This window comes from Oncorhynchus masou, chromosome 31 (assembly GCF_036934945.1).
Source record: "Oncorhynchus masou masou isolate Uvic2021 chromosome 31, UVic_Omas_1.1, whole genome shotgun sequence".
Lineage (NCBI taxonomy): Eukaryota > Metazoa > Chordata > Actinopteri > Salmoniformes > Salmonidae > Oncorhynchus > Oncorhynchus masou.
The window spans coordinates 8,146,193-8,269,039 of record NC_088242.1 but is presented as its reverse complement, the minus strand read 5'-3'; the positions used below and the strand labels follow the sequence as shown (position 1 = coordinate 8,269,039).

The following is a 122,847-nucleotide window of genomic DNA, read 5'->3' as shown; positions in this document are numbered from 1 at the left end:
GTTGTATGTTTTTTTTCTTTCATACTGCAGTATTGTTATTTCAGGTTGTAAAGGGAGGAGATGGAATTTGAGAAATGTGTTATGCTACACACAAGTAAACCAGAACTAGAGTAAATAGTTTTGACCAGAGTAAGTAACACAAATGTGCCCATGCTTGATTTCTGTTACACTGTGTTTTAATCCAATAATTTTTCTCCAGTCAAGGTGGTTTGAGTGTGTTGCCCTACTAAAGTACGAAAGTGAAAACGACATGATAAATATGTCTGAGGCTGATCTCCATGCCACTCAATACAGATCTTTAAATACTCACAGGATTGACTGTGTATAGGTGGATGTAGGGTAGCCTAGTGGTTAGAGCGTTGGACTAGTAAACAGAAGGTTGCAAGTTCAAATCCCTGAGCTGACAAGGTATAAATCCCTGAACAGGCAGTTAATCCACTGTTCTTAGGCTGTCATTGAAAATAAGAATTTGTTCTTAATGACTTGCCAGGTAAAATAAATAAAATGTATAGTGAGATCAATTGCCACTGAGCTGACAGTGGGTAGACTCCATAACTCTTGAATTTAGGCTTATAAAATCACACCAGTTTCAGTCTTCAAATGAACATGTTACCCATAAATATTACATTTAGTTGTAGGCTTCTGGTCCGGTATACTTTGAATAATTACTTGTAATATGTTGTATATATATAATATGGTATATAATGGAATATTTATTAAATCAATATCCATTTTGAAATTATTTCTTCCAAGCCAAAAACATTTCCCCATTCTATTCTATTCTATCATTGTTTATCCTACCGTAATATATAAGATGGACAGAGGTATAGCCTATATCCAAAAGCAACTCGGCTATATTTCAGTCCCTTCTGCCAACATCTTGTCAAACCTGATGCGTCACTACAATTTACACCGTCTGTCCTTGCTGGTTGGAATTCGCTCCTCTCAACAGAGTCGTATTTCCCTTTTTAGGGCATGAGAATGTTTACGTAATTTTGGAGAACTCGCATCTCAAGCAAACTCGACTATGTGGAACAGGCGGAGCCTATCGGGAAAGAGTGACATCCGCTTGTGCCAATCGCATTTGAGGTAACATATGTGCCATTTCTCTTATTGGTCAGGTGGCGGACATAGCATTTTGTCGGGTAGGTTGCTCACTCTTCGAGAGCTGCGGTTGGGGATTCTCACATTGATGGTTGCAAGGGGAGTAGTTAGTGTTCCCAGTGAGCGAAACTGTGCTGGGCTAGGAAAGTGTTGGATTAACCTTACATTTTACAGGAGCACAAACAAGAGAGGGAACTTTTGAAACAGCCAAACGGGACCAGACTTTTTTTCCTCTTGGATAGGAGAGCGGACTCAAGTTTTCATCATGCCGGTTTTTCACACAAAGACGATAGAAAGTATCTTAGAGCCGGTGGCTCAGCAGATATCCCATCTGGTGATAATGCACGAAGAAGGTGAGGTGGACGGGAAAGCTATCCCGGATCTCACGGCTCCCGTGGCTGCGGTGCAGGCAGCTGTCAGCAACCTGGTTCGGGTAAGTGAAACGTCCCAACCGAATGTCCCTGACTTCGGGTAGGTTACCTGTCGCACGCCGTCTGTGTAGTGGCTACATTGTGCCAGCCCGCCACGATTCCTTGTCATTTTATCTCAGAAGTTACCGCTGCGGTTACTGTTATTTTCCCTGCTCTATCGGCTGGCAAAATTCTGCTTTTATAACGCGAGCGATGTAAATACAATGTATCAAGTTTTGTTGAAGTTTTCCACTCGGGCCAGGGCAGTGACGCCCTTTTCCCCTTGAAAATATGCCCTACCCCCTGGAGCCGAGGGTTGACTGCCATATCTCGACGTTATAGGCCTACAATATTCTCATGCCGGAGTATTTCAAACTAATATACTTTGTATCTAACTAACAATTGAAACGACACTTATATATTCATCATCAATTCAAGTGTCCTTTAGCAATTCATGATCAGTCCTTTAGCAATTCATGATCACTCTTCCTAGGCCGTCATTGAAAATAAGAATTTGTTCTTAACTGGCTTGCCTAGTAAAATAAAGGTAAAATAAATAAAAATAGCTGTTTTCGTGAATGCCGGTTCTGGACGGTTCTGACTTAGAATATGGACAATTCCAAATACCTAGGTGTCTGGCAAGACTAAACTCTTAAATCTAGAATAAATCCTATTTCTCAACAAAGCATCCTTCACTCATGCTGCCAAACATACCCTTGTAAAACTGACTATCCTACCGATCCTTGACTTCGGCGATGTAATTTATAACATAGGCTCCAACACTCTACTCAGCAAATTGGATGTAGTCTATCACAGTGCCATCCGTTTTGTCACCAAAGCCCCATATACTACCCACCAATGCAACCTGTATGCTCTCGTTGGCTGTCCCTCACTACATATCCGTTGCCAAACCCACGAGCTCCAGGTCATCTATAAGTCTCTGCTAGGTAAAGCCCCGCCTTATCTCAGCTCACTGGGCACTATAGCAGCACCCACCTTGTAGCATGCGCTCCTACAGGTTTATTGCACTGGTCATCTCCAAAGCTAACACTTGCTTTGGCCGCCTGTCCTTCCAGTTCTCTGCTGCCAATGACTGGAACAAATTGCAAAAATCACTGAAGTTGGAGACTCATATCTCCCTCACTAACTTTAAGCATCAGCTGTCAGAGCAGCTTACCGATCATTGCACCTGTACATAGCCCATCTGTAAGTAGCCTACCCAACTATCTCATCCCCATAGTGTTATTTTTTTGTTCCTTTAGACCCCATTATCTCCACTTGCACATTCCTCATCTGCACATCTATCACTACAGTGTTTAATTGCTCAATTGTAATTATTTCGCCACTACGGCCTATGGTATTGCCTTACCTCTCTAATCTTACCTCATTTGCACACACTGTATACGAACTTTTTTCTTTTGTGTTATTGACTGTATGTTTGTTTATTCCATGTGTAACTCTGTTGCTTGTGTCGCACTGCTTTGCTTTATCTTGGCCAGGTCGCAGTTGTAAATGAGAACTTGTTCTCAACTGGCCTACCTGGTTAAATAAAGGTGAAATAAAAAAGTAAAAAATGCCAACATACAATTGTGTGGATCCACATGTTTCCTCCACAAGCTTTTTATTGAGAATTCATGGAAGACATGAGTTGATAAGGACAACCCCATTTTATGACATTGTATTAAGCATGACATCAAATGTTATTTGTCTCATGCGCCGAATACAACAGGTGTAGACCTGGCCGTGAAATGCAGAATACAACAGGTGTAGACCTGGCCGTGAAATGCAGAATACAACAGGTGTAGACCTGGCCGTGAAATGCAGAATACAACAGGTGTAGACCTGGCTGTGAAATGCCGAATACAACAGGTGTAGACCTGGCCGTGAAATGCAGAATACAACAGGTGTAGACCTGGCCGTGAAATGCAGAATACAACAGGTGTAGACCTGGCCGTGAAATGCAGAATACAACAGGTGTAGACCTGGCCGTGAAATGCAGAATACAACAGGTGTAGACCTGGCCGTGAAATGCAGAATACAACAGGTGTAGACCTGGCTGTGAAATGCCGAATACAACAGGTGTAGACCTGGCCGTGAAATGCCGAATACAACAGGTGTAGACCTGGCCGTGAAATGCCGAATACAACAGGTGTAGACCTGGCCGTGAAATGCCGAATACAACAGGTGTAGACCTGGCCGTGAAATGCCGAATACAACAGGTGTAGACCTGGCCGTGAAATGCAGAATACAACAGGTGTAGACCTGGCCGTGAAATGCAGAATACAACAGGTGTAGACCTGGCCGTGAAATGCAGAATACAACAGGTGTAGACCATGAAATGCCGAATACAACAGGTGTAGACCTGGCCGTGAAATGCAGAATACAACAGGTGTAGACCTGGCCGTGAAATGCAGAATACAACAGGTGTAGACCTGGCCGTGAAATGCAGAATACAACAGGTGTAGACCATGAAATGCCGAATACAACAGGTGTAGACCATGAAATGCTTTCTTACAAGCACTTAACCAACAATGAAATTAAAGAAATCCTGATCTGTCGGCTAATGATCATTTATATTTTCTGAATATAGTCCATGTAGCCTATGCAGTTCAATACAATCTTTGTTGTATTGCCTACAGTAAGGGGCGGCAGGTAGCCTAGTGGTTAGAGCGTTGGGCCAGTAACCGAGCTCACAAGGTAAAAATGCCCCTGAACAAGGCAGTTAACCCACTGTTCCTAGGCCATCATTGTACATAAGAATTTGACTTGCCTAGTTAAAAAATAAATAAATAAATCTCTCTGTGTGTGTGTGGTGCTCCTCTACATAAAGGAGATGACTGACAACTGCATGGCAACCTAGACTACAGTCTGACTGTAGGCCTAGAAACGGCATACTCTTTATCATTTAGTATAAATGAAGTCTTCATTATGACCGTTTTTGACTTGAATGAAGTAAACCCCCATCTGGAGCCATCTGAAAGGTGGCCTGGTAAGAGTGGAGTGTAAATCAAAGGTAGTGAAAACCACAGTGGTGCTCCGCAAAACCTCTTCATAAAGGAGATGACTGACTGAACCCCATGGCAACCAGCAACATAGGTCTACAGTCTAGGAATGTACTTGCACTAATCTGCCATTTTTACAGAATCCAAAAGCAATTTCTTCCCTAATATCAATTTTCTGAAGTATTAGTGTTTTCGTCTGTAGTCTTAAACGTGACGTGACCACTCTACACTACCAATGAACAAACTACCATTTGTCATTTCCTTTCTTATTTAATAAGATCATTGCTGAGATTATTATTCCCTAAGTGAATAAGCAAGAAAATGTGTCTTTATCGGTGCCTTTGCAGAACTTGTGGTTTACAAAAAAAGGGAAATGACTAAAATAAATAAAAAAAAACAGACATCTTCCAAACAGCTCAGATAAGAATGATGTTCCAGGCCATGCAGGGACACTGCCACTTCACTATTCAATCCACGGTGTTATAGTAGAGTGCTACACAACCAGAAAAAGCTAGGAGTCCCTGGCAGCTGTCTGGAGGATAGATTTGGACAATTGAACTGGCTTTTCTGATCCTCTCCTCACAGCTAATGTATACTCATTGAAGCAGCATTGTTCTTTACTGGTTGGCCCTGGCCTGGTTAGCTGGACTGCCTGGTTGGCCCTGGCCTGGTTAGCTGGACTGCCTGGTTGGCCCTGGCCTGGTTAGCCGGACTGCCTGGTTGGCCCTGGCCTGGTTAGCCGGACTGCCTGGTTGGCCCTGGCCTGGTTGGCCCTGGCCTGGTTAGCCGGGCTGTCTGGCCTGGTTAGCCGGGCTGTCTGGCCTGGTTAGCCGGGCTGTCTGGCCTGGTTAGCCGGGCTGTCTGGCCTGGTTAGCCGGGCTGTCTGGCCTGGTTAGCCGGGCTGCCTGGCTGTCTGGCCTGGTTAGCCGGGCTGCCTGGCTGTCTGGCCTGGTTAGCCGGGCTGCCTGGCTGTCTGGCCTGGTTAGCCGGACTGCCTGGCTGTCTGGCCTGGTTAGCCGGACAGCCTGGCTGTCTGGCCTGGTTAGCCGGACTGCCTGGCTGTCTGGCCTGGTTAGCCTGGCTGTCTGGCCTGGTTAGCCGGACTGCCTGGCTGTCTGGCCTGGTTAGCCGGGCTAGCTGGCCTGGCTAGCTGGGTGTCCATCTGGTGTAGGCCCATGGGCTAAACAAGCCAGAGTTACTTCTGGAACCATTCCCTTCTTTTACTGTGAGTCATTTATTGTCAATCTTCCACCAAATATATAACATTAGCGAGAAAATATCAGTAGAACAAACAAAAGTATAGTCTAACTTCTCGGCATCTGTTTTCTCGTGACTTTGTTGGTCCTCGTCAGAATCTCCATTTTTAATAATTGCTGAAAACATGTCTGGTTCTGATTGACCTTTACCCTGTGGTACACTGTTCACCTGTCCTCGGTGAGTTGTGATAAAAGGTCTGTTTGCTTGTAGAAAGGCTTCCTGATGAAGTCATTGTTATTATGAAGCGCTGTGAAGGGACCAGATGTTTTACAGTTTTTAAAAGTTACTAAGCAATCAAACAGGAAGTGGCTTTGTTACACAGCAATATGTCCTCGTCTGACGCTCTATAAACTCTGAAATGACACTGGAATGCATGTTTACACAGTTTTATTCAAGTTTATTGGTTGTGTACACAGTTTAGCAGATGTTCTAGCAGGTGCTGAGAAATGCTATGTAACAAGCTATTATTATTGCTATTATTGAATTGGTTTCAGTAGTTCTGACCAACACTTCTGTTTTGGTCAGTCCCATGGTTGGTCAGTCCCTTGGTTGGTCAGCCCCTTGGTTGTAATGTCGGTAGTAAAGCTTGTTTCTGTGGAATTGATGTCATCTAGAGATCATCAGATTCTCTGGTTAGTACGAGCAGGCGGACGAGGAGAGTGATCATATTCACGTTAGCCTTCTCCTTGGGTGGTGAAATCAGAGAAAATCAATTCCCCAGCTGTGCCATCTGAACAGTGATCACATATTTCCAACTGTGGCACGACGATAAAGGCGTAACTCACACTGTAATAATTTCCTGTTTCCCTAGAAACGGTATCAACACTGTTACTGTTATGTTATTGAAATGCTCCGGCATCGAGTTGTGTGAGTGTGTTTGCAGTGCACTTCATGGTAAAAAAAAAGGGCCTCTTGTATCTGAGTTGGAGGCGTATAGATCGTAAAGCCTGTTCTGTCTACTGAATTAGTGCTCTTCTAGAACCATCCAATGAAGCAGACCTGGGTTCAAATACTATTTGATATCTTTCAAATGCTTTCAGTGTTTGCTCTAGCCTGGTTGGAGTGCCAGATGGGAGCGGTTTATAGTTTTGGGACTCTACTCTGTTGGGACATTTTAAGTCAGGCAAGCTCAATAAAGCACAGATAAAATATTTGAAATAGTAGTTGAACCCAGGTCTGCAACCAAACCAAGGGCTGGGTCTCGGCCTCTTTCAGACAGGGTGCTGTAACTCATGTGGCCACTCAATGAAACCAATGACTCTACCTCAGACATTCCCAGGGAGAGGCTGTACCAAAGAAAGTCATTCTCTTTATTGTCTCGGCTACCCACAAAACCACACAATGCACAGACTTGTAGACCCCTGGCTAATGGCTAGGCTACATCTCAGAGTTTACAATTAAATCTACCGTTCACATCCCACCATGCAATCCTTACTAAACTGCAACAACCAGGCAATTATTGGATTAGGCTACTTGAATTCCTCCTTGATTGTTGAATTGTGTTTACAATTATCTGCTGTAGGTTGTTGTCGATCTGCTGGGATCTGCCGGGGAACGTGTTTTCCGCCGTTTGGCTTCCTGGATCGGTCCGAGTGCTGCTGGCGCCTTGCGTCTTTTAATGATCAGTCATCTTGTGAATGTTTAAAAAAAAAAAGGATGGAAATCCCATTATGCCCAGATAACATGGAGATGAAAAGGTCGGTCTTCCTCATGGGCCAAGATTGTTCTCCTCAGCATTAACTCAGCCAGAGGACAGACGTTGGCAGCCATTAGTGTCTTTGGTTTATTCAGCTGACGGACTGTACATCAGACTATATATAATCTCTATGGTGTCAGTTTGATGTATCTGGTTGCTTTCATCTATTCAATGCCAGTCTAATTAGATTGAAAAGGGACCGGCCTTGATGTTTGTGTAGAAGAAATCAGCCTTGATGGCCTGAATCCATCCCTTAGCCCTTGGCTTCCACTATAACATGTCTTATTCAGTCAGGCATGGTTCTGAGATGACTAAAAGAGAGCTTATCAAACGAGGCCTACTGTACTTTATAATTTCCGCACTTCCTTTTTATGGTCTTTAAAATGGGGGGGAAAGCAGGTCAACGGCCGACGTGGGGCCTTAGCATAGACTGGGAAGTGAATATTTGGAGACTGCAATATCATTGAGTCCTGTGTAAAAGGAAGGATGCACTGCTCCTACTTGGCTCTTTTTTTAGGAAAGACACCTAGACTATATTATTACTCAGATCTGCTTCTCTCTTGCCCCTCCATCTTTATTTCAGGCAGACACGTAAGCAGCTAGCAGATCATGTTCTTAGGAGCCAATACTCAAGTCAAGTGATAATGAAAGACATGGAACACAATGGGTCTCGAGTGGCACAGTGGTCTAAGGCACTGCATCTCAGTGCTAGAGGTGTCACTACAGACCATGGTTCGATCCCGGGCTGTATCACAACCGGCCGTGATCGGGAGTCCCGCCAGCGTCATCTGGGTTAGGGGAAGGTTTGGCCGAGGGGCAGGCTGTCATTGTAAAATAAGGTGTTCTTAACTGCCTAGTTAAATAAATGAGGAAAAAACAACCACACAAGGGGAAGTTCATAGTCAACTTGTTTGGTAACGACATTTGACAATATTGTAATTTCACAAGAAACCTCAGTTTAACACATGTATGTAGTCGGAAACAAGTGCCTCCCTTCACTATTTTTGGAGAAAAAAAAAATGAAAATTGCATCAATATCAAGTCTTAACTGGTCTCAATAAATTGTTTTATTTTCTTACTACATCAATTAATTTAAATCTACTTGAGTATTGTGTGATTATTGGGGAATAAATATGTCCAAGTCAAGTGGTTTTAGGCCTTCCAAAATAAACTGAGTCCTGTTATCTGCTTCTCCAGTTTCCTGTCATTTGTCCAAGGAGGGGGAGGCAGGGAGAGGGGGGGAGGCAGGGAGAGGGGGGAGGCAAGGAAAGGAACGGGTGAAAGGTTGGTGGGTGGGGTGCAGTGAGCGAGAAAGGGCAGTTAGCCAAGTCAGGAAGTATAATGGGAGGCTAATGGCTATGGATCTGAATCCTCCACAGCCAGCAGCAGCAGTTCAATGCTCCAGCAGCCGTTAGTACACTGGACGGAGGGACCGAGGGAGGGAAAGGGAGAGACTAACTTAACTAAAAACTCTGCTGGGTGGTGATGAGCACTCCCTCGGTCCTCAGCAGTGATACATCTGATGGCCCTAGACCACAACAGCCAGGAGACTGGAGTGTCGTCAGATGTCAAGAAACCACCCGAATATTTGTGTTCCATCGAGTCACCTCAGTTATGTGGTGTACGTACGTCTCAAATGGCACCCTATTCCCTATATAGTGCACTACTTTTGATCAGGACTCTGGCCAACAGTAGTGTACTATGTAGGGAATAGGGTGCCATTTGGCACATTTAGTTGTGGTGTATGGTGAAGCTCTAAAGCTGTGTCAAAAGATTACACTCAAGACTCTGAGCAAATTCAGGCCATTTCCTTCCATTTTAAGAGACGCTTTGCAACAGAATCTAGAGCGAGAGAGAGAAAGACATATGTGGTGCACATATGTCGTGGTAATCAGTCTTGCATGCCTCGCTAATTCACCTCTTCCTCTCAGGTTTTATTTACATTACATATTTCTCCAGGCCTTTATAGCCTGTCGTCTAGTTAGGCTATAGCCCACAAATACATTTTAGTGGGGTAAAAAATAAATATATATATTTTCGGTTTGGGATTTTTCTTAGCTTTCACACCCCTAATCTATGTATATTCAGCTAGCTAGCTGACCATCACTTATCATTACTCCTCTGATGCCATTTGATACCACATGATCTAGTCCTGTTTACCACCTCTTAACACAACTACACGGTGAGGCTATGTTGGACGGTTTAGCCATAACTGTCTTCTGTGTTTTATGGAGAGGTCTGCAGAGAGGTCTGTGTTCTATGGAGAGGTCTGCAGAGAGGTCTGTGTTCTATGGAGAGGTCTGCAGAGAGGTCTGTGTTCTATGGAGAGGTCTGCAGATTTGGTAAGATCTGACAATACTTTGTGATGGAAAATGTAATGTTTGTGCTTTTCTAAAAAAAACAATTTCTGAAATAATCTTCACTTGCCAGTATCTGCAATTTGGCAGTACACCCAGACCCTTGTTTTGAGAACGAAATATAACTGTTTCAGGGTCTCAGCTTAGAGAGAAGAAGCCTTGTGAGGTATTGGTCTGTCACATGCATAAACCAGTATTGGTATGAATGAATGAAGCAAATGTTAATGATGAATTAATTATGAATGATGAGTAAGCTAAATCATGCAAATATAACTTGTCTGCAATATTTAAGAGAATTAACAGGACTGTCCCTGTAGAGCTCCTGACAGACGTTCACTATGGTGCATCAATGATTCATTTAAGATTGACTTCAAGTGTCCCATGTGTAAAATTTCCACGACAATTTCATCAAAGTCATTGCAATGCTAAATATCTCTTAGCTTCACGCATGCTATGCTGCCTGTGAACACATTTGGATTCTACATACTTTTCTCTTACAGAGTTTTGGGCACATACTTCCATTCCATAACACGTTCAGAGCAGATGGTTGTTAGATGGGAGGACACTTAGGTCTAATAGAATGTAACCATAGAAAGAACTAGCTCCACATCTGAAAGCCAGGCTGTGTCTCTCTGTGTCCCAGTCCTCCAGGCTTTGAGAGTCCCTGGGTGCATGTCAACAATGCCTTGTCTGTTCTGTTGGTCGGGGTCACTTTTATCTAGCTCCTTCACAACGCTGCACTGGTCTGTGCTGTTCTGTTGGCAGCTGGAAATAGGAGTGTCAACTTTTCCACCCCAGACCCTGTCTGGCTGGGGGGCCAGCTTGACATCAGGCTGTGTGGTATGTGACAGCATACTGACACAATGACCGTCTGAGCCAGCGAATAGGTAAACAAGTTGACATTAACAATTACCTAGTCTGAATATACATTTTTTTCAGTGTGCAGACAGAGCCATCTACTTTTGAAATAAATAATTACCTCATTACCTATCCACCTGTGCTCTTCTTGTCCTTTTAGTAAAGTTCTATTTAAAAAATAGACGTGCTTCGGCCTTGCATGCCTGTGTGTTGCCTAATCAGTCAGTTTCTGGTTGGGGTTGGAGATCAGAATACAGCCGCCACGCCCTTCAGCTGGAATGAGTGCAGATACATTCTATTTGTATAGAGTTGTTGAGATCAGGGCTGTTGTTGGTCTACAGAACACATGAAGAGAGGGAGGTGGGAAATTAGGAATAATAAGATTCACTTTATCCTAAGAAGCCATTTTTGCTTTGTGAACCCCCCCCCCCCCCTGTGCCTGAAAGTGAACACCATTCTCAGAGAAAACAACATACTTTTTGTTTCGGTCTTTTCAAAGACTTCTTTTCAGCTACTGTGTATTTCCTAAGTCTGGTGTATTCAGGCAACGATCCCCTTCCTATTCTTTCAGAAGTCTATACTGTGTCCATAGAAGTCATCTTGTCTGAACTTGCCCTCACCCTGAACAGGATATCACTGTAAGGAAATGTCTTAAGAAAACAGTGATTGGATACGAGAGATTAGCAAAATACACTGAGCTCATTTCCTCAACAGGTCCGTCATTACGACAACCATACAGGGCCAGGTAGGGCTGCATGGTATGGGAATTTTTTATAGCAAATATTCATTGCTGGATAAAGTACCCGAATTGTCATACTTGAGTCAAAGTATTTGTACTGATGGTGCAAAAGCCATGACAGGGAGACAGTGGGGTGGTAATGCGTGTGCAAGCAATTACTCTCGACGCCACTTGGGTACATTGCAGCATCAACCGAGAGGCTCTTGCTGCCAAGGGAATGCTTGATAGATGTTTGGATACTACAGAGAAAATGGTTAACTTTGTTAAAGCAAGGCCACTGAACTCTCGTATTTTCTGCACTATGCAATGATATGGGCCGCGACCATGTAATGCTTTTACAACATACAGAAGTGCGCTGGTTATCAAGGGGCAAAGTATTGACACATTTTTTTGAATTGCGAGATGAACTTAAAGTTGTGTTTACTGACCATTTTCACTTGTCTGACCGCCAGCATGAGTTTCTAACACGACTGGCCTGAGTGACGCTTTTGCCCGCCTGAATAATCTGAATCTAGGATTACAGGGACTCTTTGCAACTATATTCAATGTGCGGGGACAAAACTGAGGCTATGATTAAGAAGTTGGAGCTCTTCTCTGTCTGCATTAACAAGGACAACACAGAGGTCTTTACATTTATATTTTTTTGTGTGCAAATTAACTCAAGCTTACAGACAAGGTCAAATGTGATATAGCGAAGCACCTGAAAATGATTTAAGACTGAGACTCTCACCAAAACAACCCAACATTGCAGAGTTATGTGCATCCTTTCAAGCACACCCTTCTCATTAACCTGTGGTCATTTATTCACAATTTTTGATGAACAAATCACATTTTATGTATAAGATTGTTAACCTGTGATGGCTGCAATTACAGGGATTGACATGAAAACTACCAGTGAAAATAGAGGGCGCCAAATTCAAATAGAAATCTCAGAATTACAATTCCTAAAACATACATGTGTTTTATATCATTTCATAGCTATTCTCGTTGTTAATCCCACCAAAGTGTCCGATTTCAAATAGGTTTTTCAGCGAAAGCACTACAAACAATTTATTTTAGGTCTCCACCAAACCACAATAAGCACAGCCATTTTCCAGCAAAATATAGCATTCACAAAAAACAGAAATTAAAGATAATTCAAGGTTAGTGACTAATTTTATCTTCATCAGATGACACTCATAGGACTCCATGTTACACAATACATGCATGTTTTGTTTGATAAAGTTCATATTTATATAAAAAAACCTGAGTTTACATTGGCTATTTAGATTCACTAGTTCCAAAAACATCACGTGATTTTGCATAGCCACATCGTTTCAACAGAAATACTCATCATAAATGTAGTTGATAATACAAGTTATACACATGGAATTATAGATATTCCTCTCCTTAATGCAACCGCTGTCAGATTAAAGAAAAAAAACTTTACGGAACGCAAGTGACAACTATGAGGAAAAAGCGCGATCACAAAATGGCTGCTTGATGGAGATCTGATATATTGACCAGGTGGCGAATCGCATCTCTGCATGTCTGGCAGACATATCAGTGTGGATGACGGATCACCACCTCAAGCTGAACCTCGGCAAGACGGAGCTGCTCTTCCTCCCGGGGAAGGACTGCCCGTTCCATGATCTCGCCATCACGGTTGACAACTCCATTGTGTCCTCCTCCCAGAGCGCTAAGAACCTTGGCGTGATCCTGGACAACACCCTGTCGTTCTCAACCAACATCATGGCGGTGGCCCGTTCCTGTAGGTTCATGCTCTACAACATCCGCAGAGTACGACCCTGCCTCACACAGGAAGCGGCGCAGGTCCTAATCCAGGCACTTGTCATCTCCCGTCTGGATTACTGCAACTCGCTGTTGGCTGGGCTCCCTGCCTGTGCCATTAAACCCCTACAACTCATCCAGAACGCCGCAGCCCGTCTGGTGTTCAACCTTCCCAAGTTCTCTCACGTCACCCCGCTCCTCCGCTCTCTCCACTGGCTTCCAGTTGAAGCTCGCATCCGCTACAAGACCATGGTGCTTGCCTACGGAGCTGCGAGGGGAACGGCACCGCAGTACCTCCAGGCTCTGATCAGGCCCTACACCCAAGCAAGGGCACTGCGTTCATCCACCTCTGGCCTGCTCGCCTCCCTACCATTGAGGAAGTACAGTTCCCGCTCAGCCCAGTCAAAACTGTTCGCTGCTCTGGCCCCCCAATGGTGGAACAAACTCCCTCACGACGCCAGGACAGCGGAGTCAATCACCACCTTCCGGAGACACCTGAAACCCCACCTCTTCAAGGAATACCTAGGATAGGATAAGTAATCCTTCTCACCCCCCCCCTTAATGATTTAGATGCACTATTGTAAAGTGGCTGTTCCACTGGATGTCAGAAGGTGAATTCACCAATTTGTAAGTCGCTCTGGATAAGAGCGTCTGCTAAATGACTTAAATGTAAATGTAATGATATTCTGCTCTCATTCACTCCCACAACAACAAAGACGCCTCATTATAATTTCTATTGATGGTTGACATCTAGTGGAACCCCTAGGCAGTGCAACATTCATATCTCAAAGGGATTTCATTGGGGACTCTGAATACATACAAGCTCAGATTTCTGACTTCCTGTTTTGATTTCAACTCAGGATTTTGCCTGCCAATATGAGTTCTGTTATACTCAGACATCATTCAAACAGTTTTAGAAACGTCAGTGTTTTCTATCCAATACTAATAATAATATGCAAATATTAACAACTATGACTGAGGAGCAGGCCGTTTGATATGGGCACCTTTCATCCAAGCTACTCAATACTGCCCCTGCAGCCATAAGAAGTTAAATAAAGAGCAAAATGATTGATTATTATTTGTGCCCTGGTCCTATAAGAGCTCTTTGTCACTTCCCACGAGCTGGGTTATGACAACTCCCACTCATTCTTAGGTTTAATAAATGTATTGTGTGAGTGACATGCTTACAATGATGGCAAAAAAACATTTGAGAGTGTGCAGACCCTGGTGCTAGAGGGGGTAGCAGCTGGAGTTTGAAGGTTTTGAAGGGGTATGGGACAATAAAGTTTGGGAACCACTGGTCTAAATCATTTGAGACAGGGTGAAATCCAGAGATGGACTATATACACTGAGTATACCAAATATTAAGAACACCTTCCTAATATCATGGACTCTACAAGGTGTCAAAAGTGTTCCACAGGGATGCCGGCCCATGTGGACTCCAATGCTTCCCACAGTTCTGTCAAGTTGGCTGGATGTCCTTTGGCTGGTGGACTATTCTTGATTTATGTGGGAAACTGTTTAGCGTGAGAACCCAGCAGTGTAGCAGTTCTTGACACAAACCTGTGCGTCTGGCACAATCTACCATACCCCGTTCAAAGGCACTTAAATATTTTAGTCTTGCCCATTCACCCTCTGAATGGCACACATACACAATCCATGTCTCAATTGTCCCCCCCAAAAATAATTCTCTAATTGGTGATTTTCAAAAGTGGGGGGGTAGATGTCCAGTTTCCTGTCTTTCTGACCCTTTAGTTGAAGTCCACTCAGTGTGTGTCCTACATCTAAAAAGAACTCTTTCCTGCTCCCCTAACCTTTAGTGGAACGGCTCTCTAACTACCCTGGAACGCTGGACAGGTAATTATGGCTTTTGTTCAGAGCCTTTCAAGGCAGGAATGCCAGGTTGGCACATGTTCGCTCCCACCTCACTCAGAGAGAGCTGGCAGTTGCTCCACTTTTAGCCTGGCGTCAACCTTTTTTGTTTAATTTACAAACGCTCAATAACTCCCACTGGACCAATAAAATGCGGGAGGACCGGTGCTTCTGTAGTACGACAGCTTTCTGGATTGGCTGTGCCATTACAGTTTAGAGTCATCCTTGAGCTGACACCTCGACAGTACTCTCTACATTCCCAATAACTCATAGGGTTAGGAAGTTGTTGTTTTTTTCAACTTCATGCCCTGGCTGTGGCCCAGTCTTTCAGCCTCACTCCACTTATAGTTCTACTTCCACCTCTTGTGTTGAATTTATGAACGGTGTAGGTGGACGCTCTACTCCTACTTTCACACTGGACCAATGAGAAGACAGTAATGAGGTCAGGGGATCTGGTTCGGCCTCTCTCTGACTCCATGACGTCAGCTCTCTGGAATGGAGGACTGTAATGAGCTGGTGGAACAGTTGGTTATCCTTGACCTTTAACCTCCCCACTAATGGCATATTCCTAACAACTAGCTTCAGAAGTTCTTAGTCATAGCCCTCCAATAGGCTGGCTGGCATTAGTGGTGAGGTGGCCTTATGAAAACTCAACTGTAATTATACATTTTTGAAAGTTTTTGACTATCTTAAAAAATATATATTTTGTACTCTTGTTAAAAATACAAAAATGCCTTAAATATAATTGTACATCCTTTTATGTTATACACAGCAGAAGAAACTGATCAAGTTGGAGTCGTGTGCTTGTGTAGTTGTGGGCATGTTCACACTAGTTGAATATAATCATGTGGGTGAAGAGCTGTGAAAAACGGTGTGTGTGCGTGTGTGTGTGCGTGTGTGTGTGCGTGTGTGTGTGCGTGTGTGTGTGTGAGTGAAGAGGTGTGTAACAGGGGTTGGGTCAGAGATCAGTCAGCCAACAAGCTCCATATGAATCAGACATTAACTAGCCTCACTCCCAGTCAGTCTCGGAGCTCAAATGTCTGTCGGCCCGGGGAGAGACTGACACAGACCTGGACGTGTTTCCCTCACTGGGTTTCACATGATGAACATTACCGTTAGGAAAGTCTAGAAGCTGTGTGCTTCAGTGATCTACACCACAGCTGTTGATCGTTTTGTTTTCTCACGGCTTCATGTTGTGAAGGATGTGTCTGATCACTGAGGTCACACTGTGGGATATGAGTCATGGTAGATGTGAGTGTGAGAGATCAGCTCTTTTTACACGTGTGTTTGTGACCTGTGTGTTGAGGCAATAGTTTATATCATCCTTTAAAGGTGAAATAAAATAATTTAAAATTATTAACAATATGTAGCAATACGTGTTCGTTGTTAGTTAAAGAACAAAGGTTAAATACATTTATATTACATATTTCAATGTGCCGGTTTCTCAGACCCAAATGCTCAATGGAGAATCTCCATGAGCTAATTTAAAAGTGATGACTTGGTCTGAGTAGGATACGTTTGTGTCCAGGAACCTGGCCCTACAGGGTGTTCATGTCAGTTAACATGCTCTTCCTGTTTTCCTGTTGTGTTCTAGGTGGGGAAAGACACTGTCCAGACCACAGAAGACCACATCATGAAGAGAGACATGCCTCCAGCTTTCATCAAGTACGTAGATGAAAGATATCTGCCTTCTCCTAAACTCTCAGCCCACAAACTTTATTACCTTATTTACCGTTTAGCAGTCTAACAGTCTTATCCAATTTAGACATTTACAACGATGTTCTCTTTCTCTCCCCCTTGTCTCTCGCTCTCTCTGTTCTGTTCTCTCTTTCTCTCCCCCTTGTCTCTCGCTCTCTCTGTCCTGTTCTCTCTTTCTCTCCCCCTAGTCTCTCGCTCTCTCTGTCCTGTTCTCTCTTTCTCTCCCCCTTGTCTCTCTCGCTCTCTCTGTCCTGTTCTCTCTTTCTCTCCCCCTTGTCTCTCTCGCTCTCTCTGTCCTGTTCTCTCTTTCTCTCCCCCTTGTCTCTCGCTCTCTCTGTCCTGTTCTCTCTTTCTCTCCCCCTAGTCTCTCGCTCTCGCTCTCTCTGTCCTGTTCTCTCTTTCTCTCCCCCTTGTCTCTCTCTCTCTGTCCTGTTCTCTTTCTCTCCCCCTTGTCTCTCTCTCTCTGTCCTGTTCTCTTTCTCTCCCCTTGTGTCTCTCTCTCTCTGTCCTGTTCTCTTTCTCTCCCCCTTGTCTCTCCCTCTCTCTGTCCTGTTCTCTTTCTCTCCCCCGTTCTCTCTTTCTCTCCCCCTTGTCTCGCTCTCTCTGTCCTGTTCTCTCTTTCTCTCCCGTTCTCTCTTTCTCTCCCCCTTGTCTCGTTCTCTCTTTCTCTCCCCCTTGTCTCTCTCTCTGTCCTGTTCTCTCTTTCTCTCCCCCTAGTCTCTCCCTCTAGTCTCTCGCTCTCTCTCTCTCTGTCCTTTCCTCTCTTTCTCTCCCTCTAGTCTCTCGCTCTCTCCCTCTGTCCCGTTCTCTCTTTCTCTCCCCCTTGTCTCTCGCTCTCTCTGTCCTGTTCTCTCTTTCTCTCCCCCTCGTCTCTCGCTCTCTCTGTCCTGTTCTCTTTCTCTCCCCCATCTCTCGCTCTGCCCTGTTCTCTTTCTCTCCCTCTAGTCTCTCGCTCTCTGTCCTGTTCTCTCTTTCTCTCCCTCTAGTCTCTCGCTCTCTCTGTCCTGTTCTCTTTCTCTCCCACTAGTATCTCGCTCTCTCTTTCTCTCCCTCTAGTCTCTCGCTCTCTCTCTCTCTGTCCTGTTCTCTTTCTCTCGCTCTCTCTCTCTCTCTGTCCTGTTCTCTTTCTCTCCCTCTAGTCTCTCGCTCTCTCTGTCCTGTTCTCTCTTTCTCTCCCCCTCGTCTCTCGCTCTCTCTGTCCTGTTCTCTTTCTCTCCCCCATCTCTCGCTCTGCCCTGTTCTCTTTCTCTCCCTCTAGTCTCTCGCTCTCTGTCCTGTTCTCTCTTTCTCTCCCCCTCGTCTCTCGCTCTCTCTGTCCTGTTCTCTCTTTCTCTCCCACTAGTATCTCGCTCTCTCTTTCTCTCCCTCTAGTCTCTCGCTCTCTCTCTGTCCTGTACTCTCTTTCTCTCCCACTAGTATCTCGCTCTCTCTTTCTCTCCCTCTAGTCTCTCGCTCTCTCTCTCTCTCTCTCTCTGTCCTGTTCTCTTTCTCTCGCTCTCTCTCTCTGTCCTGTTCTCTTTCTCTCCCTCTAGTCTCTCGCTCTCTCTGTCCTGTTCTCTCTTTCTCTCCCCCTCGTCTCTCGCTCTCTCTGTCCTGTTCTCTTTCTCTCCCCCATCTCTCGCTCTGCCCTGTTCTCTTTCTCTCCCTCTAGTCTCTCGCTCTCTCTGTCCTGTTCTCTCTTTCTCTCCCCCTCGTCTCTCGCTCTCTGTCCTGTTCTCTCTTTCTCTCCCTCTAGTCTCTCGCTCGCTCTCTCTGTCCTGTTCTCTTTCTCTCACTCTAGTCTCGCTCTCTCTCTCTCTGTCCTGTACTCTCTTTCTCTCCCACTAGTATCTCGCTCTCTTTTTCTCTCCCTCTAGTCTCTCGCTCTCTCTCTCTCTCTCTGTCCTGTTCTCTCTTTCTCTCCCCCTAGTCAATTTCAATTTTAGGACTTTATTGGCATGGGAAACATATGTTAACATTGCCAAAGCAAGGGAAGTAGATTATAAAGTGAAATGAACAATAAAAATGAACAGTAAACATTACACTCACAAAAGTTCCAAAAGAATAGACATTTCAAATGTTATGTATTTATACAGTGGTGTACAACACATTGTTACAATGTGCAGGCGACACCCAACAAGGTCATGTATGTAAAGCAATTGGCAGACGTAGGTCATAGAGGTCACGGAGGCGCCCTGAACGCATTTGGCGCCTTGAAGTCACGTTGTCTTCATCCATCAGATACACATGCTGGAATGTGTCTTCTTTAACTATATATAATTGTGTGTGTGTTTCACTATAATTAGCGCGTGCATAGGTCCTGGACTGGTCCTGTAATATAACGTAACATGACTGTGTCTGACTCCACGCTGCTGGAGGACACGGCTGGCTGCACTAACATGTATATAATGTTATACACGGCATAATACGCGGCATACTACACGGCATTATACGCGGCATTATACGCGGCATTATACGCGGCATACTACACTGCATACTACACGACATACTACACTGCATACTACACTGCATACTACACGACATACTACACTGCATACTACGCGGCATACTACGCGGCATACTACACGGCATTCTACACGGCATACTACACGGCATTCTACACGGCATACTACACGGCATACTACACGGCATACTACACGGCATACTACGCGGCATACTACACGGCATACTACACGGCATACTACACGACATACTACACTGCATACTACACGGCATACTACGCGGCATACTACACGGCATACTACACGGCATAGTACACGGCATACTACACGGCATACTACACGACATCCAGCAGATGCTTTTATCCAAAGTGACTTACAGTTGAATGCATATACTAATATGTGACCCCAGTGCCGCGGCTTTTGTGGAGCGATGGGTAACGATGCTTCGAGGGTGACTGTTGACGATGTGTTCCTGGTTCGAGCCCAGGTAGGGGCGAGTAGAGGGAAGGAAGCTATACTGTTACACTGGCAATACTAAAGTGCCTATAAGAACATCCAATAGTCAAAAGTATATGAAATACAAATGGTATAGAGAGAAATAGTCCTAAAATAACTACAACTTAACTTCTTACCTGGGAATATTGAAGACTCATGTTAAAAGGAACCACCATCACACATGCACACATGCCTGCACTGCACACATGCACACACGCACAGCACACATGCCTGCACAGCACACACGCACACACGCACAGCACACATGCACACACAGCACGTATGAGATTGAACTATGATATCGAGCTTGCCTGTTTCGCTGACTAGTAGGTTTCTTAAATTCACTATCTTCAGGTTTCAGTAGAAGGACACCACTGAGGCCATGTTCATCAAACCTGCTCAGAGATGTTATATTATAGATGTAGTGAGATGATCAGATATCTTGTAGATGTAGTGAAAGATGATCAGATATCTTGTAGATGTAGTGAGAAATGATCAGATATCTTGTAGATATAGTGAGAGATGATCAGATATCTTGTAGATATAGTGAGAGATGATCAGGGATGTTATGTTATAGATGTAGTGAGAGATGGATCAGGGATGTTATATTATAGATATAGTGAGAGGATCAGGGATGTTATATTATAGATATAGTGAGAGGATCAGGGATGTTATATTATAGATATAGTGAGAGGATCAGGGATGTTATATTTTATATATATATATAGTGAGAGAGGATCAGGGATGTTATATTATAGATCTAGTGAGAGAGGATCAGGGATGTTATATTATAGATGTAGTGAGAGAGGATCAGGGATGTTATATTATAGATGTAGTGAGAGAGGATCAGGGATGTTATATTATAGATGTAGTGAGAGAGGATCAGGGATGTTATATTATAGATGTAGTGAGAGACGATCAGGGATGTTATATTATAGATGTAGTGAGAGATGATCAGGGATGTTATATTATAGATATAGTGAGAGATGTTCAGGGATGTTATATTATAGATATAGTGAGAGATGTTCAGGGATGTTATATTATAGATATAGTGAGAGATGATCAGGGATGTTATATTATAGATATAGTGAGAGATGATCAGGGATGTTATATTATAGATATAGTGAGAGAGGATCAGGGATGTTATATTATAGATATAGTGAGAGGATCAGGGATGTTATATTATAGATATAGTGAGTGGATCAGGGATGTTATATTATAGATATAGTGAGAGATGTTCAGACACTTATATCCATGATCATGTTCAACAACAGGAAATGGACTGAAACCAGGCTTGATGCCCAACTGGCTCTTAGCTAACTGATGCTAATGATCAGGTCTCCTAACTCATTTTTTACATTTTATTTAACCTTTTATTTAACTAGGCAAGTCAGTTAAGAACAAATTGTTATTTACAATGACGGCCTACTCCGGGCAAACCCCGGACACTGGGCCAATTGTGCGCTGCCCTACGGGAACTCCCAATCACTGCCGGTTGTAATACAGCCTTAATGAGCTATGTAACGGTATTGTTTTCCATTGTTCCTCTTTCCCTGTCTCAGGGTGGAGACTGCGTGCACCAAGCTGGTGCAGGCGGCGTCCATGTTGAAAGCCGACCCTTACTCCGTCCCTGCTCGAGATTACCTCATCGACGGCTCCCGTGGAATCCTCTCTGGCACCTCTGACCTGCTGCTCACCTTCGACGAGGCTGAGGTACCGTGGAGTGGTAGAGTGGGGTACTGGAGAGTACAGTGGAGTACCGGAGAGTACCGTGGAGTACCGGAGAGTACCGGAGAGTACCGTGGAGTACCGTGGAGTACCGGAGAGTACCGTGGAGTACCGGAGAGTACCGTGGAGTACCGGAGAGTACCGTGGAGTGGTAGAGTGGGGTACTGGAGAGTACCGTGGAGTGGTAGAGTGGGGTACTGGAGAGTACCGTATAGTAGAGTACCGTGGAGTGGTAGAGTGGGGTACTGGAGAGTACCGTATAGTAGAGAACCGTGGAGTGGTAGAGTGGGGTACTGGAGAGTACCGTATAGTAGAGTGGTAGAGTGGGGTACTGGAGAGTACCGTATAGTAGAGAACCGTGGAGTGGTAGAGTGGGGTACTGGAGAGTACCGTATAGTAGAGATCCGTGGAGTGGTAGATTGGGGTACTGGAGAGTACAGTATAGTAGAGTACCGTGGAGTGGTAGAGTGGGGTACTGGAGAGTACCGTATAGTAGAGTACCGTGGAGTGGTAGAGTGGGGTACTGGAGAGTACCGTATAGTAGAGTACCGTAGAGTGGTAGAGTGGGGTACTGGAGAGTACCGTATAGTAGAGAACCGTGGAGTGGTAGAGTGGGGTACTGGAGAGTACCGTATAGTAGAGTACCGTGGAGTGGTAGAGTGGGGTACTGGAGAGTACCGTATAGTAGAGTACCGTAGAGTGGTAGAGTGGGGTACTGGAGAGTACCGTATAGTAGAGTGGGGTACTGGAGAGTACCGTATAGTAGAGTACCGTGGAGTGGTAGAGTGGGGTACTGGAGAGTACCGTATAGTAGAGTACCGTGGAGTGGTAGAGTGGGGTACTGGAGAGTACAGTAGAGTGTATAGTATAGTAGAGTGGTAGTGGGGTACTGGAGAGTACAGTAGAGTCTATAGTAAAGTAGAGTACCGGAGAGTAAAGTGGAGTACCGTAGAGTGGAGTACTGACGAGTACCTTACAGTAGTGTGCAGTAAAGTGGGGTACTGGAGAGTAGCGTGGAGAGTACAGAAGAGTGGAGTACTGTACAGTAGAGTAGGGTACCTGATAGAGTACCGTACAGTAGAGTGGAGTGCCGGAGAGTACCGTACAGTAGAGTGGAGTGCCGGAGAGTACCGTACAGTAGAATGTAGTGCCGGAGAGTACCGTACAGTAGAGTGGAGTGCCGGAGAGTACCGTACAGTAGAGTGGAGTGCCGGAGAGTACCGTACAGTAGAGTGGAGTGCCGGAGAGTACCGTACAGTAGAGTGGAGTACCGGAGAGTACTGTACAGTAGCGAGTAGAGTGGAGTACCGGAGAGTACTGTACAGTAGAGTGGAGTGCCGGAGAGTAATTAACAACATTAATTACACACAGGCATAACCCTCCTCCCTCAAAACAAATGTGTGTTTACAACACAGCACATCTCAGCAGGCTAGAGGTAGTTCCTTAAACCAGGCAGCCATACCATCACCCTGGGCTCAGGGACAGTAAAACAGTGCACGGTTTAGAGACAGGCGGCCGGGCTCAGGGACAGTAAAACGGTGCACAGTGCACGGCCAGGGACTTCGTCCCAAATGGGGACTTTTTTCTCTGAGTGCACTGTATAGGGAATAGGGTGCCAATCGGGATACAACCAGGGAAATTGTTTATGCGGCAGCACTGGGATTGGGAGAGGAGCACAGTAACCACACACACACACACACACACACACACACAGCTGGTCAGGAGCTGACAGAGCAGAAATGTCAATGTTAGTGGCACAGTGTTATTATCAGGCCTCATTAACTAGCATTCTGTACCGATGGTGGGGGTTTCTTCTACCTTTTTATTGATCTCCTCCAGTTGACCTGTATTTTACAAGGGAATACTTGTTATTTCCTCATGGTGTTTATGTAGTAATACATAAATAATGCATAATCACTCCATAATAATCCCTTTCAGAGGTAATTCAGACGTCAAACTGAAAGTGTTTTTAGACTGAACAACACATGTAACATGGATCAGGGGACGATGAATTTAATGAATTTATTTCAACTGACTGATTCCCTTTTTATATGAACTGTAACTCGGCATCATTGAAATGCGTGTCGTATTTTAATATTTTTGTTCTGTATAGATCGAGGCAAAAGGTATCGCACAAAACCGCTAAAACATACAGATATCACTAAGAAGCGAGAGCAATAATAGATTATTGATCCTGTTTTTTCTTTTTTTTTGATCAATTGCAGGTTCGTAAAATCATCCGTGTGTGTAAAGGTATCCTGGAGTACTTGACCGTGGCAGAGGTGGTGGAATCCATGGAGGATCTGATCACGTACACCAAGAACCTGGGACCTGGTCAGGCCCTTTCAACTTCACTTAACACCCTAGTCATTTAGCAGACGCTCTTATCTAGAGCCACACTTCCGTTAGTGCTTTCATCATAAGGTAGACCGGGTGAGACCACCACATATCACAGTCATAACCACGTAGTTACCTTGGCTACTGAGAAGGACTTGAATAATGCAATGCATATAAACTGTGTGGTTCCAGCCCTGGATGCTGATTGGCTGACAGATGCTCTGATTACGTTGGTAACCAGATAGCAATACGGGCAATAAGGCACCTCGGGGGTGTATGGTATAAGGCCAATATACCACAGCTAAGGGCTGTATCCAGGCACTCCGCGTTGCGTCGTACCTAAGAACAGCCCTTAGCCGTGGTCTATTGTCCATATACTACACCCCCTCATGCCTTATTGCTTAAATAACCAATAATTTTTACATTTACCTGACACTTAAAAAAAAAAAATGTTTTATCCGAAGCGATTTACAATGAATGCATCAATGTTTCTATTGGTAGCCCCAGTGCGAAATGCTGTGTTGACGTCATGATTTGATGAAATATTTAATGTTCTCTTCATGGATGGCCTGTTGTCAGGAAGTGGAAATGACTTGAGAGAAACGTCTTATGTAAACTGGTCCTTCGTGTGGTTGTTCCTGTCCAGGGATGACGAAGATGGCCAAGATGATTGACGAGAGACAGCAGGAGCTGACCCATCAAGAACACCGCGTGATGCTCGTCAAGTCTATGAACACTGTCAAGGAGTTGCTACCTATCCTCATCTCAGGTGACGACTTCCTTCTCCTCTTCTCTCTAAAGAGCGTTCATATTTCTATTATTTATGACTGTAGAGGGGTAGATGGACCGGAAAGATTGAGATGGGGCTAGAACCCCTGTTGTCAGAACCCCCGTTACCACTAGTTAGATTCTGATACGGAACCGTTTCTCTAACAGAATAATACTGGATCTTCACAGTTATCTAGACATCCAAGTCTGGAAGAAAAAAATCCCCTTTTTTTGTTTGTTTGTTGCTGGTGATCACTTTTGTTGTGTTCTTACTACAGGTATCAAGATCTTTGTGACGACCAAGACGTCCGGCAGCCAGGGAGTAGAGGAGTCTCTGAAGAACAGGAACTTCACCTTCGAGAAGATGAGCGCTGAGATCAACGAGATCATCAGGGTGCTGCAGCTCACTTCCTGGGACGAAGACGCCTGGGCCAATAAGGTACGGAGCTAGCGAGAACCACTCCCCCTCAGGGTTGTCTTTGGCCGGTGTCGGGAGAGGTTTCCCCTCGATGCTGATCTTGGGTCAGTTTTGCAACATTAGCGGTTAATGTTAGGATTGGGGGGGGATGGTGATCTTTGGATCTGTACCCGGGGCAGCTCGTCTTTGCCCCTCTCTCTCCCACTCACACACCTCGACCCTCGGGAGCTGCTCGTCTCAGACAAGGAGAAGTGTAAATGGTTTGACCAATCAATGCTCATTAGACCACTACTTCTACAGGATCTGTATTGCGAGTCTGCTGAACACCCACGTGGACTCACATGCGCTGTATACCGTGCCTCACATACACATAAACACTCCCAGAATGCTGCGGGAGAAGAGTGCACAACAGCCTGTCATTATTATTACTCTCCTCTGTCCCCCGGCACCCCACTGTCCCCTGTCCCCCGGCACCCCACTCTCTACCCCCCCGGCACCCCACTCTCCTCTGGCACCCCACTGTCCTCTGTCCCCCGGCACCCCACTCTCCTCTGTCCCCCGGCACCCCGTCACCCTATTCCCCCCCCCGGCACTCTCCCTCCCCCACCCCCGTCTCCCCACTCTCTCCCTCCCCCACCCCCGTCTCCCCACCCCCCCCCCCCCCCCCCCCGTCACCCCACTCTCCTCTCTGATGTACTTCTTCTTTACTAGGCTTCTTACTATTTTTCTGTTGCCTCTTATTCTTCTGTTGGTATGTCTGGTTAAACATTTCTATATGTTTTGTTCTTCCTTTCTTTTGACCACCCCCCCCCCCCTCCCTGTAGAAGGTAAGCCAACATCTTTCGACCCCTATCGACCTTGTTGTGTGGTTGTGCATTCAGCAGCAGCATGTCTGGTAGCTCTCAGTCTGTGTTGTTGTTAATGATTATGATGACAGTCTTGTTCCGTGTGTCTTTGTAGTAGATCATTGCTGTAGTGTCTGTAGGAGTGTTACTATATTAGATGCACTAGCTATGTGAGTGAGGGTAATAGAATGGAATTACACATTTGGGGAAAATGTGAAGTAAGTTCTGAAAATGTATTTGTTTTACTTTAACAACAAATGTTTTTCTTTAATATTTAGTTCTTTCAAGTTTGACATAACATACCATAAACAGCTGATTTGAGTGGTGTTCTCCTCTTATAGATGCCGGTAATAGGATGGTGTTCTCCTCTATTATAGATGTTGGTAATTGGATGGTGTTCTCCTCTATTATAGATGTTGGTAATAGAATGGTCTTCTCCTCTATTATAGATGTTGGTAATAGGATGGTGTTCTCCTCTATTATAGATGTTGGTAATAGAATGGTCTTCTCCTCTATTATAGATGTTGGTAATAGGATGGTCTTCTCCTCTATTATAGATGTTATTAATAGGATGGTCTTCTCCTCTATTATAGATGTTGGTAATAGGATGTTGGTAATAGGATGGTGTTCTCCTCTATTATAGATGTTGGTAATAGGATGGTGTTCTCCTCTATTATAGATGTTGGTAATAGGATGGTCTTCTCCTCTATTATAGTTGTTGGTAATAGGATGGTCTTCTCCTCTATTATAGATGTTGGTAATAGGATGTTGGTAATAGGATGGTGTTCTCCTCTATTATAGTTGTTGGTAATAGGATGGTCTTCTCCTCTATTATAGATGTTGGTAATAGGATGTTGGTAATAGGATGGTGTTCTCCTCTATTATAGATGTTGGTAATAGGATGGTGTTCTCCTCTATTATAGATGTTGGTAATAGGATGGTGTTCTCCTCTATTATAGATGTTGGTAATAGGATGGTGTTCTCCTCTATTATAGATGTTGGTAATAGGGTGGTGTTCTCCTCTATTATAGATGTTGGTAATAGGGTGGTGTTCTCCTCTATTATAGATGTTGGTAATAGGATGGTGTTCTCCTCTATTATAGATGTTGGTAATAGGATGGTGTTCTCCTCTATTATAGATGTTGGTAATAGGGTGGTGTTCTCCTCTATTATAGATGTTGGTAATAGGGTGGTGTTCTCCTCTATTATAGATGTTGGTAATAGGATGGTGTTCTCCTCTATTATAGATGTTGGTAATAGGATGGTGTTCTCCTGCGTTATAGATGTTGGTAATAGGATGGTGTTCTCCTCTATTATAGATGTTGGTAATAGGGTGGTGTTCTCCTCTATTATAGATGTTGGTAATAGGGTGGTGTTCTCCTCTATTATAGATGTTGGTAATAGGATGGTGTTCTCCTCTATTATAGATGTTGGTAATAGGATGGTGTTCTCCTCTATTATAGATGTTGGTAATTGGATGGTGTTCTCCTCTATTATAGATGTTGGTAATAGGATGGTCTTCTCCTCTATTATAGATGTTGGTAATAGGATGGTGTTCTCCTCTATTATAGATGTTGGTAATAGGATGGTGTTCTCCTCTATTATAGATGTTGGTAATAGGATGGTGTTCTCCTCTATTATAGATGTTGGTAATAGGATGGTGTTCTCCTCTATTATAGATGTTGGTAATAGGATGGTCTTCTCCTGCACTATAGATGCCGGTAATAGGGTGTTCTATTGATCCAGAGCACTGCTGAGTCATGTGCTATTGATTTGTCTCTCCTCTCTGTCATATTGCTTTCCAGTAAGATGAGGTGGCCAGTTTCCAGAATACAGGTTAAGCCTATTCCTGTACTTAAAAGTTCTTTCAAAGGATATTCTCTATTGAGCATGCTTCTTAGTCCAGGCTTATTCTGGGCTTACCCAGTGTCCGGGAAACTGGTCCCAGGGGCAATGGTAATGAATCATGATCTCTACAGTAGTAGTGTATATATTTCACAATGGATTTTTACCCACGGGACAAAGGCACTCAAATTGTCAAGTGGTCAACGTAAATGACTGATTCTAGTACTGAGATATTGTCAGTGTGTAAAAACAGTGGTTGTTTGCTCACAGATTTAACTAGGTGCCATATACACTCTGATGTCGTCTCACCTTGCGTGATCCTCAAACCTAATAATACCCAACGCAAAAGCTGGATAGATGGAGTTTTCTGTTAGTGTGTGTGTGTGTTAGTTTAGTGTGTGTGTGTCTTCTTGTGTTTTTAAAAGCATTGGTTACTCTTTTCTGTCCTCACCTCTCAAACCACCTGCCCAATTCTCAGCCTGTAAACATTGAATGTGTCCCAAATGGCACCCTATTTCATGTGCAGTGCACTACTTCTGACAGGGTCCTGGTTGAAAATAGTGCACTATATAGGGTAACAGGGTTACATTTGGGACTTCACGCTGCTCTTCACTTCCAGGCTGATGGCAGCAACACACAGGAATTTCCTAAATTTGACTTTGCTCAATCTTCTGTTTTTTAATACTGTGGTAAATCCCACCAATAGGCTGGTTATCATTGTCATCGTTTTCTTTGACTAAAAAACTTTAGAAAGGAGGAATTATCTCAGAGATTTATTATTATTATTATTATTATTATTATTTATTATTAGTATTTATTATTTATTATTTATTTATTATTATTTATTATTATTACATAACATGCAAAGCAGATATTTTTCAGCATGTTGTAACATTTGCATAGGTTTCTAGGGCTGTTTGCTGTTTGCTGCTGCAGAGTTGTCCCTTTGTTGAGTTACACTTATTAGTTCAGTCATGTGGACGTGCAGAATGGAATAGATCTTTTCTCATCCCCTGAAGGACAAAGGCTGTAAACTCACATGACTAGTAGCGGGTAGAAACGTCACTTGTCTCTCTGGATAGATGTCCTCCACGGAGAGAACTCACAAACTGCCTAAAGTCATTCAAAGGCTACAGTGTCCTTGTATAGCCTATCATGCAAACTCCTGGAAAACCTTGTGTCTCTCACTCTGCCACATGTTGTGTGTAACAGCTCTGTCCCAACACTTGGCTGATGAATAGACTCATTGTCAAGCCGTCTCTTTTGTGTTTGTTGTGTTCCCAGCCCCTCCAGATTGAGACACAATGGGACAGTCACAGTAATGGGCTTTTTATGATGTGAAACAACACCCGTATTGACACTGACTTCCAAATGGCACCCTATTCACTATATAGTGCACTACTTCTGACAAGAACCTATATGGCTACTGGTCAAAAGTAGTGCATTATGTAAAGTAGGGAATAGGGTACCATTTGGAACGCACAAACAGGACTGAAGAGTGATTTGATTTTAAAACTGCATGTGCATTTTTACAGGTGTGTGTTACTGACTGCGAGAGGTTAATGAATAACAGCAATGCTGTACTTCTGAGGTACAGATAATATATGGTGTGTGTGTGTGTGTGACAGCTTTTTGCAGAGGTGTTGTGTGTGTGCTGTAATGGTTGTGATCGTGGGGGATGTCATGTCTTTGCCGTCCCTAACGCCATGATCCATGTGTTCATCTGTGTGAACGCTAAGCTCATGTTCATCAGTCATCATCACATTTAATGAATCCCCCAAGCAGGCAAATACTAGCATGACACTGCTCAAACTCCAAACACGTGCTGCGAGATCTGGCTCCTTGACAGACATGTCATTACCTTACTCTGATGACACATATTAAACTACAGAAGGGTTACCTTAAAAAGGAATCCTCATTAGGCAAATCGTTGCCTCAGATTTAGACATAATTATTGGTATAGGACAATCCCTGTATATGCTGTAGTACAAAGTCCAAATGTGCCTAATTTCAGTCTTTTTCAAATATGTTTTTTTTTTCAGGGGAGGTTCTAGACCAAAAGTTCTTAGTTATTCATGCATGTTGTCTCCTCTGACCCTGTTGTTGATCCTAAAGGATACAGAGGCCATGAAGAGAGCTCTGGCGCTCATCGACTCTAAGATGACCCAGGCCAAGAGCTGGCTGAGGGACCCCGACGCCCAACCAGGTAACATGTCCTCCCAATGGCTCCATATACCAGGGTTTATTAGGGCAGTGGTTGCAAACCTCTCCTCAGGGACTGACATTTCACTATTTTTATGTAGCCCCGAACTAGCTCACTCGATTCAAGTAAAGGGCTTGATGATTAGTTGATTAGCTGAGTCAGGTGTGCTAGTTCTGGAGTAGTTTGAATACAGGAAATGGCTGGGGTTCCCTGAGGAGAGGTTTGAAAACCCCTGCATTTGGGGCACCTTAGAAAGAAGAAACAAAACTATGAAAAACAAAACGATGGCGAACGTGTGAATAAAGACGTCAGAATTCAGATGTGACGTCTTTGTTTAAGCACGACCCACCGACTTTTGAAAATACGGCGCGTAATATGGTTCAATGTGCCAATAAATCGTCACAATCTACTTTTTGAAGGTAAAATTGGGATCATATATACTGTGCTAATGACCATATAAAATAATGTCACGGAGTGTAATGTACAACAGGGAGAACCAAGACAAAGGGAATTCATGGTAAGTACGTGTTGGCCGCCATCTGTATTCACCTCTGCTGCTGTTTTTATTGGAGTCAAAGTCATCGCTCTGTGTCTTCAGTCCGTTTTCTTCTGTTTGGTGCCAATTGAACAGGACCCAGTTGTCCTTTTTTCTCTAGGCGTTTGTAACATTTGTCTTGTGTTCTCATTGTGATCAGGGGACGCAGGGGAACAGGCCATCCGTCAGATCCTGGATGAGGCTGGGAAGGTGGGAGAGCTGTGTGCTGGGAAGGAGCGGAGGGATATCCTGGGAACATCCAAAACCCTGGGGCAGATCACTGACCAGGTGTCTGAGATGAGGGCCAGGTACAGTACATGTGCAGTAGTACTATGTGCCCTGACGCTGAAACCAAAGTGGCTTACAGTCATGTGCAGTAGTACTATGTGCCCTGACGCTGAAACCAAAGTGGCTTACAGTCATGTGCAGTAGTACTATGTGCCCTGACGCTGACGCTGAAACCAAAGTGGCTTACAGTCATGTGCAGTAGTACTATGTGCCCTGACGCTGACGCTGAAACCAAAGTGGCTTACAGTCATGTGCAGTAGTACTATGTGCCCTGACGCTGACGCTGAAACCAAAGTGGCTTACAGTACATGTGCAGTAGTACTATGTGCCCTGACGCTGATGCTGAAACCAAAGTGGCTTACAGTCATGTGCAGTAGTACTATGTGCCCTGACGCTGAAACCAAAGTGGCTTACAGTCATGTGCAGTAGTACTATGTGCCCTGACGCTGACGCTGAAACCAAAGTGGCTTACAGTCATGTGCAGTAGTACTATGTGCCCTGACGCTGAAACCAAAGTGGCTTACAGTCATGCGTGCAAACATTTTATTTATGGGTGGACCCGGGAATCGAACACACAATCCTGGCATTGCAAGCGCCATGCTCTACCAACTAAACATGTACAGTATATACAGGCAACTGCCAAAATAATGGAAACGCATGACAAAATGAGGGATACGAAGTATATTGAAAACAGGTGTGGTTCCTGAGTTAATTAAGCACTTAACATCCCATCATGCTTAGGGTCATGTGTAAAAATGCTCGTCGGGCCATTATTTTGGCTACCGTGGCTATTCCCCCATAGGATGACAATGCCCCCATCCACAGGGCACGAGTGGTCACTGAATGGTTTGATGAACATGAAAATTATGTAAACTATATACCATGGCCATCTGTCACCAGACCTCAAAACAACTGTGGAAAGAATTGTCGCGTCTTTAAGACACTTTATTTTGGTGTTTCCTTTATTTTGGCAGCTACATATATATATAGTCCAACGCTATATACATATATATATTTATTTTTTTAAAACTTTTTTTAATTTAACTAGGCAAGTCAGTTTAAGAACAAATTCTTATTTGGGTTAACTGCCTGTTCAGGGGCAGAACGACAGATTTGTACCTTGTCAGCTTGGGGGTTTGAACTTGCAACCTTCCGGTTACTAGTCCAACGCTCTAACCACTAGGCTACCCTGCCGCCCCAGAACATTAGTACAGTGTTACAGTAGTACAGTGAATGATCATCTATAGAATGGTAATGTCATCTATAGAATGGGGAGGAATGCCATCTATAGAATGGGGAGGAATGCCATCTATAGAATGGGGAGGAATGCCATCTATAGAATGGGGAGGAATGCCATCTATAGAATGGGGAGGAATGCCATCTATAGAATGGGGAGGAATGCCATCTATAGAATGGGGAGGAATGCCATCTATAGAATGGGCATCCACATTCAATTCAACGTTCTGACAGTGGCAGGGATTCGTTGGGGAAGAAGCAGGGATTCCAGAAAAACCTTTGAACTTTGGGAAAGTTGTAAGAATTTTACAACTGTCTTATGTTCTGTGTTGTCTTTCTCTCTGTCTATCTCCAGGGGTCAGGGGGCATCTCCTGCAGCCAAGCAGAAGGCCCAGCAGGTCTCCCAGGGCCTGGATGTTCTCGCGGGGAAAGTGGAGAATGCAGGCCGGAAACTGGAGGCCAAGACCAACTCCAAACAGGTCATCGCCAAGAGGATTGACGCTGCTCAGGTAGACTCTCTTGATTGCTAGATTTTTTTGGGGGGTTAAAAATTACATAATGGATAAAGTACAAATCCCAGAGGATAGCACATTGTCATCCATGGTCTTGAGCCTGTTGTGTTATGTTGACCCCTAACCCTGTGCCCCTGCAGAACTGGCTGGCAGACCCTAACGGTGGTCCTGAGGGAGAGGAAAACATTAGAGCCCTCCTGTCTGAGGCCAAGAAGATCGCTGACATGTGTGAAGACCCCAAGGAGAGAGATGACATCCTGAGGGCCATCGGAGAGATGGCTGCTCTCACCGCCAAGCTCTCTGAGCTCCGGAGACAGTAAGTCATCCATTTTATATACCCTAGAAAATACAATTATTTGTCGTGTGCTTTGTAAACAGCAGGTGTAGACTACCAGTGAAATGCTTACTTACTGCTTACTTTTCCAACAATGCAGAGTTACAGGTAAAAAATAAAAATAGAAAAAGTGACACGTGGAATAAATACACTGAATAACAATAACAATAACAAGTGAAAATAACATGGTTATATACAGGAAGTACCAGTACTGAGTCAATATGCAGGGGTACCGGGTAATAACATGGTTATATACAGGGAGTACCAGTACTGAGTCAATATGCAGGGGTACCAGGTAATAACATGGTTATATACAGGAAGTACCAGTACTGAGTCAATATGCAGGGGTACCAGGTAATAACATGGTTATATACAGGAAGTACCAGTACTGAGTCAATATGCAGGGGTACCAGGTAATAACATGGTTATATACAGGAAGTACCAGTACTGAGTCAATATGCAGGGGTACCAGGTAATAACATGGTTATATACAGGAAGTACCAGTACTGAGTCAATATGCAGGGGTACCAGGTAATAACATGGTTATATACAGGGAGTACCAGGTAATAACATGGTTATATGCAGGGGTACCAGGTAATAACATGGTTATATACAGGAAGTACCAGTACTGAGTCAATATGCAGGGATACCAGGTAATATACAGGGAGTACCAGGTAATAACATGGCTATATACAGGGAGTACCAGTACTGAGTCAATGTGCAGGGGTACCAGGTAATAACATGGTTATATACAGGGAGTACCAGTACTGAGTCAATATGCAGGGACACCAGGTAATAACATGGTTATATACAGGGAGTACCAGGTAATAACATGGCTATATACAGGGAGTACCAGTACTGAGTCAATATGCAGGGGTACCAGGTAATAACATGGCTATATACAGGAAGTACCAGGTAATAACATGGCTATATACAGGGAGTACCAGGTAATAACATGGCTATATACAGGGAGTACCAGGTAATAACATGGCTATATACAGGGAGTACCAGGTAATAACTTGGCTATATACAGAGAGTACCAGGTAATAACATGGTTATATACAGGGAGTACCAGGTAATTACATGGTTATATACAGGAAGTACCAGTACTGAGTCAATATGCAGGGGTACCAGGTAATGAGTCAATATGCAGGGGTACCAGGTAATAACATGGTTATATACAGGGAGTACCAGTACTGAGTCAATATGCAGGGGTACCAGGTAATAACATGGTTATATACAGGGAGTACCAGTACTGAGTCAATATGCAGGGGTACCAGGTAATAACATGGTTATATACAGGGAGTACCAGTACTGAGTCAATGTGCAGGGGTACCAGGTAATAACATGACTATATACAGGGAGTACCAGGTAATAACATGGTTATATACAGGGAGTACCAGGTAATAACATGGCTATATACAGGGAGTATCAGGTAATAACATGGTTATATAAAGGGAGTACCAGGTAATAACATGGCTATATACAGGGAGTACCAGGTAATAACATGGCTATATACAGGGAGTACCAGGTAATAACATGGCTATATACAGGGAGTACCAGGTAATAACATGGCTATATACAGCGAGTACCAGGTAATAACATGGCTATATACAGGGAGTACCAGGTAATAACATGGTTATATACAGGAAGTACCATGTAATAACATGGCTATATACAGGGAGTACCAGGTAATAACATGGTTATATACAGGGAGTACCAGTACTGAGTCAATGTGCAGGGGTACCAGGTAATAACATGGCTATATACAGGAAGTACCAGTACTGAGTCAATATGCAGGGGTACCAGGTAATAACATGGCTATATACAGGGAGTACCAGTACTGAGTCAATGTGCAGGGGTACCAGGTAATTGAGGTTGCTACACTACATGACCAAAAGTATGTGGATACCTGTTCGTTCCAAAATCAAGTGCATTAATATGGAGTTTGTCCACCCTTTGCTGCTATAACAGCCTCTACTCTTCTGGGAAGGCTTTCCACTAGATGTAGGAACATTGCTGCTATAACAGCCTCTATTCTTCTAGGAAGGCTTTCCACTAGATGTAGGAACATTGCTGCTATAACAGCCTCTACTCTTCTAGGAAGGCTTTCCACTAGATGTAGGAACATTGCTGCTATAACAACCTCTACTCTTCTAGGAAGGCTTTCCACTAGATGTAGGAACATTGCTGCTATAACAGCCTCTACTCTTCTGGGAAGGCTTTCCACTAGATGTAGGAATATTGCTGCTATAACAGCCTCTACTCTTCTAGGAAGGCTTTCCACTAGATGTAGGAACATTGCTGCTATAACAGCCTCTACTCTTCTAGGAAGGCTTTCCACTAGATGTAGGAACATTGCTGCTATAACAGCCTCTACTCTTCTGGGAAGGCTTTCCACTAGATGTAGGAACATTGCTGCTATAACAGCCTCTACTCTTCTGGGAAGGCTTTCTACTAGATGTAGGAACATTGCTGCTATAACAGCCTCTACTCTTCTGGGAAGGCTTTCCACTAGATGTAGGAATATTGCTGCTATAACAGCCTCTACTCTTCTAGGAAGGCTTTCCACTAGATGTAGGAACATTGCTGCTATAACAGCCTCTACTCTTCTAGGAAGGCTTTCCACTAGATGTAGGAACATTGCTGCTATAACAGCCTCTACTCTTCTGGGAAGGCTTTCCACTAGATGTAGGAACATTGCTGCTATAACAGCCTCTACTCTTCTGGGAAGGCTTTCCACTAGATGTAGGAACATTGCTGCTATAACAGCCTCTACTCTTCTGGGAAGGCTTTCCACTAGATGTAGGAACATTGCTGCTATAACAGCCTCTATTCTTCTAGGAAGGCTTTCCACTAGATGTAGGAACATTGCTGCTGGGACTTGCTTCCATTCAGCCACGAGCATTATTGAGGTCGGGCACTGATGTTGGGCGATTAGGCCTGGCTTGTAGTTGGCTTTCCAATTCATCCCAAATGTGTTAAATGGGGTCAGGGCTCTGTGCAGGCCAGTCAAGTTTTTCCACACCGATCTCGACAAACCATTTCTGTATGGACCCTACTTTATGGACATTTTGTGGGTCCTTCTTCTGACATTGCCTTGTATAGAGGTCCTGGATGGCCGGGAGCTTGGCCCCAGGGATCGGCCGTACTCACCACCCTCACAAAGCATCCAGGGCTTCTTTTTCTGTAAATGTCTTAAAAGAAAATCTTTTGACTATCAATTCTCTGATCATTCAACAGGTGAATAGCCTTAGAAGTCCTTTCAAATTGATAGGCCGCTGATAGGCTTGTGATTAAATGCATAAATTATGGAATGTTTTTCCTGTAATGCAGCCAGTGTCTGAATTAATTTGTCGTTGTACAGAGGAAGTAGAAGCCTTTTAAGAATTTGACAGTTTCCCAGAATGTAATGGGAACCCGGATAAAATCTGAAAGAGCGATTTATATAATAATCAGATTTAGCCTTTCTGATTTATTTTACACAGTGATTCCTCAGTTGCTTAATACAAGCTTGTGAGTCCGGGCCTAAGCCTGTGTTCCTGGCCTTGACCCAAGCATCATCTCTTTTATGAATGACTTCTGATAATTGCTGCGTGTACCAGGCATTAGATCTACCTTCAACCCTCCATTCTATAAAGGGAGCGCGACTATCCACAATAGTATTGAAGACATCTACAAAGAGGCTCAAAGCTGAATCGGGTTCAGCGATAACTAAAATACAATCAAGGTAACTAAAATAAAGATAATGTAAAAAACAAAAACATGATCACTGAAGTTTCTAAAGTTCCTTTTTGTGATGTCATGAGGCTTCGATTTTTGTATTCTCACATCTCTAACACAAACACCTTGGAAATGGTCACTATTGTCTTAGGAGAAGATAACAGTAGAAACATATCTCTCTGGTGTATTCGTTAGAATAAGATCAATCAGAGTTGACTTTGAAGGATCTATAGGGTTGGGCAGTGTAGACTTAGTCACCATCTGGGTTGGGTTTAGATCATTACATCATCATGTCTTTTAGATGGTCTGACTCCTGCATTTCCCAATCATAATTGAGCTTACCCAGGATAATAACTTCTGATTTTTGTAAAAGAAGACCACAAACTAGTTAACTCATCGAGTGCATAAAGGTTAGCCAAGGGAGGAAGGTAGAGACCCTTATAACAGTTATAAATACCCCCCCCCCCCCCCAGACAAAGGCTTAAATATTGTAGCTGCGAAATGGATATCATTTAGGAGACATATATATTAATTAATTAATTTTTAAATAAAAATGTCCACACCACCTCTACGCTCTACCCTGTCTGTCAGCTCTGAACACATTATAATCTTCCATATTATTAGAGTCCAGAATGTCCCCAGAGATCCACGTTTCAGTCAATACCAGAATGTCTGGATTCGTCTGCATTGCCCAGATCTTAATGGAACCCAGTTTAGGAAGAAAGTTCCTCATATTCAGATGCATCAATCCAAGTCCTTTACGATGTTTAAAGTCACATAGAAACTTCAACAAGCTATGTTCAATAGGCGGTTGAAGAACCTGTCTGATGGTTGATATGGATGTAGTTAGTATGGCCATAAGATTGCATAGAACTGCACCATTTGATCTATCCTCTATTAGTAAAAGAGGAAGGAGTAGACACGTGAATTACTTTTCTTGTGGCGGCAGCCAATGTCAATATGAGTGACTCTCACAGTAACCAATGATGGAATGTTATAAACTGACTTACATGGGCTTTGGTTGCTGTTGTGCAACAGCCCAAGCTCTATGTGATATGAAAACCGAGGGGGTATTAAAGTTTATGAAATGTACATTTGAACTAATAGTACTGGTTGAGCAGACCACACTGGACTTCTCTTCTGAGCTAACAATAGCAGATCTAAGAGTGGAGTACAAGCTAATGGGTACAAAGATTACAACTGACAACACTCCCTGGCAGAATAGACAACTGTACGACAACACAGCTTAAGGATTGTACGTATTACCTGAGCGGGGTCTTTGTCTGTGAGTCAATATCTTAATGTGTAATGAAGAATGTTGAAAACACTCCAAAGTTAAATATTGAGTTCCGCAGGGTTGGGTCCTTGGGCCAATATTGTGCTTTCTGTCTGCTATCTGTAGGTCATGCAATTCCTTAGAGCACCTTTTCAGCAGGGACCCCCAAATCTAATGACATCTGTAAAATTAGTACATTTTAGATAAAAAAAAAAAAAAAAATTTTTTTTAAAGAAACTAATAAATACAATTTTATATTTTTGAAAAACGTTTATATATTGGTCCCATACAATAATCTGTACTCCTATTTTTTTATTGTATGATTTTTGTTAATTTTGCATTTTCCCCTAGTGGGGTCGCGACCCCGACTTTAAATGCCACTGCCTTAGAGGTTATCACATTGTTTTCTTGCTGACCAGCACCTACATGCATCATTGTATTTAATTTTGCTTTCCCTAGAATAACTAGCTATGATGCTTTAGAGAGAGACTATGGACTTTTCATTTCCCGTACGTCATTATTGTCTCCCATCACAGGGGTAAAGGTGATACTCCGGAGGCCAGGGCATTGGCGAAGCAGATAGCCACAGCCCTACAGAACCTGCAGTCTAAGACCAGCAAGGCTGTCGCCAACAGCAGGCCTGCCAAGGCTGCTGTCCACCTGGAGGGGAAGATAGAGCAGGCCCAGAGCTGGATGGAGAACCCCACCATGGATGACGGGGGAGTGGGTGAGTCTGAATGTCCTCTTCTCATTCCTTCCTTAACCTTCATCTCTTTCTCTAACTCCCTCCCTCTTGCTTTCTTCCCCTCCATCCCTCTCTCTCCTTCTCCCTCTACAGTGAACATCAGTCCAGACTCTGTGTACATGTCTGCTGTGTTGTTTTTCTCTGTGCGCTACATTCCTATGCTCTCTCCCAACCTCATTATCTCCTTGGCTTGTCGGCTCAGAAGCCTGGATATTCTCTCATCTGTTGTTAACACTTAGACCCTGGGCTGTATTACATAGCCTCCTGGAGAATGTTCAGAGTCAACTTAATCACAACTATATAGAATAACATACAACAATTAAGCAATAAGGCCCGTGGGGGTGTGGTATATGGCCAATATATCACGGCAAAGGGCTGTTGGGCACGACGCAACGAGGTGCCTTATTACTATTATAAACTGGTTACCAAAGTAATTAGAGCAGTAAAAATCCATGTTTTGTCATGCCCGTGGTATACAGTGATATACCATGTATTTCAGCTAGTCAGCATTCAGGGCTCGAACCACCCAGTTTGATATAGTGTCGTAGAGCGATGCGGGGTGTCGTAGAGCGTCGTAGAGCGATGCGGAGTGTCATAGAGCGAGCGATTCGGGGTGTCGTAGAGCGAGCGACGCGGGGTGTCGTAGAGCGAGCGACGCGGAGTGTCGTAGAGCGAGCGACGCGGAGTGAAGGATGTGTGGGTGGTCCTACTACTGACTAACCCTCTGGCCCAAATCGGTAGAGACCCACCTATGATCCAAAGCCTTGTTTTCTGTGTGCTGGTGTGTCTATTCTGTGTATGTTTCTGCGAGTGTCTGACTGTGTCTCTCCCTAGGCCAGGCAGCTATCCGGGGGCTGGTGGCGGAGGGCCGTCGTCTGGCCAACGCTCTGCCAGGTCCCTACAGACAGGAGCTGGTAGGGAAGTGTGAGCAGGTGGAACAGCTGATGGCCCAGCTAGCCGACCTGGCTGCCAGGGGTGATGGGGAGTCCCCGCAGGCGCGTGCCGTGGCTCAACATCTCCAGGAGAGCCTGAAAGTAAGGCTGCTCACATTCACTCTCACCTACAGCCACTTCCAAGTCATTATCCACACTAGTCCAGGCTGTATCACATCCGGCCCGTGATTGGGAGCTCCCTTTGGGCGGCGCACAATTGGCCCAGCGTCGTCCAGGTTTGGCCGGAGTAGGCCGTCATTGTAAATAAGAATTTGTTCTTATTTAAAGAAAGAGATTTTTGATGTACCAATTTATAAAACAACGCAATATTCAAGACTTAATGCTTATCAGCTAAAATTATTATATAGAATTCTTGCCACCAACAAAATGTTGAATATTTGGGGCATAAAATCATCGAAGCTCTGCAGATTTTGTTGTGAGGATACAGAATCAATAGACCATGTATTTAGGTATTGCCCTCAGGTAGCCTGGTTCTGGTCCCAGGTTCAGGAATGGCTGTAAAAGCAGAACATCTAAAATTGACTCTAGAAATAGAACTGTTAGAGCTGGAGAGACCGGGTCAGTCAATGACTAATATACTAATACTCTTAGTAAATGTATTTCTCTTCACAATCTGTGGATTCTATCCGGTTAGATTGAAATTGTACATTAAACATCACAGTATAGTTGAAAGATATGTGTTGCGTAGAAACACGAAGTGGGTGACCAGCAGAGATAGATGGGAGGGTTGAGATGGGAGGGTTGAGATGGGAGGGTTGAGATGGGAGGGTTGAGATGGGAGGGTTGAGATGGGAGGGTTGAGATGGGAGGGTTGAGATGGGAGGGTTGAGATGGGAGGGTTGAGATGGGAGGGTTGAGATGGGAGGGTTGAGATGGGAGGGTTGAGATGGGAGGGTTGAGATGGGAGGGTTGAGATGGGAGGGTTGAGATGGGAGGGTTGAGATGGGAGGGGGGCTGAGGGTTGGGTTGGGATGAACACAAACATATACAGTTGGCATTGGTGTGATGATTTCAGTTCTCCTTGATGTCCTTTTGTTTTAAATGTTGTATTTGTTGCATTGTTTGCTGTTTTCTGTCTTCCTTTTTTCTTTAGTTCATTGTCTTTGTTGTTGGGGGGATGGAATTTTATTTTTTATTCCTGGGGGGGACTGTGGCAGGGGTCTCAAATGGTTGAGGGACAGCTATTGGGGAACTGTGGGGGGGATCTTGGAGGGTTTGGGTTCATGTTTTTTGGCCTGGTGGTAGATCGGTCAACATGAATTTCAGCAGGGCATTGACCCTGGATGATTCTGTATCACTCTGAATGGAAATCTGTTGGATGACTGGTATGATGTAGTTGTTGAATGGGAGTCTGTTGGATGACTGGTATGATGTAGTTGTTGAATGGGAGTCTGTTGGATGACTGGTATGATGTAGTTGTTGAATGGGAGTCTGTTGGATGACTGGTATGATGTAGTTGTTGAATGGGAGTCTGTTGGATGACTGGTATGATGTAGTTGTTGAATGGGAGTCTGTTGGATGACTGGTATGATGTAGTTGTTGGATGGGAGTCTGTTGGATGACTGGTATGATGTAGTTGTTGAATGGGAGTCTGTTGGATGACTGGTATGATGTAGTTGTTGATTGGGAGTCTGTTGGATGACTGGTATGATGTAGTTGTTGAATGGGAGTCTGTTGGACGACTGGTATGATGTAGTTGTTGAATGGCAACCTGTTGGATGACTGGTGTGATGTAGTTGTTGAATGGGAGTCTGTTGGATGACTGGTATGATGTAGTTGTTGAATGGGAGTCTGTTGGATGACTGGTATGATGTAGTTGTTGGATGACTGGTATGATGTAGTTGTTGGATGACTGGTATGATGTAGTTGTTGGATGACTGGTATGATGTAGTTGTTGGATGACTGGTATGATGTAGTTGTTGGATGACTGGTATGATGTAGTTGTTGAATGGGAGTCTGTTGGATGACTGGTATGATGTAGTTGTTGGATGGGAGTCTGTTGGATGACTGGTATGATGTAGTTGTTGAATGGGAGTCTGGTGGATGACTGGTATGATGTAGTTGTTGAATGGGAGTCTGTTGGATGACTGGTATGATGTAGTTGTTGGATGGGAGTCTGTTGGATGACTGGTATGATGTAGTTGTTGGATGGGAGTCTGTTGGACGACTGGTGTGATGTAGTTGTTGAATGGGAGTCTGTTGGATGACTGGTGTGATGTAGTTGTTGAATGGGAGTCTGTTGGATGACTGGTATGATGTAGTTGTTGGATGGGAGTCTGTTGGATGACTGGTATGATGTAGTTGTTGAATGGGAGTCTGTTGGATGACTGGTATGATGTAGTTGTTGAATGGGAGTCTGTTGGATGACTGGTATGATGTAGTTGTTGAATGGGAGTCTGTTGGATGACTGGTATGATGTAGTTGTTGAATGGGAGTCTGTTGGATGACTGGGAGTCTGTTGGATGACTGGTATGATGTAGTTGTTGAATGGGAGTCTGTTGGATGACTGGTATGATGTAGTTGTTGAATGGGAGTCTGTTGGATGACTGGTATGATGTAGTTGTTGGATGGGAGTCTGTTGGATGACTGGTATGATGTAGTTGTTGGATGGGAGTCTGTTGGATGACTGGTATGATGTAGTTGTTGGATGGGAGTCTGTTGGATGACTGGTATGATGTAGTTGTTGAATGGGAGTCTGTTGGATGACTGGTATGATGTAGTTGTTGAATGGGAGTCTGTTGGATGACTGGTATGATGTAGTTGTTGGATGGGAGTCTGTTGGATGACTGGTATGATGTAGTTGTTGAATGGGAGTCTGTTGGATGACTGGTATGATGTAGTTGTTGATTGGGAGTCTGTTGGATGACTGGTATGATGTAGTTGTTGAATGGGAGTCTGTTGGACGACTGGTATGATGTAGTTGTTGAATGGCAACCTGTTGGATGACTGGTGTGATGTAGTTGTTGAATGGGAGTCTGTTGGATGACTGGTGTGATGTAGTTGTTGAATGGGAGTCTGTTGGATGACTGGTATGATGTAGTTGTTGGATGACTGGTATGATGTAGTTGTTGGATGACTGGTATGATGTAGTTGTTGGATGACTGGTATGATGTAGTTGTTGGATGACTGGTATGATGTAGTTGTTGGATGACTGGTATGATGTAGTTGTTGAATGGGAGTCTGTTGGATGACTGGTATGATGTAGTTGTTGGATGGGAGTCTGTTGGATGACTGGTATGATGTAGTTGTTGAATGGGAGTCTGGTGGATGACTGGTATGATGTAGTTGTTGAATGGGAGTCTGTTGGATGACTGGTATGATGTAGTTGTTGGATGGGAGTCTGTTGGATGACTGGTATGATGTAGTTGTTGAATGGGAGTCTGTTGGATGACTGGTATGATGTAGTTGTTGGATGGGAGTCTGTTGGATGACTGGTATGATGTAGTTGTTGAATGGGAGTCTGTTGGATGACTGGTATGATGTAGTTGTTGATTGGGAGTCTGTTGGATGACTGGTATGATGTAGTTGTTGAATGGGAGTCTGTTGGACGACTGGTATGATGTAGTTGTTGAATGGCAACCTGTTGGATGACTGGTGTGATGTAGTTGTTGAATGGGAGTCTGTTGGATGACTGGTATGATGTAGTTGTTGAATGGGAGTCTGTTGGATGACTGGTATGATGTAGTTGTTGGATGACTGGTATGATGTAGTTGTTGGATGACTGGTATGATGTAGTTGTTGGATGACTGGTATGATGTAGTTGTTGGATGACTGGTATGATGTAGTTGTTGGATGACTGGTATGATGTAGTTGTTGGATGACTGGTATGATGTAGTTGTTGGATGACTGGTATGATGTAGTTGTTGGATGACTGGTATGATGTAGTTGTTGGATGACTGGTATGATGTAGTTGTTGGATGACTGGTATGATGTAGTTGTTGGATGGGAGTCTCTTGGATGACTGGTATGATGTAGTTGTTGAATGGGAGTCTGTTGGACGACTGGTATGATGTAGTTGTTGAATGGGAGTCTGTTGGACGACTGGTATGATGTAGTTGTTGAATGGGAGTCTGTTGGATGACTGGTATGATGTAGTTGTTGAATGGGAGTCTGTTGGATGACTGGTATGATGTAGTTGTTGGATGACTGGTATGATGTAGTTGTTGGATGACTGGTATGATGTAGTTGTTGAATGGGAGTCTGTTGGATGACTGGTATGATGTAGTTGTTGAATGGGAGTCTGTTGGATGACTGGTATGATGTAGTTGTTGAATGGGAGTCTGTTGGATGACAGGTATGATGTAGTTGTTGAATGGGAATCTGTTGGATGACTGGTATGATGTAGTTGTTGAATGGGAGTCTGTTGGACGACTGGTATGATGTAGTTGTTGAATGGGAATCTGTTGGACGACTGGTATGATGTAGTTGTTGAATGGGAGTCTGTTGGACGACTGGTATGATGTAGTTGTTGAATGGGAGTCTGTTGGACGACTGGTATGATGTAGTTGTTGAATGGGAGTCTGTTGGACGACTGGTATGATGTAGTTGTTGAATGGGAGTCTGTTGGACGACTGGTATGATGTAGTTGTTGAATGGGAGTCTGTTGGACGACTGGTATGATGTAGTTGTTGAATGGGAGTCTGTTGGACGACTGGTATGATGTAGTTGTTGAATGGGAATCTGTTGGACGACAGGTATGATGTAGTTGTTGAATGGGAGTCTGTTGGACGACTGGTATGATGTAGTTGTTGAATGGGAGTCTGTTGGACGACTGGTATGATGTAGTTGTTGAATGGGAGTCTGTTGGACGACTGGTATGATGTAGTTGTTGAATGGGAGTCTGTTGGACGACTGGTATGATGTAGTTGTTGAATGGGAGTCTGTTGGACGACAGGTATGATGTAGTTGTTGAATGGGAGTCTGTTGGACGACTGGTATGATGTAGTTGTTGAATGGGAGTCTGTTGGACGACTGGTATGATGTAGTTGTTGAATGGGAGTCTGTTGGACGACTGGTATGATGTAGTTGTTGAATGGGAGTCTGTTGGACGACTGGTATGATGTAGTTGTTGAATGGGAGTCTGTTGGACGACTGGTATGATGTAGTTGTTGAATGGGAGTCTGTTGGACGACAGGTATGATGTAGTTGTTGAATGGGAGTCTGTTGGATGACTGGTATGATGTAGTTATTGGATGACTGGTATGATGTAGTTGTTGGATGACTGGTATGATGTAGTTGTTGAATGGGAGTCTGTTGGATGACTGGTATGATGTAGTTGTTGAATGGGAGTCTGTTGGACGACTGGTATGATGTAGTTGTTGGATGACTGGTATGATGTAGTTGTTGGATGACTGGTATGATGTAGTTGTTGGATGACTGGTATGATGTAGTTGTTGAATGGGAGTCTGTTGGACGACTGGTATGATGTAGTTGTTGAATGGGAGTCTGTTGGACGACTGGTATGATGTAGTTGTTGGATGACTGGTATGATGTAGTTGTTGGATGACTGGTATGATGTAGTTGTTGGATGACTGGTATGATGTAGTTGTTGGATGACTGGTATGATGTAGTTGTTGAATGGGAGTCTGTTGGATGACTGGTATGATGTAGTTGTTGAATGGGAATCTGTTGGATGACTGGTATGATGTAGTTGTTGAATGTGAGTCTGTTGGATGACTGGTATGTTGTAGTTGAGTGGCTTCACTGCAAGTATATCTTATGTTTCGAATATTAGATAAATAAGAACACATTTTTTTAAATTGTTTTTTTTATTAACTGACTTGCCTAGTTAAATAAACATTCTAATAGTCAACCAGACTCTGTCTGGAGCTCACTCTGACACAGGCATGGTGAAATGCTCCTCCTGCTGGCTGGAGCTCACTCTGACACAGGCATGGTGAAATGCTCCCCCTGCTGGCTGGAGCTCACTCTGACACAGGCATGGTGAAATGCTCCCCCTGCTGGCTGGATACAACAGCTTCAGTCTAATGCTCTCAAATCACTATAACTATGATCCCTTAAAGTAGCCCAATACAATGTGTTTAAAAGTTATTCATGAAGAGAGAAAGAGACTTTAAAATCAATGGTTCAACAATAGCTTGTAGAACTGCACCAGTTTTTCATTGATTTGAGGTGCAACATAAACCACTTGTTAAAAGAGACCATGAGAGTTTATCATTAACAGGTAATATTTCTAAAGCTGGTATTTAGCTAACGAATGTGTGTGTGTGTGTGTGTGTGTGGTCTTCTCAGAACCTCAAAGGAACGATGCAGGAAGCGATGACACAGGAGGTGTCAGACATCTTCAGCGACACGACCACTCCCATCAAACTGCTGGCTGTGGCCGCCACTGCCCCACCCAACGCCCCCAACAGGGACCAGGTGGGTGATATCTCCCCCTCGGTCTGTCTATCTCTCTGTCTGTCTCCCTGCCTCCATCATGGCTCATTCGTTACCTTCTACCTATGAGCAGAGAGGTGTGTGTATAGACCTATATATTACATCATAGAATGGATTATATTCTGGGACATAAGGTGTCTCTAGATAAGTCTCTGGCTTTGACTATCCTCATTTATTTGGCAGATTCATATCATCATACACTAAGCAAAACAATGACATGGATTACTCATTGATTAGTTTCCAATCATTTATGTGGTACTTGTCAATCAATAATATTTAGACTACATTTCCTGAGAGAAATGTTACTATAAGTAATCATGTAAGATAATAAAAATAAACATTTTGGACCATCTACATAATTGGTCTATATTATATTAATGGTATTTTGGCCATTTATCTACTTCTCCAGAGTCAGAGGATCTTGTGGATACCATATTTATGTCTCCGTCTCCAGTATGAATGAAGTTAAGAGGTAGTTTCGTCAGCCAAGCTAAAAAGCGTTAGCGCAATGACTGGTAGTCTATGGGTATCTGCTAGCAATGCTACTCTGGTGAAGTAGATCATCCCGAAGTATCCCTTTTTAAGTTTGTATCATTCGGTGATATGTACCTGTTTATATTAGGTGTTTGATGAGAGGGCGGCCAACTTTGAAAACCACGCCAACAAGCTGGCTGCCACGGCAGAAAAGGCCGCCGCTGTAGGAACCGCTAACAAGAGCACTGTGGAGGGGATCCAAGCTGCTGTCAAATCTACAAGGGACATTACACCACAGGTGAGTGAGGGCGTGTGAGTGGGTATCCCAACGGGTCAATTGGTCAGGAGGATGATGGAACCATGTCCCCAACTGATGGGAACGTTCTGTTCCAGGTGGTCTCTGCTGCCCGTATCATGCTGAGAAACCCAGGCAACCAGGCTGCGTTGGAGCACTTTGAGACCATGAACAACCAGTGGATTGACAACGTGGAGAAAATGACAGGTAGTGTCAGACCATCTATCATTTTATTATTTATCACGATAAAGTGGGCATTGTGTGAACATGTAAATGTGTTCACTTCCTTATTAGCACTAAGAATGATGTCTCCTCTGTCTCTAGGTTTGGTGGACGAGGCTATAGACACCAAGTCTCTGTTGGATGCCTCTGAGGAGGCCATTAAGAAAGACCTGGAGAAGTGTCGCGCTGCCATGGCTAACCACCAGCCCCAGATGTTAGTGGTCGGGGCCACCAGCATCGCCCGTCGGGCCAACCGGATCCTCCTGGTAGCCAAACGCGAGGTAGAGATATGATTTATTTACATATACAATCAATCACATGTATTTTTATAGAGCCCTTTTTACATCGACAGTTGTCACAAAGAGCTTTACAGAGACCCAGTCTGAAACCACAGAGCTTTACAGATACCCAGTCTGAAACCACAGAGCTTTACAGATACCCAGTCTAAAACCACAGAGCTCTACAGATACCCAGTCTGAAACCACAGAGCTCTACAGAGACCCAGTCTGAAACCACAGAGCTCTACAGATACCCAGTCTGAAACCACACAGAGCTTTACAGATGCCCAGTCTGAAACCACAAAGAGCTCTACAGATACCCAGTCTGAAACCACACAGATCTTTACAGATACCCAGTCTGAAACCACAGAGCTTTACAGATACCCAGTCTGAAACCACAGATCTTTACAGATGCCCAGTCTGAAACCACAGATCTTTACAGATGCCCAGTCTGAAACCACAGATCTTTACAGGACCCAGTCTGAAACCACAGATCTTTACAGATACCCAGTCTGAAACCACAGATCTTTACAGATACCCTAGTCTGAAACCACAGATCTTTACAGATGCCCAGTCTGAAACCACAGATCTTTACAGATACCCAGTCTGAAACCACAGAGCTTTACAGATGCCCAGTCTGAAACCACAGATCTTTACAGGACCCAGTCTGAAACCACAGATCTTTACAGATACCCAGTCTGAAACCACAGATCTTTACAGATACCCTAGTCTGAAACCACAGATCTTTACAGATGCCCAGTCTGAAACCACAGATCTTTACAGATACCCAGTCTGAAACCACACAGAGCTTTACAGATGCCCAGTCTGAAACCACAGATCTTTACAGATGCCCAGTCTGAAACCACAGATCTTTACAGATGCCCAGTCTGAAACCACAGATCTTTACAGATACCCAGTCTGAAACCACAGATCTTTACAGATGCCCAGTCTGAAACCACAGATCTTTACAGATACCCAGTCTGAAACCACAGATCTTTACAGGACCCAGTCTGAAACCACAGAGCTTTACAGATGCCCAGTCTGAAACCACACAGAGCTTTACAGATGCCCAGTCTGAAACCACAGATCTTTACAGATGCCCAGTCTGAAACCACAGAGCTTTACAGATACCCAGTCTGAAACCACAGAGCTTTACAGATGCCCAGTCTGAAACCACAGAGCTTTACAGATGCCCAGCCTGAAACCACAAAGAGCTTTACAGATGCCCAGCCTGAAACCACAAAGAGCTTTACAGATACCCAGCCTGAAGCCACAAAGAGCAAGGAATGCAGTGTCAAAAGCATACACACACACACACACACACACGTGCCATGATGGTGCCTTTTTAGCAGTTTACAATACTGACACCTGAATGACAAAGAACAGGTCCATGATTTAAAAAGAGAAACGTTAATATAAGTGTCTCCGTAGGTGGAGAACTCTGAGGATCCTAGATTCAGGGAGATAGTGAAGGCTGCGTCTGATGAGCTGAGTCGGACCATATCTCCCATGGTGATGAACGCCAAGGCTGTGGCCGGGAACATCACCGATCCAAGTACGTTTCCCTACATTTAGGATATGTTTGATCGTTATACTGTATACTCTGCTGTATTAGCTATCCGTCTATAACTATCTAGCATGAGGTAATACAAAATATGAAGCCTCGTTCTGTCAATTTTTCGGGATTCTTTGATAGTCCAAAGTTAAGGTTCAGTCAGTGGTGTTATGGTTTAGGGGTCTGTGAATGTTTTACTGCTGCTACACCAGCAGCTTTTGGGTCCTTAGATCGTTAAGCCTTGTAAAATAGGAGACTAGACAATCTGATTCTTCCTCTGTGGTGTCCAGGTCTGCAGAAGGGCTTCCTGGATTCAGGCCATAGGATCCTGGGGGCCGTTGCCAAGGTGAGAGATGCCTTCCAGCCACAGGAGCCAGACTTCCCCCCACCACCACCTGATCTGGACCAGCTGCACGTAAGTCAATCAATCAAAATAATGTAGAAAACTTGTTTCAGCAGTTGTCACGAAAAGCTTTACAGTCCTAGACTGTCAACACCAGGGTTTTGTTCAGTGTGGTAACAATGTGCTTTCAGAACGTTCTGATATATATTTAGTATTTATTTTTTTTAGAACAGAAATGATCTGCCATAGAGAATTAACATTTCTGTCTGCAACATGCCAGGTCAGCGACGAGCCCGCCCCACCAAAACCACCTCTCCCCGAGGGTGAGGTTCCTCCCCCCAGACCCCCTCCCCCAGAGGAGAAGGACGAGGACTTCCCAGAGCAAGAGGTGGGAGAGATGGTGAGCGAGCCCATGATGATGGCCGCCAGACAGCTCCACGAGGAGGCCCGCAAGTGGTCCAGCAAGGTGAGATACAAGCACTTACACGTTAAGGTTATTGCCAATACAGAACATTGGAATTTCTCTGCTATCAGAAAGCAACAGTAGAGTCACTCAGAGTTGCCATTATTCAGTGCCATCAAGGAAATGTGAACTGTACCATACTGTGTTGTAACATACTGTGTTGTAACATACTGTGTTGTCTCTTTCAGGGTAACGACATCATCGGTGCAGCCAAGAGAATGGCCCTGCTCATGGCTGAGATGTCCCGTCTGGTGCGCGGTGCCGGTGGAAACAAGCGTGCCCTCATTCAGTGTGCCAAAGACATCGCAAAAGCCTCAGACGAGGTCACAAAGTTGGCCAAGGAGGTGGCCAAGCAGTGCACAGACAAACGCATCCGGACCAACCTGCTCCAGGTCAGTGGACTAGCGTATCCCCGGTCATGTCTTCTTAAAATACATACAACTATGATGTCTCTGATGCAATGTTTTATCTGGTCCGGTCTTCTGCCAAATTCCTCCTTGTTTCCTCAATTCCTGCCAAAGCTCATTGGACTGATTTCGTCAGGGTTTTCTTGTGCAGCAGCGTCTGCTCTGGCATGTTCAGAGACACAAAGGACAACGTTATATTCATGTAGGACTAAAGCTAGAATTTCAAATTTCCTGCATGTCCTTGTGATTTGAATCGGTGTCGATTGTTTGAATCGGTGTCGATTGTTTGAATCGGTGTCGATTGTTTGAATCGGTGTCGATTGTTTGAATCGGTGTCGATTGTTTGAATCGGTGTCGATTGTTTGAATCGGTGTCGTCTGTCGATCGTTTGAATCGGCATTGTTTGAATCGATTGTTTGAATCGGTGTCGATTGTTTGAATCGGTGTCGATTGTTTGAATCGGTGTCGATTGTTTGAATCGTGTCGATTGTTTGAATCGGGGTCGATTGTTTGAATCGGGGTCGATTGTTTGAATCGGGGTCGATTGTTTGAATCGGGGTCGATTGTTTGAATCGGGGTCGATTGTTTGAATCGGGGTCGACTGTTTGAATCGGGGTCGATTGTTTGAATCGGGGTCGATCGTTTGAATTAAATGGATCTTGTTGAGACCTGTGTAAACTGCACTTTAAATCAACTTGAACTTGGAGGACCTTCTCTGTGTTCCAGGTGTGTGAGCGCATCCCTACCATCAGCACACAGCTGAAGATCCTCTCCACAGTCAAGGCCACCATGTTGGGTCGTACCAACATCAGCGAGGAGGAGTCCGAGCAGGTCAGTACACTGGACATCACTGGATAACACTCATCAACCGAAGTTACCTTTTTTGTTTTGTAATTCCATCGTAATGAGGTTGAGTGGTTTCTGTCATTAAAAAAGTGGAATAAGGAACAGTCCCTATTCCACTTGTTTAGTAACGAGGGAAAAAACCAAACTTGAAAAGCAATTTGCTAGAGTCGTAATTAACAGTAATGTTACTAGTGCAGTACAGTTTTACACCAGAACAGCTTCATGATCAATTTGACCATCTTTCTTCCCCCAGGCCACAGAGATGTTGGTTCACAATGCCCAGAACCTGATGCAATCTGTGAAGGAGACGGTTAGAGAGGCCGAGGCTGCCTCCATCAAGATCCGGACGGATGCCGGTTTCACCCTGCACTGGATCCGAAAGACCCCCTGGTACCAGTAAGAAGAGACGGGCCCTACTGTTTGTTAATTTTTTGCGTTTTTTGCGTTCCGCAAATGCCACTCTATTCCCTATGTAGTGCACTACTTCTGACCAGGGTCCGTACGTCTCTGGCTAAAGGTGGCGCAGTATACTGTGTGAGGAATGTGGTGCCATTGGGGACACAGTTATTCTGTTCCTCTGCCCAAAGCCCAGCCTGGTCAGAAGAAGAAAACAACAGCCAGACTCTCTGAGCAGTAGATTTGATGAACGAATACATACTAATTTTCAAGCTACAATGAATGAAAAGGGCCACTTTTAAAAAGCCCAGCCTGGTGAAAACCTTGAGTTAATACTGAAAACACTATCAGTCGATGTCAATCCCATATGTGTCTATAAACAGTGACAGTTTTGTTCAAATATAAAGTAGGGGACTATCCAATGCAACTATAACATGGTTCAGAATGATTCTTACTTGCAAATTTTCTTTCTAATTATATGTAAAAAAAAAATATATATATAAAAAAAATATATATATAAAAGAAAAAAAATAAATAATGTGTTTTTAAGATCTTATGAGAAATTCTAGGTATATATTTTTTGGATTCGAGGTTTCTTTTCGTATAGAGTAAGGTTAAAGGTGTACTAGTCTCAGTTAAACATACAATGGTGAGAAATATGGGCCTTGAAGTTAAAATTAGAATATTAAGATTTTTTTCCTTGGAAGGCCTTTTTTTTTATATATATATATATCTTTATACTGGTTCTTAATTTCACTATCTGCCACGTGTAGTCGTTCACCTTCGCTAGGACAAAGCACATCTGCTCCAACTCAATGGGAGTGAGTTCAAGAATATCATAATAATCTGTTCTACACAAATATAATAGACTATTCAGTGGTATTACACTATGTTATAGAAACAAACAAAAAAGAAACACTGTTCCTTGTTCTACATTTTTATTAAGTGGTGTGATGGTTTTTGGTAGCTATTTTTTTATTTTTTTTGTCAGTACTGCCAAAGAGTTTATTCTAGCCTGGTCCCAGATCTGTTTGTGGTCTTTGCATCTACTTCATTGTGCCATGACAATCGGAGTCGGTGTGATAGCACTAAACAGCCTGGCACTCATGCTAGGTTTGTTCCACCATTAACCTTTTCTGTCTTGGGGTTTTATTATATCTGCAATATTGAAAAACATAATGATTAGCTCTTCAGACACATTGGGTAGAGAATGTCTTATTCACTTCGAACTTTCACAAATATCTGTTAAGATACTGGCATTCAGCTCTACGTTTCTGGCTTGATTGTTTTTGCTCACATTGTTGCATTGAGATTACATGTAGGCCTTAGGTCTGGTGCTCTCTACTTTGTACTTCTCAGTGAAACTATTGCAAGCCAGTCTCCATGTTTTAGCCTGACTAAAGGCCAGCTATAGTGTAATGTTTTAACTGTGTCTTGACCTAATGTGGTGAAGGATTAATGAATGATGCATCAAATGCTTTGAAGATAGAGTCTAGAGTGATAGTCTGGGGGAGATAAAGAGACTGGGTCTGGAGGATGAACAGGGAACATATTTAAGTCAAGTACTGGACAAAAATTCAAGTGTTTTTTTTTTGGGGGGGGGGGGGGGGGCTCTAGGACAAGGCTTAATCCGGGAGACCACCAATGTGTTTAAGTTTAATACATCACATGAAACTGGTGATGAGATATCAACCTTCTCTTCCTCTCATATCTTCAAGCTACACTAAACATTACACAGCTGGTACAAACGGTTGAAGTTTTGAAATGTTTTCTTTTGTGTCTAAATAATCCCAGAGCAGTTTGAATGTGTACGATTATTGAGACCCTACAAAACCATCTGATGTGCCCTGTAATAAAAAGACTGATTGCAATAAATGTTTGTTTTTTTTAATTTACAGAAAATTATGTTTTGCGTTTACTACAAAGTAGATACTATTCAGCCTTTTGTTCAGAAACATTTTTGTGATATAAGATGGGTACAGCCTCAAGGGAAGGATCAAGTTTCATTCAGTTTCTAAGATTTAAAAAAAAGTTATTGTATTTATTTGACCTTTTATGAAACTAGGAAAGTCAGTTAAGAACTAATACTTACTTGACGGCCTACCCCGGCCAAACCCTCCCCAAACCCGTGCGACGCTGGACCAATTGTGCGCGGCCCTATGGGGACTCCTGATCTCCACCTGTTGTGATACAACCCGGGTTCGAACCAGGGTCTGTAGTGGCGCCTCTAGCCTTAGACCGCTGCGCCACTCGGGAGCCTTCAAATTATACAAGAATCAAGTCCTGCTTCTTGGTATTGTTCACATTATTTTGTAATAAAGCATTTAATAAGACTCAAAACTGCAAATCCTCTAACACACCAGTGAGCTGTTTATAACACAGTACTTGTTATAACCCAGTAGTGACCTGTTTATATCACAGTTGGTCAGCATCCTATTCGGTCAGCATCCTATTCGGCCAGCATCCTATTCGGCCAGCATCCTATTCGGCCAGCATCCTATTCGGTCAGCATCCTATTCGGTCAGCATCCTATTCAGTCAACAGCATCCTATTCAGTCAGCATCCTCCTATTCAGTCAACAGCATCCTCCTATTCGTCAACAGCATCCTATTCGGCCAGCATCCTATTCGGTCAGCATCCTATTCAGTCAACTAGCCTTCATTGTCAACATCCTATTCAGTCAACTAGCCTTCATTGTCAACATCCTATTCAGTCAACTAGCCTTCATTGTCAACATCCTATTCAGTCAACTAGCCTTCATTGTCAGCATCCTATTCAGTCAACTAGCCTTCATTGTCAACATCCTATTCAGTCAACTAGCCTTCATTGTCAGCATCCTATTCAGTCAACTAGCCTTCATTGTCAGCATCCTATTCAGTCAACTAGCCTTCATTGTCAGCGTCCTTTTCAGTCAACTAGCCTTCATTGTCAACATCCTATTCAGTCAACTAGCCTTCATTGTCAGCATCCTTTTCAGTCAACTAGCCTTCATTGTCAGCATCCTATTCAGTCAACTAGCCTTCATTGTCAGCATCCTATTCAGTCAACTAGCCTTCATTGTCAACATCCTATTCAGTCAACTAGCCTTCATTGTCAGCATCCTTTTCAGTCAACTAGCCTTCATTGTCAGCATCCTATTCAGTCAACTAGCCTTCATTGTCAGCATCCTTTTCAGTCAACATCCTATTCAGTCAACATCCTATTCAGTCAACTAGACTTCATTCATACCTCTTTATTCAGCTCCAAAAGCAGCGTGGCAGAATGAGCACTAATCTCCAAACAGCTGACTGTTGGCGCCTCCCGTACGGCACCCTATTCCCTCAACGGGCCCGTATGGATGTCTAGGGCCCGTATGGATGTCTAGGGCCCGTATGGATGTCTAGGGGCCCGTATGGCTGTCTAGGGGCCCGTGGATGTGTCTAGGGGCCCGTATGGATGTCTAGGGTCTAGGGGCCCGTATGGATGTCTAGGGCGTATGGATGTCTAGGGGCCCGTATGGATGTCTAGGGCCCGTATGGATGTCTAGGGCCCGTATGGCCTAGGGCCCGTATGGATGTCTAGGGGCCCGGGGCCCGTATGGATGGATGTCTAGGGCCCGTATGGATGTCTAGGGCCCGTATGGATGTCTAGGGCCCGTATGGATGTCTAGGGGCCCGTATGGATGTCTAGGGCCCGTATGGATGTCTAGGGCCCGTATGGATGTCTAGGGCCCGTATGGATGTCTAGGGGCCCGTATGGATGTCTAGGGGCCCGTATGGATGTCTAGGGGCCCGTATGGATGTCTAGGGGCCCGTATGGATGTCTATGGATGTCTAGGGTATGGATGTCTAGGGGCCGTATGGATGTCTAGGGGCCCGTATGCATGTCTAGGGGCCCGTATGGATGTCTAGGGGCCCGTATGGATGTCTAGGGGCCCGTATGGATGTCTAGGGCCCGGTATGGCTGTCTAGGGGCCCGTATGGATGTCTAGGGGCCCGTATGGATGTCTAGGGGCCCGTATGGATGTCTAGGGGCCCGTATGGATGTCTAGGGCCCGTATGGATGTCTAGGGCCCGTATGGATGTCTAATGTGGTGCAGGTGAGAGTCATGGATTAGTTTCAGTCAGTCGTCCTGATGAGCCCTGCTGACAACAGCAGCATGGTTAAAAACCTGTCAAATAAAGTTGTTTATTTCGCTGAGCGACGACGTTATTGGTCACTTTCTGGATTTCTTCGCCGTCTCCAGTTTGTTCTATCCCACAGGATTGTATTTTCAGTAGGATAGTAAAATACACCAGACGTAACTTGTAATATTGGTAGTAACAATTCTCGATGTCACTGATCATTGGTTTTAAAAATACTTACTACTTACTACTTGAAGTACTACTTACAGTGCCTTGAGAAAGTATTTGGCCCCCTTGAACTTTGCGACCTTTTGCCACATTTCAGGCTTCAAACATAAAGATATAAAACTGTATTTTTTTGTGAAGAATCAACAACAAGTGGGACACAATCATGAAGTGGAACGACATTTATTGGATATTTCAAATTTTTTAACTGAAAAATTGGGCGTGCAAAATTATTCAGTCCCTTTACTTTCAGTGCAGCAAACTCTCTCCAGAAGTTCAGTGAGGATCTCTGAATGATCCAATGTTGACCTAAATGACTAATGATGATAAATACAATCCACCTGTGTGTAATCAAGTCTCCGTATAAATGCACATGCACTGTGATAGTCTCAGAGGTCCATTAAAAGCGCAGAGAGCATCATGAAGAACAAGGAACACACCAGGCAGGTCCGAAATACTGTTGTGAAGAAGTTTAAAGCCGGATTTGGATACAAAAAGATTTCCCAAGCTTTAAACATCCCAAGGAGCATTGTGCAAGCGATAAAATTGAAATGGAAGGAGTATCAGACCACTCCAAATCTACCAAGACCTGGCCGTCCCTCTAAACTTTCAGCTCATACAAGGAGAAGACTGATCAGAGATGCAGCCAAGAGGCCCATGATCACTCTGGATGAACTGCAGAGATCTACAGCTGAGGTGGGAGACTCTGTCCATAGGACAACAATCAGTCGTATATTGCACAAATCTGGCCTTTATGGAAGAGTGGCAAGAAGAAAGCCATTTCTTAAAGATATCCATAAAAAGTGTTGTTTAAAGTTTGCCACAAGCCACCTGGGAGACACACCAAACATGTGGAAGAAGGTGCTCTGGTCAGATGAAACCAAAATTGAACTTTTTGGCAACAATGCAAAACGTTATGTTTGGCGTAAAAGCAACACAGCTCATCAACCACAACACACCATCCCCACTGTCAAACATGGTGGTGGCAGCGTCATGGCTTGGGCCTGATTTTCTTCATCAGGGACAGGGAAGATGGTTAAAATTGATGGGAAGATGGATGGACCATTCTGGAAGAAAACCTGATGGAGTCTGCAAAAGACCTGAGACTGGGATGGAGATTTGTCTTCCAACAAGACAATGATCCAAAACATAAAGCAAAATCTACAATGGAATGGTTCAAAAATAAACATATCCAGGTGTTAGAATGGCCAAGTCAAAGTCCAGACCTGAATCCAATCGAGAATCTGTGGAAAGAACTGAAAACTGCTGTTCACAAATGCTCTCCATCCAACCTCACTGAGCTCGAGCTGTTTTGCAAGGTGGAATGGGAAAAAATGTCAGTCTCTCGATGTGTAAAACTGATAGAGACATACCCCAAGCGACTTACAGCTGTAATCGCAGCAAAAGGTGGCGCTACAAAGTATTAACTTAAGGGGGCTGAATAATTTTGCACGCCCAATTTCTCAGTTTTTGATTTGTTAAAAAAGGTCAGAATACTTCCGCAAGGCACTGTAAGACATTTTTTTTTTTGGGGGGGGGGGGTCTGTACTTTATTATTTTATATATTTTTGCAACTTTTACTCCACAACATTACTGCTTTTTAAATGTATTTTATGTATTTATTTGTATTTTTTGAACATTTTACTCCCATACATTTTCCCTGATACTCAAAAGTACATTTTACGTGTTATCATCCCTACTGCCTCTGCACTGATGGACTCACTGAACAGAAATATTGGTTTTGGAAATGATGTCTGAGTGTTGGAGTGTGCCCCTGCCTATCCATAAATAAATACATTGTGCCATTTGGCTTCATAAAAGGAATGTGATGCGTACAGCATTTACTTTGAACTTTTACTCAAGTATGACAATAGAGTACTTTTTTTGTTTGTATTTAAGTATGTTTAAAACTAAGTACTTTTACTCAAGTAGTATTTTACTGGGTGACTTTCACTTGAATCATGTTTTGATTTTAAGGCATCTTTTACTCAAGTATGACAATTCAGTAGATTCACCCACCACTGATCGTGATAGTCTACACTTTTCAAGGGGGAGAGTTTGTTCTGCGAGCCGACAACACTCGGCACAGTGCCCTTCACTCCCATTTGCCACATTAAGGAGTGGAAAGTAGCTTGATGGCTGTCACCCAGGCCTGATATTGGGTACACTAAAGCACATTTTAATGTAATCATTTTCACCAAACGTACGGCATTCACGTCCGTAAAAAAAAAAAATTAATTACGGATTCTGAACACAAGTCAAAAGAGCTCATCAGGACGACAGACGAAACCGAATCTGTTCTCCACTTGACTCTCGCTGCATGACAAACCTTTTTTCATAAACCTGTCTATTTCTACAATTTCTCTTCTTAAAATCTGCTTTTTTTCATATCAGAGGAGGCTGGTGTGATGAGCTATAGGAGGATGGGCTCATTGTAATGGGATAATATGTTTGTTTGATACCGCTCCATTTCTTCCTATAGCTCCTCTCACCAGCCACCTCTGCTTTTTTGAACCACACTGCTAACCTTTTTTTTTAGATAAAGATTATTTATGGGCTGAGCGTAATTGAAATATCTAAACATTCTTTTAACTCCAAAGCAATGGCATGTGGCGCAGAAACCACCATTGCATTTTTCTATGATCAAGACTCCTGCTGGTAACTCTAGACTGGTTAGGACAGAAAGCACTAACTCCAGCTGGTAACTCTAGACTGGTTAGGACAGAAACCACTAACTCCAGCTGGTAACTCTAGACTGGTTAGGACAGAAACCACTAACTCCAGCTGGTAACTCTAGACTGGTTAGGACAGAAACCACTAACTCAGCTGGTAACTCTAGACTGGTTAGGACATAAACCACTAACTCCAGCTGGTAACTCTAGACTGGTTAGGACAGAAACCACTAACTCCAGCTGGTAACTCTAGACTGGTTAGGACAGAAACCACTAACTCCAGCTGGTAACTCTAGACTGGTTAGGACAGAAACCACTAACTCCAGCTGGTAACTCTAGACTGGTTAGGACAGAAACCACTAACTCCAGCTGGTAACTCTAGACTGGTTAGGACAGAAACCACTAACTCCAGCTGGTAACTCTAGACTGGTTAGGACATAAACCACTAACTCCAGCTGGTAACTCTAGACTGGTTAGGACAGAAACCACTAACTCCAGCTGGTAACTCTAGACTGGTTAGGACAGAAACCACTAACTCCAGCTGGTAACTCTAGACTGGTTAGGACAGCTCATGAGGTGAACTAAATATCTGTCGACTCGTGACTTAAGAGACTTCGTGCATAGCTTTTATTTTTAACCATAAGTGTAGGAGTAAGATGTCTCTATACTCAGCACCTAGGATCAATTTTCAACAGCGAGATGCTTTGTGGAGACACCCTGATGCCGTTCAGTCAGAATAATGCTTACCCATCCAAACATGATCCGTCTGCATTGACCTCTTTCAATGCTGGTGCTGTTTAATCGTTGACAGAATATAAACGTTGCAACCAAAAATCCCTGACTGCCTTGTCCTCTTGTCCAGGACAATCCTAATGTCGTACATAGTTATTTCCTTTGACTGTACAAACCAATGATCCAAGATGGCGTAGCAGTAAGACGTGTCGTGTCCCTTGTCCCGTGTATATTTAGTCTTTTTTCGTTTTTACATATTTTTTCTTCGCATATCTTTTAAAACATTTCGCTAAACCTCAGCTTCCAAATACTCTCCTTCAATCCGCCTCACCCAATGTAGCTATTGTTCTTTTTTCCTAAAGTATTTAGTATTTATATTTACTTCGGAACCGGAACCCCTCAACTGAAGCTAGCCAGCTAACTACCAGCTATGCTAGCGGTCTTCAGCTAACCGGTCATCAGCTAACCTTTAGCACGAAAAGCTCACGCGACTCTAACCAGAGCATAACGGACCTATTATTATTATTATTTATTTTTTTACCCCCGGATTCCCGCCGCAAACGGAACATCTGGATCTTCACAACTAGTTATTTAGCTAAACCGCAACCCCGGACGATTACTGCTGGCTAGCGCTTCCACCCACTTAGCCTGAAGCTAGCCCCGCCAGAGCACCTGTGCTACCTCCGTAGGATACTCCTGGGCTACAATACCTACCACCGTAGCATACTCCTGGGCTACAATTACCCGGACCCACGACCGGTCTATCGATGTCACCGCATGAAGAGGAATAAACAGACTCACCCCATCGCGACGTCCCCCAAAGGCTAACTCTCTAGCCCTTGCTATCCCCTGGCTTGCTATTTCGGCCAGCTAACTGCTACCTTGTTTAGCCCCGGCCTACTAACTGTTAGCTTGTTAGCACAGGCCTGCTAACCCGTCTGAATCGCCTCGTCCCAAACACTCACTGGACCCATATTTACTCTTTATCTCTTTCTGATTTTTAATTTGTTTATACCTTCCGGTAACCTGCCTCACCCAATGTGATACGGAATCGCTATTATTGTTAATTTTTAGAACACATTCAAGAACCTCCAGAAGCTAACTAGCTACAAGCTATTTAGTCATTGTTAGTTTTTTTAACCTGGATAACACTCACTAATTCAGCTTCCCTGCCCCCTGGACACTGATCACCTGGCTACATAGCTGATGCACGCTGGACTGTCCATTAATCACTGTACCTCATTCTGCTTGTTTATGTTTTATCTGTCGGCCCCGTTGCCTAGTCAACGCCATTTTACCTGCTGTTGTTGTGCTAGCTGATTAGCTGTTGTTGTCTCACCTACTGTTTAAGCTAGCTTTCCCAATTCAACACCTGTGATTACTGTATGCCTCGCTGTATGTCTCTCTCAAATGTCAATATGCCTTGTATACTGTTGTTCAGGTTAGTTATCATTGTTTTAGTTCACAATGGAGCGCCTAGTTCCACTCTTCATACCCCTGATACCTCCTTTGTCCCACCTCCCACACATGCGGTGACCTCACCCATTACAACTAGCATGTCCAGAGATACAACCTCTCTCATCATCACCCAGTGCCTGGGCTTACCTCCGCTGTACCCGCACCCCACCATACCCCTGTCTGCGCATTATGCCCTGAATATATTCTACCATGCCCAGAAACCTGCTCCTCTTATTCTCTGTCCCCAATGCTCTAGGCGACCAGTTTTGATAGCCTTTAGCCGCACCCTCATACTACTCCTTCTCTGTTCCGGGGTTGATGTGGAGGTAAACCCAGGCCCTGCATGTCCCCAGGCACCCTCATTTGTTGACTTCTGTGATCGAAAAAGTCTTGGTTTCATGCATGTCAACATCAGAAGCCTCCTCCCTAAGTTTGTTTTACTCACCGCTTTAGCACACTCTGCTAACCCTGATGTCCTTGCCGTGTCTGAGTCCTGGCTCAGGAAGGCCACCAAAAATTCAGAGATTTCCATACCCAACTATAACATCTCCCGTCAAGATAGAACTGCCAAAGGGGGAGGAGTTGCAGTCTACTGCAGAGATAGCCTGCAAAGTAATGTCATACTTTCCAGGTCCATACCCAAACAGTTCGAACTACTAATTCTGAAAATTACTCTCTCCAGAAATAAGTCGCTCACTGTTGCCGCCTGCTACCGACCCCCCTCAGCTCCCAGCTGTGCCCTGGACACCATCTGTGAATTGATTGCCCCCCATCTAGCTTCAGAGTTTGTTCTGTTAGGTGACCTAAACTGGGATATGCTTAACACCCCGGCAGTCCTACAATCTAAGCTAGATGCCCTCAATCTCACACAAATCATCAAGGAACCCACCAGGTACAACCCTAACTCTATAAGCAAGGGCACCCTCATAGACGTCATCCTGACCAACTGGCCCTCCAAATACACCTCCGCTGTCTTCAATCAGGATCTCAGCGACCACTGCCTCATTGCCTGTATCCGCTACGGAGCCGCAGTCAAACGACCACCCCTCATCACTGTCAAACGCTCCCTAAAACACTTATGTGAGCAGGCCTTTCTAATCGACCTGGCCCGGGTACCCTGGAAGGACATTGACCTCATCCCGTCAGTTGAGGATGCCTGGTCATTCTTTAAGAGTAACTTCCTCACCATTTTAGATAAGCATGCTCCGTTCAAAAAATGCAGAACTAAGAACAGATATAGCCCTTGGTTCACTCCAGACCTGACTGCCCTCGACCAGCACAAAAACATCCTGTGGTGGACTGCAATAGCATCGAACAGTCCCCGCGATATGCAACTGTTCAGGGAAGTCCGGAACCAATACATGCAGTCAGTCAGGAAAGCTAAGGCCAGCTTCTTCAGGCAGAAGTTTGCATCCTGTAGCTCCAACTCCAAAAAGTTCTGGGACACTGTGAAGTCCATGGAGAACAAGAGCACCTCCTCCCAGCTGCCCACTGCACTGAGGCTAGGGAACACGGTCACTACCGACAAATCCATGATTATTGAAAACTTCAACAATCATTTCTCAACGGCTGGCCATGCCTTCTGCCTGGCTACTCCAACCTCGACCAACAGCTCCGGCCCCCCCGCAGCTCCTCGCCCAAGCCTCTCCAGGTTCTCCTTTACCCAAATCCAGATAGCAGATGTTCTGAAAGAGCTGCAAAACCTGGATCCGTATAAATCAGCTGGGCTTGACAATCTGGACCCTCTATTTCTGAAACTATCCGCCGCCATTGTCGCAACCCCTATTACCAGCCTGTTCAACCTCTCTTTCATATCGTCTGAGATCCCCAAGGATTGGAAAGCTGCCGCAGTCATCCCCCTCTTCAAAGGGGGAGACACCCTGGACCCAAACTGTTACAGACCTATATCCATTCTGCCTTGCCTATCTAAGGTCTTCGAAAGCCAAGTCAACAAACAGGTCACTGACCATCTCGAATCCCACCGTACCTTCTCCGCTATGCAATCTGGTTTCCGAGCTGGTCACAGGTGCACCTCAGCCACACTCAAGGTACTAAACGACATCATAACCGCCATCGATAAAAGACAGTACTGTGCAGCCGTCTTCATCGACATTGCCAAGGCTTTCGACTCTGTCAATCACCATATTCTTATCGGCAGACTCAGTAGCCTCGGTTTTTCGGATGACTGCCTTGCCTGGTTCACCACTTACTTTGCAGACAGAGTTCAGTGTGTCAAATCGGAGGGCATGCTGTCCGGTCCTCTGGCAGTCTCTATGGGGGTGCCACAGGGTTCAATTCTCGGGCCGACTCTTTACTCTGTATATATCAATGATGTTGCTCTTGCTGCGGGCGATTCCCTGATCCACCTCTACGCAGACGACACCATTCTATATACTTTCGGCCCGTCCTTGGACACTGTGCTATCTAACCTCCAAACGAGCTTCAATGCCATACAACACTCCTTCCGTGGCCTCCAACTGCTCTTAAATGCTAGTAAAACCAAATGCATGCTTTTCAACCGATCACTGCCTGCACCCGCTTGCCCGACTAGCATCACCACACTGGACGGTTCCGACCTTGAATATGTGGACACCTATAAGTACCTAGGTGTCTGGCTAGACTGCAAACTCTCCTTCCAGACCCATATCAAACATCTCCAATCGAAAATCAAATCAAGAGTCGGCTTTCTATTCCGTAACAAAGCCTCCTTCACTTACGCTGCCAAGCTTACCCTAGTAAAACTGACTATCCTACCGATCCTCGACTTTGGCGATGTCATCTACAAAATTGCTTCCAACACTCTTCTCAGCAAACTGGATGCAGTTTATCACAGTGCCATCCGTTTTGTCACTAAAGCACCTTATACTACCCACCACTGCGACTTGTATGCTCTAGTCGGCTGGCCCTCGCTACATATTCGTCGCAAGACCCACTGGCTCCAGGTCGTCTACAAGGCCATGCTAGGTAAAGCTCCGCCTTATCTCAGTTCACTGGTCACGATGGCAACACCCATCCGTAGCACGCGCTCCAGCAGGTGTATCTCACTGATCATCCCTAAAGCCAACAGCTATCTGAGCAGCTAACCGATCGCTACAGCTGTACATAATCTATTGGTAAATAGCCCACCCATTTTCACCTACCTCATCCCCACAGGTTTTATGTATTTACTTTTCTGCTCTTTTGCACACCAATATCTCTACCTGTACATGATCATTTATCAATCCAGTGTTAATCTGCAATATTGTAATTATTCGCCTACCTCCTCATGCCTTTTGCACACATTGTATATAGACTCCCCTTTTTTTCTACTGTGTTATTGACTTGTTAATTGTTTACTCCATGTGTAACTCTGTGTTGTCTGTTCACACTGCTATGCTTTATCTTGGCCAGGTCGCAGTTGTAAATGAGAACTAAAATGAGAAAATAAAAAAAAGTTGGAGAGGTGGTTGAGAGGGGGATGAGGTGGTTGAGAAGGGGAAGAGGTGGTTGAGAGGAGGAAGAGGTGGTTGAGAGGAGGAAGAGGTGGTTGAGAGGAGGAGGAGGTGGTTGAGAGGGGAAAGAGGTGGTTGAGAGGAGGAAGAGGTGGTTGAGAGGAGGAAGAGGTGGTTGAGAGGAGGAGGAGGTGGTTGAGAGGAGGAGGAGTGGTTGAAAGGAGGAAGAGGTGGTTGAAAGGAGGAAGAGGTGGTTGAAGGGAGGAAGAGGTGGTTGAGAGGAGGAAGAGGTGGTTGAGAGGAGGAGGAGGTGGTTGAGAGGAGGAAGATGTGGTTGAGAGGAGGAAGAGGTGGTTGAGCGGGGAAAGAGGTGGTTGAGAAGAGGAGTAGGTGGTTGAGAGGGGGAGGAGGTGGTTGAGAGGAGGAAGATGTGGTTGAGAGGGGGGTTGAGAGGAGGAAGAGGTGGTTGAGAGGGGGCAGAGGTGGTTGAGAGGAAGAAGATGTGGTTGAGAGGGGGAGAGGTGGTTGAGAGGGGGAGGAGGTGGTTGAGAGGGGGAAGAGGTGGTTGAGAGGAGGAGGAGGTGGTTGAGAGGAGGAGGAGGTGGTTGAGAGGAGGAGGAGGTGGTTGAGAGGAGGAATAGGTGGTTGAGAGGAGGAGGAGGTGGTTGAGAGGAGGAGAGGTGGTTGAGAGGAGGAAGAGGTGGTTGAGAGGGGAAAGAGGTGGTTGAGAAGAGGAGTAGGTGGTTGAGAGGGGGAGGAGGTGGTTGAGAGGAGGAAGATGTGGTTGAGAGGGGGGTTGAGAGGAGGAAGAGGTGGTTGAGAGGGGGCAGAGGTGGTTGAGAGGAAGAAGATGTGGTTGAGAGGGGGAGGAGGTGGTTGAGAGGGGGGGTGGTTGAGAGGGGGAGGAGGTGGTTGAGAGGGCGAGGAGGTGGTTGAGAGGGGGAAGATGTGGTTGAGAGGGGGCAGAGGTGGTTGAGAGGAGGAGGAGGTGGTTGAGAGGGGGAGAGGTGGTTGAGAGGAGGAAGAGGTGGTTGAGAGGAGGAGGAGGTGGTGGTGTTTGAGGGGAGGAGGAGGTGGTGGGGGTGGTTTATAGGAGGAGGAGGAGGAGGTGGGGGTGGTTGAGAGGAGGAGGAGGTGGGGGTGGTTGAGAGGAGGAGGAGGTGGGGGTGGTTGAGAGGAGGAGGAGGAGGAGGTGGGGGTGGTTGAGAGGAGGAGGAGGAGGAGGTGGGGTTGGTTTAGAGGAGGAGGAGGAGGTGGGGGTGGTTGAGAGGAGGAGGAGGTGGTGGTGGTTGAGAGGAGGAGGAGGTGGGGGTGGTTGAGAGGAGGAGGTGGTTGTTGAGAGGAGGAGGAGGTGGTTTATAGGAGGAGGTGGGGGTGGTTGAGAGGAGGAGGAGGAGGTGGTGGTGGTTGAGAGGAGGAGGAGGTGGTTGAGGGGCTCACATATGATATTCTGTGGTTTCAGTAGGTTCCCTGTCATCTTAACATTGTCATATTTTTAAGGTGGTAATTGTGAAGTCAGAATCTACTTAAAAAATGAGGCAATGTAGTTTCATCTTGGATTTACTTTATGGAATAATTATAATTATTGTAATTATTATTAAATAATTGTATTTGATAGAATTAAGAGAACAGTGTTAGGCTAGTAGCCTATTCATGCACTTGTTTTAATTTCCTTTGAGTTGAAACAAATGTCTTAATGTCGTTTCATGTAAATAGAATCTGATCAATATATTGGGGGGATTCTGTTATCTGTACAACAGTGCCCCCATGTGGCTTGAAATGGAACCTCATGGTCACATGACACTGTATCGGACAGTGCACGATAAACAGAATATTTACGCTTCCCTCTCTCTCCTGCAGGTGGCAAGAGCAGCGTTTTCTTTACCAGGATTCAACGTAACAACGTTAGAAACTCAAATCTGCAAAAGATTACAATACGAGAAAACGGCATCTCCTTTTCATAGTTATGATAAATATACTTTTTAAAGTGCCATTCATTTGTATTATTATGACTAAGGCATAGGGAGTGTATTGTTGTCTAGGAAATATTCTCAGGCATATATTAAACCATATGTCATATAAACATCAAATGACACTTTTATTAGTCTGTTCGAGATAACATAATGGAACTATGTAATCTGGCCTCTACACAGAGTAATTCAACAGCCTCTTGTTAAATATTGTCATATTGAACCTGAAATGAGGCAATTAAATGACCCTGTTAGATGACTGAATGAAGTCCTTTTCTTCAATAAGATCCCCAGATAAATATTCAACAGCTTCCTGTGTGAACTTCACATACAACCTGTTCACCATTAGTTTATCATGACACCTGCGTCTGTCCAATCCAACAACAACTTCACATACAACCTGTTCACCATTAGTTTATCATGACACCTGCGTCTGTCCAATCCAACAATAACTTCACATACAACCTGTTCACCATTAGTTTATCATGACACCTGCGTCTGTCCAATCCAACAATAATGAATAGTTTAGTTTCTCATCTTGACGCTGATGATAATGACTCCTTTCAGAGCTTGTTTTTGCTCACAGCAATTAAGTTCAATCAGCGCTCCGCTCATCCCTCGTTCGGGTTTTCTTTTTGTCCTCTGTGCTAAATGCAGATTCGCTGCGTCACAATGGAAACCAGAACCAGAGTTGCCTGCTCAGGGGCCTGAAGACGTGGATGTTGATTAAGGCAGCCCCCCCCCACACCTCTCTGATTCAGAGAGGGTTGTGTTAAATGCGAAAGACATTTCATTTGAATGCATTCAGTTGTACAACTGACTAAGTATCCCCCTTTCCCTTTCCTCACCCGGGACCAGAGTAGCCTGCACACTCTCTCTCTCTCTCTCTCTATCCCTCTCTATCCCTCTCTCTCTCTCCCTCTCTCCCTCTCTATCCCTCTCTCTCTCTCTCTCTCTCTCTCTCTCTCTCTCTCTCTCCTCTCTCTCTCTCTCTCTCTCTCTCTCTCTCTCTCTCTCTCTATCCCTCTCTCCCTCTCTATCCCTCTCTCTCTCTCTATCCCTCTCTCTCTCTCTCCCTCTCTCTCTCTCTCCCTCCCTCTCTATCCCTCTCTCTCTCTCTCTCTCTCTCTCTCTCTCTATCCCTCTCTCTCCCTCTCTATCCCTCTCTCTCTCTCTCCCTCCCTCTCTCTCTCCCTCTCTATCCCTCCCCCTCTTTCTCTCTCTCTATCCCTCTCTATCCCTCCCTCTCCCTCTCTCTCCTCTCTTTCTATCTCTCTCCCTCTCTATCCCTCTCTATCCCTCTCCTCTCTATCCCTCTCTCCCCCCTCTCTCTCTATCTCTCTTTCTCTCTATCCCTCTATCTCTATCTCTCTCTCTCTCTATCCCTCTATCCCTCCCCTATCTCTCTCTCCCCTCTCTCTCTATCTCTCTCTCTCTCTCTCCCTCTATCTCTCTCTTCTCTATCCTCTCTCTCTCTATCCCTCTCTCTCTCTCTCCCTCTCTCTCTCCTCCCCCTCTCTCTCTCTCTATCCCTCTCTCTCTCTCTCTCTCTCTCTCTCTCTCTATCCCTCTCTCTCTCTCTCTCCCTCTCTCTCTCCCCCCCCTCTCTCTTTCTCACTCTATCCCTCCCTCCCTCCCTCCGTCCCTCAGTCTCAATTCCTCCCCTTTCTATCCCCCTCCTTCCATCTCTGTTGCTCTACCCCGCTTCCTTGTCTCTTTTTCTGACAAAAGCAGGGTTGTGAGTGTTGGAAGCTCCCAATGGATCCACCTGGTGTGTCAGGCAGGGAAGAGAGCAAACGACTGTGTGTGTGTGTGTCTGCGTGTTGCATGTCTGTGTGTGCCAGGTTCCATGTGCTATCCATCCTGACACTTCACTGACTGCACTCGTGTACACACACTACAACCCCTCTACACACACTACAACCCCCTCTACACACACTACAACCCCCTCTACACACACTACAACCACCTCTACACACACTACAACCCCTCTACACACACTACAACCCCCTCTACACACTACAACCCCCTCTACACACACTACAACCCCTCTACACACACTACAACCCCTCTACACACACTACAACCCCCTCTACACACACTACAACCCCCTCTACACACACTACAACCCCTCTACACACACACTACAACCCCTCTACACACACTACAACCCCTCTACACACACTACAACCCCTCTACACACACTACAACCCCTCTACACACACTACAACCCCCTCTACACACACACTACAACCCCTCTACACACACTACAACCCCCCTCTACACACACACTACAACCCCTCTACACACACTACAACCCCCTCTACACACACACTACAACCCCTCTACACACACTACAACCCCCTCTACACACACACTACAACCCCTCTACACACACTACAACCCCCTCTACACACACACTACAACCCCTCTACACACACTACAACCCCCTCTACACACACACTACAACCCCCCTCTACACACGCTACAACCCCCCTCTACACACACTACAACCCCCTCTACACACACACTACAACCCCTCTACACACGCTACAACCCCCTCTACACACACACTACAACCCCTCTACACACGCTACAACCCCCTCTACACACACTACAACCCCCCTACAACCCCCACCTCTACACACACTACAACCCCCTCTACACACACACTACAACCCCTCTACACACACACTACAACCCCTCTACACAACACTACAACCCCCTCTACACACACACTACAACCACCTCTACACACACACTACAACCCCTCTACACACACTACAACCACCTCTACACACACACTACAACCCTCTCTACAACCCCACCTCTACACACACACACTACAACCCCCTCTACACACACACTACAACCCCTCTACACACACTACAACCCCTCTACACACACTACAACCCCCTCTACACACACACTACAACCCCTCTACACACACTACAACCCCCTCTACACACACACACTACAACCCCTCTACACACACACTACAACCCCCTCTACACACACACTACAACCACCTCTACACACACACTACAACCCTCTCTACACACACTACAACCACCTCTACACACACACTACAACCCCTCTACACACACTACAACCCCCTCTACACACCCCTCTACACTACACCCCCTCTACACACACTACAACCCCCTCTACACACACACTACAACCCCCTCTACACACACACTACAACCCCTCTACACACACACTACAACCACCTCTACACACACACACTACAACCCCCTCTACACACACACTACAACCCCTCTACACACACACTACAACCCCTCACACACACACACTACCCCCCTCTACACAACACTACAACCCCCTCTACACACACTACAACCCCCTCTACACACCCCCCCTCTACACACACTACAACCCCTCTACACACACTACAACCCCTCTACACACACACACTACAACCCCCTCTACACACACTACAACCCCCTACACACACTACACACACTACAACCCCCTCTACACACACACTACAACCCCCTCTACACACACACTACAACCCCCTCTACACACACAACCCCTACAACCCCCTACACAAACTACAACCCCATCACACACACTACAACCCCTCTACACACACACTACAACCCCTCTACACACACACTACAACCCCCTCTACACACACTACAACCCCTCTACACACACACTACAACCCCCTCTACACACACACAACCACCTACACACACACACTACAACCCCTCTACACACACACTACAACCCCCTCTACACACACACTACAACCCCCCTACACACACACTACAACCCCCCTCTACACACACTACAACCCCCTCTACACACACTACAACCCCCTCTACACACACACTACAACCCCCTCTACACACACTACAACCCCTCTACACACACTACAACCCCTCTACACACACACTACAACCCCTCTACACACACTACAACCCCCTCTACACACACACTACAACCCCTCTACACACACACTACAACCCCCTCTACACACACACTACAACCACCTCTACACACACACTACAACCCGCTCTACACACACTACAACCCCTCTACACACACACTACAACCCCTCTACACACACACTACAACCCTCTCTACACACACTACAACCACCTCTACACACACTACAACCCCCTCTACACACACACTACAACCACCTCTACACACACACTACAACCCTCTCTACACACACTACAACCACCTCTACACACACACTACAACCCCCTCTACACACACTACAACCCCCTCTACACACACTACAACCCCTTCCACACACTACAACCCCCTCTTTTGTGTTACAATGGTACACACACACACTACAACCCCCAGTCTACACACACATACAACCACCTTACACACACACTACAACCCTGCTCTACACACACTACAGGGACCCCCTCACACACACTACAACCCCCTGTACACACACAAGATACAACCCCTCTACATCAGGTACAACCCCCTGGACACACACACTACAACCCTAGTTTACACACACTACAAGGTTCAGGTGAAGATGGACCCCCTCTACACACAGGGGGAAGATGGACACACTCACTGTCCAACCCCCTCACACACAGACTGGACAGGGACCCTGCTGTCCTAGCATCAGAGTAAGATGGACAGGGACTCTGCTGTCCTAGCTTCACAAGATGGACAACCCCTCTGCACACACTACAACCCCCTCAGGGGACACATGGACAACCCCCTGTACACACACTTCAACCCCCCTCTACACACACACTACAACCCCCCTAGCTTCACAAGACACTACAACCCCTGTTCTACACACAGACTACAACCCCCTCTACACACACAAGCTACAACACTTCTGTGTGACACTCTACAACCCCCTCTACACACACTACAACCCCCTCTCACACACACTACAACCCCTCTACACACAACTACAACCCCCTCTACACAGGCTACAACCCCCTTCTTTGCACACTACAACCCCTCTACACACCACTGGAGTTGTCACAACCTGAACCCCTCTACACACTACAACCCCTCTACACACACTACAACCCCATCACACACTACAACCCCCTCTGCACACACACTACAACCCCCTCTCACACTGCGCTGTCTTGTCGAGACTACAACCCCTCTACACACACAGATGTGTTTTACAACACTACAACCCCTTGACCCCAACCCCCCTCCACACACACTTATCAGACCCCGTCTACACACACTATGATGGAGCCCCTTGGTGTGTAGACAGAAGAGGAACCAGCTCTAGACACTGAGCCCTGGGGGACCCCAGTCTACACACACACTACAACCCCGAGAAGGTGGACACATCATGTTTCACTACAACCACACATAGATAAGAGGATTGAGAACAGAGGAACTAGTCAACCCCCTCTGCACACACTACAACCCCCTCTACACAGAAGAGCAGTCTGTGACAACCCCTCTACAAGCCTGACTGGTTTGGGTCACACACTACAACCCCTCTACACACACACTACAACCCCTTGGTCACACACACTACAACCCCTTACACAAACTGTTCTGGAAACAAACTACAACCCCCTCTACACACACTACAACCCCTGGTTTGGGTCTACACACACACAGACACAACCCCCTCTACACAAACACTACAAACCCCTCTACACACACACTACAACCCCCTTACACACACACTACAACCCCCTCTCACACACACTACAACCCCCACTACACACACACTCAACCCCTCTATGAGGCAAGTGGGGAACTGGGAACCCCTCTCCACAATGGTCTGCAACCCCCTGGACACACACTACAACCCCTCTACACACAACTCAACCCCCTTGATCTGTAACACACTACAACCACCTCTACACACACTACAACCCCTCTACACCAATCAGCTGAATGCATGAGGGTGGATGTCCCTCTACAACATTCTTTTCAAACTGGTTGACAAGTCGTTACACAGGAAACCCCTTGCTTGGACACAAGATTACAACCCCTCTACACACACAACAACCCCTCTACACACACACTACAACCCCCTTACACACACACTACAACCTCCTCTACACACACTACAACCCCCATTTCTACACACTGCTACAACCCCTGTTCTGTACACACAACAACCCCTCTCACACACACGCTACAACCCCTACACACACTACAACCCCCCTCTACACACTACAACCCCCTCTACACACACTACAACCACCTCTACACACACACACTACAACCCCCTCTACACACACAGGCAACCCCTCTACACAATATGATAGAGGAGAGCTACAACCCCCCTACACATCTGGTACTACCACCCCTTAGACAAAAGAACCCCCTCTGCAACAAAGACAACCCCCTCTACACACACTACAACCCCCTTACACAACTACAACCCCTCTAAACACATCACTACAACCCCTGCCTTGTGAGTACAACCCCCTCTGGGACACACTACAACCCCTCTGACACACACTACAACCCCCTCTACATCACACTACAACCCCGTCTACACACACACTCAACCCCTCTGACACACACACACTACAACCCCCTTGTACACACACATACAACCCCTCCACAAACTACAACCCCATCTACACACACTACAACCCCCTCTACACACACACTACAACCCCTCTAACAACACTACAACCCCACCTCTACACACACTACAACCCCCTCTACACACACACTACAACCCCCCTCTACACACACACTACAACCACCTCTACACACACACACTACAACCCCTGACACACACACTACAACCCCCTCTACACACACACTACAACCCCCCTTAACACACAAAACCCCTCTACACAAACTACAACCCCCTGGGTCACACACTACAACCCCCCTCTACACACACTACAACCCCTCTACACACACACTACAACCCCCTCTACACACACTGTGTCCACCTCTACACACACACTACAACCCCTTTGTGTGTGTGTGTACAACCACCTCTACACACACACTACAACCCCCCTCTGTGTCACACTACAAACACCTCTACACACACACTACAACCCCCCTCTACACACACACTACAACCACCTCTACACACACACACTACAACCCGCTCTACACACACTACAACCCCCTCTACACACACACTACAACCACCTCTACACACACACTACAACCCTCTCTACACACACTACAACCCCCTCTACACACACACTACAACCACCTCTACACACACACTACAACCACCTCTACACACACACTACAACCCTCTCTACACACACTACAACCACCTCTACACACACACTACAACCCCCCTCTACACACACCAACCCCTCTAACCACAACAACCCCTGTCTACACACACTACAACCCCCCCCCCCCCCCCCGGACACACTACAACCCCCTCTACACACACACTACAACCCCAACAACACACTAAATCACCTCTACACACACACTACAACCCTGGCTCTACACACACTACAACCCCCTCTCACACACACTACAACCCCCTCTACACACACACTACAACCCCTCTTTTGGCACACGCTACAACCCCTCTACACACACCCTACAACCCCTCTACACACACTACAACCCCCATCTACACACACATTACAACCCCCTTACACACACACTACAACCACCTCTACACACACACACTACAACCCCCTCTACACACACTACAACCCCTCTACACACACACTACAACCCCCCTGTACACACACACTACCACCCCTGTACACAAACTACAACCCCCTCTGCACACACTACAACCCTCTACACACACTACAACCCCTGTACACACACTACAACCCCTCTACACACACACTACAACCCCCTAGTACACACACTACAACCCCCTGTACACACACACTACAACCCCCCTGTACACACACTACAACCCCTCTACACACACTACAACCCCCTCTACACACACACTACAACCCCCCTAGTACACACACACACTACAACCCCTCTATAGTAGTGCTGTACACACACTACAACCCCTCTACACAAACTACAACCCCCTGTACACACACTACAACCCCCTGTACACACACTACAACCCCTCTACACACACTACAACCCCCTCTACACACACTACAACCCCCTCTACACACACACTGTACAACCCCCTCTACACACACACTACAACCCCTCTACACACACACTACAACCCCCTACACACACACTACAACCCCTCTACACACACACTACAACCCCCTCTACACACACACTACAACCCCCTCTACACACACTACAACCCCCTCTACACACACTACAACCCCCTCTACACACACACTACAACCACCTCTACACACACACACTACAACCCCCTCTACACACACACTACAACCCCCTCTACACACACACACTACCACCCCCTCTACACAAACTACAACCCCTCTGCACACACTACAACCCCCCTCTACACACACTACAACCCCCCTCTACACACACTACAACCCCTCTACACACACACTACAACCCCCCCTCTACACACACTACAACCCCCTCTACACACACTACAACCCCCTCTACACACACACTACAACCCCTCTACACAAACTACAACCCCCTGTACACACACTACAACCCCTCTGCACACACTACAACCCCTCTACACACACACTACAACCCCCTCTACACACACTACAACCCCCTCTACACAAACAATACAAACCCCTCTACACACACACTACAACCCCCTCTACACACACACTACAACCCCCTCTACACACACACTACAACCCCCTCTACACACACACTACAACCCCCTAGTACACACACACTACAACCCCCTACACACAAACTACAACCCCTCTACACAAACTACAACCCCCTCTGCACACACTACAACCCCTCTACACACACTACAACCCCCTCTACACACACTACAACCCCTCTACACACACACTACAACCCCCTGTACACACACTACAACCCCCCTACACACACTACAACCCCTCTACACACACACTACAACCCCCTCTACTCACACACACTACAACCCGCTCTACACACACACTACAACCCCTCTACACACACACTACAACCCCTCTACACAAACTACAACCCCCTCTACACACACTACAACCCCCCTCTACACACACTACAACCCCTCTACACACACACTACAACCCCTCTACACACACACTACAACCCCCTCTACACACACTACAACCTCCTCTACACACACACTACAACCCCCTCTACACACACACTACAACCCCTCTACACACACACTACAACCACCTCTACACACACACTACAACCCCCCTCTACACACACACTACAACCCCCTCTACACACACACTACAACCCCTCTACACACAAACTACAACCCCCTCTACACAAACTACAACCCCCTCTGCACACACTACAACCCCCTCTACACACACACTACAACCCCCTCTACACACACTACAACCCCCTCTACACACACACTACAACCCCCTCTACACACATTACAACCCCTCTACACACACTACAACCCCCTCTACACACACACTACAACCCCCTCTACACACACACACTACAACTGTGGAGCTCTACACACACACTACAACCCCTCTACACAAACTACAACCCCCCTACACACACTACAACCCCCTCTACACACACTACAACCCCCTCTACACACACACTACAACCCCTCTGTATGGACACTACAACCCCTCTACACACACTACAACCCCCTCTACACACACACTACAACCCCTCTACACACACACTACAACCCCCTCTACACACACTACAACCCCTCTACACACACACTACAACCCCTCTACACACACACTACAACCCCCTCTACACACACTACAACCCCCTGTACACACACTACAACCCCCTCTACACACACACTACAACCCCTCTACACACACACTACAACCCCTGCTACACACACACTACAACCCCCTACACACACTACAACCCCCTCTACACACACTACAACCCCCTCTACACACACACTACAACCCCCCTGCTACACACACTACAACCCCTCTACACACACACTACAACCCCCTCTACACACACTACAACCCCTCTACACACACATACAACCCCCTACACACACTACAACCCCCTCTACACACGTGTACACACACTACAACCCCTGCTACACACACACTACAACCCCTACACACACACTACAACCCCTCTACACACACTACAACCCCCCTGATACACACACACTACAACCCCTCTATGGGGGGGTGTACACACACACTGTATGGACAACCCCTCTACACACACTACAACCCCCCTCTACACACACTACAACCCCCTAGTACACACACACTACAACCCCCTCTACACACACACTACAACCCCATCTACACACACTACAACCCCCTCTACACACACACTACAACCCCCTCTACACACACACTACAACCCCCTCTACACACACACTACAACCCCCTCTACACACACTACAACCCCCTCTACACACACACTACAACTCCCTCTACACACGTGTACACACACTGACTCCACGTCTTATCATCAGGTGAATGATAATCACAAGAAGTAATCAACGTTTTTAATTGGATAGATTTGTTAACTAGTTTTTCATTAACAGGAAGTGGAAGTGTAAACTCTAACATTCTATTACCTAGAAAGGTAATTCCAAACATGTTTTTGTGTTTTTTTTGTGTTAAATGGTGAAGTCAAGAAAGCTTACCAGCAGCCAGTGTCAAAGATAAGATAGTTTCAGATGATGGACAGGGACTCTGCTGTTCTAGGTTCAGGGGGAAGATGGACAGGGACTCTGCTGTTCTAGGTTCAGGGGGAAGATGGACAGGGACTCTGCTGTCCGAGCATCAGGGGGAAGATGGACAGGGACTCTGCTGTCCTAGCATCAGGTGGAAGATGGACAGGGACTCTGCTGTCCTAGTTTCAGGGGGGAAGATGGACAGGGAATCTGCTGTTCTAGGATCAGGGTGAAGATGGACAGGGACTCTGCTGTCCTAGCTTCAGAGGGAAGATGGACAGGGACTCTGCTGTCCTAGCTGTATGGGGGGGAGTGTAGTATGGACAGGGACTCTGCTGTCCTAGCTGTCGGGGGGGGGGGTGATGGACAGGGACTCTGCTGTCCTAGCTTCAGAGGGAAGATGGACAGGGACTCTGCTGTCCTAGCTTCGGGGGGAAGATGGACAGGGACTCTGCTGTACTAGCTTCAGAGGGAAGATGGACAGGGACTCTGCTGTACTAGCTTCAGAGGGAAGATAGACAGGGACTCTGCTGTCCTAGCTTCAGGGGGAAGACGGACAGGGACTCTGCTGTTCTAGCTTCAGGGGGAAGACGGACAGGGACTCTGCTGTTTTAGCTTCAGGGGGAAGCTGCTACACTTCCTGTGTGAGGTACTCTACGGCTGTTGTAGAGCATGAACCTGCAGGAGCGAGTCACTGCTATGATGATAGCAGAGAACGACAGGATGTTGTCCCAGGGTCATGCCAAGGTTCTTTGCACTCTGGGAGGGAGACACCGTGGAGTTGTCAAACCTGATGGAGAGGTCTTGGCAGGCCTTCTCCGGGAGGAAGAGCTGCGCTGTCTTGTCGAGATTGAGCTTGAGGTGGTGGGCTGACGTCCAAGCTGAGATGCCAGGCACACAGAGATGTGTTTTAGAAGGGGGGGGAGTAATTGAGTGTCATCCATATAGCAGTTATCGGAGAGATCGTGTGAGGATATGATGGAGCCAGGGGGACTTGGTGTGTAGAGAGAAGAGGAGAGAGCTTAGAACTGAGCCCTGGGGGACGCCAGTATTGAGACAGATACCCAGTCCCGAGAAGGTGGAGAGGACGATCTGATGTTTCACTGTGTCGAAGGCAGTGGATAGATAAGAGGATTGAGAACAGAGGAGAGAGAGTCAACGTTGGTAGTGCGGAGAGCCTCCGTTACACAGAAGAGCAGTCTGTGAGTGACCTGTCTTGAAGCCTGACTGGTTTGGGTCATGAAGATTGTTCTGAGAGCGATAGTGAAAGAGTTGGTCAGAGACAAACTTTTTGAAGTGTTCTGGAAAGAAAAGAAAGGACACTGGTCTGAAGTTGTTGATGTTGGAGGAGAGCTGGTTTCTTGAGGAGGAGAGCGACTCTGGCCATTTCGAAGTCAAAGGTCAGGGATGAGGCAAGTGGGGAATGGGAGAAGGTCTCCAGCAATGGTCTGCAGGAGAGGATGGAGTCGAGCGGCAAGTTGTTGGGGCGGACAAACCTCACAGGGTTTGATCTGTAAAGCGAGGGGAGGAATAGGTGGAGGCGTAGGGTAGTTCTGTGGGACCAATCAGCTGAATGCATGAGGGGTGGATGTCGTCAACATTCTTTTCAAACTGGTTGATGAAGTCGTTAGTGAGGAGGAAAAGAGTTTGCGTTGGAGGACGAAGATTGAAATGTAGTGATAGAAAGTGGCCCTCGCAGCGAAAGGTAGAGAGGAGGGAGTTAAATAATGGGTCCTCCGGAAATGTAGTTTTCCTCCATTTCTGCTCAGCTGCCCGCAACTTCTGTTCTGTATGATCGCAACGAGTCACTCAGGCACGGGGCAGGAGGGGATGGGAGGAAAGGGGACAGTGTGAGTCATAGAATGCGGAAAGGGAGGAGAGTAAGGTCAATGAGGCAGTCGGGAGAAGGATTTAACTAAAGAGGTAATATGATAGAGGAGAGCGCGACAGAGCATTACCATCTGGTAGTGGTTTGGGTTAGAGGAAAGAGACATGGGAAACAAAGACATGGAGGGGGGGTTGCAGTGAGATTTATAGGCAAACAGCCTCTAGTAAAGAGATCAAATGTAATGCCTGCCTTGTGAGTGGGAAGGGATTGGGAAATGAAGAGTGAGCAGCTGGATTAGCAGTGTTCTCTGGGATGATCCATGTCTCCGTCAGGGCCAAAACGTCAGTGGACTGAAGGGCAGCCGAGGCTGAGATGAACTCGGATCAGCAGTTCCAAACCAGAGGCCAGGATTCCCACGTGTTGTTGAGATGTTGATGCCTAGAGTGCGCAAAGCTGTAATCAAGGCAAAAGGTGGCACCTTTGAAGAATCTCAAATATAAAAGCTGGAGTTGAAGTCAAAGTTTACATACATTAGCCAAATACATTTGAACTCATTTTTTCACAATTCCTGACATGTAATCCTAGTAAAAAGTCCCTGTCGTAGGACAGTTAGGATCACCACTTTGTTTAAAAATGTGAAACGTCAGAATCAGAATAATAGCAGGGGTGTAATTATTTATTTCAGCTTTTATTTCTTTCATCACATTCCCAGTGGGTCAGAAGTTCACATACACTCAATTAGTATTTGGTAGCATTGCCTTTAAAATGTTTAACTTGGGTCAAACGTTTCGGGTAGCCTACCACAAGCTTCCCACAAAAAGTTGGGTGAATTTTGGCCCATTCCTCCTGACAAAGCTGGTGTAACTGAGTCAGGTTTGTAGGCCTCCTTGCTCGGAAATGCATTTTCAGTTCTGCCCACAAATGTTCTATAGGATTGAGGTCAGGGCTTTATGATGGCCACTCAAATACCTTGACTTTGTTGTCCTTAAGCCATTTTGCCACAACTTTGCAAGTATGCTTGGTCATTGTCCATTTGGAAGACCCATTTGCGTAACCAAGCTTTAACTTCCTGACTGATGTCTTGAGATGTTGCTTCAATATAGCCTCATAATTTTCCTGCCTCATGATGCCATCTATTTTGTGAAGTCCACCAGTCCCTCCTGCAGCAAAGCACCCCCACAACATGATGTGATGGTGATCTTGGGGGGGGGTGTAGCAAGCCACCCCCTTTTTCCCCTACCTTCAGACATTTGGAAATTGCTTCCAAGGATGAACCAGACTGATTTATTTTGATTTTCCCATGATGTCAAGCAAAGAGGCACTGAGTTTGAAGGTAGGCCTTGTAATACATCCATAGGTACACCTCCAGTGATGCCTATCAGAAGCTGCTAAAGCCATGACATAATTTTCTGGACGTTTCCAAGTTGTTTAAAGGCACAGTCAACTTATTGAATGGGTGAATGTCTGCCCCACTGGAATTGTGAAACAGTGAAATATTCTGTCTGTATACAATTGTTGGAAAAGTGACTTGCACAAAGTAGATGTCCTAACAAACTTGCCAAAACTATAGCTTGTTAATTAACGAGACATTTGTGGAGTGGTTGAAAAATGAGTTTTAATGACTCCAACCTAAGTGTATGTAAACTTCAGACTTCATCTGTCTGTTGATTTGTCTAACACCTTTTTGGGGGGGTAAAACATCATTCCATGTGTATTTCATAGTTTTGATGGAGAAACTAGTAAAAATAAAGAAAAACATTTGAATGAGTAGGTGTGTTGGAACCGGATATGTGTGTGTGTGTGTGTGTGTGTCTGTGTGTGTGTCTGTGTGTGTGTCTGTATGTGTGTGTATGTGTGTCTGTGTGTGTGTGTCTGTGTGGAGTGTGTGTGTGTGTGTGTATGTGTGTCTGTGTGCTGTGTGTGTGTGTGTGTGTGTCTGTGTGTGTGTCTGTGTGTGTGTCTGTGTGTGTGTCTGTGTCTGTGTGCTGTGTGTGTGTGTGTGTGTAGTGTGTGTGTGTGTGTGTAGTATGTAGTGCTGTGTGTGTGTGTGTAGTATGTGTGTGTATGGAGTGTGTGTAGTGTAGTAGTGTGTATGGAGTGTGTGTGTGTGTGCTGTATGGAGTGTGTCTGTGTGTGTGTGTGTGTGTGTGTGTGTGTGTGTAGTGTGTCTGTGTCTGTGTCTGTGTCTGTGTCTGTGTCTGTGTCTGTCTGTGTGTGTGTGTAGTGTGTAGTGTGTGTGTGTGTGCAAAATAGTAGTGCTGCATGGAGGGGAATAGAAGTGATACAGAAAATTACATTGATGGGAGCTACAATCAATCTGCAATATTTAGGCTGAGATATAGTAGTGCTGTATGGGGGGGATATTGACCCTGTATGCCAGCAGGTGGTGTAGAACAACAGTGCCACTGAAATCATGAGAGGTGTAATAACAAACCTGTATTTTATATGTGTGCGTTCTGGTGTGTAATTAGTGTGGGTGTCTCAATGGCACCTGTATAGCATGCTGCTTCCTCACAGCTATAGTAGTGCTTTTTGGGCCTCTATGGTTGTAGTGCTAAATAGCACCCTAATTCCCTTTAGTATACTGCACTACTTTTGCCCATTACACTCTATGGGGATTAGTGGGCCATTTAGTGCTGCATGGGGGTGCAAGAGATATCATATGTTGTGGGTGTAGTAAGTCTCCCTGCCCAGTTAGAGGGGTGTAGTATAGTGGTGGGGGGGTGTGGTATAGTAGTGCTGTATGGAGGGGGGTGTAGTATAGTAGTGATGTATGGAGGGGGTGTAGTATAGTAGTGCTGTATGGAGGGGGTGTAGTATAGTAGTGATGTATGGAGGGGGGTGTAGTATAGTAGTGCTGTATGGAGGGGAGTGTAGTATAGTAGTGGTGTATGGAGGGGTGTAGTATAGTAGTGCTGTATGGAGGGGTGTAGTATAGTAGTGTAGTGTATGGAGGGGGTGTAGTATAGTAGTGCTGTATGGTGGGGTGTATTATAGTAGTGCTGTATGGAGGGGGTGTAGTATAGTAGTGCTGTATGGAGGGGGGTGTAGTATAGTAGTGCTGTATGGGGGGGTGTAGTATAGTAGTGCAGTATGGGGGGGGTGTAGTATAGTAGTGCTGTATGGGGGGTGTAGTATAGTAGTGCTGTGGAGGGGGTGTATGTAGTGCTGTATGGGGGTGTAGTATAGTAGTGCTGTATGGGGGGGGGTGTAGTATAGTAGTGCTGTATGGAGGGGGTGTAGTATAGTAGTGCTGTATGGAGGGGGGTGTAGTATAGTAGTGCTGTATGGAGGGGGGTGTAGTATAGTAGTGCTGTATGGAGGGGGGGGGTGTAGTATAGTAGTGATGTATGGAGGGGGTGTAGTATAGTAGTGTAGTGCTGTATGGAGGGGGTGTAGTATAGTAGTGCTGTATGGGGGTGTAGTATGGTAGTGCTGTATGGAGGGGGGTGTAGTATAGTAGTGCTGCATGGAGGGGGGTGTAGTATAGTAGTGATGTATGGGGGGGTGTAGTATAGTAGTGCTGTATGGAGGGGGTGTAGTATAGTAGTGCTTTATGGAGGGGTGTAGTATAGTAGTGATGTATGGAGGGGGGTGTAGTATAGTAGTGCTGTATGGAGGGGGGGTGTAGTATAGTAGTGATGTATGGAGGGGGGTGTAGTATAGTAGTGCTGTATGGAGGGGGGTGTAGTATAGTAGTGCTGTATGGAGGGGGGTGTAGTATAGTAGTGCTGTATGGAGGGGGTGTAGTATAGTAGTGCTGTATGGAGGGGGGTGTAGTATAGTAGTGCTGTATGGGGGTGTAGTATAGTAGTGCTGTATGGAGGGGGTGTAGTATAGTAGTGCTGTATGGAGGGGGTGTGTAGTATAGTAGTGCTGTATGGAGGGGGTGTAGTATAGTAGTGCTGTATGGGGGTGTAGTATAGTAGTGCTGTATGGAGGGGGTGTAGTATAGTAGTGCTGCATGGAGGGGGTGTAGTATAGTAGTGCTGTATGGGGAGGGGTGTAGTATAGTAGTGCTGTATGGGGGGGGTGTAGTATAGTAGTGCTGTATGGAGGGGGTGTAATATAGTAGTGCTGTATGGGGGGGTGTATAGTAGTAGTGCTGTATGGAGGGGGTGTAGTATTGTAGTGCTGTATGGAGGGGGTGTAGTATTGTAGTGCTGTATGGGGGGTGTAGTATAGTAGTGCTGTATGGGGGGGGGTAGTATAGTAGTGTAGTGTATAGTAGTGCTGTATGGAGGGGGGTGTAGTATAGTAGTGCTGCATGGGGGGTGTAGTATAGTAGTGCTGTATGGGGGGTGTAGTATAGTAGTGCTGTATGGGGGGGGGTGATGTAGTATAGTAGTGCTGTATGGAGGGGGGTGTAGTATAGTAGTGCTGTATGGAGGGGGTGTAGTATTGTAGTGCTGTATGGGGGTGTAGTATGTAGTGCTGTATGGAGGGGGTGTAGTATAGTAGTGCTGCATGGAGGGGGTGTAGTATAGTAGTGATGTATGGGGGGTGTAGTATAGTAGTGCTGTATGGAGGGGGGGTGTAGTATAGTAGTGCTGTATGGAGGGGGGGTGTAGTATAGTAGTGCTGTATGGAGGGGGGGTGTAGTATAGTAGTGATGTATGGAGGGGGGTGTAGTATAGTAGTGCTGTATGGAGGGGTGTGTAGTATAGTAGTGCTGTATGGTGGGGTGTATTATAGTAGTGCTGTATGGAGGGGGTGTAGTATAGTAGTGCTGTATGGAGGGGGTGTGTATAGTAGTGCTGTATGGGGGGGGTGTAGTGCTGTATGGGGGGTGTAGTATAGTAGTGCAGTATGGGGGGGGGTGTAGTATAGTAGTGCTGTATGGGGGGTGTAGTATAGTAGTGCTGTATGGAGGGGGTGTAGTATAGTAGTGCTGTATGGGGGGTGTAGTATAGTAGTGCTGTATGGAGGGGGGTGTAGTATAGTAGTGCAGTATGTAGGGGGGTGTAGTATAGTAGTGCTGTATGGAGGGGGGTGTAGTATAGTAGTGCAGTATGTAGGGGGGTGTAGTATAGTAGTGCAGTATGTAGGGGGGGGGGGTAAAACTCTCCCTGTGTGTTTAAAGTGTACTCTGCTGGTGTTAAACTCTCCCTGTGTGTTTATAGTGTACTCTACTGGTGTTAAACTCTCCCTGTGTGTTTATAGTGTACTCTGCTGGTGTAAAGACTCTCCCTGTGTGTTTAAAGTGTACTCTGCTGGTGTTAAACTCTCCCTGTGTGTTTATAGTGTACTCTGCTGGTGTAAAGACTCTCCCTGTGTGTTTAAAGTGTACTCTGCTGGTGTTAAACTCTCCCTGTGTGTTTATAGTGTACTCTGCTGGTGTAAAGACTCTCCCTGTGTGTTTTAAGTCTACTCTGCTGGTGTTAGACTCTCCCTGTGTGTTTTAAGTGTACTCTGCCAGCCCCAGCAGGGGAGCTGTATTAAACACACAGCATTATGAAGCCCCTCCACCAGGACGCCGTCAGCAACCTCCACGATGACGGAAGGAGGAGAGGTCCCAAAGGCTTTGCATTCAGGCTGCTTCAAATCTCATTCCTCCCTGGAGACCACTTCACATGTTTTACCCACACTCGTGTGTATATACATATATATATGTGTGTGTGTGTTTTATACATATATATATATATATATATATATATATATATATATATATATATATATATATATATATATATATATATATATATATATATATATATATATAAACAGTTTGAAATATCCAATAAATGTCGTTCCACTTCATGATTGTGTCCCACTTGTTGATTCTTCACAAAAAAATACAGTTTTATACCTTTATGTTTGAAGCCTGAAATGTGGCAAAAGGTCGCAAAGTTCATGGGGGCCGAATACTTTCGCAAGGCACTGTATATACACGCACACATAAATACATACCATACACACACATTCATCCCACACACACACACACATATGGTCCCCACCCCCCACACACACACCCAGTCTCGTCACACACACCCTCTCCACCCAGTGACAACAACACTCCTCTCCCCCTCTCCAGAATGCAGTCTAAACCGGTGTCGGGTAGCGTCGGTGACGGCGTGAACTCATCCCCCATGACCAAATGTTCTCAGTAATCCTCAAGAGCTGCTTAATTAAGAACAAGACCAGTCGTATTACAGCTTGCTGACGGGCCCGCTGCCTCGATTGGCCTGAATATTATTAGAACTCTGCCTGCTGTGAATATTTGTTGTTCATACATTTTAATGCAATTATTCAGCCATTATTACCATGTAATTACTTAGTGCGTTAATTAGCATCCTAGCCTATTGCGGTTGTGTACAAGGCTTATGTTTGGAGGCTGGCTGGCTGGTTGGCTGGCTGGTTGGCTGGCTGGTTGGCTGGCTGGTTGGCTGGCTGGTTGGCTGGTTGGCTGGCTGGTTGGCTGGTTGGCTGGTTGGCTGGCTGGTTGGCTGGTTGGCTGGCTGGTTGGCTCGTTGGTTGGCTGGCTGGTTGGCTGGCTGGTTGGCTGGTTGGCTGGTTGGTTGGCTGGCTGGCTGGCTGGCTGGCTGGCTGACTGGTTGGCTGGCTGGCTGGCTGGCTGGTTGGCTGGCTGGCTGGCTGGTTGGCTGGTTGGTTGGCTGGCTGGCTGGCTGGCTGGCTGGCTGGCTGGCTGGTTGGCTGGCTGGCTGGCTGGCTCCGTCTGTACTCTGTCAGACATGAATCATTCATATTCAGTAGGAATGAATGGAGGGATCGAGAAACCTGGGCTCAGGGCTCTGTCCCAAATGAAAGCCTGCTCACTAAGGGCCTGCCATGCCAAATAATGTCCTCCGCCCCAAAAAAGTGTCCCCCTCTGCGTCACAATGGCATTCCAGAAACGGTTTGCGTCTGTTGCTATAACAACGGTGTGATGACCTAATGATTAGAACTTTGGAGATCGTTACAGCCTAAATGGCAGTCTTTTCATCATCACTATTTAAACTAGGCTGATTTCCACAACACTTTTGCTGTTTAAACAAGTTTTGTTTTAGCTAATAAAATGAAAACACAAATTCCAAGTACTTTTGGGGACCTTGTTAACGTTACAATATGAAATCCATGTCTTAAACGTCACTAGGTTTCAGAAATGGAAAAGAAAACGTGTAAATCTACTTGCAACGGACGCTTTGGTTCATTACGTAATCTGGTCCGAATTTTGCAAATTCTGGTCCAATGTTAAAAGGAATAGAGCACTATTTGGCATGACAGGCCCTGGTCCAATGTTAAATGGAATAGAGCACTATTTGGCATGACAGGCCCTGGTCCAATGTTAAAAGGAATAGAGCACTATTTGGCATGACAGGCCCTGGTCCAATGTTGAAAGGAATAGAGCACTATTTGGCATGACAGGCCCTGGTCCAATGTTAAAAGGATTAGAGCACTATTTGGGACAAAACCCTGATAAACATTCACCCCCTCGTTGCAAAACAAGGTGTACTTTAAATCATACATCATTATACGATTGGTACGTTAAACAACAACTAGTGTTCTATCCTGATGCCCTAGTGTTCTATCCTGATGCCCTAGTGTTCTATCCTGATGCCCTAGTGTTCTATCCTGATGCCCTAGTGTTCTATCCTGATGCCCTAGTGTTCTATCCGGTTTATTAGATTATATTCACTGTGATGCTTTCGCAGTGGTTACAACAGACAGAACATACAATCACTACACTACAGGCATTGAATAAAAAGCACATATTTTTCTGAGAGGGTGAAGGGGAGGGAGGTGAAGGGGAGGGAGGTGAAGGGAGGGAGGGAGGTGAATGGGAGGGAGGGAGGTGAAGGGGAGGGAGGGAGGTGAAGGGGAGGGAGGGAGGTGAAGGGGAGGGAGGGAGGTGAAGGTGAGGGAGGGAGGGAGGTGAAGGGGAGGGAGGGAGGTGAAGGGGAGGAAGGGAGGTGAAGGGGAGGGAGGGAGGTGAAGGTGAGGGAGGGAGGGAGGTGAAGGGGAGGGAGGGAGGTGAAGGTGAGGGAGGGAGGGAGGTGAAGGGGAGGGAGGGAGGTGAGGGGGAGGAAGGGAGGGAGGTGAAGGGGAGGAAGGGAGGTGAAGGGGATGGAGGTGAAAGGGAGGAAGGAAGGTGAAGAGGAGGGAGGTGAAGGGGAGGGAGGGAGGTGAAGGGGAGGGAGGAAGGTGAAGGGGAGGGAGCGGGGAGGGAGGGAGGTGAAGGGGAGGAGGGAGGTGAAGAGGAGGGAGGTGAAGGGGAGGGAGGGAGGTGAAGGGGAGGGAGGAAGGTGAAGGGGAGGGAGGAAGGTGAAGGGGAGGGAGCGGGGAGGGGAGGAGGTGAAGGGGAAGGGGAGGGAGGGAGGTGAAGGGGAGCGAGGTGGAGGGGGAGGGGAGGGAGATGGAGGGGAGGAAGGGAAGGGAGGGAGGTGAAGGGGAGGGTGGAAGTGAGGTGAAGGGGAGGGATGTGGGAGGAAGGTGGAGGGAGGTGAAGGGGTGGGGAGGGAGGAAGGTGAAGGGGAGGGAAGGGGAGGGAGGGATGTGAAGGGGAGGGAGGAAGGGAGGTGAAGGAGGGAGGTGAAGGGGAGGGAGGGATGTGAAGGGGAGGGAGGAAGGGAGGTGAAGGGGGGGAGGATAATTATTGATTTGAAATAAGAAAGGACTCAACCTTGCGCAGCAGTGAAGACAGCATGGATAGCTACCAGACTAGTTAATGATGCTCTCTGGCTGTTAGGACAAGGCCTCACCCTGAGACCAGACTATCGATTTGAAACAGATAAACTGAGTAACCCTTTGTGAAAGCTTTGTCAAATCATTTAATTGTGGGGAAAAACAACAATATTCCACATCACCCTTTCCTCCTCCCTTCACCCTCTCCTTTCCTCCTCCCATCACCCTCTCCTTTCCTCCCTTCACCCTCTCCTTTCCTCCTCCCATGACCCTCTCCTTTCCTCCCTTCACCCTCTCCTTTCCTCCTCCCATCACCCTCTCCATTCCTCCTCCCATCACCCTCTCCATTCCTCCTCCCATCACCCTCTCCTTTCCTCCTCCCATCACCCTGTCCTTTCCTCCTCCCATCACCCTCTCATTTCCTCCCTTCACCCTCTCCTTTCCTCCCATCACCCTCTCCATTCCTCCTCCCATCACCCTCTCCGTTCCTCCAACCCATCACCCTCTCCTTTCCTCCTCCCATCACCCTGTCCTTTCCTCCTCCCATCACCCTCTTATTTCCTCCCTTCACCCTCTCCTTTCCTCCCTTCACCCTCTCATTTCCTCCTCTCATCACCCTCTCCTTTCCTCCTCCCATCACCCTCTCCTTTCCTCCCATCACCCTCTCATTTTCTCCTCCCATCACCCTCTCCTTTCCTCCTCTCATCACCCTCTCCTTTTCTCCTCCCATCACCCTCTCCTTTCCTCCTCTCATCACCCTCTCCTTTCCTCCTCCCATCACCATCTCCTTTTCTCCTCCCATCACCCTCTCCTTTCCTCCTCCCATCACCCTCTCCTTTCCTCCTCCCATCACCCTCTCCTTTCCTCCTCCCATCACCCTCTCCTTTCCTCCTCCCATCACCCTGTCCTTTCCTCCTCCCATCACCCTCTCATTTCCTCCCTTCACCCTCTCCTTTCCTCCCATCACCCTCTCCTTTCCTCCTCCCATCACCCTCTCATTTCCTCCTCCCATCACCCTCTCATTTCCTCCTCCCGTCACCCTCTCATTTCCTCCTCCCATCACCCTCTCCTTTCCTCCTCCCATCACCCTCTCCTTGGATGTGTCCCAAATGGCATCCTATTCCCTACATAGTGCATTACTTTTGACCAGGGGCCGTCTGTTGTTCACTATACACTGCCTTTAAACAAAACTCTGGACTTCAAAGCCAGTCCCACTGAATTATTTCATTGTTCCCCTCTAAACTGGGACTGATTTAGACCTGGGACACCAGGTAGGTGATCCCCCTCTAAACTGGGACTGATTTAGACCTGGGACACCAGGTGGGTGATTCCCCTCTAAACTGGGACTGATTTAGACCTGGGACACCAGGTAGGTGATTCCCCTCTAAACTGGGACTGATTTAGACCTGGGACACCAGGTAGGTGATTCCCCTCTAAACTGGGACTGATTTAGACCTGGGACACCAGATAAGGTGATTCCCCTCTAAACTGGGACCGATTTAGACCTGGGACACCAGGTAGGTGATCCCCCTCTAAACTGGGACTGATTTAGACCTGGGACACCAGGTAGGTGATCCCCCTCTAAACTGGGACTGATTTAGACCTGGGACACCAGGTAGGTGATTCCCCTCTAAACTGGGACTGATTTAGACCTGGGACACCAGGTAGGTGATTCCCCTCTAAACTGGGACTTATTTAGACCTGGGACACCAGGTAGGTGATTCCCCTCTAAACTGGGTCTGATTTAGACCTGGGACACCAGGTAGGTGATCCCCCTCTAAACTGGGACTGATTTAGACCTGGGACACCAGGTAGGTGATTCCCCTCTAAACTGGGACTGATTTAGACCTGGGACACCAGGTAGGTGATCCCCCTCTAAACTGGGACTGATTTAGACCTGGGACACCAGGTAGGTGATCCCCCTCTAAACTGGGACTGATTTAGACCTGGGACACCAGCTAAGGTGATTCCCCTCTAAACTGGGACTGATTTAGACCTGGGACACCAGGTAGGTGATCCCCCTCTAAACTGGGTCTGATTTAGACCTGGGACACCAGGTAGGTGATCCCCCTCTAAACTGGGACTGATTTAGACCTGGGACACCAGGTGGGTGATTCCCCTCTAAACTGGGACTGATTTAGACCTGGGACACCAGATAAGGTGATTCCCCTCTAAACTGGGACTGATTTAGACCTGGGACACCAGATAAGGTGATTCCCCTCTAAACTGGGACTGATTTAGACCTGGGACACCAGATAAGGTGATTCCCCTCTAAACTGGGACTGATTTAGACCTGGGACACCAGGTAGGTGATCCCCCTCTAAACTGGGACTGATTTAGACCTGGGACACCAGGTAGGTGATTCCCCTCTAAACTGGGACTGATTTAGACCTGGGACACCAGATAAGGTGATTCCCCTCTAAACTGGGACTGGTTTAGACCTGGGACACCAGGTAGGTGATTCCCCTCTAAACTGGGACTGATTTAGACCTGGGACACCAGATAAGGTGATTCCCCTCTAAACTGGGACTGATTTAGACCTGGGACACCAGATAAGGTGATTCCCCTCTAAACTGGGACTGATTTAGACCTGGGATATATATATATATATAACCTCGCTCTCCCTGTCCCCTGTATGACCTACGATGTCACTCTCCCATGTATGACCTATGACCTCGCTCTCCCCTGTATGACCTATGACCTCACTCTCTGTGCATCAGCCCTGCCACCTAAGTACTACTAATAATATATATTGTATTTGTACAGCGCTTTTAATTTAAAAACAGAAATCCAAACGTTTTACATTGTGAGCAACCATTAAAAAAGAGGCTTTAAACATAAAGCAGGAATGAGAAAGATAGCTAGTGGCCCTGGTACTATACCGGATACACAGAATTCAAAGAAGAAAGCTGTCTGCAGACTACCAATACAACAAACACTGGCTCAGAGAGGAATCTAATCATTCTAGAACCAGTCTCTGCTCTCTACTTCAGATGCCTAGCTGTTGAAACTGGGATTATCCAAGTCTTTTAACAGTATTTGTCCCCCGTGTGTGTGTTGTGTTACTAGATGGAGCTGCTTGGCCCTCTTCAGATGTGCCTATCCCTGTAGTTGGAGCTGAGATAATTACCTGATCCTTTACAGTGTCCCCTACTCCCTGAGAGAGGAGGGGAGAGGAGAGAGGAGGGGAGAGAAGTGTCCCCTACTTCCTGAGAGAGGAGGGGAGAGGAGGGGAGAGAAGAGGAGGAGAGCGAGAGGGAGAGAGGGAGGATTAGCAATTTGCCATTTCTCCTCCACTGATTGGCGACGGACCATTTGATCATGTTGTCCTTCCTGTCCCAGTGACCTTGTGATTTGTAAGCTGTTTAAACGCAAATGAGGCAATTAAATAAACTGGGGTGGCTCGCTAGGCCAGAAGGAGAGGGGAGTGGGTGGCTCGCTAGGCCAGAAGGAGAGGGGTGTGGGTGGCTCGCTAGGCCAGAAGGAGAGGGGTGTGGGTGGCTCGCTAGGACAGAAGGAGAAGGGAGTGGTTGGCTCGCTAGGCCAGAAGGAGAGGGGTGTGGGTGGCTCGCTAGGCCAGAAGGAGAAGGGAGTGGTTGGGTGGCTCGCTAGGACAGAAGGAGAAGGGAGTGGTTGGCTCGCTAGGCCAGAAGGAGAGGGGAGTGGGTGGCTCGCTCGGCCAGAAGGAGAGGGGAGTGGGTGGCTCGCTCGGCCAGAAGGTTATCGGAGTGAGTGGCTCGCTAGGCCAAAAGGAGAGGGGAGTGAGTGTTGGGGTGGCTCGCTAGGACAGAAGGAGAGGGGAGTGGGTGGCTCGCTAGAACAGAAGGAGAGGGGTGTGGGTGGCTCGCTAGGACAGGAGAGGGGAGTGGGTGGCTCGCTAGGACAGAAGGAGAGGGGAGTGGGTGGCTCGCTAGGCCAGAAGGAGAGGGGAGTGGGTGGCTCGCTATGCCAGAAGGAGTGGCGATTGGGTGCTGGGGTGGACAGAGGGAGAGGTGAGTGGGTGGCTTGCTAGGACAGAAGGAGATGGGAGTGGGTGTTGGGGTGGACAGAGGGAGAGGGGAGTGGGTGGCTCGCTAGGACAGAAGGAGATGGGAGTGGGAGCTGGGGTGGCTCGCTAGGACAGAGGGAGAGGGGAGTGGGTGCTGGGCTGGTCATTAGAGATGAATTACCTCTGTGTGGCACTCAGACACCCGGAGGACTAATTCAGCTGGACCACTACCATTAGTCGTTACCGACCGGCAAACATGTCAACAAGACCAATCCAATCTAGCCATTGATTAACGGTGGCTTGGTCTTTCTGTGGAATCACTTGATGGGGATATTAGGGCAGTCGTCCTGTCAGATTGGCTAACATCAAAGGCAGATGAAGAGGACTGGGGTCAATGGGGTTTTCTTCCGGAAGAGATTTAGAATGTTGAATTAAATGCTGAATTATTACCTTGTGTCAATAATCTACTTCCTGTTTTTCTTTTTGAGGGGGGAGTAGTGGAAGAGGAGCTCATCATGAGTCATCTGGAGGAGAGAGAAAAGACCCGGGGGGCACAGAGGGAAGAGGGGGATAGAGATGAGGTATTCATGAGTCATCTAGAGGACAAAGAAAGACAAAGGGGAAGAGAGGAAGAGACCGAGATAGGAAGGACGAGTGAAGGAGAAGAGGAACTCATCATGAGTCATTTAGAGGAGTGGTTCCCGAACTGTGCCCCCCCCCCCCAATAAAAATGACTCAGTCTGGCTTTAATCCTCCTGAAAGCTGTGATAATAGAATGCAGAAGGTGACATTTAGAAATGAGGTCGTGCATCATCAGTTCCTCTTGTCCTGTCAGTCATCACAAACCTTAGAGAGATATTTATAACTAGTCAGAAATGGGACGGGGGGGAAGGGAAGGTGAGAGACGGGGGGAAGGGAAGGGGAGAGAAAGGGAGAAGGGAGGGGGAGAGACAGGTGGAAGGGAAGGGGAGAGACAGGGGGAAGGGAAGGGGAGAAACAGGGGGAAGGGAAGGTGAGAGACAGGGGGAAGGGAAGGGGAGAGACAGGGGGAAGGGAAGGGGAGAGACAGAGGGAAGGGAAGGGGAGAGACAGAGAGGGGGAGAGACAGGGGGAAGGGAGGGGGAGAGACAAAGGGAAGGGAAGGGGAGAGACAGGGGGAAGGGAAGGTGAGAGACAGAGGGAAGGGAAGGGGAGAGACAGGGGGAAGGGAAGGTGAGAGACAGAGGGAAGGGAAGGGGAGAGACAGGGGGAAGGGAAGGTGAGAGACAGGGGGAAGGGAAGGTGAGAGACAGGGGGAAGGGAAGGGGAGAGACAGGGGGAAGGGAAGGGGAGAGACAGGGGGAAGGGAAGGGAAGGGGAGAGACAGAGAGGGGGAGAGACAGGGGGAAGGGAGGGGGAGAGACAAAGGGAAGGGAAGGGGAGAGACAGAGGGAAGGGAAGGGAAGGGGAGAGACAGGGGGAAGGGAGGGGGAGAGACAGGTGGAAGGGAAGGGGAGAGACAGGGGAAGGGAGGGGGAGAGACAGGTGGAAGGGAAGGGGAGAGACAGGGGGAAGGGAAGGGGAGAGACAGGGGGAAGGGAAGGGGGAGAAACAGGGGGAAGGGAAGGTGAGAGACAGGGGGAAGGGAAGGGGAGAGACAGGGGGAAGGGAAGGGGAGAGACAGAGGGAAGGGAAGGGGAGAGACAGGGGGAAGGGAAGGGGAGAGACAGGGGGAAGGGAAGGGGAGAGACAGGGGGAAGGGAGGGGGAGAGACAGGGGGAAGGGAGGGGTAGAGACAGGGGGAAGGGAAGGGGAGAGACAGGGGGAAGGGAAGGGGAGAGACAGAGAGGGGGAGAGACAGGGGGAAGGGAGGGGGAGAGACAAAGGGAAGGGAAGGGGAGAGACAGGGGGAAGGGAGGGGGAGAGACAGGGGGAAGGGAAGGGGAGAGACAGAGGGAAGGGAAGGGGAGAGACAGAGAGGGGGAGAGACAGGGGGAAGGGAGGGGGAGAGACAGAGGGAAGGGAAGGGGAGAAACAGGGGGAAGGGAAGGTGAGAGACAGGGGAAGGGAAGGGGAGAGACAGGGGGAAGGGAAGGGGAGAGACAGGGGGAAGGGAAGGGGAGAGACAGGGGGAAGGGAAGGGGAGAAACAGGGGGAAGGGAAGGTGAGAGACAGGGGAAGGGAAGGGGAGAGACAGGGGGAAGGGAAGGGGAGAGACAGAGGGAAGGGAAGGGGAGAGACAGGGGGAAGGGAAGGGGAGAGACAGGGGGAAGGGAAGGGGAGAGACAGGGGGAAGGGAGGGGGAGAGACAGGGGGAAGGGAGGGGGTAGAGACAGGGGGAAGGGAAGGGGAGAGACAGGGGGAAGGGAAGGGGAGAGACAGAGAGGGGAGAGACAGGGGGAAGGGAGGGGGAGAGACAAAGGGAAGGGAAGGGGAGAGACAGGGGGAAGGGAGGGGGAGAGACAGGGGGAAGGGAAGGGGAGAGACAGAGGGAAGGGAAGGGGAGAGACAGAGAGGGGGAGAGACAGGGGGAAGGGAGGGGGAGAGACAGAGGGAAGGGAAGGGGAGAAACAGGGGGAAGGGAAGGTGAGAGACAGGGGAAGGGAAGGGGAGAGACAGGGGGAAGGGAAGGGGAGAGACAGGGGGAAGGGAAGGGGAGAGACAGGGGGAAGGGAAGGGGAGAGACAGGGGGAAGGGAAGGGGAGAAACAGGGGGAAGGGAAGGTGAGAGACAGGGGGAAGGGAAGGGGAGAGACAGGGGGAAGGGAAGGGGAGAGACAGAGGGAAGGGAAGGGGAGAGACAGGGGGAAGGGAAGGGGAGAGACAGGGGGAAGGGAAGGGGAGAGACAGGGGGAAGGGAGGGGGAGAGACAGGGGGAAGGGAGGGGTAGAGACAGGGGGAAGGGAAGGGGAGAGACAGGGGGAAGGGAAGGGGGAGAGACAGAGAGGGGGAGAGACAGGGGGAAGGGAGGGGGAGAGACAAAGGGAAGGGAAGGGGAGAGACAGGGGGAAGGGAGGGGGAGAGACAGGGGGAAGGGAAGGGGAGAGACAGAGGGAAGGGAAGGGGAGAGACAGAGAGGGGGAGAGACAGGGGGAAGGGAGGGGGAGAGACAGAGGGAAGGGAAGGGGAGAGACAGAGGGAAGGGAAGGGGAGAGACAGAGAGGGGGAGAGACAGGGGGAAGGGAGGGGGAGAGACAAAGGGAAGGGAAGGGGAGAGACAGGGGGAAGGGAGGGGGAGAGACAGGGGGAAGGGAGGGGGAGAGACAGGGGGAAGGGAAGGGGAGAGACAGGGGGAAGGGAAGGGGAGAGACAGGGGGAAGGGAGGGGGAGAGACAGGGGGAAGGGAGGGGGAGAGACAGAGAGGGGGAGAGACAGGGGGAAGGGAGGGGAGAGACAAAGGGAAGGGAAGGGGAGAGACAGGGGGAAGGGAAGGGGAGAGACAGGCGGAAGGGAAGGGGAGAGACAGGGGGATGGGAGGCGGAGAGACAGGGGGAAGGGGAGAGACAGGGGAAGGGGAGAGACGGGGAAGGGCGGGGGAGAGACAGGGGGAAGGGGGGAGATAAGGGGAAGGGAGGGGGAGAGAGGAACTCTTATCCACGGAATAGAAACATGAAGACGTTGGTGTTCAGGGCTAAGGATTTTAACCGAGAGCTCCTCGTTCAGATACGCTGAGGAGGTGCAGGGTCATTGCTGGAGATGGGTGGTCCAATCAGAGGTCACTGGGTGTGGCATGTAACTGGAGCTGTCCAGAGGCTCAAACAAAGGAGACCTATCCTCCACCACAGCTCTCTGCAGGGTGAGGGGGTCAGGCAGAGTTGGGGGCAGGTCTGCAGGGTGAGGGGGTCAGGCAGAGTTGGGGGCAGGTCTGCAGGGTGAGAGGGATCAGGCAGATTTAGGGGCAGGTCTGCAGGGTGAGGGGGTCAGGCAGAGTTGGGGGCAGGTAGGCTACTTGTTTCAAGAATTAGAGAGGTCTGTGAGTCAGTGTTCAGGAGAGGGAAGGGTTTTCTAAAGATATTTTACTGACATTTTAACCCCATCTCAATTCGTGTCTTACCTCGAGGAGATATGACTTTCTAAGAATTGTAACACCAGCTCTACAGAAGGCCATGTGAAGTAGCCTAAACGATGTAAAGAATTAGCCAAAGTTTCTGACAACTGTCCCTTTAAGACACTGAGATGGAAATGGTTTTTCTCCCGTCCGCAATTGGCTGTGGGGGCCTTTAACTGTCTGTACCTTGGGATCACATGATATCTGTAGGTGTAAAGATCCCAAGGCAGCTGCTGCTTTTCGGGAGGGATTTTGGAGAGAGGTGTTTGTCCTACACAGAGCAGAGCAGGGCTGAGCTGGGGCCCCATGCTGTCTCTATGAGCCCCGTGCTGTCTCTATGAGCATGGGGCCCTGGGGTGTCTCTATGAGCATGGGGCCCCGTGCTGTCTCTATGAGCATGGGGCCCCGTGCTGTCTCTATGAGCATGGGGCCCCGTGCTGTCTCTATGAGCTTGGGGCCCTGGGGTGTCTCTGTGAGCGTGGGGCCCCGTGCTGTCTCTATGAGCATGAGCCCTGGGGTGTCTCTGTGAGCATGGGGCCCTGTGCTGTCTCTATGAGAAGGGGCCCGTGCTGTCTCTATGAGAAGGGGCCTGTGCTGTCTCTATGAGAAGGGGCCCATGCTGTCTCTATGAGCATGGGGCCCCGTGCTGTCTCTACGAGAAGGGGCCCATGCTGTCTCTATGAGAAGGGGCCCATGCTGTCTCTATGAGCATGGGGCCCCGTGCTGTCTCTACGAGAAGGGGCCCATGCTGTCTTTACGAGAAGGGGCCCCGTGCTGTCTCTACGAGAAGGGGCCCATGCTGTCTCTACGAGAAGGGGCCCATGCTGTCTCTATTAGAAGGGGCCCATGCTGTCTCTATGAGAAGGGGCCCATGCTGTCTCTACGAGAAGGGGCCCCGTGCTGTGTCTACGAGAAGGGGCCCATGCTGTCTCTATTAGAAGGGGCCCATGCTGTCTCTATGAGAAGGGGCCCATGCTGTCTCTACGAGAAGGGGCCCCGTGCTGTCTCTACGAGAAGGGGCCCATGCTGTCTCTATGAGCATGGGGCCCCGTGCTGTCTCTACGAGAAGGGGCCCATGCTGTCTCTACGAGAAGGGGCCCATGCTGTCTCTACGAGAAGGGGCCCCATGCTGTCTCTACGAGAAGGGGCCCATGCTGTCTCTACGAGAAGGGGCCCATGCTGTCTCTATTAGAAGGGGCCCCGTGCTGTCTCTACAAGAAGGGGCCCATGCTGTCTCTACGAGAAGGGGCACATGCTGTCTCTATGAGAAGGGGCCCATGCTGTCTCTATGAGCATGGGGCCCCGTGCTGTCTCTACGAGAAGGGGCCCATGCTGTCTTTACGAGAAGGGGCCCCGTGCTGTCTCTACGAGAAGGGGCCCATGCTGTCTCTACGAGAAGGGGCCCATGCTGTCTCTATTAGAAGGGGCCCATGCTGTCTCTATGAGAAGGGGCCCATGCTGTCTCTACGAGAAGGGGCCCCGTGCTGTGTCTACGAGAAGGGGCCCATGCTGTCTCTATTAGAAGGGGCCCATGCTGTCTCTATGAGAAGGGGCCCATGCTGTCTCTACGAGAAGGGGCCCCGTGCTGTCTCTACGAGAAGGGGCCCATGCTGTCTCTATGAGCATGGGGCCCCGTGCTGTCTCTACGAGAAGGGGCCCATGCTGTCTCTACGAGAAGGGGCCCATGCTGTCTCTACGAGAAGGGGCCCCGTGCTGTCTCTACGAGAAGGGGCCCATGCTGTCTCTACGAGAAGGGGCCCATGCTGTCTCTATTAGAAGGGGCCCCGTGCTGTCTCTACAAGAAGGGGCCCATGCTGTCTCTACGAGAAGGGGCCCATGCTGTCTCTACGAGAAGGGGCCCATGCTGTCTCTATTAGAAGGGGCCCATGCTGTCTCTACGAGAAGGGGCCCATGCTGTCTCTACGAGAAGGGGCCCATGCTGTCTCTATGAGAAGGGGCCCATGCTGTCTCTATGAGAAGGGGCCCATGCTGTCTCTACGAGAAGGGGCCCATGCTGTCTCTACGAGAAGGGGCCCATGCTGTCTCTACGAGAAGGGGCCCCGTGCTGTCTCTACGAGAAGGGGCCCATGCTGTCTCTACGAGAAGGGGCCCATGCTGTCTCTATTAGAAGGGGCCCCGTGCTGTCTCTACAAGAAGGGGCCCATGCTGTCTCTACGAGAAGGGGCCCATGCTGTCTCTACGAGAAGGGGCCCATGCTGTCTCTATTAGAAGGGGCCCATGCTGTCTCTACGAGAAGGGGCCCATGCTGTCTCTACGAGAAGGGGCCCATGCTGTCTCTATGAGAAGGGGCCCATGCTGTCTCTATGAGAAGGGGCCCATGCTGTCTCTACGAGAAGGGGCCCATGCTGTCTTAAACTCTACTCTGAAAGGTGGGGCAAAAACTTTCTCTACTTTTAGGGAAAAAAGCTCGCTGAAGTCCTCAGAAGAGGTGTATTTGGGAGTCCCTTGGCTGCCCCCATGTTCTGAACACCTACCGCTCCTTCTCCTCCTCTTTCCCCTCTCTCCCCTCCCCTCTCCTCCTCTTTCCCCTCTCTCCCCTCCCCTCTCCTCCTCTTTCCCCTCTCTCCCCTCCCCTCTCCTCCTCTTTCCCCTCTCTCTCCCCTCCCCTCTCCTCCTCTTTCCCCTCTCTCCCTTCCCTCTCCTCCTCTTTCTCCTCACTCCCCTCTCCTCTCTCCTCCTCTCTTTCTCCTCTCTCCCCTCTCCTCCTCCTCTCTTTCTCCTCCTCCCCTCCCATCTCTTTCTCCTCTCTCCCCTCTCCTCTCTTTCTCCTCTCTCCCCACTCCTCTCTCTCCTCTCTCCCCACTCCTCTCTCCTCTCTCCTCCTCTCTTTCTCCTCTCTCCCCTCTCCTCTCTTTCTCCTCTCTCCCCTCTCCTCTCTCCTCCTCTCGTTCCCCTCTCTCTCCTCTCTTTCTCCTCTCTCCCTTCTCTCACCTCTTTCTCCTCTCTCCCATCTCCTTCTCTCTCCTCTCTTTCTCCTCTCTCCCCTCTCATCTCTCTTTCTCCTCTCTCATCTCTCCTCCTCTCATTCTCCTCTCTCCTCTCTCCTCCTCTCTCCTCATCTCTCCTCCTCTCTCCTCCTCTCATTCTCCCCTCTCCTCCTCTCAATTCAATTGAAGGGCTGTATTGGCATGGAAAACATATTATAACATTGCCAAAGCAAGTGAAGTAGATACTATACAAAAGTGAAATAAACAATACAAATGAACAGTAAACATTACACTCACAGAAGTTCCAAAGAATAAAGACATTTCAAATGTCATATTATATCCATATGCAGTGTTGTAACGATGTGCAAATAGTAAAGTAGAAAATGGAAAATAAGCATAAATATGGGTTGTATTTACAATGGTGTTTGTTCTTCACTGGTTGCCCTTTTCTCGTGGCAACAGGTCACAAATCTTGCTGCTTTGATGGCACACTGTGGAATTTCCCCCAGTAGATCTGGGAGTTTATCAAAATCGGGTTTGTTTTCGAATTCTTTGTGGATCTGTATAATCTGAGGGAAATATGTGTCTCTAATATGGTCATACATTGGGCAGGAGGTTAGGAAGTGCAGCTCAGTTTCCACCTCATTTTGTGGGCAGTGAGCACATAGCCTGTCTTCTCTTGAGAGCCATGTCTGCCTACGGCGGCCTTTCTCAATAGCAAGGCTATGCTCACTGCGTCTGTACATAGTCAAAGCTTTCCTTAAGTTTGGGTCAGTCACTGTGGTCAGGTATTCTGCCGCTGTGTGCTCTCTATTTAGGGCCAAATAGCATTCTAGTCTGCTCTGTTTTTTTTTGTTAATTCGTTCGGACGGGTCAAGTAATTTATCTTTTAGTTTTCTCATGATTTGGTTGGGTCTAATTGTGTTGCTGTCCTGGGGCTCTGTGGGGTGTGTTTGTGAAAACAAGACCCCACAGCTTAATTCTGCACTGCATCCCCCCCCCCTCTCTCTCCTCTCTCTGATTCTTCCTTTTGTGCATAAGTCATACCAGGTATCTCTGTCTAAGTTTTCCCTCTCTTCAAGTTTTAGCATATTTTCCACTTGCATGGAAGGGTTTTCTTCTTTATTGGGAACATGCAGCCCAGTTACTGAGTAGACCTCTTTCTGCCTAGAGACATGATGATATGCAGGCTTCACTTTGAAGCAAAAGGGTTACTTTCACACTTCCTGGAAAGCCAGACATTCCTAGTTAAACCAAGAGATCAGGCCTCTCGGGTGGCGCAGTGGTCTAAGGCACTGCATCAAATCAAACTTTATGTGCCAAATACAGCAAGTGTAGACGTCACGGTGAAATGCTTTACTTACAAGCCCTTAACCAACAGTTCAGTTCAAGAAGAAGAAAATATTTACCAAGTATTGGTATAATATAACTATAATATATATATATATAATATATAAATATAATAACTATAACAAAAATAATAGTAAAAAGTAACACAATAAGAATAACAAAAAACGAGGCAAAATACAGGGGGCAGGAGTCATTGTGCGTGGAACAGGTCAGGGTTCCATAGCCGAACAGTTAAAACTGGCGCAGCAGCACGGCCAGGTGGACTGCTTCACGGTTGGGATGGTGTTCTTTGGCTTGCAAGCCTCCACCTGTTTTCCTCCAAACATAACAATGGTCAAATAGTTCTATTTTTGTTTCATCCGACCAGAGGACATTTCTCCAAAATGTCTGATCTTTGTCCCCCATGTGTAAACCGTAGTCTGGCTTTTTATGGCAGTTTTGGAGCAGTGGCTTCTTCCTTGCTGAGCTGCCTTTCAGGTTATGTCAATATAGGACTCGTTTTACTGTGGATATAGATACTTTTGTACCTGTTTTCTCCAGCATCTTCACAAGGTCCATTGCTGTTGTTCTGGGATTGATTTGCACTTTTCTCACCAAAGTACGTTCATCTCTAGGAGACAGAACGCGTCTCCTTCCTGAGCGGTATGACGGCTGCGTGGTCCCATGGTGTTAATTCTTGTGTACTATTGTTTGTACAGATGAACGTGGTACCTTCAGGCGTTTGGAAATTGCTCCCAAGGATGAACCAGACTTGTGGAGGTCTACAGTTTTTTTTCTGAGGTCTTGGCTGATTTCTTTTGATTTTCCCATGATGTCAACCAAAGAGGCACTGAGTTTGAAGGTAGGCCTTGAAATACATCCACATGTACACCTCCAATTGACTCAAATGATGTCAATTAGCCTATCAGAAGCTTCTAAAGCCATGACATCATTTTCTGGATTTTTCCAAGCTGTTTAAAGGCACAGTCAACTTCGTGTATGTAAACTTCTGACCCACTGGAATTGTGATACAGCGAATTATCAGTGAAATAATCTGTCTGTAAACAATTGTTGGAAAATTACTTGTGTCATGTACAAAGTAGATGTCCTAACCAACTTGCCAAAACTATAGTTTGTTAACAAGAATTTTGTGGAGTGGTTGAAAAACAAGTTAATGACTACAACCTAAGTGTATGTAAACTTCCGACTTCAACTGTAGGTGGGGGCGAAGTGACAATGCAAAACAGCGAGTAGCAGCACAAGAGAGGGGGGGGGGGGGTCATGTAAATTGTCCAGTGGAGATTTTTATGAATTGTTCAGCAGTCTTATGGCTTGGGGGTAGAAGCTGTTGAGGAGCCTTTTGGTCCTAGACTTGGCGCTCCAGTACCGCTTGCCGTTCGGTAGCAGAGAAAACAGTCTATAGCTTGGGTGACTGGAGTCTCAGATAATTCTATGGGCTTTCCTCTGACACCGCCTATTATATAGGTCCTGGATGCCAGGAAGCTTGGCCCCAGAGATGTACTGGGCAGTTCACACTACCCTCTGTAGTGCCTTACACTCAGACGCCGAGTAGTTGCCATACCAGGCGGTGATGCAACCGGTCAGGATGGTGCAGCTGTAGAACATTTTGAGGATCTGTGGTCCCATGCCAAATATTTCCTAAGATGGGGAGAAGTCTGTCTATAATAAAGCGATGATCTGCCTTCTAAACAAAACTATCAACAAGGCAGGTCCTATAGGCCCTAGTTTCTACCTTCTTAAAAACACTATCAACAAGGCAGGTCCTATAGGCCCTAGTTTCTACCTTCTTAACAACACTATCAACAAGGCAGGTCCTACAGTCCCTAGTTTCTACCTTCTCAAAAACACTATCAACAAGGCAGGTCCTACAGGCCCTAGTTTCTACCTTCTTAACAACACTATCAACAAGGCAGGTCCTATAGGCCCTAGTTTCTACCTTCTTAACAACACTATCAACAAGGCAGGTCCTACAGGCCCTAGTTTCTACCTTCTTAACAACACTATCAACAAGGCAGGTCCTATAGGCCCTAGTTTCTACCTTCTTAACAACACTATTAACAAGGCAGGTCCTACAGTCCCTAGTTTCTACCTTCTCAAAAACACTATCAACAAGGCAGGTCCTACAAGCCCTAGTTTCTACCTTCTAAACAACACTATTAGCAAGGCAGGTCCTACAGGCCCTAGTTTCTACCTTCTTAACAACACTATCAACAAGGCAGGTCCTACAGGCCCTAGTTTCTACCTTCTAAACAACACTATCAACAAGGCAGGTCCTACAGGCCCTAGTTTCTACCTTCTGAACAACACTATCAACAAGGCAGGTCTTACAGGCCCTAGTTTCTACCTTCTAAACAACACTATCAATAAGGCAGGTCCTACAGGCCCTAGTTTTATCATACCTGTTCAGTCGTGTGGTCAGGTGCCACAAAAAAAGGACTTTTGCAATTGGCTCAGAACAGGGCAGCACGGCTGGCCCTTGGATGTACACAGAGAGCTAATATTAATAATATGCATGTCAATCTCTCCTGACTGAAAGTGGAGGAGAGATTGACTTCATCACTACTTTTATTTATGAGAGGTATTGACATGTTGAATGCACCAAGCTGTCTGTTTAAACGACAAGCACACAGCTCAGACACCCATACATACCCACAAGACATGCCAGCAGAGATCTCTTCACAGTCCCCAAGTCCAGAATAGACTATGGGAGGCGCACAGTACTACATAAAGCAATGGCTACATGGAACACTATTCTACATCAAGTAACTGATGTAAGCAGTAGAATCAGATTTTAAAAAACACCTTATGGAACAGCAGGGACTGTGAAGCAACACACACACACACACACACACACACACACACACACACACACACACACACACACACACACACACACACACACACACACACACACACACACACATACACACACACACACACACACACACACACACACACACACACACAAAAAAAATACATACACACAAAATACATACACACGGATTAAGTACTGTAGATATGTGGTAGTGGTGGAGTAGGGGCCTGAGGGCACACAGAGTGTGTTGTGAAATCTGTGAATGTATTGTAATGTTTTAAAATTGTATTAACTGCATGAATTTTGCTGGACCCCAGGAAGAGTAGCTGCTACTTTGAATACAGAAACAAACTAGCTCTCTCAAAAGCACTTTCATGATGACAGAAGTGAGTGCTACGGGGCGATAGTCCTTTGGTTCAGTTACCTTCACTTTCTTGGGTACAGGAACAATGGTGGACATCTTGAAGCAGCAGACTGGGATAGGAAGAGATTGGATATGTACTCTTATACCATTTACCACCATGACATTGCCATTTTCTATTGGTGTAAATACACTTTCAAATTAACACGTTTTCAATTGGCTGTTAAAAGAAAACAGCCTAATTACAGCCAATCATCTTGACTGCAGCAGTTAGATCAATCTCCCCCCCCTTCGCATCCCAAATGGCACCCTATTCCCCAGATCCTTTGGTCATAAGTAGTGCACTATGTAGGGAATAGGGTGCCGTTAGGGATGTACCTTATGGTAAAGTAGTGCACTATGTAGGGAATAGGGTCCCATTTGGAATGCAGGTCCCCGCTGGGTGGACAGATTTCTATAGCCAATCCCTCGGGGAGGCTGTTTGTCTGAAAGATGTGGGGGATTTATATTTTTCTTGTTCTTCTCCACAGCTGACCAGTTAAAACTGCAAGTCCTTCCTGGAGTAGGTTGATTCACTGTGTGTGGTCGACTAAGGTCAGTGTATTGTGTAAGAGTGAAATAGTTATTTTATATTGTGATATTGACTAGATGGGGGGAGGGGGGATCCAATAATGATACAAGTATATATGATAAACCCCAGGGTAATTCTACAGTTGATTTATGTCTTGAAAAATGCAGTGATTCATTGTTTACTCCCCAGTCCCAAAGCTCTCTCTCTCTCTCTCTCTCTCTCTTCGCTCTCTCTCTCTCTCTCTTCGCTCTCTCTCTCTCTTCGCTCTCTCTTCGCTCTCTCTCTCTCTCTCTTTGCTCATTGGTTTATATTGTTTATATCACATTTCGTCATAGTGTTTTGAATGCTGCTCCTCCTTCTCTCAGATATAATGGCAATATAGTTCACAAGCTTTCCCACATTGTTTAACAGGTGGCAGACAATCTACTACAAGCCCAAGGTCTCTCCCCTCCCTGGGTAGAGACAGGATGTCCTGTAAGGAACACAACATTCCAGCCAGTCTGACAATAGCTTCGTTTCTAACAAGGAACAGACAGTTCTTCTAATTCTGGATGAAAACCACACACACATCACATTCAGAATTATGATTATAAGATTCATACATCCATATAGTAACATAGTAGTATTCTGTTTAGTCATAGTTCTGATTGAAATGTATACATAATTTAGTCATTATTCATAAAAATCCCTTAACACTCTCTTCGCTCTCTCTTCGCTCACTCTCTCTCTCTCTCTCCTCTATCTCTCTCTTCGCTCACTCTCTCTCTCCCTCGCTCTCTTGCACTCTCTATCTCTTGTGCTCTCTCTCTTCGCTCTCTCTCGCTCCCTTTCTCTCTTTTTGCTCCCTTCCTCTCTCTCTCTTGTTCGACTCTGCAAGCTGTAAATCTTTTATTAAGATTCAAGGTCAACCAGTTTATGAAATATGGTCTCTTGATAATATGTTTCTCTCCTTGAAATGCACATGTCAAAGCTGACACTTTGCAGTTGAATGTAAATCTTACTCGGGTTTTATAAACAAAATGAATTGCCATATCTGCCAAAGAAATGAGGATAGTATTTGATTTGAGTACAATCTGTGACTTTGACTGAACTGTTTAGGTCTAATTCAGATAAAAAATGGCTACAAGTACAAACAACAAAAAACATGTTTTTTTCTTTTATTTTTGTTTTTTTTGCCTTCTTCTCAACTACAGTAACATTTGTGGTAAATTATCTCAAATAACACAATCCAGCATTTCCTTGGTATTTTGTAGTGTAGTTTCCTCTTAACAACTTTTACCAATAAGACCTCTTATTATGTAGTTTATGATGTCAGACTTGCACAACAAATCAAATCACATTTTATACAATTTAGCAAGTCACTATGTCCAATGAATGGAACGGTATCAAACATATAGAAACCACGTTTGACTCCTGTTCCATTCATTCCATTCCAGCCATTACAATGAGCCCATCCTCCTATCCCAGCTCACTCCCACCAGTCACTATGTCCAATCCAGTGGGTCACTATGTCCAATCCTCCCTCCCACCAGTCACTATGTCCAATCCAGTGCTCCTCCCACCAGTCACTATGTCCAATCCAGTGCTCCTCCCACCAGTCACTATGTCCAATCCCGTGGAGCTCCTCCCACCAGTCACTATGTCCAAATCAAATCAATTTTTTTTTGTCACATACACATGGTTAGCAGATGTTAATGCGAGTGTAGCGAAATGCTTGTGCTTCTAGTTCCGACAATGCAATAATAGCAAACAAGTAATATAACCTAACAATTACTACTACTACTACTATTCCACAAATACTACCTTATACACACAAGTGTACCGGAATGAATACGAATATGTACATAAAAATATATGAATGAGTGATGGTACAGAATGGCATAGGCAAGATGCAGTAGATGGTATCGAGTACAGTATAGACATATGAGATGAATAATGTAGGGTATGTAATCATTATATTAAGTAGTATTGTTTAAAGTGGCTAGTGATACATTTTTACATCAATTTTTCCATTCTTAAAGTGGCTGGAGTTGAGTCAGTGTGTTGGCAGCAGTCACTCTATGTTAGTGGTGGCTGTTTAACAGTCTGATGGCCTTGAGATAGAAGTTGTTTTTCAGTCTCTCGGTCCCAGCTTTGATGCACCTGTACTGACCTCACCTTCTGGATGATAGCGGGGTGAACAGGCAGTGGCTCGGGTGGTTGTTGTCCTTGATGATCTTTATGGCCATCCTGTGACATCGGGTGGTGTAGGTGTCCTGGAGGGCAGGTAGTTTGCCCCCGGTGATGCGTTGTGCGTTGTTCACCATGCTGTCTGTATGGGTGGACCAATTCAGTTTGTCCATGATGTGTACGCAGAGGAACTTAAAACTTACTACCCTCTCCACTACTGTCCCATTGATGTGGATAGGGGGGTGCTCCCTCTGCTGTTTCCTGAAGTCTACGATCATCTCCTTTGTTTTGTTGACGTTGAGTGTGAGGTTATTTTCCTGACACCACACTCTGAGGGCCCTCCCCTCTTCCCTGTAGGCCGTCTCGTCGTTGTTGGTAATCAAGACTACCACTGTAGTGTCGTCTGCAAACTTGATGATTGAGTTGGAGGCGTGCATGTCCGCGCAGTCGTGGGTGAACAGGGAGTACATGAGAGGGTTCAGAACGTACCCTTGTGGGGCCCCAGTGTTGGGGTGGAGATGTTGTTACCTACTGTCATGACGTTGGCCTGGGGGGTTGGTTTATGACAGTCATAAATACCTCTTCCCCCCTTTTTCCTCTCTCTACCCTACTAAGGTTACATTTGCAAAACCCTTGGTTAACATAGAGATTCTGGGAACGTCAGAATGTTGGGGGAAATGAACTATATTCTGGTAATCCAAACAATGGAACATATGCGGTGGTACTTAATGAATATGATGTCAGTTCGGGTGTCATCTGAGACATTCTCATCAATGATAAGATAACATAAACTCTACAGTGGAAAGTCTACACATCAGAGTTATCGGATTCACATGGGATTGTTGTTCAATTTAAATGTTTGAATATGAAATTATTTGTGATGGGATGAAATGTGATTTTAGCTTCTAAAATGTGGCATTTGGATTTTCATAAGATAGGGCTGCTCAATTAGTGGCCCGCCCCTGTGAAGGGACAAGGGCTATAAAACTGTTCAAACACGCCCTCTTCTCCCTTCCTATATAAAGCCTTGACGACAACAGAACTTCCTGTTCCGATGAGGTAGGATGACGATCCTATGTCAGAATGGTTCAGAAAATAACTACAGGACGAAGCCAACATCAGCAGGAGCTTTGGTTGCGAATGGTATGAACTTTGAACTCTTATTCACTACAGAAGTGATACATCCTAGCTGTTGAGTTAGCGACCGCAGCTGCAAACGCAGGTTAGGAAGGAACAGACAGAGTATCCCGTCTATCACACAACGATGTTACTACAACGTTTCCAAATGACCACCAGAGACATTCTTCAGAGGACTTGGTTTGGCAACACGGCCTTCCATCTACCACCAACCTACTGAAGCGCAGCTCAGAGTAAATATTTACTGCATTTTCCTTTTCCAAATGTGCGGTAATTTAGAATGCATAAGGTACTGTATTTACGATAGCTTAGCTTCTCCCTTTGTCCCTCAGTCTTCCCGCTCTTTCACTCAAACCCCGCCCCTTTTCTTTTGTGTAACAAGCCGTCATATTTGTTCCGCCCACCAGGGACGTTTTCCTTTATGACGTCATTTGTAATCAAGTTATTAATGTGTATGTGAATTCTGTGTGATTAGTTAGGTATTTAGTAAATACATAATTAAACCCAATTTTGTATTGCTGATTCAAATTGTTAGCCAGGGTTCTTGCAAATAAAATAATTTACAACTTTCAGATGAGACTGAAGTAAGATGAAGATTAATGTTGACTGCTATTGATGTAAAATATTACTAGGTCTTTAAGAGTTTATTCGGAAGATAACAGCTCTATAAATATTCTTTGTGGTGCCCGACTCTCTAGTTAATTACATTTACATGATTAGCTCAATCAGGTGATATTAATTACGGAGAAATTATTTTATGATATAGCATGTCATATCACTTAATCCGGCATAGCCAAAGACACAACACTACCCTCACCACCTGGGGGCGGCCCGTCAGGAAGTCCAGTATCCAGTTGCACAGGGCAGGGTCGAGACCCTGGTTCTCGAGCTTGATGATGAGTTTGGAGGGTACTATGGTGTTAAATGCTGAGCTGTAGTCGATGAACAGCATTCTCAAGTAGGTATTCCTCTTGTCCAGATGGGTTAGGGCAGTGTGCAGTGTGGTTGCGATTGCATCGTCTGTAGACCTATTTGGGTGGTAAGCAAATTGGAGTGGGTCTAGGGTGTCAGGTAGGGTGTCAGGTAGGGTGGAGGTGATATGGTCCTTGACTCGTCTCTCAAAGCACTTCATGATGACGGAAGTGAGTGCTACAGGGCGGTAGTCGTTTAGCTCAGTTACCTTAGCTTTCTTGGGAACAGGAACAATGGTGGCCCTCTTGAAGCATGTGGGAACAGCAGACTTGATGGAATAGGATTGATGGAATATGTCCGTAAACACACCATCCAGCTGGTCTGTACATGCTCTGAGGACGCGGCTGGAGATGCTGTCTGGGCCTGCAGGCTTGCGAGGGTTAACACGTTTAAATGTTTTTCTCAGGTCGGCTGAAGTGAAGGAGAGTCCGCAGCTTTTGGTAGCGGGCCGTGTGTGGCACTGTATTTTATTTAACCTTTATTTAACCAGGAAGGGCTCATTGAGATTGAAAATCTATTTTTCAAGAGCGTCCTGGCCAAGATAGGCAGCACCAAGTCATTACGAAAATTACAGACAAACAACATGAAAAACTACAATCAAGTAAAAACCATAGAATTCACAAGAGTATAAAACAGCAAATTAAAAACATTGACAGGTCAGGGAATCAAGATCCTTCATCAGTGATTTAAAAATACCAATTGTGACAAGTTCTTCCAGTTTAAAAGTATTTTGTAAGGCGTTCCAAGACGATGGCGCAGAGTACATAAAAGCCCTTTTACCAAATTCAGTTTGGACATTTGGAACAGTTAGCAGGATAAAGTCCAGCGAACGAAGAGAGTACCACCACATTTCTGAACAATAAAAATGCATAAATAAAAAGGTAGTAAACTCAAAATGGCTTTGTAAATAAAAGTATACCAGTGACTGAGCCTACGAGTGACTAGAGAAGGCCAGCAAACCCTGGTGTACAAAGTGCAGTGCTGCGTAAGGGTTTTGCATTTTAAAATAAATCTCAAAGCTATGGTCAGCTTTTCCAAAAGGAGGGTGGAGGAGGACCTTATATTTGCCGCAGAAGTTAGAATAACAATGATCGAGGGTTTTACCAGCCCTGGTAGCACAATCGATATGCTGATAGAATTTAGGGAGTCTTGTTTTCAGATTAGCCTTGTTAAAATCCCCAGCTACAATGAATGCAGCCTCAGGATATGTGGTTTCCGGTTTACATAGAGTCAAATAAAGTTTGTTCAGGGCTGTCAATGTGTCTGCTTCGGGGGGGAATATATGTGGCTGGGATTATAATCTAAGATAATTCTCTTGGTAGATAATGCGGTTGACATTTGATTGTGAGGAATTCTAAGTCAGGTGAACAGAAGGACTTGAGTTCCTGTATGTTGTTATGATCACACCACGTGCCGTTAATCATAATAACCCCCCTCCGCCCCTCTTCTTACCAGAAATGTCACGCTCGTCATAATGAGGAGACCAAGGCGCAGCGTTGTAAGCGTACATAACTCTAAAATGAAAGAGAGAACACTGAACATAACTATACCGAACGAACCGTTACGCTATATGGCTAGTGCAGAACAGGCAACTAAACATAGAATAACAACCCACAAAATACCCAAGGAGTATGGCTACCTAAATATGGTTCCCAATCAGAGACAACGATAAACAGCTGCTTCTGATTGAGAACCAATCTAAGCAACCATAGACATATAAACATCTAGACTAGCAAAACCCCTAGACAATACAAAAACTTCACAAACAACCCTCGTCACACCCTGACCTAACCAAAATAATAAAGAAAACTAAGATATCTAAGGTCAGGGCGTAACAAGAAAGATGCTTGTTTCTGACAGCTCAATGCGTGAAGAAACCAGCTGGCTGTACCGACTCCGATAGCGTGTCTCGAGTGACAATCACTTTCGTTTATGATGCCGGACTTGCATAACAACTACTTTAGTTTAAGATGTCAGACTTGCATAGCAACCACTTTAGTTTATGATGTCAGACTTGCATAGCAACCACTTCATTAGCTATAACATGCAGAACTCGCGAGAAAACTCCGATGACTCAGATGTGCCAGGTGCTCTGTCATGCAGACTTAAAGAGTTTGTTAGTCAACCCAAAAGGCCAAAGTCTCCTTGGTCATCCCTAATTCCCCCTTGGATTCACCTTTGAAACAATCCCTCAGTCTTTTCCGCAGGTATTGTTAAATGCCAATTTACTCTGACTTCATTTGTTCTTCCTAAACATAAAATCCCAAACAATGTTTTTAGTGGAGGCTCTCTTTAAAAGATTTGATGTCAGCCTTTCTAAGAGAGATGTTTCAGGGCCCTACAATATCAGCCTTATAACAGGGCCCTACAGTATCAGCCATATAACAGGGCCCTACAGTATCAGCCATATAACAGGGCCCTACAGTATCAGCCATATAACAGGGCCCTACAGTATCAGCCGTATAACAGGGCCCTACAGTATCAGCCATATAACAGGGCCCTACAGTATCAGCCATATAACAGGGCCCTACAGTATCAGCCGTATAACAGGGCCCTACAGTATCAGCCGTATAACAGGGCCCTACAGTATCAGCCATATAACAGGGCCCTACAGTATCAGCCATATAACAGGGCCCTACAGTATCAGCCTTATAACAGGGCCCTACAATATCAGCCATATAACAGGGCCCTACAGTATCAGCCATATAACAGGGCCCTACAGTATCAGCCTTATAACAGGGCCCTACAATATCAGCCATATAACAGGGCCCTACAGTATCAGCCATATAACAGGGCCCTACAGTATCAGCCATATAACAGGGCCCTACAGTATCAGCCTTATAACAGGGCCCTACAATATCAGCCATATAACAGGGCCCTACAGTATCAGCCATATAACAGGGCCCTACAGTATCAGCCTTATAACAGGGCCCTACAGTATCAGCCTTATAACAGGGCCCTGATACATCAGCCTTATAACAGGGCCCTACAATATCAGCCATATAACAGGGCCCAGGTAAATAAAAAATATATTTTCATTAAATAAAACAGTGATTTATTAAACATATATCATTGATTTAAAATGAAAAATAATGCATCAGGGCTTTAAATATGTAAATACCAGAAGAGTTAAATCTAGTGAGGGATAAACTCAGTCAAACCTTTTCAGCCTCTACTTACAGAAACACACCTTAAAAACAAAGAGAAGGTACAGTTGGTCAAAGATGTGACAGACTAATACTGCCTTGAGATTCTTCAATCTATTTAGTGCTTGGATGTATCAACCTTATAACAGGGCCCTACAATATCAGCCATATAACAGGGCCCTACAGTATCAGCCATATAACAGGGCCCTACAGTATCGGCCTTATAACAGGGCCCTGATACATCAGCCTTATAACAGGGCCCTACAATATCAGCCATATAACAGGGCCCTACAATATCAGCCTTATAACAGGGCCCTACAATATCGGCCTTATAACAGGGCCCTACAGTATCAGCCTTATAACAGGGCCCTACAGTATCAGCCTTATAACAGGGCCCTACAATATCGGCCTTATAACAGGGCCCTACAGTATCAGCCTTATAACAGGGCCCTACAATATCAGCCTTATAACAGGGCCCTACAATATCGGCCTTATAACAGGGCCCTACAGTATCAGCCTTATAACAGGGCCCTACAATATCAGCCATATAACAGGGCCCTACAGTATCGGCCTTATAACAGGGCCCTACAGTATCAGCCTTATAACAGGGCCCTACAATATCAGCCTTATAACAGGGCCCTACAGTATCAGCCTTATAACAGGGCCCTACAGTATCAGCCTTATAACAGGGCCCTACAATATCAGCCATATAACAGGGCCCTACAGTATCGGCCTTATAACAGGGCCCTACAGTATCAGCCGTATAACAGGGCCCTACAATATCAGCCATATAACAGGGCCCTACAGTATCGGCCTTATAACAGGGCCCTACAGTATCGGCCTTATAACAGGGCCCTACAGTATCAGCCTTATAACAGGGCCCTACAATATCAGCCATATAACAGGGCCCTACAATATCAGCCTTATAACAGGGCCCTACAGTATCAGCCTTATAACAGGGCCCTACAGTATCAGCCTTATAACAGGGCCCTACAGTATCAGCCTTATAACAGGGCCCTACAATATCAGCCTTATAACAGGGCCCTACAGTATCAGCCTTATAACAAGGCCCTACAGTATCAGCCTTATAACAGGGCCCTGATACATCAGCCTTATAACAGGGCCCTACAGTATCAGCCTTATAACAGGGCCCTGATACATCAGCCTTATAACAGGGCCCTACAGTATCAGCCTTATAACAGGGCCCTACAGTATCAGCCTTATAACAGGGCCCTACAGTATCAGCCTTATAACAGGGCCCTACAGTATCAGCCTTATAACAGGGCCCTACAGTATCAGCCTTATAACAGGGCCCTACAATATCAGCCTTATAACAGGGCCCTACAGTATCAGCCTTATAACAGGGCCCTACAGTATCGGCCTTATAACAGGGCCCTGATACATCAGCCTTATAACAGGGCCCTACAATATCAGCCTTATAACAGGGCCCTACAGTATCAGCCTTATAACAGGGCCCTACAATATCAGCCTTATAACAGGGCCCTACAGTATCGGCCTTATAACAGGGCCCTGATACATCAGCCTTATAACAGGGCCCTACAGTATCAGCCTTATAACAGGGCCCTACAGTATCAGCCTTATAACAGGGCCCACAGTATCAGCCTTATAACAGGGCCCTACAGTATCAGCCTTATAACAGGGCCCTACAATATCAGCCTTATAACAGGGCCCTACAATATCAGCCTTATAACAGGGCCTTACAGTATCAGCCTTATAACAGGGCCCTGATACATCAGCCTATCAGGGCCCTACCTTATAACAGGGCCCTACAATATCAGCCTTATAACAGGGCCCTACAGTATCAGCCTTATAACAGGGCCCTACATTATCATCCTTATAACAGGGCCCTACAGTATCAGCCTTATAACAGGGCCCTACAGTATAAGCCTTATAACAGGGCCCTGATACATCAGCCTTATAACAGGGCCCTACAATATCAGCCTTATAACAGGGCCCTACAGTATCAGCCTTATAACAGGGCCCTACAGTATCGGCCTTATAACAGGGCCCTACATTATCAGCCTTATAACAGGGCCCTACAATATCAGCCTTATAACAGGGCCCTACAATATCAACCTTATAACAGGGCCCTACAATATCAGCCATATAACAGGGCCCTACAATATCAGCCATATAACAGGGCCCACAGTATCAGCCTTATAACAGGGCCCTACAGTATCAGCCTTATAACAGGGCCCTACAATATCAGCCTTATAACAGGGCCCTACAATATCAACCTTATAACAGGGCCCTACATTATCAGCCTTATAACAGGGCCCTACAATATCAGCCTTATAACAGGGCCCTACAATATCAGCCTTATAACAGGGCCCTACAATATCAGCCTTATAACAGGGCCCTACAGTATCAGCCTTATAACAGGGCCCTACATTATCAGCCTTATAACAGGGCCCTACAGTATCAGCCTTATAACAGGGCCCTGATACATCAGCCTTATAACAGGGCCCTACAGTATCAGCCTTATAACAGGGCCCTACAGTATCAGCCTTATAACAGGGCCCTACAGTATCAGCCTTATAACAGGGCCCTACAGTATCAGCCTTATAACAGGGCCCTACAGTATCAGCCTTATAACAGGGCCCTGATACATCAGCCTTATAACAGGGCCCTACAATATCAGCCTTATAACAGGGCCCTACAATATCAGCCTTATAACAGGGCCCTACAATATCAGCCTTATAACAGGGCCCTACAGTATCAGCCTTATAACAGGGCCCTGATACATCAGCCTTATAACAGGGCCCTACAATATCAGCCTTATAACAGGGCCCTACAGTATCAGCCATATAACAGGGCCCTACAGTATCGGCCTTATAACAGGGCCCTACAGTATCAGCCATATAACAGGGCCCTACAGTATCAGCCTTATAACAGGGCCCTACAGTATCAGCCTTATAACAGGGCCCTACAGTATCGGCCTTATAACAGGGCCCTACAGTATCAGCCTTATAACAGGGCCCTACAGTATCGGCCTTATAACAGGGCCCTACAGTATCAGCCATATAACAGGGCCCTACAGTATCAGCCTTATAACAGGGCCCTACAGTATCAGCCTTATAACAGGGCCCTACAGTATCAGCCTTATAACAGGGCCCTACAGTATCAGCCTTATAACAGGGCCCTACAGTATCAACCTTATAACAGGGCCCTACAATATCAGCCTTATAACAGGGCCCTACAGTATCAACCTTATAACAGGGCCCTGATACATCAACCTTATAACAGGGCCCTACAGTATCAACCTTATAACAGGGCCCACAATATCAGCCTTATAACAGGGCCCTGATACATCAGCCTTATAACAGGGCCCTACAGTATCAACCTTATAACAGGGCCCTGATACATCAACCTTATAACAGGGCCCTACAGTATCAACCTTATAACAGGGCCCACAATATCAGCCTTATAACAGGGCCCTACAGTATCAGCCTTATAACAGGGCCCTACAGTATCAGCCTTATAACAGGGCCCTACAGTATCGGCCTTATAACAGGGCCCTACAGTATCAGCCTTATAACAGGGCCCTGATACATCAGCCTTATAACAGGGCCCTGATACATCAGCCTCATAACAGGGCCCTACAGTATCAGCTTTATAACAGGGCCCTACAGTATCAACCTTATAACAGGGCCCTACAGTATCAGCTTTATAACAGGGCCCTATACATCAGGGGCCCTGATACATCAGCCTTATAACAGGGCCCTACATCAGCCTTATAACAGGGCCCTACAGTATCAATAACAGGGCCCTATAACAGGGCCCTGATACATCAGCCTTATAACAGGGCCCTACAGTATCAGCTTTATAACAGGGCCCTACAGTATCAACCTTATAACAGGGCCCTACAGTATCAGCTTTATAACAGGGCCCTGATACATCAGCCTTATAACAGGGCCCTGATACATCAGCCTTATAACAGGGCCCTGATACATCAGCCTTATAACAGGGCCCTACAGTATCAGCCTTATAACAGGGCCCTACAGTATCAGCTTTATAACAGGGCCCTGATACATCAGCCTTATAACAGGGCCCTGATACATCAGCCTTATAACAGGGCCCTGATACATCAGCCTTATAACAGGGCCCTACAGCATCAACCTTATAACAGGGCCCTACAGTATCGGCCTTATAACAGGGCCCTACAGTATCAGCCTTATAACAGGGCCCTGATACATCAGCCTTATAACAGGGCCCTACAATATCAGCCTTATAACAGGGCCCTACAGTATCAGCCATATAACAGGGCCCTACAGTATCAGCCATATAACAGGGCCCTACAGTATCAGCCATATAACAGGGCCCTACATTATCAGCCTTATAACAGGGCCCTACAGTATCAGCCTTATAACAGGGCCCTACAGTATCAGCCTTATAACAGGGCCCTACAGTATCAGCCTTATAACAGGGCCCTACAGTATCAGCCTTATAACAGGGCCCTACAGTATCAGCCTTATAACAGGGCCCTACAGTATCAGCCTTATAACAGGGCCCTACAGTATCAGCCTTATAACAGGGCCCTACAGTATCAGCCTTATAACAGGGCCCTACAATATCAGCCTTATAACAGGGCCCTACAGTATCAGCCTTATAACAGGGCCCTACAGTATCAGCCTTATAACAGGGCCCTACAATATCAGCCTTATAACAGGGCCCTACAGTATCAGCCTTATAACAGGGCCCTACAGTATCAGCCTTATAACAGGGCCCACAATATCAGCCTTATAACAGGGCCCTACAGTATCAGCCTTATAACAGGGCCCTACAGTATCAGCCTTATAACAGGGCCCTGATACATCAGCCTTATAACAGGGCCCTACAATATCAGCCTTATAACAGGGCCCTACAGTATCAGCCTTATAACAGGGCCCTACAATATCAGCCTTATAACAGGGCCCTGATACATCAGCCTTATAACAGGGCCCTACAGTATCAGCCTTATAACAGGGCCCTACAGTATCAGCCTTATAACAGGGCCCTGATACATCAGCCTTATAACAGGGCCCTACAATATCAGCCTTATAACAGGGCCCTACAGTATCAGCCATATAACAGGGCCCTACAGTATCAGCCTTATAACAGGGCCCTACAGTATCAGCCTTATAACAGGGCCCTACAATATCAGCCTTATAACAGGGCCCTACATTATCAGCCATATAACAGGGCCCTGATACATCAGCCTTATAACAGGGCCCTGATACATCAGCCTTATAACAGGGCCCTATAAACATGATGTTCCCATTGTCTCTCTCCTCCCTGTTTCTCTTCACCCCTAGCCTTTATGAAGGACTCCCCTCGACCTCTAATCAACTCTGTTTGGTTTGAAGCTATTTTACGGTACAGTACACAACTTTCCCTTTTAATATGAAGAGTCAAATGTGGAAAACAGAAAAGGCCAATGTGGGATGTTTCTTTACAACGGTCATCTCTATTTGTCCCCAATTGCACCCTATTCTCTACAGTGCACTACTTTTGACCAGCGTCCTATGGGTCCTAGTCAAAAGTAGTGCAGTATATAGGGAATAGGGTGCGATTTTGGACGCATACTCTGTCTGTGTTGTGAATGTGCAGTAGTGGGTTTGTTGCAACCTTAGATTTGTTGGAAATAGAGTGCGCTTGTTTACTGTAACAGGAAATAGAGTGCGCTGGTTTGCTGTAACAGGAAATAGAGTGCGCTGGTTTGCTGTAACAGGAAATAGAGTGCGATGGTTTGCTGTAACAGGAAATAGAGACCGCTGGTTTGCTGTAACAGGAAATAGAGAGCGCTGGTTTGCTGTAACAGGAAATAGAGAGCGCTGGTTTGCTGTAACAGGAAATAGAGTGCGATGGTTTGCTGTAACAGGAAATAGAGAGCGCTGGTTTGCTGTAACAGGAAATAGAGTGCGCTGGTTTGCTGTAACAGGAAATAGAGTGCGCTGGTTTGCTGTAACAGGAAATAGAGACCGCTGGTTTGCTGTAACAGGAAATAGAGTTTTGCTGTAACAGGAAATAGAGACCGCTGGTTTGCTGTAACAGGAAATAGAGAGCGCTGGTTTGCTGTAACAGGAAATAGAGAGCGCTGGTTTGCGCTGCGTTTTGCTGTAACAGGAAATAGAGACCGCTGGTTTGCTGTAACAGGAAATAGGTTTTTGCTGTAACAGGAAATAGAGTGCGATGGTTTGCTGTAACAGGAAATAGAGTTTTGCTGTAACAGGAAATAGAGTGCGATGGTTTGCTGTAACAGGAAATAGAGACCGCTGGTTTGCTGTAACAGGAAATAGAGAGCGCTGGTTTGCTGTAACAGGAAATAGAGAGCGCTGGTTTGCTGTAACAGTACGTTGACAAATTACAGTTTGAGCTGGTGCAGATTTATCAGACCTACCACCAAGAGGAAATGAAGAGGTGGCACATTCATAATATTTGCAAGTTATCTAGTTGACCTAATTTCCTGAGACATATCACCCATCAATTAGGAAGGTTTCAATTAATATGTCACTACAAATTAAATCAAACAAATGCTGATCTCCTCTCTGGCTTTTCCTCTGACTACAGCATCAAAAAAGAAAACCGGGGGATTGGAACCAGAATCTAAAATATCAATGTTGACTGATAGAAAACCGGGGGTTTGGTACCAGAATCTAAAATATCAATTTTGACCGATAGAAAACCGGGGGATTGGTACCAGAATCTAAAATATCAATGTTGACCGATAGAAAATATGATTATATTATGAATCCTATTTTTCTATTCTGACTGTAATAAGGCTATGTATTTAACACTGAAAGGGAAAGGGGGATACCAGTCGGGCGGCAGGGTAGCCTAGTGGTTAGCGCGTTGGACTAGTAACCGAAAGGTTGCAAGATTGAATCCCCGAACTGACAAGGTACAAATCTGTCGTTCTGCCCCTGAACAGGCAGTTAACCCACTGTTCCTAGGCAGTCATTGAAAATAAGAATTTGTTCTTAACTGACTTGCCTGGTTAAATAAAGGTTAAAAAAAATAAAAATTGTACAACAGAAAGGGGGATACCTAGTCAGTTGTACAACAGATAGGGGGATACCTAGTCAGTTGTACAACAGAAAGGGGGATACCTAGTCAGTTGTACAACAGAAAGGGGGATACCTAGTCAGTTGTACAACAGATAGGGGGATACCTAGTCAGTTGTACAACAGAAAGGGGGATACCTAGTGAGTTGTACAACAGAAAGGGGATACCTAGTCAGTTGTAAAACAGAAGGGGGATACCTAGTCAGTTGTACAACAGAAAGGGGGATACCTAGTCAGTTGTAAAACAGAAAGGGGGATACCTAGTCAGTTGTACAACAGAAAGGGGGATACCTAGTCAGTTGTACAACAGAAAGGGGGATACCTAGTCAGTTGTACAACAGAATGCCTTCAACTGAAATGTGTCTTCCACATTCAACCCCAACCCTTCTGAATCAGAGAGGGGGATGCAGGGGGGGATACCTAGCTGCCTTCAGTTGACATCCACATCTTCAGTTGCCAACAGAAAGGGGGAACAGTGTGTTAACTGCGTTGCTCAGGCATTGGCTGTTGTTAATAAGTCTTCGGTCTGTTCACAATCAACTAACAGGGAAAAAGTTGTACTAACCAGAAGGCAGATACATCTTTGCTGCTTCCAATGAGACAAGGAGATGAGGTACAACAGAAGATCCTAATTGACAGAATGATGTGTGTAACAGAGCAGACGTGTGTGTGTCTGTGTTTACATGTGTTTCTGCACACTATCGTTGTGTATGTGTGTGTTTTTAGAGAGAGGGATGGATAGATGGATGGATGGAAGGAAGGTGAGACCCTCAGGCTGGCAACAGCATCTTCATGCTTTAGAGACACTAAACATCCTTTTCAGAGAATGAGAGAGAGAAGGGAGGTAGGCAGAGTACAAGGAAGAGAGGAAGAGTCAGGCAGAGGAGGAGAGATGAAACAGAACCAGGCAGAGAAAGGGAGAGTGAGGAGAGAGGGAAAGAGTCTTCCAGGGAAAACCCTTCTGAATCAGAGGGAAAGAGAGGGGGAGAGACAGTGGAGTTGTAGGCATTGGCTGTTGTTAGAGGAAAAACGAAGAGAGATGGAAAGAGAGGGAAAGAGCGAGGATGAGGAGAGGGAAGAATGATGAACGAGGAGAGAGGAAAGAGAGGGGAAAGAGACGAGGATAGAGGGAAAGGCGAGGAGAGAGGAAAAGAGCGAAGAGAGAGGAAAAGAGCGCGGAGGCAGGGGGAAAGAGAGGAAATCAGCGAGGATAGGAGGGAAAGAGCGAGGAGAGAGGGAAAGAGCGAGGAGAGAGGGAAAGAGCGAGGAGAGAGAGAAAGAGCGAGGAGAGGGGGAAAGAGAGGGAAAGAGCGAGGATGAGGGAAAGAGTGAAGAGAGAGGGAAAGAGCGAGGAGAGAGGGAAACATCCTTTTCAGAGCGAGGAGAGGGAAAGATCGAGGAGAGAGGGAAAGAGCGAGGAGAGAGGGAAAGAACGAGGAGAGAGGGAAAGAGCGAGGAGAGAGGAAAAAGAGGGAAAAGAGCGAGGGAAAGAGGAGGAGAGAGGGAAAGAGCGAGGAGAGAGGGAAAGAGCGAGGAGAGAGGAAAAGAGCGGGAGAGAGGGAAAAGAGCGATGAGAGGGGAAAGAGCGAGGAGAGGGGGAAAGAGCGAGGAGAGGGGAAAGAGTGAGGAGAGAGGGAAAGAGGGAAAGAGGGGGAAAAAGAGGAGAGAGGGAAAGAGCGAGAGGGGAAAGAGAGGGAGGGAAAGAGCGAGGAGAGAGGGAAAGAGTGAGGAGAAGAGGAAAAGAGCGAAGAGAGAGGAAAAGAGCGAGGAGAGGGGGAAAAGAGCGAGGAGAGGGAAAGAGCGAGGAGAGAGGGAAAGAGCGAGGAGAGAGGAGAAAGAGCGAGAGAGAGGGAAAGAGCGAGGAAAGAGGGAAGAGAAAGAGAGGAGAGAGGAAAAGAGCGAGAGAGAGGGAAAAGAGCGAGGAGAGAGGGAAAGAGCGAGGAGAGGAAAGAGCGAGGAGAGAGGAAAGAGGGGGAAAGAGCGAGGATAGAGGGAAAGAGCGAAGAGAGAGGAAAGAGCGAGGAGAGGGAAAGAGCGAGGAGAGAGGGGAAAGAGCGAGGAGAGGGGAAAGAGCGAGGAGAGGAAAGAGTGAGGAGAGAGGGAAAGAGCAAGGAGAGGGGGAAAGAGCGAGGAGAGGGAAAGAGCGAGGAGAGAGGGAAAGAGCGAGGAGAGGGGGAAAGAGCGAGGAGAGGGAAAGAGCGAGGAGAGAGGGAAAGAGCGAGGATAGAGAGAAAGAGCGAAGAGAGGGAAAGAGCGAAGAGAGAGGGAAAGAGCAAGGAGAGGGGAAAGAGCGAGGAGAGGGAAAGAGCGAGGAGAGAGGGAAGAGCGAGAGATGGAAAGAGCGAGGAGAGAGGGAAGAACGAGGAGAGAGAGGAAGAGGGAGAGAAAAGAGGAGGAGAGAGGAAAGAGCGAGGGAGAGAGGAAAAGAGCGAAGAGAGAGGAAAAGAGCGAGGAGAGGGGAAAGAGCGAGGGAAAAGAGCGAGGATAGAGGGAAAGAGAGGGGAGAGAGGAAAAGAGAGAGGAGGAAAAGAGCGAGGAGAGATGGAAAGAGAGGGAAAGAGCGAGGAGAGAGGGGAAAGAGGAGGAGAGAGGGAAAGAGAAGAGAGAGGAAAGAGAGGGAGAGAGGGAAAGAGCGAGGAGAGAAAAGAGCGAGAGAGGAGAGAGAGGAAAAGAGCGAGGAGAGGGGAAAGAGGAGGGAAAGAGCGAGGATAGAGGGAAAGAGCGAGGAGAGAGGGAAAGAGCGAGGAGAGAGGGAAAGAGCGAGGAGAGAGGGAAAGAGCGAGGAGAGGGAAAGAGCGAGGGAAAGAGCGAGGATAGAGGGAAAGAGTGAAGAGAGAGGGAAAAAGAGCGAGGAGAGGGGGAAAGAGCGAGGAAAGAGCGAGGGAAAGATCGAGGAGAGGGAAAGAGCGAGGAGAGGAAAGAGAGGGAGAGAAGAGAGCGAGGAGAGAGGGAAAGAGCGAGGAGAGGGGAAGAGGGAAAAGAGGGAAAGAGCGAGGAGGGGAAAGAGCGAGGAGAGAGGGAAAGAGCGAGGAGAGGGAAAGAGCGAAGAGAGAGGGAAAGAGCGATGAGAGGGAAAGAGCGAGGAGAGGGGGAAAAAGAGCGAGGAGGAAAGAGTGAGGAGAGAGCGAAAGAGGGGGAAGAGCGGAAGAGAGGGAAAGAGCGAAGAGAGAGGGAAAGAGCGAGGAGAGAGGGAAAGAGTGAGGGAGAGAGAGGAAAGAGAAGCGAAGAGAGAGAGGAAAGAAGAGAGAGGGAGAGGGGAGAGGGAAAGAGCGAGGAGAGGGAAAGAGCGAGGAGAGAAGGAAGAGGAAGAGAGGGAAAGAGGAGAGAGGGAAAGAGCGAGGAGAGGGGGAAAGAGAGAGGGAAAGAGGGGGAAAGAGCGAAGAGAGAGGGAAAGAGCGGGAGAGAGGGAAAGAGCGAGGAGAGAGGGAAAAAGAGCGAGGAGAGGGAAAGAGCGAGAGAGAGGGAAAGAGGGGGAAAGAGGGAAAGAGGATAGAGGGAAAGAGCGAAGAGAGAGGAAAGAGCGAGGAGAGGGAAAGAGCGGGAGAGAGGGAAAGAGCGAGGAGAGGGGGAAAGAGCGAGGAGAGGGAAAGAGTGAGGAGAGAGGGAAAGAGCAAGGAGAGGGGGAAAGAGCGAGGAGAGGGAAAGAGCGAGGAGAGAGGGAAAGAGCGAGGAGAGGGGAAAGAGCGAGGAGAGGGAAAGAGCGAGGAGAGAGGGAAAGAGCGAGGATAGAGCGAAGGAAAGAAAAGAGGAAGAGAGAGAAGAGCAAGGAGAGAGGGAAAGAGCAAGGAGAGGGAGGAAAGAGCGAGGAGAGGGAAAGAGCGAGGAGAGGGGAAAGAGCGAGGAGAGGGAAAGAGCGAGGAGAGAGGGAAAGAGCGAGGAGAGGGAAAGAGCGAGGAGAGGGAAAGAGCGAGGAGGAAAGAGGGAAGAGGGAAAGAGGGAAAGAGGAGGGAGAGGAAAGAGCGGGAGAGAGAGAGGGAAAGAGCGAGGAGAGAGGGAAAGAGCGAGGAGAGAGGGAAAGAGCGAGGGGGAAAAGAGCGAGGAGAGAGGGAAAGAGCGAGGAGAGGGGAAAGAGCGAGGGAGAGAGGGGGAAGAGCGAGGAGAGGGGGAAAGAGCGAGGAGAGGGGGAAAGAGCGAGGAGAGGGAAAGAGCAAAGGGAAGAGGGAAAGAGCGAGGATAGAGAGAAAGAGCGAAGAGAGGGAAAGAGCGAAGAGAGGAAAAGAGCAAAGAGAGGAAAGAGCAAAGAGAGGGGAAAGAGCGAGGAGAGGGAAAGAAAGCGAGGAGAGAGGGAAAGAGCGAGGAGAGAGGGAAAGAGCGAGGAGAGGGAGGAAAGAGTGAGGAGAGGGAAAAGAGCGAAGAGGGAAAAGAGCGAGGAGAGGGGGAAGAGCGAGGAGAGGGAAAGAGCGAGGAGAGAAGGAAAGAGCGAGGAGAGAGGGAAAGAGCGAGGAGAGGGGGAAGAGCGAGGAGAGGGAAAGAGTGAGGAGAGAGGGAAAAGAGCGAAGAGAGGAAAGAGCGAGGAGAGGGGAAAGAGCGAGGAGAGGGAAAGAGCGAGGAGAGAGGGAAAGAGCGAAGAGAGAGGGAAAGAGCGAGGGGGAAGGGGAAAGAGGGAAAGGAGAGGAAAGAGGGAAAGAGCGAAGGAGAGGGAAAGAGGGGAGAGGGAAAGAGCGAGGAGAGAGGGGAAAGAGCGAGGAGAGGGAAAGAGCGAGGAGAGAGGGAAGAGAGGGAAAGAGCGAGGATAGAGGGAAAGAGCGAAGAGGGAGAGGAAAAGAGCGAGGAGAGGGAAAGAGCGAGGAGAGAGGGAAAGAGCGAGGAGAGGGGAAAGAGCGGGAAGGGAAAGAGTGAGGAGAGAGAGGGAAAGAGCGAAGGAGAGGGAAAGAGCGAGGAGAGGGAAAGAGCGAGGAGAGAGGGAAAGAGCGAGGAGAGGGGAAAGAGCGAGGAGAGGGGGAAAGAGCAAAGAAAGAGCGAAGGGGAAAGAGCGAGGATAGAGAGAAAGAGCGAAAGAGGAGGAGGGAAAGAGCGAGGAGAGGGAAAGAGCGAAGCAAGGAGAGAGGGAAAGAGCAAAGAGAGGGAAAGAGCGAGGAGGGAAAAGAGCGAGGAGAGAGGGAAAGAGCGAGGAGAGAGGGAAAGAGCGAGGAGAGGGAAAGAGCGAGGAGGGGGAAAGAGCGAGGAGAGGGAGAGAGGAAAGAGGGAAAGAGGGAAGAAGAGGAGAGAGGAAAGAGCGAGGAGGGAAGAGGGAAAGAGAAAGGAGAGAGGGAAAAGAGCGGGAGAGAGGGAAAGAAGCGAGCGAGGGGAAAAAGAGCGAGGAAAGAGCGAGGAGAGGGAAAGAGCGAGGAGAGGGGGAAAGAGCGGGAGGGGGAAAGAGGGAAAGAGAGGAGAGGGGGAAAAGCGAGGAGAGAGGGGAAAGAGCGAGGATAGAGAGAAAGAGGAAAGTAGAGAGGGAAAAGAGCGGAGAGAG

General features: G+C 46.6%; 1 protein-coding gene across 1 annotated transcript; it reads left to right on the top strand.

Annotated features, from left to right (window-relative positions):
* Nucleotides 1-1,155: 1,155 nt before the first annotated feature.
* LOC135523387 (vinculin-like) lies at nt 1,156-52,998 on the top strand. Its single transcript, XM_064950025.1, has 22 exons — nt 1,156-1,537; nt 16,660-16,730; nt 21,262-21,412; nt 23,653-23,761; nt 24,411-24,533; nt 24,811-24,971; nt 29,756-29,846; nt 30,539-30,686; nt 32,258-32,411; nt 32,555-32,730; nt 38,284-38,474; nt 39,327-39,526; nt 45,698-45,826; nt 46,467-46,616; nt 46,712-46,820; nt 46,938-47,116; nt 48,545-48,668; nt 48,959-49,083; nt 49,292-49,477; nt 49,663-49,866; nt 50,608-50,712; nt 50,981-52,998. Exons 1-22 carry the CDS (start codon nt 1,370-1,372, stop codon nt 51,125-51,127), a joined length of 3,201 nt encoding a protein of 1,066 aa, XP_064806097.1. The 5' UTR covers nt 1,156-1,369; the 3' UTR covers nt 51,128-52,998.
* The last annotated feature ends 69,849 nt before the right edge of the window (nt 52,999-122,847 follow it).

What these genes read in the sequence shown, in the direction of transcription:
- LOC135523387 (XM_064950025.1), top strand. Translation starts at nt 1,370, where the DNA reads ATGCCGGTTTTTCACACAAAGACGATAGAAAGTATCTTAGAGCCGGTG. An exon ending in AGAGGATTGACGCTGCTCAG is followed by an intron (nt 32,412 to 32,554) that starts GTAGACTCTCTT and finishes GTGCCCCTGCAG; the next exon opens with AACTGGCTGGCAGACCCTAA. An exon ending in CTGATCTGGACCAGCTGCAC is followed by an intron (nt 49,084 to 49,291) that starts GTAAGTCAATCA and finishes GCAACATGCCAG; the next exon opens with GTCAGCGACGAGCCCGCCCC.